Below are 141044 nucleotides of genomic sequence, written 5' to 3'. Positions count from 1 at the left end.
TGGGGGGAAGGTCTTGAGGAGTTTGGGAGCAGTGAGGTCTTCAAGGGAAAGGATCCCAGTGATCTACAGGGTTCATCAGAGTCTATGAGCACGGAATTGCTGAGGGTCATTCCTCTACTGATCTAGGTCTACTCCGTATGGATGATCACGGTGGCAGCCTTGCTGCCTGAAAGGAAACCACCAGGAACAGCAGAAACGTGCTCTTCCAGAAGCCGTCTGCCAGCCTGGGCCCCGAGCAACGGCTGTGTCCTAGCGCCAAGGCTGCTCTCCCCGCCCGAGGGGAGCAATGGAGGGAGAGCTGGGGGTCCACAGACCGTCCCTGAGCACCTCCTCAGTCACAAAAGCAGCACTGGTCCGTGACCCAGGCCTTAAAGGGGTGAGGGTTGATTTCAGGAAAGAAAGAATCCTGGGAGAATCCCAGCGCTTGGATTTCCACCCACCACAGCTAGTTGAACTTGTCTTTTGGAAGTTCCTGCCACGTTTAGGACTGTTGCCTTCCTTTATGAATTCAGAAGGTGTACAACAAAGCTGTAACACAGATGCCCTCAGATTCCTCCACGGGGCATGTATGGGACTGTCACGTGACAGGCAGCTTCCTGGCCGCGACCAAAAGGAAAGCGACAGGTGCCAGGCTGCTACCGACAGCATCGAATGTTCCAAGGCACAGTCTTAGCCAGAGCTCCTTCTGGCCGGCATCACACTCTTGCCTTCTCTGAGCCCCAAGCATGTGGGAAAGTACCAACGTCTAAGATGACAGACAGCTCAGGAGGCTGAAGCCGGGAGTCTCCACCCGGGGGCCCGCCCGGTGACCTCACTGCCGAGAGATGCTTCCAGGAGGCTGGCTTAGAAAGTCACCAGAAGCTCAACAGGTAGCCGGATAAAATGTAACATACCAAAGACAACAGCGTTCCTCTCCACCAGCAATAACCAACTGCAAAGTGGAGAAGAGATCCCGTTCACAAGGACGACCAAAAACCATAAGACATCTGGGAATAAACCTAGCACAGAATGCGCCGTCTACACGGCTGCCACATGGAGAACAGCAGGAAGCTTGACAGAGGAGCAGAGAGGAACAAAACCAACTGGTGAGATATCGCACTTTCCCAGAGGATAAAACTAAGTATTGTAAAGAAGCCTGTCCCCGCCCCCCCCCAAATTAATTAATAAACTCAGCACGCTCTCAATCAATATATGGCACTCGATACACTAATTCTAAAATTCATCTGGTAGACAAAATAATCAAAAAAGAATAATGAGGAAGATTTATTCTATCAGGTTTTTTAAAGCACATCATTAAACTTTAGGGATTTAAAATGCTTTGGTATCTGTGGGACTATAGAAAAATAAATTTTAAAAAAAATGTAGTGTCCAGAAACAACCTCATCTAGAACGTGCATTTTAAATCAGTAAGGAATGGATGGATTACTCAGTGGAAGGGTCAGTGCAGTGGTTATCCATTTTGAGGGTGGGGAGCTGAACCCCAACCTCATACCACAGACAAAAATAAAAAATGAAAACCACTCAGAAAAAAAAAATCCAGACAGATTAAAAACAAAACCAAAAAAAGGCACCAAAAAACTATGAGAGCAGTAGAAGAAAATCTAAGTAGTTTATAAGCTCGATAGGAAGGTATTCCCAAACAAGATATAAATCACAAAAGCCAGGAAACAGAAAAGTCTGAATGCCATAAAGGAAAAAAAAAAAAAAAAAGACTGATAAATTTGAGTGCTTCAAAATCTAAAACCCTAATAAACAGAGAACAGTGAAAAACTGTAAAAGAATATTTGCAAAATTCATCACAGGATTTATATCCTGAACATATAAAGCACCAAAAATTAATTTTAAAAATAGTATCTGAAACACATTATTTACTAATATTTTTTAACACGTGGATGGAAAAGAAAATAGCCCCAAAGAAAAATGGGCAAAGGACGTGATCAAGGAACTTACAGGACAGGGAATAAAAATGGGTCCAAAAACATAAAAGATGCTCAAACTCAGGGTAATCAGGAAAATGGAAACATAAAGAAATGAAACTGTTTTGCCCAACAGATTGGTCACAATTAAAAAGACCGATAACATCAGATGTTGGTGAGGGCACTGCTATTTACAGGGTTCATGGACATTTTAGGGGCTGGTATACACTTTCTGAGGGAAACTGAGCATTTTTAATGTTTAAAATATGCATATCTTCAACCTAGCAATGCATCTTCTATAGCCTCAAATAATACACATGTACAAAGAGGCCTGTAAAAGGATGCTCACTGCCAACACTGATTGTAAAGCAGAAACTGGAAACCCTAATTTGCATTTAAAAAAAAAAGTTAAATAGACTAGACCCATACTCTGCAAATCTATGTAATAGCCAATAATGAGGATTTGTATGTTGACGTGAGATCAAGATGTTACCAAACAAAAATGCAAGTTGCAGAACAAAACGCACAGAATGCCATTTATGTTTTAAAAGAGACACAAAGGACTTCCCTGGTGGCGCAATGGTTAAGGATCTGCCTGCCCAAGAATATACAGTGGGGAAAAGACACCCTCTTCAATAAGTGGTGCTGGGAAAACCGGACAGCTACATGTAAAAGAATGAAATTAGAACACCCCCTAACACCATACACAAAAATAAACCCAAAATGGATTAAAGACCTAAATGTAAGGCCAGACACTATCAAATCTTAGAGGAAAACATAGGCAGAACACTCTATGACATAAATCACAGCAAGATCCTTTTTGACCCACCTCCTAGAGAAATGGAAATAAAAACAAAAATAAACAAATGGGACCTAATGAAACTTAAAAGCTTTTGCCCAGCGAAGGAAACCATAAACAAGGCGAAAAGACAACCCTCAGAATGGGAGAAAATATTTGCAAATGAAGCAACTGACAAAGGATTAATCTCCAAAATGTACAAGCAGCTCATGCAGCTCAATATCAAAAAAAACAAACAACCCAATCCAAAAATGGGCAGAAGACCTAAACAGACATTTCTCCAAAGAAGACATACAGATGGCCAAGAAGCACATGAAAAACTGCTCAATATCACTAATCATTAGAGAAATGCAAATCAAAACTACAATGAGGTATCACCTCACACCCGTCAGAATGGGCATTATCAGAAAATCTACAAACAACAAATGCTGGAGAGGGTGTGGAGAAAAGGGAACCCTCTTGCACTGTTGGTGGGAATGTAAATTGATACAGCCGCTATGGAGAACAGTATGGAGTTTCCTTAAAAAACTAAAAATAGAATTACCATATGATCCAGCAATCCCACTACTGGGCATATACCCAGAGAAAATCATAATTCAAAAAGACACATGCACCCCAATGTTCATTGCAGCACTATTTACAATGGGCAGGTCATGGAAGCAACCTAAATGCCCATCGACAGATGAATGGATAAAGAAGTTGTGGTACATATATACAATGGAATATTAGCCATAAAAAGGAACGAAACTGAGTCATTTGTAGAGACGTGGATGGATCTAGAGACTCATAGTGAAGTAAGTCAGAAAGAGAAAAGCAAATATCGTATATTAACGCATGTATGCGTTATGTATACCTAGAAAATTGGTACAGATAAACCGGCTTGCAGAAGTTGAGACACAGATGTAGAGAACAAACATATGGACACTAAGGGGGGAAAACCGCGGTGGGGTGGGGATGGTGGTGTGCTGAATTGGGCGATTGGGATTGACATGTATACACTGATGTGTATAAAATTGATGACTAATAAGAACCTGCAGTATAAACAAACAAACAAACAAAAAAACAACTAATACTAAACTTTCTTTGGGTTATTTGTATGGAAATATGTTAATATAAATGTTTCAGACATTACATGAAATTTCTAAAAATCTTATATGTTCTGGTATAATGTTATGTCATAATTCTAGTTATTACTTTAAAATGTATATCTCAGAAATAACTAAATTTCCTTGTCAATTGCATTATTATGAACTTTCATCAAATCTTTAACCGTGGTCATTTTTAAGTCTTTTGTCATTTACAGACAGTTCTGGGTGTACTCTGATGCTTTTGCAAATATGTTCCTATAAAAGGGTTTCATCTTCAAGGAATTCATGGAAAAGACTCTGACAAGTACAGGTTTCTGGTAACTGACTATACTGCTGAACTGAATGAATAAGCATTTTCAGAACTCTAATGGAAAACTGATGAATTCATAAAAGTGCTAACAAAAGATCAAGATGAAAAAAAAATTAATTACATGGGACTGAGTGAACTGATGAGGATGATTATAATTTTTGTGACTTTCTGTTTGAATTAAAAAAAAAAAAATTCCCACAAGGACTCAGAGGCAAAAAATATACAAATCAATTTTCACTGCAAAGTAAAGGAGCTGTTACAGTGGAGGATTACTGGACTGAATGTCAATATTATGACATAGTATGAGTGTGTTTCGTGTTTGGTAATTGCAATAATTGTTGCTTTTGTTGTGGTCATCCACTTACAATGCTTGGTGTCAGTTTATTTATGTCTTGTAAAACTAAAATACAGTGTGTGTGTGTGTGTGTGTGTGTGTAAAAAAAAGTCATGTACCACAATGTTCATTGCAGCACTATTTATAATAGCCAGGACATGGAAGCAACCTAACTGTCCATCAACAGATGAATGGATAAAGAAGATGTGGCACATATATACAATGGAATATTACTCAGCCATAAAAAGAAACGAAATTGAGTTATTTGTAGTGAGGTGGATGGACCTAGAGTCTGTCATACAGAGTGAAGTAAGTCAGAAAGAGAAAAACAAATACCATATGCTAACACATATATATGGAATCTAAAAAACAAAACAAAAAAATGGTCATGAAGAACCTAGGGGCAAGACGGGAATAAAGACACAGACCTACTAGAGAATGGACTTGAGGACACGGGGAGGGGAAAGGATAAGCTGAGACAAAGTGAGAGAGTGGCATGGACATATATACACTACCAAACGTAAAACAGATAGCTAATGGGAAGCAGCCACATAGCACAGGGAGATCAGCTCGGTGCTTTGTGACCACCTAGAGGGGTGGGATAGGGAGGGTGGGAGGGAGGGAGACACAAGAGGGAAGAGATATGGGGATATATGTATATGTATAACTGATTCACTTTGTTATAAAACAGAAACTAACACACCATCGTAAAGCAATTATACTCCAATAAAGATGTTAAAAAGAAAGAGAAAAGGCAGTCCACAAAAAAAAAAAAAAAAAAAAAAGAATCCACCTGCCAATGAAGGGGACACAGGTTCGAGCCCTGGTCCGGGAAGATCCCACATGCTGCGGAGCAACTAAGCCCGTGCGCCACAACTACTGAGCCCGCGCTCTAGAGCCCGCAAGCCACAACTACTGAGCCCAGGTGCCACAACTACTGAAGCCTGTGCGCCTAGAGCCCGTGCTCCACAACAGGAGAGGCCACTGCAGTGAGGCCCACGCACCGCAACGAAGAGTAGCCCCCGCTCGCTGCAACTAGAGAAAAGCCCGCGCGCAGCAACGAAGACTCAATGCAGCCAAAAGTAAACAAATAGATAAATTTTAAAAATAAAATAGTATTAAAGAGACACAAAACTCTGTGTTTTATATATCGTTGCAAGAGGGAAGGCAGGTCAGAGGGGACATTCACTACACCAGGATATACTCCTGTTTCACCCATACAACTTTTTACCAGCTTCTTCCAACCGGCTGTCAGCTGACATGGTGACCACACGGAAGCCCAGTCAGTGCGTCTGTATTTCCTCTCCTCGCCTCTTTTTCTGGTCTATTCTATGTCCCAGATCATTTCATGATTCACCTTCCTAAAGCAAAGAACAATTATTTATTAGGCGTTTGCCTTTATGTATATACCCAGCATTTGGTAATGGAAGAATGCTTTAGGAAAGCATCTTGTAATAAAAAGCACTGATTATAACAGGAAGTGACATGAGACACAGAGAGTGGGGACAGGGAACCAGTCAAAAGGCTTCCCAACGTCTGTAAGATAAAGACCCAGGACCGTCTGCAGCCGTCGGCTTCGACGTATTTTTCTGACCCACTGCTTCTTCCCACCACAAGCCTCCAGAGTGACCTGGCTTTACCCTGTGCCCGGACCTCTGTCCACAGCTACTTCTCCCTTCTCTCTTCCCAAATCTTGCTTCCTTTCAAAACACAGGCTCAAAGGTGTTATTTATGGGTAGAGGGGCTCAGTTGTGCAAGATGAAGAGCCGTGGAAATCGGAGACACAAAAACATGAATGTACTCAGCACTGCTGAGCTGTGTGCTAAAAATGGTGAAGACGGTCAAGTTTATGTTATGTGTATTTTACCACAACTGGGACAAAAAAGAAGAAATCAGAAGCTGATTTACCTCTCAAAAAAAAAAAGGCTCCGGGCTTCCCTGGTGGCGCAGTGGTTGAGAATCTGCCTGCCAATGCGGGGGACGCGGGTTCGAGCCCTGGTCTGGGAAGATCCCACATGCCGCGGAGCGGCTCGGCCCGTGAGCCACAATTGCTGAGCCTGCGCGTCTGGAGCCTGTGCTCCGCAACAAGAGAGGCCGCGACGGTGAGAGGCCCGTGCACCGCGATGAAGAGTGGCCCCCGCTTGCCACAACTAGAGAAAGCCCTCGCACAGAAACGAAGACCCAACACAGCCATACATACATACATACATACATACATACATAAAAAGAATGTAAGCAGACAAGAATAGCATTAAAAATAATAATAATTAAAAAAAAAAAAAAAAAAGGCTCCAATCACACTCCCCGCAGGTTTCCTAGACGCTCGTTCTCTTCCCAGCTCGGTGGCCCGCGATCATTCACCACGGCGCGTTTCTAACAGCCCCTAAGTTTGTCTCCTGACCCCTCCTCCCTCCCGACGTGGCTCCAGACGTCAGAACAGTGCTCAGTAAACACCTGCCGCTCAGTGACTGGCCTCAGCAGCGAGGTCAACGTCCAGAGAAAATGATAAACCGCAGTAACCGCTTTAGTGTTAAAAATATTTATTTTTCTAAAAGATCACACAAAAGTCGGGAAGAGATAGAAGGGTGTCAGCTAGCCTATGTCAAAATCTGAGCCAAGGGAGGACAGGAGCTGCCTGGAGACACTGGGGCCGGAGCCGACCGTGGAGACGGGGCGGCCGGGGCCCCCGCGCGGGACGGGGCAGGGGCTCACTCCTTAGACATGCTCTTGATGGTCTTGTGCTCCTTGATGGCCTTCTCCCAGTCGCTGCCGTTGAACTCCTCGACCACCACGCTGCGCACGGTGCCCTCGTCCAGGCAGTGGGGGGCGATCCCTACAGGGAAGCCAGCGGGGCGTGAGACCCAGCAGCGGGCTGGCTCTCAGGCCAACCCAGCCCGCAGGTGTTGCGGGAGGCGGGCTCTCCGAGGGGCCCTGCGCCCCGCCCCTGGCCCACTCCCCCCATCTCTCAGATGGGGGCCAGGGACTCGCGGCTGGGCCTCCCTCAGTACCAAGTTGGGAGGACAAAGGCTGGGGAGGCCTCGAGCCCAGAGCCACCTCTGCCCGGCAGCCTGGAAGCTTCACACGCCTGGTCCAGGGCTCGGAGGGACAGCTTTCTGAGCATTAAACACCGCCCCATCCGTACAGGAAGGTCAGCAGGAAAGACTCTCCGTGTGACAGATGGGGAGCAAACAGGAGCTGTTACGGGGAGAACGGGGGGGGGGGCAGGGGTGACGTCACGCGCTCCGCCCGCCACCCTCCCCAAGGCTCGAGGCTGTCACAGCCGCCCCACTGCAGCTCTGGAGGCTGCGTCTCTGCGGGGCCGGGATTCCAGGAGCTTCCTCCACGGCTACGTCCCACCAGATTCGCACGGCGGCTGGTGTCATTCTCGACAACTGTCTAAGGTGGGACGGTCTGCCCCCAGATCTAAGGAGGACCCGAAGACGGGCTTGGGGTTTCCGTGCTTGTGTTTGAACAAACCCAATTTTTTAACTGGCATCATCCCTGCTCCTCACTCCCTCTCCCGCCCCCTGGCCCCCGGCCTCCCCCCGGCCTCCCTCTACCCTCCACGTCAGCCCCAGCAAAGTCCAGCTCGCTCGGCGGCAGGAAACGCGAGTCGGGATCCGGGTGGTCTCGGAAGGGCCAGGAGAGAGCTCTGCTGGTGAGCCCCGTTCCTCACCCACGTGTGAGGGGCCTGGCCGGGCAGGAGGCAGCCTGTGACACCAGCGCGCCCCCCCAGGCTTCCCATCCGCGTGGCCGCAGGGCGTCGGTGCCCCGAGCTTGGCCCCCTTCACTCACCGAAGCCTCCGGGGTTGGAGCGGGGAGAATAAAAGCTCTGGACGCCGCACCTCTTACAGAAGGTGTGCTGCGCCTTGTGGGTGTTGAAGGTGTATGTGGTGATGCTCTCGGCTCCCTGAGGGACACAGACAAGGCGCTTCAGTCGTCGTTTACAAAGACAAGTCGTGCAAAAGGCTCAGTGGGGAAACCCTCTCGCCAGGCTCCCGGGGTCACGTCCAACCTGAGGTCGGGGCCCCACGTGCACGGCCCAGAGACCCGTCAGCCTGCAGTGTGACAGCTCAGGGCTTCTCCCTGGTCAGCTGCACACACACACCCCGGCCTCGAGCTTGTCCTGCATCCCCGGCCTAAACGGGGGGGTGTCAGCCGAGGGACTGGGTCCCCGTGTCCCCAAACAGCACCACTCAAGGTCCTAAGAACACACTCACTGGACTCAAATGCATCTACAAAGGACCAAGTAGGAGAGAACATCTGCCAGACGTCACAGGCTAATTGCCTTAATGGAGAACACAAACGGGAAACTGGTCAGAGGACGTGAACAGACAGTTCAGAGAAATGGGGAAAACAAATCTCTCTTTAACCTGTGACATGATAACCACACTCACAAACTGCAATGAGGTATTTTTCACTGTCGGGGCAAAAATTAAAAAGTGAGCTACAATATCAAAAAAACAAACAACCCAATCCAAAAATGGGCAGGAGACCTAAACAGACATTTCTCCAAAGAAGATATACAGATGGCCAACAAACACATGAAGAGATGATCAACATCACTAATCATTAGAGAAATGCAAATGAAAACTACAATGAGGTATCACCTCACACCGGTCAGAATGGTCATCATCAAAAAATCTACAAACAATAAATGCTGGAGAGGGTGTGGAGAAAAGGGAACCCTCTGGCACTGCTGGTGGGAATGTAAATTGATACAGCCACTATGGAGAACAGTATGGAGGTTCCTTAAAAAACTAAAAGTAGAACTACCGTACGACCCAGCATTCCCAATACTGGGCATATACCCTGAGAAAACCATAATTCAAAAAGAGTTACGTACCACAATGTTCACTGCAGCTCTATTTACAATAGCCAGGACATGGAAGCAACCTAAACGCCCAACGACAGACGAATGGATAAAGAAGACATGGCACATATATACAATGGAACATTACTCAGCCATAAAAAGAAATGAAACTGAGTTATTTGTAGTGAAGTGGATGGACCTAGAGCCTGTCACACAGATTGAAGTCAGAAAGAGAAAAACAAATATCGTATGCTAACACATATATATAGAATCAAAAAAAAAAAAAAGGTTCTCATGAACCTAGGGGCAGGACAGGAATAAAGATGCAGACGTAGAGAATGGACTTGAGGACACGGGGAGGGGGAAGGGTAAGCTGGGATGAAGTGAGAGAGTGGCATGGACATATATACACTACCAAGTGTAAAACAGATAGCTCGTGGGAAGCAGCCACATAGCACAGGGAGATCAGCTCCGTGCTTTGTGACCACCTAGAGGGGAGGGATAGGGAGGGTGGGAGGGAGACGCAAGAGGGAGGGGCTATGGGGATATACGTATGCATATAGCTGATTCACTTTGTTATACAGCAGAAACTAACAGAACATTGTAAAGCAATTATACTCCAATAAAGATGTTAAAAATAAAACACAACACCTTAATATAAGCCTAAGGTATATGCGTATTATAGGTAATTGAAAGTTGTAGTTAATTTGAGGGCTAATACAATTTTTACGTTTAAAAAAAAAAAATGGGCTTCCCTGGTGGCGCAGTGGTTGAGAATCTGCCTGCCAATGCAGGGGACACGGGTTCGAGCCCTGGTCTGGGAAGATCCCACATGCCGCGGAGCAACTGGGCCCGTGAGCCACAACTACTGAGCCTGCGTGTCTGGAGCCTGTGCTCCGCAACAAAAGAGGCCGTGACAGTGAGAGGCCCGCGCACCGCGATGAAGAGTGGCCCCCGCTCGCCACAACTAGAGAAAGCCCTCGCACAGAAACGAAGACCCAACACAACCAAAAATAAACAAATAAATAAATAAATAAATTTAACAAAAAAAAAAAAAACAGGGAGCTAACTCGATATCGCGTGTGTAGAGAAACATTCACTCGGATACGAGTCACAGGAATGTAAATCCATAAATTTGGTAACGTCTACTAAAATTTTAAAATGCAGGGACGTCCCTGGTGGTCCAGCGGTAAAGAATCTGCCTTCCAATGCAGGGGACGCAGGTTCAATCCCTGGCTGGGGAACTAAGATCCCACATGCCTCGGGGCAACTAAGCCCATGCACCACAACTACAGAGCTTGTGCACCACAACTAGAGCTGACACGCTGCAACTCCTGGGCCCACGCATTCTGGAGCCCGCACGCCACAACTAGAGAGAAGCCCGCGTGCAGCAACGAAGACCTGACACAGCCAAAAAAATAAAATATTTAAAAAAAAAAAAAAAGATTTTAAAATGCACATATTCTTTAACACAGCAATTCCACTTCTAGAAATGTATCCTGCAATTAAAATTCCGTATTTTATCCAATGACATGTATGTAGATGTTAATGCAGCATTTGTAAAGGCTAAACGTTAGAAACTCTGAAACTGTCCATCAACAGAAGACTGGTTAAAGCAATCATGGACGGGCATAAAAATGGAATCTCAGCAAGTTTTGGAAAAAATAAGGCAGTTCTACTTACAAATACTACTAGGAAACAATCTCCAAGGTTACAAAGTTAAGTGCAAAGGCAAGGTTTAAAACAATTTGTATAGCATACTAACACTCCTATTTTTAAAAAGCATACATACATCCTGGCATACGCTTTTAAAGAAAGCAGCAGTTTCTCTCCAGGGAGACACTGGGGGCTGAAGGGTCAGAGCTTTATTACGGGTCTTCCCCGGCCACCACGGGAGACAGGCCCTCAGAGCTGCATCGAAAGACTGTTCCCAGGGGGGCCTCTTCTCACCCCACAGGGAGGCCGAAAAGAACAGCCAAGGGGTCCCAAACCTTGCAGAGTTATCTGAGCGTACGCCTTCCCCCAGGAAACCCTCGGGAGGCCTGAGAAGCCGGCTCGCAGCCTCCTGGACCTCATTCAGCACGAGGGCCCACTGGTGACACGCAGACCCCGTCCCATAGTGTCCCCATGTCCACCTGCCTGGCCCCCACCCCGCTGGCCGCTGCAGCGCGTGGTCCATCGTCATGACGCTGCTATACGCTCACCCTCCCTGCTCGTTTCTTCTGTCTTCCTGCCCAATGAGAAATCACCAGTGTCCACCACGTGACAAACCTAACGGTTACTTCTCCTGACCCCCGGATTCTCGTCCCTCTGAACCTGGCCCTCGGTACCACGCCCTCCGTTCTGAGGACACCCCGCCCTGCAGGCTCCTCCTCCCTCCCCACCGGCCGTCCTTCCCGGGCCCCCTCCGCTCCGCTCCCTGTACGTGCTGGGTCCCGGGCCCCCGCGTGTTTGGCTGCACCGTCTGCCCAGCTGCCCTCACCCCACGACTCCAGACACACGTGCGTGCGGCTGCCCGCCCCCTGGCTCCGCCTCTGTCGGCGCCCACGACGCTTCACCTCAACCTTCTCAAGAAGGATCTGAGTCCAGCACCCTCCGCGCCGGCTTCTCCCCCAGGACCTGGCGTCTCCAGGCGACCGGCCGCTCGGAGGCCCAACCTCCTTCTCCGCTCTTCACACCCCGTCCTTCCTCTCGAGCAGCGGCTCTCAGCGTGCGGTCCCAGGACCAGCCGCGTCACCGTCACCTGAGAACTTGCGAGAAACGTCCATCTTGTGCCCACCCCGCCCCCCAAGACCTGCACAGTCAGGCGGGGGCCCAGCGACTTGTCCAACGAGCCCTCCGGTGGCCGTGCACACCCTGGACTCCGAGAACCATCCGCTGCAAAACACGCCTCCAATGACCGCTGTCTGCCCGTCCCCACGACTGCCACCCTCTCCCGGCCGCCCCCTGCCTCCGCACTCACCTCCTCACCATCCGCTCTGCACGTGGCGGCCACCGCGTGCTTTTCCGACACTGAAGCACATCTCGTCCCCGCCCCGCTTAAAACCCTCCCCAGGCTTCTCTCTCCAGAGGACAAAACCTGCCTCCTCATCCGCTCCGGCCTCTCTCCAGCCCCAGCTCGGTCCGCTGGTTCACCTCCACCCTGCGGCCACCCTCCGGCCACGAGGGCCACCGTGCAGCTCCTCGGACACGCCGAGCGGCCCCCTGGCGCCGTGCCCGCCCCGTGCCCAGGACCCCCACGCCTCGGCCATCGAAGCGCCAGCGGGGCCTGCCTAGCCGCCAAGACTCGCCACTGGCCAGCCTCCGTCACGCTGCCCCGCTCCGACCCTCCACAGGGCACTTCCGGGCCTCGTCCTATTCCTCCGTCTCCCCCATGAGGCGTGAGATCCCAGGGACAAGGGCCTTGTCTGCCACGACAGCTGCGGGCTTTCAGTGGAACGGAGCCTGGCACACAGCAGCTGCCCCATAAACACTGCTGAATCAAGGAAGGAGGTTTGTACTTAAAGAACAAACGGAAAACTGCTCTCTCCTTCACCAGGCCAGGCGGAAGAAGAGAGCGGTGCTCGAGACGCCAGGGCGACGCCGGAGCAGGCCCACGGGGGTGGGATGGCGGGGCGCTGCCAACTCCGAGGCCGCGAGCCCCCGGCCACCCGCGTGTCTTCGGGAGCCGCCTGTCTTGCGGGGCTGGGGCCACAGCCTCCAGCTGGCACCCGAGGGGGGCTCGCGGGAAAGACGAGGGCAGATCCGCTGCCCACCGGCGCTCCCACCCCGACCAGACGCCCACCCCAGGATCGAGGGCAGACACAGACAAGGAGCCACCCTGGCCCGAAGCGTCTGGAATTAAATCTCAGCTTTTCCTCCCAGACACTCACCGAGGGGCCACTGGATGCCGAGGCCCCGGGGCCAGGAGCGCAGACTCGACCAAAGGTGGTTCCGGGAAGCCCTCCCGACCCGCCACGCACAGCGCACTACGCCCAAGGCGAGGCGTCTGTCGGCCCCGTTGGGGCAACGGGAGCGGAGGACCGGCCAGAGCCCCGCCCCGCCCCCCCCCGGAGCAAAGCACGCCGAAGCTTTTAAACGTTTGTGTTCTCTGACCGGAGATTTTACTTGCAGGAGAATTGATCCAAAGAAATAATGTCTAAACTATCAAAGATTTATACACAGGGAGGTTTACGACAGCACTGCACTCAACCTATAAGTTCAAACGTAGAAGGTCGCTCGTGGTACATTCACGCAACGAAATATGCTACAGACACAGCAAGAAACGTATAAGTAAACTACGAAACAGTTGTAGGCGCGGGGAGAGGCCAGGGGCCTGAGGGCCAGTGGAGGGGAGGCCTTTCACCGTGTATGTATCTACTCTGTACTTTGCAAATCCGGTACCAAGCACAAAAAATTCCCCCAAATACTAAAGTTAAAAATCTTTTCAATCATTTATTTTTCATCGGGAAATGATAAAAGTCAGTTATAAAGCAGATAAAAAGGTAAAATTCTACCTTGATAAAAACATACACGATTTATTTAGATGTATTCATCCACGTCCAAAATAACACGCAAGGATATTCAGCAGAACACAACCAGTGGTTACCTTTGATTGACAGGATTTGGGTGATCTTATTTATTTTTGATTCTCTGTGTTTGTACATGTTTCCACTGTAATATCAAATATATATCCAAAAATACTGGCTTGGCCAAAAAGTTCGTTCGGGTTTTTCCATAACATCTCACGGAAAAACTCAAACTTTTTGGCCAACCCAATATAAAGGGGGGAATGAAAGCTGGGTGACAGGGGAAAGCATACGGCCCGGGAGGCCCCCTGCGCCTGGCACCCTGTAAGCCCCACTCACAACACTCACCTTGAGGAGCTTGAAGCGAGAGGCCGGAACAATGAAGTGTCTATTCTGCTTCTTCTTGCAAATGCTGCAGCTACAGCAAGACAAGAGCAGACCCCAGACTGTGAACGACCACCTGCACCCTCTGAGTTCCCCCGGGGGCCCAACCTGCCCCGTCCCAGGAGCCAGCTGACCCCTGAGGTGAAGCCCCTTGCAGCACCGTTCCAGGAAGGGCAGCTGGGGCAGGCGGGCCAGCGGCCTGGGGCCTCTGCTCCGCGTGTGCAGGAGGGCCCGCGGGTCCCACAGCCAGCAGTGCAGGCCACGCCCCCCTCAGGAAACCAGGACCCGGAGAGCCACACTCCTGCCGCCCACCCCTGGCTTACTACGGTGAAGGGAACTGCTGGCTTCCGGAGACAGTAGAAAACAAGCATCAGGCAGAGCTACGACCTTCTGCCCCTGGGGTATCCTCACCAGAAACGGACAAGGAAGCTTAGGTTTCCCTCTGTCCTCATCTGCACGTCACAGAAAGCCCAGGGCCACGTCAAACAGGTCCTCAGAATCACATCCTCAGAATTAAATATAAGTGTCCCCCCCACTCCGTTTTAGTCCACCTTCTAAAAAACTCTAATTTCATGTAAAATCCTCTAACAACTTACTCCAGGGGCTGCTTCAATCTGGACCGCACTGCTTAGTAGCAGGGTCAGCTCCCCGTGGGAGGAATTCCACGGTACTTTCTTATTTATTCTTCACATATAATTCAGGCACCACAGCACCAAGGGACAAAAGGACTGGATACTGTTGCATAATCAGTTACACACCAACTGCCAGTCAGAGGTCAGAGCCTGGAGACCCTGTTCTATCACAAGGCCCGGGAGGTGCTGACAGCAGGCGCTCCACCGATCCTGGCAGCACTGCCTGCCTCACCTGGAGCAACGGGGCCAGGTGGCCTGGGGCATGGCACGCTTCCAGGGGCGCACGCCCTCACCTCACCTCACCTCACCCAACTCCCGAAGACTCCGCTCAAGGCCTTTCATTCAGTGCCCAGCCGGACGGTCTCTGGGGAAGCAGTCCCACCACCAGCCCCCCGGCCCCTGCACCGGTGTCTCTGGGGCACTCTGCTGGGCACAAGTCGAGGGCCCTGCTCCACATCCCCTGGGGCTGTGCTGCAGGACTGAGCTGTGTCACACACAGCAGGCTGTTCTTTTTAGCCTCCCCCCACCCCCGTCTTTAAAACTTTTTCCATTAATGAAAACATCTAACACAACTTCTAACGTCTAAGCAACTTGGGAAGAGAAAACACTCACTTGCAGTCAAAGATGTGCAGGTCTGCGGAGGCCCAGACTTCAAAGCGAACCGCCCCACAGTGGCAGCCTCCTGTGTGTTTCACCAGGCCCTGGTATTCACTGAAGGGAACACAAATCAGGAAGATGAGGGTTTCTGAATAGTCAGGCCATGGTTGAAAGAAAGAAGCAAGATGGGACAGAAGTCTTTATGGGACAACCAGACGCATTCCTGCTTCTGAGGAGGCACTGTCAGTTCTCTAAAAGGATTCAGTACCTTCTTTGTCTGTGAGCTCTCTTTTTTCCACTTCTATTTTGTTAAGTCGTAAAATAAAGCATTCCAAAGTATGGAAAAAAGAGAATTGGGTGGAGGATCCTAATCCAGCCACCCGAACGTTTTTATTTACATGGCAAATACTTATTAAGATATGGCAAATACTTATTAAGATTTTTTACGAGCGAGGCACTGGGGAGAAGGCAGTAAACAAGATACAGCAGATGTGGTCCTGGCCTTAGGGACCTGGAGCAGCCATCAAACAAATTAACTGAATATTTACATGACTTGTGATAAAGGCATACAGGCTGCCATGAAAAAGAAAGGAGACCTGACCGAGTCTGGAGAAAGTTAACAAAAGGCTCCTGTAATTCTGCTGTATTCTCCTCCGGTATTTTGCATATACGTGGCTTTTTACAGAGCTATCCGTACACATTACGTACAACTTTAATCTTTTTAAAACTTATAAGTCAGGCCCTTCATTGAACATTATTAAGATTTGATAAATATCATCCAACTGTTTTCCAAAAGGGCTGAACACTCTTATCAGTAATAATTGAGAAAACATTTCACTGAATCGTCTCAAGCAATAATTACAGGAAAAATAGCTCGCTGCAGTCTTATTTTGCATATATTTGGTTACCAAGACTGAATGCTTTTTCACGTTTCTGTACAAGTTGACTCCGTTAATTTGATGTACTTTTTTCTGCAGACACAAATAATGCTTACGGTAAAAAACGCAAACATTACAACATTTGATAATGTAAAAAATGAAAGTCTCTTAAGTCCTAACACCCAGAGGGATCCACAGTTAACTGTTTGCTCTATGTTCCTGAGACTATTTTCCGTACAATAATGTTTTAACAATAACAGCGATTATTGTTTAATATATTCTTTTTAATTTACTGAGTTTTGGTTTTTTAACAAATGTATGTAACTTGCGCCAATCTGATAGGTTTTAAAAAATCTCATCTTTTCATGTCAACTTTTAAAAATCTTTTTCTTGGCCATTTATCAGTTTGTTTTAAAGTATAAATTCAAACTTTCGTTCTACGTTTCTGACATCTTTATATTCCCCACACTGAGCAGTAGCTGGCACACCTTAGCTCAAAAACACTGAATGATGTATACTGAAAAATGTTCAGCCTATAGTCCAAGATGATGAACCAAAAAGTAAAGCACACGGAAAACCCAATATTCCATCTCTAAGACTCGTCCTAATGAAGAGAATTTCTTACGGAACAAAGACAAAGGAACATTTTTGTTCAAGAAAAGGAGTAATCCTCAGGTTGCTATGCAATTGTTAGGTTGCTTTGTTTTCTCTGAGGTTTTCTAGCATAAGACGACTGATTCTGAGATATTTAGGGCGCTAAACTACTTCTCGGTAGCACAACTGTGCTACGGGGTAGGGGCCCCGTCTGGAGACGACGAGGCGCCCCCAAGAGCTAACAGCTCACTGCGAGCTCCACGGACCCTCCGAAGTCCTCCTCCGGCCGCCAGGGAGCCGGGGGTCCTCACCCCGAGGCGGCAAAGCCGGGGGACGCGGAGCCCCGGCCCTCGGGCGCCCGCGGCGGTTCCGAACCCGGGCGGCCCGCGCTCTCCTCCCCGCCGCCCGGCTCCGCGCAGGGCGCGCGCAGTAACAGGGGCCACCGGCCTCCCGGGCGGCTCCGAACTGTCCCAGCGCCTCTCACCCCGGCCCTGCCCCCCCCACCCCAGCCGCTCTCCAAACACACGTGCGCAAACACAAAAGCGGCTCGGGGACCGGAGAGCCGGAACGACCCTCTTCGCGGGAAGGCCGCCGCCTTGGCGCGCGGCGCTGGCCGAGCGGGGAGGCCTTTGTCCGGCCGGTGCGCGGCTCGGGCGCCGCGGGGACGTTACAGGCGCCGGCCCGACCGCGCCGCACTCACTAGGTGTCCAGCAGCAGCTTGGCGGCGCCCTCGAAGCTGAGCCTCTGCCGCTTCTGGAACGTCTCCCAGCGCTCCCGCTGCTCGCCCAGGTCCAGCTCGGACGCCGAGGGCGCCGCGGGCGGAGGCGGGGGCAGCGGCGGCTCCGGCGGCGGCTCTCCGGGGCCCGCCTCCTGCGCCCGAGGCGACGACTGCGGCCGCCGCTTGGCCGACGGCTGCCTCGCCGCCGCCCGGCTCCCGCCCCCGGCCTGGCCCGCGGGCCTCCGTGCGCGGTCGGCGCCGGGGGCCGAGGCGGCGGCCGCGGGGGCCCTGGAGACCCCGGACCGCTTCTGCCCGCGTGGCTTGGCCGCCGCGCCGCTCCTCGCCCGCCGCATGGCTCCCGCACCCTGGCGCGCAGGCCTCTCCGCCGCGCGTTCCCGTTCCGCCGCGCGCCCGCTGCGCCCCGCGCGCGCCCGCCGCCCGCGCGCCCGCTGCCCCGTCTGGGCAGGGGGCGCTGCGCCCGCCTGCCCCGCCCGGCCCCGGCCCCCTCCCCGACCCCCTCCCCGACCCGCTCCTGGCCACAGCTCAGCGCACCCACCCCGCCCGCCCGCCGCGGGGCCCACACCTGCGTCGCTCCGGCCGGCAGGCCTTGCGGGACCGCGCCTCTGGCCTCGGCTCCCGACACGCGGAGCCTGCTTGCACCTGGCGAGGCGCCTCCGGGGCCCTTGAACCCCGAGGGCTTCTTCCTGCCTTCCTGAGGCCTGGGTCACCCTGAATTCACAGCCACATCCCAGCAGAGGCCCGGGGGCAACTTCATCTCCAAGATGAGGACAGCACCTTCCTGGCCGGAGCCATCGCGTGCCTGAATGAGCTAATCAATGTGTGTAAATGGCCAGGCACCTGCAACTGCAGGACAGGTAGCAGCTGAAATCAGAGTTCTTAAACTTGGGCTTTCCTGCCAGATTATAAAACAGCGTCTTCAGGATCTCGATGGTCAACAGATTTTTTTCAATTTAATAAATGAACTCTGCACCAAATCCCATTATCGTTTTGTTCAACACAGCACCAAAGTTTAAACACAAAATCACGAGAACCACTGATGGAACCCAAGTCTTTTACAAACCTATTTTGTTGCTCTATTTTATTCATATCTTAAAAGAAATAACATTTTCATTTACTCATTTTTCTACTCTTTGTGTTCTACTTCCTTAATATCAACTTTCCTCTTTGTTAATTCTGTTTTATCATTAGTTTGATAGTTTATTGAATTAAATACATAGTTCCTTTCAGTATTTTTGTTAATAAAATATTAATGACTATAAATTTTCCTGAGTATAGCTTTAGCTGTATGCATTAGGGTTTCATTGGTGGTGTAGTTTACATTCAGCAAAAGGCACATAGCTTTTTTTGTCTTCTACTGTTTTATTGAATACTTTTAAAAATTGAGATGGGAAATTCCCTGGCGGTCCAATGATTAGGGCTCCCCGCTTTCACTGCGGAGGGTGCGGGTTCAATCCCCGGTCGGGGAATTAAGATGCCGAAAGCCACGTGGCCTGGCAAAAACAAAATTCATTTAAAAAAGTGAGATGAAATATATATAACATAAAATTAAACATTTTAAGGTGTACAGTTCAGCGGTACTTGCTGCATTCACAATGCTATACTGTCACCACCTCTACCTAGTTTCAAACTCTTCTACTGTTTTTAATATATTTATGCCTCACTGGTAAATAGAAAATTCAATGAGTTAAACGTTGTGTAGATTTCCCTCAGCAGATAACTGACACTTTACCAAATGATTTTTTTTTTTTTTTTAACAAGAGTAGCTAAAAGATACTCCATCTGTTTCACCTTTTTCTTCTGCTGCCACCTTTGGATCAGTTTATGACTCCACTCAGGGGGTAAATTTCAAATAAATCTGATTTAACTCTTTAGTAAGTTTGTTTAAACACTTTTTTACAGTAGGTATTAGATAGAAGAAAGGAAGATGGAGTAATTGACACGGCTAAAGTGCCATTTTGTGAGTTTTTTTAGTTTGTTACTTTTAGGTTTTTTTTGAAGTATAGTTGATTTACAATGTTAGTTTCTGGTGTACAGCAGAGTGATTCAGTTATACATATATATATTCTTTTTCATATTCTTTTCCATTATGGTTATCACAGGATATTGAATACAGTTCTCTGTGCTCTACAGTAGGACCTTGTTATTTATCCATCATATATATAATAGTTTGCATCTGCTAATCCCAAACTCCCAATCCAACACTGCCCGCCCCCCTCCCCCTTGGCAACCACAAGTCTGCTCTCTCTGTCTGTGCATCTGTCTCTGTTTCATAAATAAGTTCATTTGTGTCATATTTTAGATTCCACATATAAGTGATATCATATGGTATTTGTCTTTCTCTTTCTGACTTAATTCACTTAGTATGATAATCTCTAGGTCCATCCATGTTGCTGCAAATGGCATTATTTCATTCTTTTATGGCTGAGTAGTATTCCATTGTATATATATGTACCACATCCGTATTAATTCATCTGTTGATGGACATTTTAGGTTGTTTCCATGTCTTGGCTATTGTGAATCGTGCTATGAACAGAGGGGGTGCATGTAGCTTTTTGAATTATAGTTTTGTCCAGATATATGCCCAGGAGTGGGATTGCTGGATCACATGGCATCTCTACTTTTAGTTTTTTGAGGAATCTCCATACCGTTTTCCACAGTGGCTGCTCCAACTTACATTCCCACCAACAGTGCGGGAGGGTTCCCTTTTCCCACACCCTCTCCAGCATTTGTTATTTGTAGACTTTTTAATGATGGCCATTCTTTTATTTTTTTTTAAAGATAGATTTTATTTATTTATTTATTTATTTATTTATTTTTGGCTGCACTGGGTCTTCGTTGCTGCATGGGCTTTCTCTAGCTGTGGCGAGCGGAGGCTACTCTTTGTTGCAGTGCGTGGGCTTCTCATTGCGGTGGCTTCTCTTCGTGCGGAGCACAGGCTCTAGGCGCGCAGGCTTCAGTAGTTGTGGCACAGTGGCTCAGTAGTTGTGGCATGTGTGCTTAGTTGCTCCACGGCATGTGGGATCTTCCCGGACCAGGGCTCAAACTCGTGTCCCCTGCATTGGCAGGCGGATTCTTAACCACTGTGCCACCAGGGAAGTCCCTGTATATCTTCTTTGTAAAATGCCTGTTGACAGGCACTAAATTGGCTTCTTTGATGTATAGGAGTTCTTTAGGTCTGGATATGAGTTCTGGGCCAGACATATATTATCTAAAATATATTCTCTGAGTTGTGGCTTTCCTTTTCACTTTAATATCTTTGGATGAGTAGAAATTTTTTATTTTGGGTATTTTCTTCTGAGAAAATTCAACTTGTGAATTACTTATTTTATGGTTAGAGTTTTTCGTGTCAGATTTTTAAAAAATCTTTGTCTACCCCAAAGCTCATGATTTTCTCCTATCTTTTCTTCTAGAAGCTTTACAGTTTTAGCTTTTTTTTTTTTTAATATTTATTTATTTATTTGGCTGCACAGGTCTTAGTTGCCGCACGTGCGATCTTCATTGCCATGTACGGGATCTTTTTTTTTTTTAGTTGCGGCATGTGGACTCTTAGTTGCAGCATGTGGGATCTTAGTTCCCTGGCCAGAAATCAAACCTGGGCCCCCTGCATTGGGAGCACAGAGTCTTAACCACAGGACCACCAGGGAAGTCCCCACAGTTTTAGCTTTCATATGTAAGTGTATGATCCAACTCAAATTAATTTGCATATGGTGTGAGGTAGACACCAGGTTGCTGTTGTTTTTTCCCTCCATATTGATATCCTGTGGCCTATGTCTCAATCCTCTGTTCTGTTCTGTTGAGCTACTTACCTTTCCTTACACCAAGACCACTCTGCCTTAATTACTTAGTCTTGGAATCAGAGTAAGTCCTCCAGATTTGTTCTTCTTCAAAGCCAATTGTCTTAGCTTTTCTAAATCCTACTCATTTCCATATAAAGTATAAAATCAGCTGTTAATTTCTACAAAAAAAACCTGCTTGATACTCTATGCTATCAACCATATTCCTATGAAAATCCCTCAGTTCCTCCAATTTAATATTCCTAACTTCATTCCTTTAATTTTCATTCTTTCACTACTGCTCTCCTGAGAGCTAGACCAACTAATATTTTTCATATTATTCTAGTTACTCCTTGATTGAATCAAATCAACTTCATTCCTAGAGTCAGACTGTTCCAAGAACATACCTTTTTAATCGCCTTCTTGGGTTTTGGGTGTGCAATAACTTTGTTTTCTCCACCTCAAGCCAACTTAATGGTATAATATCTTTAAAATAAAACCCTGGGGACTTCCCTGGCGGTCCAGTGGTTAAGACTCAACGCTCCCAGTGCAAGGGGCACAGGTTTAATCCCTGGTCGGGGAACTAAGATCCCACATGCTGCACAGCAGAGCCAAAATAAAATAAAACCCTGGCACAACGTTGTAAATCAACTATACCTCAAAAAAAAATTTTTTTAAGCCTAGTTCATGTTTTTCATTTTTACTTGTTATATCCATTTGTTTTATTTTTTAGACTCCACATATAAGTGATAACATACAGTATTTGTCTTTCTCTGTCTGACTTATTTCACTAAGCATAATACCCTCCAGGTCCATCCATGTGGTTGCAAATGACAAAATTCATTATTTTTTATGTGAGAAAACAGATTGCTGTCCCTGAAAAGAAGGCTGAAGTGGTAATTTAACTATGGCTGATCTTCAGGGACTTCTACATAAGGGATACTGACTAGTCATTATACATCTCCACTGAAGAATGAACAAATAGGGGCTTCCCTGGTGGCGCAGTGGTTGAGAATCTGCCTGCCAATGCAGGGGACATGGGTTCGAGCCCTGGTCTGGGAAGATCCCACATGCCGCGGAGCAACTGGGCCCGTGAGCCACAATTACTGAGCCTGCGCGTCTGGAGCCTGTGCTCCACAACAAGAGAGGCTGCGATAGTGAGAGGCCCGCGCACCGCGATGAAGAGTGGCCCCCGCTTGCCGCAAGTAGAGAAAGCCCTCGCACAGAAACGAAGACCCAACACAGCCATAAATAAATAAATAAGTAAAATTAAAAATAAAATAAAATAAAAATTAAAAAAATTAAAGTTAACTAAAATTAAATAAATATTTTAAAAAATGAACAAATAAAAACCAATTGTAACTGCAAAAAAAATTCATTATATTTTGTGGCTGAGTAGTATTCTATTTATATATATATATATCCCATCTTATTTACAGAGTTCTTTATAGTGTTCTGCTTATGTTTTCTTCTAGGAGTTTTATGGATTCCAATCTTACATTTAGGTCTTTAATGCATTTTGAGTTTATTGTTCTATATGCTGTGAGAAAATGTTCTAATCTCATTCTTTTACATGTAGCTAGCTGTCCAGTTTTCCCAGTATCACTTATTGAAGAGACTGTCTTTTCCCCACTGTATATTCTTGCCTCCTTTGTCATAGATTAATTGACCATAAGTACATGGATTTATTTCTGGGCTCTCATGTTTTTCATTTTTAAATTGGGCTAAACCTTGCACACACTGAAGTGTTTTCACATATATGCATACCTTTGTAACCACCACCCAGACCAAAACAGAGAACATTTCCAGCATCTCAGAAGGGTCCTTTGTCCCCGCTCCCAATCAATGCACCCAAGGATAACCACTACTCTTGCTTTATCACCATGATTCTGAACTTCATATAAATGCATTCATACAATATGTACCCTTGTGTATAACTTGTTTTACTCAATGTTATGTCTGTGAGTTTCATCCATGTTGCTGTATGAATCCATGATTCATTCATTTTCATTGTGCAGTATTCCGATATATGAATTTACCACATTTTATTTATTCTTTCTACTGTTGAAGGACATTTAGAGTGTTTCCAGGTTGGGGCTATTATAATAAGGCTGCTATGATTTTTTTTAAACAACCATTTTATCTTTCTGACAATCTCATGGGACAAGAATTCAGGAAGGATTTGGCTGGACAGTCCTTGCTTGGAGTCTCTTGCACAATTCACTGGGATGTCTGCTAAGGCCACAGTCACCTGAAGGCTCACCAGGCTGGATGTCAAAGATGGCTTCACTCACATGCTGCAACTGATGCTGGCTGATGCCTGGGAGATCAGTTGAGCTGTCACCTGGAGTACTTACCCATAGCCTCAACATATGGCTTGGGCTTCCTTACAACATGGTGGCCTCAGAGAATTCAGATGTTTTTATATTTGGCAGCTCAGAGTTCCAAAAGTGAGAGACCTAGTGTTCAGGGTGGAAATTTTACCTGGATTTTTTTTTTTTTTTGTATTTTTATACCAAAAAAAAAAAAAAAAGCCTGCTGGGATGTTGGGCTGTAGTTCCATTGAATCTGTAGACAAACATGGAGAGAAATGACATCTTAAAAATATCGTCTTCCACAATACTGCAAAGCTGAAGTAATCAAAACAGCATGGTATTGGCACAAAAGCAGACATATGGATCAACAGAACAGAATAGAGAGCCCAGAAATAAACCCACACGGTCAATTAATCTTTGACAAAGGAGGCAAGAATATGGAACGGAAAAGAGTCTCTTCAACAAGCACTGTTGGGAAAGTTGGACAGCCGCATGTAAATCAATGACGTTAGAATGCACCCTCACACCACACACAAAAATAAACTCAAAATGGCTTAAAGACTTAAATATAAGACAAAACATCATAAAACTCCTAGAAGAAAGCATAGGCAAAACATTCTCTGACATAAATCATACCAGTGTTTTCTCAGGTCAGTCTCCCAAGGTAATAGAAACAAAAGCAAAAATAAACAAACGGGACCTAATCAAACTTACAAGCTTCTGTACAGCAAAGGAAACCATAAACAAAACAAAAAGACAACCTACGGAATTGGAGAAAATATTTGCAAATGATGCGACTGACAAGGGCTTAATTTCCGAAATATACAAATAGCTCATACAACTCAACAACAACAACAAAAACAAACAACCTAATCAAAAAATGGGCAGAAGATCTAAATAGTCATTTCTCTAAAGAAGACATACAGATGGCTAAGAGGCACATGACAAGATGCTCAGCATCGCTAATTATTAGAGAAATGTAAATCAAAACTACAATGACGGGACTTCCCTGGTGGTGCAGTGGTTAAGAATCCACCTGCCAATGCAGGGGACATGGGTTCGACCCCTGGTCCGGGAAGATCCCACATGCCGCAGAGCAACTAAGCCCGTGCACCACAACTACTGAGCCTGCACTCTAGAACCCATGAGCCACAACTACTGAGCCCGCATGCCACAACTACTGAAGCCCGAGCGCCTAAAGCCCGTGCTCCGCAACAAGAGAAACCACTGCAGTGAGAAGCCCGCACACCGCAACGAAGAGTAGGCCCCGCCCACCCCAACTAGAGAAAGCCCGTGCGCAGCAACGAAGACCCAATGTGGCCAAAAGATAAATAAATAAATAAATAAATTTTTTTAAAAAACACTACAATGAGGTATCACCTCACACTGGTCAGAATGGCCATCATTAAAAACTCTACAAATAACAAATGCTGGAGAGGGTGTGGAGGAAAGGGAACCCTCCTTCACTGTTGGTGGGAAGGTAAGTTGGTGTAGCCACTATGGAAAACAGTACGGAGGTTCTTCAAAAAACTAAAAATAGAGATGCCATGTGATCCAGCAATCCCACTCCTGGGCATACATCCAGACAAAACTATAATTCAAAAAGATACATGCACCACTACGTTCATAGCAGCACTATTTACAATAGCCAAGACATGGAAACAACCTAAATGTCCATTGACAGATGAATGGATAAGGAAGATGTGGTACATATATATAATACTACCTGGCCATAAGAAAGAATGAAATAACGGATGGAAGTAGAGATTATCATACTAAGTGAAGTAAGTCAGACAGAGAAGACAAATATCATGTGATATTGCTTATATGTGGAATCTAAAATATGACACAAATGAACCTATCTACAAAACAGAAACAGACTCACAGACAGAGAGAACAGACTTGTGGTCGCAAGGCGGGGGGGCTGGGGAGAGGGATGGATTGGGAGTTTGGGATTAACAGATGCAAAATATTATATACAGGGTGGATAAACAACAAGGTCCTACTGTAGAGCACAGGGAACTATACTCAATATCTCGTAATAAACCAGAATGGAAAAGAATATAAAAAAGAATGTATAATATGTATAACTGAATCATTTTGCTATACACCAAAAACTAACACAACACTGTAAATCAACTATTCGTCAATTAAAAAAAAAAAAAAGAAATGTAGCCCTGCTGACACCTTGATTTTTTTTTAAATATTTATTTATTTGGCTGCGCTGGGTCTTAGTTGTGGCATGTGGCGTCTTTAGTTGCGGCATGCAAACTCTTAGTTGTTAGGGCATGAGAACTCTTAGTTGTGGCATACGGGATCTAGTTCCCTGACCAGGGATTGAACCCAGGCCTCCTGCATTGGGAGCGCGGAGTCTTAACCACTGGAACACCAGGGAAGTCCCTGACACCTTCATTTTATCCAGTGAGATCTGTGTTGAACCTCTGATCTCTAGAACTGGAAGATAATAAATTTGTGCTCTTTTCAGCCGTTAAAAAAAAATAATAATTATATATATATATATATATATATATATATATATATATACACACAAATATATATAGTCTTCCAATCCATAAATATATCTCTCCATTTATGAAATCTTATTTAATTTATCTCAGCAATTATAAACTTAATATGTCTTTTGTTAAATTTATTCCTAAATATTTTGCTGCTATTATAAACGGTATTTTTAAATTTCATTTTCCAACTGTTTGCTGCTAGTATATAGAAACAATTGGTTTTTTGTATATTGACCTTGTATCCACTGACCTTGCTAAATTCACTAATTTTCCCAATAACTTTGATTTCCTCTTAGACCTGAGAGGCTGTTCCTTAATTTCCAAACGAAAATTTAAAAAATCTTTTTGTGGTTGATTTCTAACTGTATTGGGCTATAGTTAAAGTTTCTGAATTATAGAATCTCTTGTTATTTTCGAATTTATTATCCTTTTCTTTGTGGCATATAATTGATTTCTATTGACATGAAGGGTATATATATTCTCTGTAGATTCGAAATTTGTCTTTGTGTTATATCAAGCTTATAAACTGTATTATACAATTCCTCTATGATTTGCTTTGTTTTTGCCTAATTAGTTAAATTCTGAAAGTGAATATCATTTATGTATTTGGCCATGTTTAGTACATAAATATCTATGGCTCTTAGGTTGTTTTTATAGATGATGTATAATTATGAATTTTAATTATAAGTATGAAAAATGTATATTATTTTACAGTATACATACATGTACAATATTGTGTGTTTTTATTAAATAACAGCCTTTTTCACTTTTTAATGTATCTGGCCTTGATTTAAATTTTATCTGATGGCAGTATCCCATCCTGCTTTCTTTTTGTTTGTTTGTATTATATGACCTATATCTACCCATCTGTTTGTTTTCAACTCTTCTTTAAATTTTCTAAATAATTAATAGATGGATTTTTAACAACTTAATCTGTTATCTCTGTTCTTTTTAAATAGGAGAATTGAGCTCTTTTGCAATTATTACAAACTGGAATCTGTGCTCTATTGTATCCACCAATGTATACTTATTTTATATCTTACCTTGTTGTTGGTTCTCTTTGCATTGGTTTGGAAAAGTTTCTCGTCATTCCCTTTTTGCCCTCCTGTTAATTTGGCATTTCTTTTTTGTGTGTTTCTATTCACTTTATTGAATTAAAACCAGCTCATCCTCTAGGGAGTAAAAAGTAACTGCCATATGAGTTCACTGGCCAGAAGTTTCATGAAAAATTTGGCATTTCTCTTTTTTTTTTTTTTTTGGAATTTTATTTTATTTATTTTTTAGACAGCAGTTTCTTATTAGTTATGTATTTTATACACATCAGTGTATACATGTCAATCAAAATCTCCCAGTTCATCCCCCCACACCACCCCCCTGCCGCTTTCCCCCCTTGGTGTCCATACGTTTGTTCTCTACATCTGTGCCTCTATTTCTGCCCTGCAAACTGGTTCATCTGTACCATTTTTCTAGATTCCACATATATGCGTTAATATACGATATTTGTTTTTCTCTTTCCGACTTACTTCACTCTGTATGAGTCTCTAGATCCATCCATGTCTCTACAAATGACCCGATTTCATTCCTTTTTATGGCTGAGTAATATTCCATTGTATATATGTACCACAACTTCTTTATCCATTCATCTGTCGATGGGCATTTAGGTTGCTTCCATGACCTGGCTATTGTAAATAGTGCAGCAATGAACATTGGGGTGCATGTGTCTTTTTGAATTATGATTTTCTCTGGGTATATGCCCAGTAGTGGGATTCCTGGGTCATATGGTAATTCTATTTTTAGTTTTTTAAGGAACCTCCATACTGTTCTCCATAGTGGCTGTATTAATTTACATTCCCACCAACAGTGCAAGAGGGTTCCCTTTTCTCCACACCCTCTCCAGCATTTGTTGTTTGTAGATTTTCTGAGGATGCCCATTCTAACTGGTGTAATATGATACCTCATTGTAGTTTTGATTTGCATTTCTCTAATGATTAGTGATGTTGAGCAGCTTTTCATGTGCTTCTTGGCCATCTGTATGTCTTCTTTTGAGAAATGTCTATTTAGGTCTTCTTCCCATTTTTTGATTGGGTGGTTTGTTTTTTTAATATTGAGCTGCATGAGCTGTTTATATATTTTGGAGATTAATCCTTTGTCCGTTGATTCGTTTGCAAATATTTTCTCCCGTTCTGAGGGTTGTCTTTTTGTCTTGTTTGTAGTTTCCTTTGCTTTGCAAAGCTTTTAAGTTTCATTTAGGTCCCATTTGTTTATTTTTGTTTTTATTTCCATTACTCTAGGAGGTGGATCAAAAAAGATCTTGCTGTGATTTATGTCAAAGAGTGTTCTTCCTATGTTTTCCTCTAAGAGTTTTATAGTGTCCAGTCTTACATTTAGGTCTCTAATCCATTTTGAGTTTATTTTTGTGTATGGTGTTAGGGAGTGTTCTAATTTCACTCGTTTGCATATAGCTGTCCAGTTTTCCCAGCACCACTTATTGAAAAGACTGTCTTTTCTCCATTGTATATCCTTGCCTCCTTTGTCATAGATTAGTTGACCATAGGTGAGTGGGTTTATCTCTGGGCTTTCTATCCTGTTCCATTGATCTATATTTCTGGTTTTGTGCCAGTACCATATTGTCTTGATTACTGCAGCTTTGTAGTATAGTCTGAAGTCAGGGAGTCTGATTCTTCCAGCTCTGTTTTTTTCCTGCAAGACTGCTTTGGCTATTCGGGGTCTTTTGTGTCTCCATACAAATTATAAGATTTTTTGTTCTAGTTCTGTAAAAAATGCCACTGGTAATTTGATAGGGATTGCATTGAATCTGTAGATTGCTTTGGGTAGTATAGTCATTTTCACAATATTGATTCTTCCAATCCAAGAACATGGTATATCTCTCCATCTGTTTGTGTCATCTTTGATTTCTTTCATCAGTGTCTTATAGTTTTCTGAGTACAGGTCTTTTACCTCCTTAGGTAGGTTTATTCCTAGGTATTTTATTCTTTTCGTTGTTGCAATGGGGAATGGGATTGTTTCCTTAATTTCTCTTTCTGATCTTTTGTTGTTAGTGTATAGGAATGCAGGAGATTTCTGTGCATTAATTTTGTATACTCCTGCAACTTTACCAAATTAATTGATTAGCTCTAGTAGTTTTCTGGTAGCATCTTTAGGATTATCTATGTATAGTATCATGTCACCTGCAAACAGTGACAGTTTTACTTCTTCTTTTCCAATTTGTATTCCTTTTATTACTTTTTCTTCTCTGATTGAAGAAAAAGAAATAAAAGGAAGTAACATTAACTTCTTCCTGGATTCAAAATCATAAAGACAGAAAGTAGAAGAGAGGTGACTAGGGGCTGGGGAGGAGAGGGAAGATGGGGACTTATTGTTTAATGGGTACAGTTTCTGTCTGGGATGATGAAAAGGTCCTGGAAATGGATAGTGGTGAAGGTTGCAGAACACTGTGAATGTAGTTAATGCCACTGGATTATACACTTAAAAAAGGAAAAAAATGGTAAATTTTATGTATGTTTTACCACAATAAAAAATTCTTCCTAGATTTTAGAGCACAAGTAAAAATATAAAGTGATGGGACGAAAATCCCGTGTGCCACAACTAAGACCCAGCGCAGCCAAATAAATAAATATTTTTAAAAATATATAAAGTAATGAACTCCTCATTTTGCACAGTGTGGATATATAATAAGACAGCAGAGTCATAATATAAAAGCCCACCTGTGAAAATCAAAAATGTACATACTTGTACCTAGAGTAATCAAAATCATAGAGACAGAAAGTAGAATGGTGGTTCTAGGAGATGGAGAGTAATTGTTTAATAAGTACCAAGTTTCAGTTTGGGAAGATGAAAAAAGTTCTGGAGGTGGATGGTGGTGATGGTTGTAGAACAATGTGAATGTACTTAATGCCATGGAACTGTACACTTTAAAATGGCTAAAATGGTAAATCTTATCTATATTTTACCGTAATTTTTTTTTTTTTTTTTTTTTTTTTGGTCATGCTACACGACTTGCAGGATCTTAGTTCCCTGACCAGGGATTGAACCCAGGCCCCAGCAGTGAAAGTGCAGAGTCCTAACCACTGGACCGCCAGGGAATTCCCTTTACCATAATTTTTTTTTTTTAATTTAAGTGGGCTATTTTGGTTCTAGTCTAGCCCCTAAAACCAACATGACAAGGTCTCTGGTGACCCCAGATGTGGAGAAACAAGTCCCGCGTGTAATGTGCTGGCAGAAAGGGGACAGGTAACACTCAACTTTAAAGGGAAAACACAAAAACTCCTGGCAAATCTGTACAGGATTTCAGGAAAAAGGAATCTGAAAATAGTACAGTGTGTTCGATTTGCTTTTTTCTAAAGCATAAGTTCCCATGATTTCGGCCAGAACTGCTAGAAATATAGAAGCATAAGAGAGTAAATAACATTGCCCTCCAGAGGCAAACGTGCTTTTCAGATATGGTTTGCCTGTGCTTGAGAGTGAAGGCGCCTGGCTGTTTTAGCTCCAGGCAGTGTGCAGAATCCGTACTGGCCACCAGGGGGCAGGAGTCCCTGTGTCGTACAGACCAGGTAGGCACAGGCTCGGTGAGTTAGTGCCCACTGTCAAAGGCATCATTTTGTACCCGCAGGCGCGCAGGAGGCTACCTGCAAGCTTTCCAGCTACCTGCAGATGGGGAAAGCACCTGACAGAGGTTAGGATGGCGTCCTTCTCAACCACAGGAGGGGTAACCAAATCTCTCAGCTCCTGGGACAGGCCTATTGCTTTCCTTGCTGCCATTGATATCAACACCTACATCCCTCCCTCCTACGAACATGCCAGTGGTAACTTCTGTTTTCGGAGCATATGCAGGGCCACCACTAACTTTTGTGCCGATCAGAACGAGAAGACTCTTCCTTCCGGGCACACAAGCTGGCAGGCACAGGGCTTGGCAAGCTGACTGATGCTGCTGGGTTAGAGAAATCTCCCCTCCTTCCGGGGCAGCCCCACGCGGTGGCCCTGGGACGGTCCTGAGTACAGGCACTGTGCCGAGAGGCACTTCGGCACAGGGCAGGCACGGTTAGCGTGCACATTTTTCTGCTATGGACACTGAGGGTGTAAGTGACTCAGGCTCACAGGGCCAGCAGGCGGTAGAGCTCCCGCCAGAGGGGAGGGCCATGGCCTTGGCGGCCCTGAAGTCCCTCCCACGTCCCCTGCACTCACGGAGTCCCAGCCGCTGCACAGCCTCGCCGAAGAGCTCCCTGCTTCCACATCCCCCGCCTCCCCGTCTACTCCCTCACAGCAGCAAGAGGGATTTTTTCAGCTCCTTATTTTTGTTTTGTTTTTCTTTCTTCTTTTTCGAGGAAGCAGCTGCTCCTTCCTTAACTTACTGGGTTTCACGTGGTACCGAAGCCCCCGCCCGGACACCCCTCAGGGCCCCGCTGTCCCGAGTCAGGGCGGGGCAGGTGGTGGGCAGCCCTCCAGCGCCCAGGGGTGCAGTGGGCATGTCTAGCTGCCCATAAATACCTTTCCATAAATACGGCCCAGCTGTTTCCAGGTAAACAGGCTGAGCTGCAGCAGTCCCCGGGCCTAGCACCGGAAGAACCTGCTCCGAGGGCAGGGGCCCCGCGCCCGCACCTGCACCCACACCTGCCCGCAGTCCCGCCCCAGGGCGCGGCTTCCTCCTGACTGTGGTCCCCGCGCCCGTGCCGCAGTAGCTCCTTATCGTCATAGTAACTACCGGACATAATGCATACGTTCAGCTCAAATAATATTAATAAAAAGAATGCCCAATATCCATTTCGCGGATGTCCCCAACGTCCTCCTCCCTGCTCCCAAAGAGGTAACCACAGTCCTGACTCTTGTGCTAATCTTTATCACACGTGTATGTACAGCTAAAGAGGACGCTATTTAGTCTCGTCTGTTCTTGAATTCTATGTAAGTGGAATAATACTGTATGCCTTCTGCTGAGACTAGTCTTTTGTGATTCATCCTTGTTGACATGTGTAGTTGGAGTTGATATATGTTCAGTGTTGCTTAGTATTCATCATATGAACATCCCACAATGTCCATTTCACTGTTGATAGAGAAACATGTTTAGTTTTTGCTATTGTGAACGTTCTTGTTCATATCCCCTGGGGCAGGTATGCAAGGGATTCTCTAGGATAGAGTGTTTAAGAAACTTTTAAGACAACTTGATTATGAGTACATGCCAAAGTTTTATTATAGTCTTGCTATAAGAACAAAGGTCTCTGATAGACCAAGCCAAAGATTTCTCTCTTGGTAGAAACACTTAAAGGGGGAAAAATGACTAGGCAATTTATTTATTTAGTTTTTCGCCTTGTGGGATCTTAGTTCCCTGACCAGGGATTGAACCCAGGCCCTTGGCAGTGAAAGGTCAGAGTCCTAACCACTGGATCGCCAGGGAATTCCCTTTTTTTTTTTTTCGGGGCTTTTTTGTTTGTTTTTTTGTTTTGTTTTGGGTTTTTTTGTTTGTTTGTTTGTCTGTTTGTTTTGACTAGGCAATTTAAAGGAAAAAATTCCTCTACTCTCCATACTTCATTACTTCTGACACCAGATGTCTGGGGGGTCTTTTACCAAGTCATTCTCCAACACCAGCTGGGTGTCCTATAATTTAACTCACACTGATACCATCTGCCTGCAGTTACCATCGGATCCCACAGGTTAAGGGCTCAGTCCCACAAGATGGTCCCCTTCCCTCCCCACTTCAGACACCAATTCCAAGCACAGGTTGTCACCTGTGCTTCTGACCCACTGGCTATAAAGCCGAGGTTCCCATGACCTCCTTCCTCCTGGGGTTTGATTAATTTGTTCAATTGGCTCACAGAACTCAGGAAAACTGTTTACTCACTAGACCGCTGGTTGATTAGAAAGGATGTATCTCAGGAGCAGCCAGGTGGAACAGATGCACAGGGCAAGGGCGTGTGGGAAGGGGTGCAGACCTCCGTCCCTCTCTGGGGCCGCTCTTCCCACCTCCACTGTTCACCAGCCAGAAGCTCCCCAAACGCCGCACTTTAGAGAGTTTTACGGAGGCTTCGTTAGGTAGGCATGATCAATAAAATCAGTGGTCGCTGATGATTAATTCAACCTCCAGCCCCTCTCCCCTCCCCCCAGGTGGGGGAGTAGGGCTGTAACTTCCAACCTTCTAATCACACGGTTGATTCCCGTGGCAATCAGCCCCCAAATTTAAGGCCTTTCCAAAAGTCGCCTCATTAACACAGACTCTGGGAAGTTTAAAAGGGGCTTGTTATGAATAACAAGACATCTCTATCACTCTGATCACTTAGAAAATTCCTAGGGTTTTAGGAGCTCTGTGGTAGGAATGGGGATTAAGCCCAGTTTCTTAGAAATCACATCATCACAGTAATCACTGCTCTAGCATCACAGTAATACAATCAGTTAGATTGTGTACAAAAGAAAAGTCTAATTAAAGATCTTTAGACTCTTGATTGATAGCTGACAGTCGATTTAGTATATGGATATCTAGTGTCTCAGAAGAGATCTTAATTTGATTATGATCTGTCATAAAACTGCTTAAATATTTTATTAGCAATGCTACCTGTTTGTGAATTATGTCACCCCACTGGCCAGGTTAAGGACAAATTTTCTTCTATAATAATTGAAGAGATATTGCTGGGTCTAGGATATACATTTCCTCAATTTTGTTTTCCAAAGGGGTTGTAACAATTTAAACTCTCACCACAGCAGATATTGTCTTTTTTTTTTTTTAAGATTTTTTTTGGGGGGGGATGTGGACCATTTTTAAAGTCTTTATTGAATTTGTTACAATACTGCTTCTGTTTTATGTTTTGGTGTTTTGGCCATGAGGCATGTGGGATCTTAGCTCCCTGACCAGGGATCAAACCCACACCCCTTGCATTGGAAGGCGAAGTCTTAACCACTGGACCACCAGGGAAGTCCCTATTGTCTGACTTTTTAATCTTTGCACATCTGGAAGTTATGAAGTGGTATCTCATCTTGGTTTTAATTTGTTTATTCCTGATCTGGTTGAGCAACTTTGTATGTTTATTCCATCCTATTTCCTCTTCTATGTTCTTTATATATTCCAGATCTGTGCTATCCAATATGGTAGCCACTAGTCATATGTGACTACAATTAAAATTAAATACAATTAAAACAAAACTGAATTTCTCAGTCTCACTTGCCATAATTCAAGCGTTCAATAGCTACGTGCGGTCAGTGGCTCTTGGATGGTGCACATATAGAATATTCCCATCATTGCAGAATGCTATTGGAGAGCCCCATGCTAGATACTGACCCTTGTGAATTATGTGCTGCAAGTCTCTTCCTCAAGTTTATGGCCAGTCTTCTTGCTGTCTTTTTTTGCTTATTTATTTATTTATTTGGCCGCCGCGGCATGTGGGATCTTAGTTCCCCAACCAGGGATCAAGCCCCATGCCCCCTACACTGGAAGCACGAGTCTTAATCACTGGACTGCCAGGGAAGTCCCTTTGCTGTCTTTATTAGGTATGTTGATGAACAAAAGTCCCAATTTTATTTAATGTAGTTGAATTTATGAAAGATTTACCAAAGCTCTTTACCTTGGTCATAAAGATATTTGCCTAGATTTCCTTCTAAAAAATATAAAGTTTTGCCTTTCACAGTTAAGGCCTAAATTCACCCATAATTTAGTTTTGGGTGTGGTGTAGAATAGGAATCTATTTTCATTTTTTCCAATAGTCCCTTCTTTACCCAATGTATGTATATTAGGCTTTTATATATGCACAGCTCTTTCTCTGAGCTCCTAGTCTGTTTCACTGATCCTGAGCCAATCACATTGTATTAATTATTATAACTTTAAAACGTAATAAAGGCTTGAGGGACTTCCCTGGTGGCACAGTGGATAAGACTCTGTGCTCCCAATGCAGGGGGCCCGGGTTCGATCCCTGGTCAGGGAAATAGATCCCACATGCTGCAACTAAGAGTTCGCATGGCGCAACCAAATTAAAAAACAAAAATGTAATAAAGCCTTGATATCTTGGTTCTTCAGGAATGTCTTGACTGCTCTTGGCCCTTTGCACATCCATATAAATTTTATTTTATTTATTTATTTATTTATTTATTTATTTTTGGCTGTGCTGAGCGGCATGCGGGATCTTAGTTCCCCAGCCAGGGATCGAACCCGTGCCCCCTGTAGTGGACGCGTGGAGTCTTAACCACTGGACCACCTGGGAAGTCCCCATATAAATTTTAGATTCGCTTTTCAAGTCCCCATAAAATCCTGTTATAATTTTGATTGGAGATGCATTAAATCTACAGACTGATTTGGGGAAAAAAACCCAAACAAACCTGATATCTATGTGTTAGGTACGATTCATGGCCCTGGGGATGCAACAGTGAACAAGACAGACTGGGGGCTTCGCATCAAAATTAGGATAAAATTGGGCTTCCCTGGTGGCGCAGCGGTTGAGAGTCTGCCTGCCGATGCAGGGGACACGGGTTCGAGCCCTGGTCTGGGAAGATCCCACATGCCGCGGAGCAACTAGGCCCGTGAGCCACAATTACTGAGCCTGCACGTCTGGAGCCTGTGCTCCGCAACAAGAGAGGCCGCGACAGTGAGAGGCCCGCGCACCGCGATGAAGAGTGGTCCCCGCTCGCAACAACTGGAGAAAGCCCTCGCACAGAAACGAAGAACCAACACAGCCAAGAATGAATAGATAAATAAATTAATTAATTTTAAAAAAAATTAGTATAAAATCCAAACTCTTCACCACCGCCAATAAACCAATCCGCACAACGAGCCCCAGCTCGTTGCCCACCACTCCCTCTCCCTCTGAGCTCCAGTCACACCTTCCTTCGCACCCCTGGACCTCAACAAGCATTCTCTGGCTGTGTTTTTGCTAGAAACTAACCCCCACCACCACTCTCTGCCCCTTATTTGCATGACGGGCTCCTTCACCTTAAGCAGGTGTCTGCTCAAATAACCACCTTTTCCGAGGGGCCATCGTGCTATGTAAAAGAGCAGCTGCGTGTCTCTCTAACCCTTGCTTTATCCCTCAGCCCTCATCACTACCTAACACATTAAAGACGGTTTGGTTTTGTTGTCTACCTCCCTACTAGAAACTAAGCTCCTTGACCAGGAACTCCATCTGTCTTGTTTACTGTTATGTCCTCAGGGCCGTGACCTATGCCCGGAACATAGTAAGCACTCAGTAAATTTGCTGAATGAATGAAAGGAACAAGATCATACAAATGATCAGGAGACTTCTGAAAAACCCCAGGCAAGCTCTCTGAGTTGCGACATGTAGCTACAGCTCTCCTAAGTTCTAGAAATATTTGCCTAGTGCTTATCAATTAAAAAAAAAAAAAACTGGCCACAATCCCTCAAGATTTCCCAGGGAGAATAGTATTTCATCACCTAATGATTTTTAGAGTCTTATTTGCAAATACGTTATCCATCATATTTCTATATGAGGGCTTGGGCAGACTGATTTTAATTAATTCCAATTTATCAGTGTTTTCTTTTATGGATTACATTTGTGATGTCATAATTAAGAAGTCTTTACCTAACTCAGGGTCACACACAAAATTGTTTTTTTCATTTGGAAGATTTCTAGTTTTTCATTATATTTAGTTCTATGTGCCATCTTGAGTTAATTTGTGTGTATGGTGTAAGATTTATTTTGCATATGGATATCCAACTGCTCCAACACCATTTATTTAAAACTATCCTTTCCCCATTGAATTTCCTTGGTGCCTTTCGAGAAAATCATTTGTTAGCAAACGGGAAGATCTGTTTCTGGACTCTCTGTTATGTTATGTTGATCCTTATACCAGCACCACACTGTCTTTATTATGTCTTTACAGTAAGTGTGAAATTGGCTAAGTACTCCAACTTTGTTTATTATTTTCCCAAAGAATAGCTTTGGCTATTCTAGGTCCTTTCTGTTTCCACGTAAATTTTAGGATCAGGTCATCAATGCCTATTTTTAAAAGCCTGCTGGGATTTCAGTAGTGACTGCATTGGCTCTATAGATCTACTTGGGGAGAACTGCCTTCTTAACGATATTGAGCACTTCAATCCATAAACATGGTATGGGGGACTTCCCTGGCGGTCCAGTGGTTAAGACTCCATGCTTCCAATGCAAGGGGTGTGTGTGGGAACTAAGATCCCACATGCCACGTGGCGTGGCCAAAAAAGAAAAATAAAAACACGGTATGTTTCTCCGTTTGGGCAAATTAATCAGTTTTTTTTCTCTTATCCCAGCTTGTTTAGCGGCTGGTTTATTGGGCCATAACTGTTTCTGTTTTCAGTAGATGTGTAATAATGAACGTTTGGTTTTGTTATTAAAAAACAAAACACTCAAAGCAGGTGAGAGCTTTCTTTTCCTCTGGAAACACCTTGTTTCTAGTGCCTGGGGTTTCCCTGGAGCTATCCTGGGACCTGAACCCCAACTCTTCCCCTTGGTGGCCAGACCTCTTCACGTTCCTAGAGCCTTCCCTGGGATTCCTGTGGACCCTGCTTCTCTATCCCACATTAATTCAGTCAGTCTCAGGACTGTGGACAGAGTGCTTTAAACCCTTCTTTCCTCCATTACATCCCAAATATCTATCCATCTTACATGTTCACTTTTCTTTCTGTTCTGGGATGTACTCAGGAGTTGGAAGCAGGGCAGGTCCTCCCAGTGAGCCAGATGAGGGCGTGACTGCTGAAACCAGAAGCAGACGTGTGTCCTTGGAGCAAAGGGACTGACTCTGCACCAGATGGGTCACTGGTCCCTGCTGACGTCCACTGGGGTCCGGGGGACAGCATTCGTGCACTGGAGGCCTCATCCAGGCACAGCGCAGGAGCCCCACGGCCTCCTGTGCCACAGCGCCCTCCACTGGGCCCGGACATCGACCCATTTGGTCTGGGAGGGAGCATGACAGCCCGCAGATGCCCACTGAGCGCCTGCTGGGTGCCAGGCATCGCTCTGGGCACCAAGATAAGACAGAGTCTCTGACCTCCTGGGGCTTCCGATGTAGGGGGGGTAAAAAACGAATGTGCCGAGCAAGTTCAGGCATCGGTAAGTGTGCTGAAGGCAACACAAGAACATTCCAGTGTAGAACGGCAGCGTGGTCAGAGGAGGCCTCTCTGAGGAGCGGACGCCGGAGCTGACGCCTGAACGGCGAGAAATAAAGCAAGAGCAGGCCAAGCAGGCGGACGAGGCCCGGCCCCGAGACCAGCGCGGCCCGGCGAGTCCGCGAGGCGGAAGGGAGGCCGTCCCGGCGGGGCGGAAGCGACTGGGGGGCGCATGGCGGGGGCGGAGCTGCAAGGGAGGCCACGGCAAGGGCTCTGGATCTTCTTTGGGAACAACGGGAAGCAGAGGAGCGACAGGCAGCGAGTGAGCTGCTGGATTCCCCAGCAGTGGAACGTGCCCGGTCTACACTGCGCTGTGCTCAGCGCGGAGCCGGGAGGCCCGAACGCAGAAGCAGCATCAGAAGAGCCATCTAGCCAGCTAGGGAATCCGGCCGTGGTGAGATGCGGAGGCCTCCCGATAAACGGCAAAACCTCCGGGCCTCGGCAGCCCACGTGGGTATCGTGCTGAGCAGGCGGTTTGGCGTGCTGGTGAATCCCACTCCAGGGTCTGCCCAGGGAGAACTCCCCCACCTCTGCCAGCTGGGGCTGAGCACATCCTTTACGTCACCCGCGCTTCTCATAAGCGCCCCTGTACAGTGTTTCTCACACAGCATGAGTTATTTATCGACACGTTTTCTATTCCACTGGATGACGCATACTTCAGGACAGACACGGAGCTGTTCAGCTCTGCCGTGTGCTGGGGGCGCAGATGACTGGCCTGGTGAGATATGTGGGTGGGGTGCAACTGAGGACAGCCCTGAGCACCTAAGGACATTTGGGTTTGCTCCAGGACCAATTCTTTGCTGCCAAGACTGTTCTTGAGACACAGTAGTGATGATGGACTGACCAGAGGGCATGTGGCCTCTATCTGTCCAGATACGTTTTCCCTGAAAAACATCTGAGATTTTGGACAACTGGGCTGGACCCTCGCTGAACAGCTGGGCACAAGTCTGTATCAAGGGCCAGCATAGGGTGTAGCTGTCGTGAAATTCTTTTTTTCTTTCCAGTTTATATATAATTGACAAGTAACATTATGTAAGTACAAGATATATAGCATGATGATTTAGGATGATTAAATTAAGATGATTTAGGATCTAATCTCTTAGCAATTTTCAAGTGTACAATACAGTATTAACTATAGTCACCATGCTCTACATTAGATTCCCAGAAGTTATTCATCTTATTGTACTGAAACTGCTTTTTTTTTTTTTTTTTGGCCGCATCTCGCAGCATGTGAGATCTTAGTTCCCCTACCAGGTATCAAACCCACACCCCTTGCATTGGAAGTGCGGAGTTTTAACCACTGGACAGCCAGGGAAGTCCGTGTAGTAAAATTCTTGATTCTCTCTCCCGGAGGGATGCAATGGAAGGTTTTATCTATTCATCACAGGGCATACTCTTCGTTAGAACCTATAGAAGACATTTTTCGCAGGAAACTTGCTGTTTCTCTTGAATCAGTTTGTCTGTGTCTTAGGGGCAGTGTGATAAATGGCTAATCATGTTTCCCTCTTTGCTTTGGCCACTACTAGGTAGTTTAGCAGTAAATCTGCAGACTATTTCTAATAACCCTAAAGGACCACTGGAGAAAATCAGCCTCAGGTTTAAGACTTTGGAGTCAGGCAACCTGTGTTGAAATCTCACTTCTGCCACCTCTTAGCTGTGTGACTGTGGGCCACTTATCTTTTTTCTTCCCAAGTATTTATAAAATGGGCATAATCACATTATTTACTTTGGGAAGTTATTTTGGTGTAAAGATTAAAGGATACAACGCTAAGCATAGGGCCTGCCACAACAATCAGCATAAATGTAATCATTTTCACTTTAACGTAAGCAGTTCTGGGTGGTCATATTGCTCTTACCTTTAGTATTTTCTGGTCCCTAAGAAAGACACACACACACACACACACACACACACACACACACACACAGACTTCTTCTACTTCAGAATTGCATAAACTGATTACTGTTATTATTATTTTTAATCTGCTATTCATAGCCTACAGACAAGAGTCTTTGGAAAAGTTGCCATGAGAATTAAATCTGCATCTGGGAGGTGCTTCCTCTCAACATCATGTAGCAAGGGAGCATAACTTATATGCCCAACAGGATGGGAAAACATGGAAAAGATATGCGTCCTGCTTGAGGCATTCATTACTTAGGGTGACCCTTGGTCACTACAGGTTCATTACTATTAATGTCTTCTGATACAGCCTCTGACAATATGTCTGTTTGGATTCAAAGGGCAGCACTTAATTCCAAAGTAATTAAAGAATCTGTGCTTTAGTTTCCGTTTGAGGTCAAATAAATTCAAACAGAGGGGGTCTATTAGGGTAACACTAATGTCTGGTACATTAATGTAATTTAAGAGGTCTCAAACTGGGTAAATATATCTTTATAGTTTATAAAAGGAGACTGATATTTATTGTTAAAAATATATTTTTTTAAATTTTTATTGCTGAAGTCAGTTTACTTTAAATTCTTGAGATACCTCCATGCTCATCAAGGGTTTACCTGAGCTCTCAGGGACTGCTTTGCCAGATGTTTATCTAATTTAACTTTTTTATAGCTTTATTGAAGTGTACAGGATGCACAAGAAGTTGTACCTAATTGAAATATGCAAATTGTTAAGTTAGGATACATGCTTGTACCCATGAAGTCATCATCAAAATCAAGACAATAAACACTTTCCTCACCCTGCCCCCAAAGTTTCTCCGGCCTTTTATAATCCATCCCACCTCATCCCTTCTCCCTGCCCCACCTCAAAGTGACCACTGATCTGCTTTCTCACTCTATAGATTAGTTTGCATTTTCTACAATTCTATATGGGGTGGAATCCTACAGTTTGTACCCTTTTTGGTCCGGCTTCTTTCATTCAGCATAATGATTTTGAGATTCAGCCATGATGCTATGTGTATAGCTCACTTCTTTTTATTGCTGAGTAGTGCTCCATTGTACGGATGTATTACACTTTATCACAAGGACTTACTATGCATGTAATTGATTGTGTGTCTCTCTCTCCACACTGGCTGGAGAAAAAAACTACCAAAATACTAAATCTATGGCCCACCTCTAGCAAAAGGATAGACTTCAAAGCCAGCACTTTCTAATCTCTTCCTAAGTTCATTTTCTCTTTTTTCGTCTCCTTTTGTTATAAGTTCCCCATCCATTTATCTTTCTTTCATTTTATTTTGTTACATTATAAACATTTAAGTCAGTCATCTTGGTCCTTTCCGGAAACAAGGACCAAGTATAAGTAAACAATGCTCTGTTTTTATTCGATTTTATTGGTTCTTTCCTGCCACTTTCTTTAGGGATGCTGGATTTTGTTGACTTGGTCTACTTATAGATGCTCATCATCTCCTGCTTGACCATCGGCCACCATCTCTGGAGTGCTGGTCTCTAATCTCATCCCCCTTCTATTCACCTGCTACGATGTCACCGAGTTATCATTCTACAATAGGAATCTGATCATGTCATTCCCATGCAGAACACCTGCAGGAAGAATCTAAAGTCCTCAGCATGGCAAGGCAGGTCCTTCATTAGTCATTCATTCTTTCAACAAATATTTACTGAGTGCTGATTATGTACCAGGCTCTATGCTAGCTGGCTAAGTGTGGAGGTATGGTGATAAACCAGAGGGACATGATCTGTACCTCACTCACAGACTTTATCCTCCAGTGGAGGAAGTGAATAAAGAGATAACCACGTATGCGATATAATTATGGATTGAGGAAACATGAAATCGTTTTGAAAGAAATAACCAAGATGATGCAATTGAGTCCCGGCAGGAGGAATGGATGTCAGATAAGGCCTTTATGAAGAGGTGACGTTTACATTGCCTAAAAGGAAAGACAGAAGTGGCCCTGGAAGAGTTGTGGGCAAAGGAAACACCAAGTGCAAAGGTCCAGAAGTGGGAAACAGCTGGGATAGCCAGTACAACTGGAGGTAGTGGAGTTGCTGGGGAGTTGACCTCTGCCTGCTTCTCCAGCCTGTTTCCCACCTGAAGCCCCCGAATCCCAGACATGCACAGGCACCCACCATTTCTTCATCACACCATGCCGTCTCACTTTTCACCTGCTCCCCTCTCTCTGGACAATCCTTCCTCCTCCTGTGATTGGGCTTCTAAATAATACCTCAGTCGTAACTTTCGGGTTCTTCTGCTACCCTCCTCCAGGCAGCTGGACTGCTCCTTCCTCCTCTGTGCCCCCAGAGAAGTCCACGTACTTCTCCTTGTTTATACAGCTAACATTTACTGAGTGCCTCCTATGTGCCAGAAACTGTTCGAAGCACTCTCCCTGTAGAAACTAACCTTGCAAGGCAGGTTCCTTCAACCCGCAAAAAGTCTCTGAGCTAGGTATTATTACTATTCCCACCATATGGATGAAGAAACTGAGGCCCAGAGAAGTTAAGTAATTCACCCCCAGTCACACAATGAGCAAATGGTAGAGTCAGGATCTCAACCCAGTCCAGTCTGTACTTTAACCACTAAGCCCTTTTTGCCTTTTAAGATTGATAACGGTAGCTAGCATTTATCAAGCACCCCCTATACACTGAGCTTTCTTCTCAGCCCTTTATATGAATTAACTCACTGAGTCGTCCAACAACTCTTTAAGGTAACTGCTCTCAGCATCACAACGACCCCTTATTGGTGCTGAGACCATGACCCCGTTGGGTGGGGCGCATGTCCTACCCTAGTCAGCTACCCCAAGGCCTCCCATGCCCAGAAGTTGCTGGACCCATGTCTGCTGAATGAGTGAATAAACCAATACACCTAGTCTTTCTCTTGGCTCACATTCAAACTTCAAGAGTCCACGGTGCCCAGACACAGTTGCCTGGAGGAGATTATGATAATAGATTAGAAATCTGTTGCTGTAAATACACAGCAATGAGAACTGATTGATGTGAAGGCTGACTTAATATGCATGTTTGCTGCATTTTGAATGTGAGATAAGGAAATTCCTTTATGTATCAGAGACTGTATTAAGTATCAGAAGATGTACTAGCCAACCCTATGACAGCAAAATAGGGGCAAAGGGCTGCTTTCAAGACAGATCCCATAATAAATCTCATCTATGTTTAAATGTGACACAGCCAACAAAAATAACATATCAACTTAAAAAACCATCTGTGTCTTTTGTCTAGCTATTCTGTTCTTTCACTTGACAGCAAATATTAAACACAATAAATAAAAGTTTAAAATGTCACTTAAATCCTAGAATCAGTTCTGGACCCTGAAAGACAAATTGGGAAACAGTCGATGGTAATCAGAAAAAGAAATGAAGAATAACTCCTTGAAGTCTAAGGGAATGGTGTTAAGATTAATTTATTTATCCAAGGATATAATAGCAACTATTGCCTAGTCATTTCTGGATTTCTGGATAAGTCATTTCTAAAACAATTTTCTAACAGATTGAGAAATTGATACACTAAGCCTCAGTTTCTTGGTTCATTGACTAAGTTTGAGAATTCCCTAGAAAGGTATTGGGAAAAAAAGAAAATACCAGTCTTTCCAAGGGCAGCTCTCTTTTTTCCTTGGCAAAGGAAACCAAGCAAAAAGACAAAGAGAAAGGTGTGGAAATGACATTTTCTCAGCACCAAGTGCCAAGCGATTTGCCTAGATTTAAGACTCACCACAATCTGACAAGCTAGGAAGACACCTAGTCCACAATTTTTCTTTACAGATAGGGAAGTTAAAGGTTAAAAGTGGTGAGGGCCTTCCCTGGTGGTCCAGTGGTTAAGACTCTGCGATCCCAATGCAGAGGGCCTGGGTTCAATCCCTGGTCCGGGAACTAGACCCCGCATGCATGCCGCAGCTAAGATCCTGAGTGCCTCAACTAAGACCCGGCGCAGCCAAATAAATAAATAAATATTTTTTTTAAAAAGTGGCGAGTAAAATACACATAGTCATAGGACTGGTGTGAAATCAAGCTGGGAATCTGACACAGTCGTGTTTGATTCCAAATCTCATGCTCTTGTTGCTGCAGCACACTGCCTTAGGTTCCTAAAAGGATTTACTGACAAATCTGACATAATTACCAAATTTTTAAATTAAAAATAAATCACCAGTTATTTGTAGTGAGGTGGATGGACCTAGAGTCTGTCATACAGAGTGAAGTAAGTCAGAAAGAGAAAAACAAATGCCGTATGCTAACACATATATATGGAATCTAAAAAAAAAAGAAAATGGTTCTGAAGAACCTAGGGACAGGACAGGAATAAAGATGCAGACGTAGGGACTGGACTTGAGGACACGGGGAGGGGGAAGGGTAAGCTGGGATGAAGTGAGAGAGTGGCATGGACATATATACACTACCAAATGTAAAATAGACAGCTAGTGGGAAGCAGCCGCATAGCACAGGGAGATCAGCTCGATGCTTTGTGACCACCTAGAGGGGTGGGATAGGGAGGATGGGAGGGATGGAGATGCAAGAGGGAGGGGATATGGGGATATATGTATACGTACAGCTGATTCACTTTGTTATACAGCAGAAACTAACACAACATTGTAAAGCAATTATACTCCAATAAAGATGTTAAATAAATAAATCACCAGGGGCTTCTCTGGTGGTGCAGTGGTTAAGAATCTGCCTGCCAATGCAGGGGACACAGGTTCGAGCCCTGGTCCAGGAAGATCCCACGTCGCGGAGCAACTAAGCCCGTGTGCCACAACTACCGAGCCTACGTGCCACAACTACTGAAGCCCTCGCACCTAGAGCCAGTGCTCTGCAACAAGAGAAGCCACTGCAATGAGAAGCCCACACACCCCAACGAGGAGTAACCCCCACTCACCACAACTAGAGAAAGCCCGCGCAGAGCAACGAAGACCAAACACAGCCAAAAATTTTAAAAATAAATAAAATAAATTTTTAAAAAATAAAAAATAAATAAATCACCAAACACTGCAAAGGCAATTTGTTTGTAGGAGCTAACCCAACATTCCTTTGCATCCTCACACCCTCCATCAGCAGCTACAAGCCACCTTTCACTGCCTCATACAGGTCTTCCCAAGAGGCTCCTTAGAGCCTCACACCAACGGACCTCTCGTGGCCAAATCTACCAGATGTCAGACCTGCCTCAGGGGTGTCTCCCTCCCTGTAGTCAAAACCCATCAGAAAACAAATAGGTTCATATTTATAAAGTAAACTGAAGGGGACTTTGTAAATCTTGTTTTCTAAAAAAAGTCTTCCCATCAGGTTGGCAAAATTTTAAGAGTCTGCCAATCCTAAGTGCTGCGGAAGATCCAGAACTGTGGGAACTGTCCTACACTTCCGGAGGGAGTGTAAGTTAGCACAATCACTTGGAGAGCACTTTGGCAAAGTTTAGTAGAGTTTAAGCTATATCCCACAATCCTATTCCTAGGTATATTTCCTAGAGACATTTTCACACATCCATACAAGAATATACATGAATGCTTTCATTGTTGGTGGGAATGTAAAATGATGCAGTTGCTATGGAAAACAGTATGGTAGTTTCTCAGACAATTAAAAACAGAATTACCATGTGATACAGCAATTGCACTTCTGGGTAGATACCCAAAAGATTTGAAAGCAGGGCCCCTCAAACAGATATTTGTACACCATGTTCATAGCAACATTATTCACAACAGCCAAAAGATAGAAACAACCCAAGAGTCCATCAACAGATGAATGGATAAACAACATGTGGTACAGGGACTTCCCTGGTGGTCCAGTGGGTAAGACTCCATGCTCGCAGGGGGCCCAGGTTCGATCCCTGTCGGGGAACTAGATCCCACATGCATGCCATAACTAAGAGTTTGCACGCCACAAGTAAAAAAAAAAAAAAAAAAAAGAATCCCACACACCACAATGCCTGGCACAGCCTAGATAAACAAACAAATAAATAAATATATATATATATATATATATATATTTTAATGTGGTACATACATAGAGTGGAATATTATTCAACTTTTAAAAGGAAGGAAATTCTGACATATGCTACAGCATGATGAACCTCGAGGACATTATGCTAAGTGAAATAATCCCGACCCAAAAGAACAAATACTGTATGATTCCAGTTACATGCGGTACCTAGAGTAGGCAAATTCATAGGAACAGAAGGTAGAGTGGTGGCTGCCAGGGACCAGGGCCAGGAGGGAATGGGGAGTTATCGTTTACGAGGTACAGTTTCAGTTTTGCAAGATGAAAAGAGTTCTGGAGATGGATGGTGGCGATGGCTGCTCAATAATGTGAATGCACTTAATGAACTGTGTACATAAAATGGTTACGATGGAAATTTTATGTGTCTTTTACCACAATTCTTAAAAATAAAATAAATGTAAAATAAAATTTTAAAATGCTTTTAGCAGCTTTGTTTGTAACTGTGAAAACTAGGAATACCCTAATGTTAAACTGTGATATGTTCACATAGCAGAATACTATATAGCAGCTAAAGTAGTTGAACTAGATTTATCAACACAGCTAAATCACAAAAACGATATTAAAAAAGGGAAGTTGTAGAATGATATGTAGAGTATGACATCATTTACGTAAAGTCTAAGAACAGGTGTCGCAGTCCATTCAGGCTGCTCTAAGAGAATATCACAGACTGGGTGGCTTATATACAACAGAAATGTATCTGTCACAGTTCTGGAGGCTGCGAAGTCCAACATTAAGGTGCTGGCAGATTCAGTGTCTGGTGAAGGCCCACTTCCTGTGTCCTCACATGGGGCAAAGGGGCTCTCTGGGATCTTTTATAAGGGCACTAACCCCGTTTTTGAGGGCTCTGCTCTCATGGCCTAATCACCCCCAAAGGCCCCACTTCCAAATACCATCACATTGGGGATTAGGTTTCAACACATGAATTCTGGGGGGTCACAGTCAATCTATACCAACATGTAATATTTACGGAAACAAAAATTTATATTATTAGTCTTAAAAGATTCCTGGGGTTGATAAACATCGAATTCAGCATTGTGTTACCTTCAGGAAGAGAAAGAAAGAATTATTATTGGCAAGGGACTAGTTTGAAAAACAAACAAACAACTAACATAGATCCATACAAGTCCAGCCAACTGAGTTTTGACAAGGGTGCAAAAGTAATTCAATGGAGGAAAGATAGTGTTTCCATGGAGAAACTGGAGGAATTGGACATCCAAAAGTGAAAAAATGAACCTCAACTTAAACCTCAAAATGAATCATAGATTTACATGTAGAAAAAACACAGGAGAATGGGACTTCCCTGGCGGTCCAGTGGTTAGGACTCCACGCATAGGATCCCGCATGCCATGCCTCTCGGCCCAAACAACAATAACAACAACAAACAAATCTATGCTAAACCGATAGGGAAAATAATTTAAAAAAACAACAACAACACACAGAAGAAAATCTTTGGGATCTAGGGCTGGGTGAAGAGCTCTTGGACATGACACCAAAAGCACAATCCATTAAAGAAAGAAAAGAAACAGTAAATTGGACTTCATCAAAATTTTTAAATCTTGCTCTGTGAAAGATGCTGTTAAGAGGAAAAAACAGAGAACTGGGGAACTGCAGGCCTTAGAAGGTTTACAGAGCAGGTGCAAACAAGGTAGAAAGACAGCTAGACAGGCAAGAGGTTGGGCTCTGAGAGTTGAATACTGGGGTTTAAGAAAGCACAGTTCAGTCAGTTTCGGGTGATGTCAAGGTTCATTGCTTAAGTGAAATGGAGGTGATTGTGGAAGAGATCAGGTAAGCGTGATATAAGATAGGCTGTTGAGACGTCATCAAAATAACAAACTTATATTTCAAAAGACACCATCAAGAAAGTGAAAAGACAGGACTTCCCTAGCGGTCCAGTGGTTAAGAGTCCACACTTCCAATGCAAGGGGCGAGGGTTCGATCCCTGGCTGGGGAACTAAGATTCCACATGCTGTGTGGTGTAGCCAAAAAAAAAAAAAAAGTTAAAAGACAACTTATAGAATGGAGGAAAATATCTGTATTTTCTTCTAAGAATTTGTATCTAGAACACATAAAGAACTCTCAAAACTCAACAGTAAAAGGGCAAACAATCCAATTACAAAATGGGCAAAAGACATGAACAGACATTTCAGCAAAAACGATATCCACATGGCAAATAAGCACATGAAAATATGTTTAACATCATCAATCATTAGGGAAATGCAAATTAAATCTATGATGAAATATCACTACACAAGTATTAGGTAGCTAAAATAAAAAATAGTGACCATACCAAATGCTGTGAGGATGCAAAGAAACTGCGTCTCCCAGACACTGGGGGTGGGAGAGGAAATAATACAGCCCCTCTGGAAAACAGCTTAGCAGTTTCTTAAAAACCTAACCATAGGGCTTCCCTGGTAGCGCAGTGGTTGAGAATCTGCCTGCCAATGCAGGGGACACGGGTTCGAGCCCTGGTCTGGGAGGATCCCACATGCCGCGGAGCAACTGGGCCCGTGAGCTACAGCTACTGAGCCTGCGCGTCTGGAGCCTGTGCTCTGCAACAAGAGAGGCCGCGATAGTGAGAGGCCGCGCATGGCGATGAAGAGTGGCCCCCGCTTGCCACAACTAGCGAAAGCCCTCGCACAGAAACGAAGACCCAACACAGCCATAAATAATAAATAAATAAATTAAAAAAAAAAAAAAAAACCTAACCATACACATACCATATAACCCAGCAATTACAGTACTGAGCATTCATCCCAGGGAAACGAAAACATATGTTCACACAAAAATGTACATGAATGATCACAGAAGCTTGTGTTAAAAAGGAGACAAGAGACTTCCCTAGCGGTCCACTGGTTAAGACTCCACACTTCCACTGCAGCGGGTGTGGGTTCAGTCGCTGGTCAGGGAAGTGAGACCCCGCGTGCTGCTCAGTGTGGCCAAAAATAAAAAACAAAAAACTAAAAATTTAAAAGGAGACAAAATGCCCCAAATGCAGTCACTCGTGTTAGGCCCCAGGGCAGCAAACCAAGACTTAATACCTAACCCAACTGCAGTTCCAAGCTTCCCCGGGAATGTGACCTTTAACCAGACAACCTGGAATGTCCTAGTAGGCACTAGGAGGTCATCCGTGGGTACACCCCTTCCCTTCACCTTAGGAGGACATCCTCGCCTAAAACAAGGTACTCTTTGCTAATTCTTTCCTTTTTTCTGCTTCCTCTCTGGCTTTAAAAACCTCTCCTTAGGACTTCCCTGGCGGTCCAATGGTTAAGACTCCGCACTTCCACTGCAGGGGGCACGGGTCTGATCCCTGGTCGGGGAACTAAGGTCCCCCATGCCGCGCGAAGAGTGGCCAAAAAAATAAAAACCTTTCCTTTTCTGCAGCTCTACAGAGCTCCTTTCTATTGCTAGGTGGGATGCTGCCTGATTCACAAATTGTTGAATAAAGCCATTACTCAGTTGAATTTTTGTTGCTTAAGCCTTGTAATAGCCCAAAATTGGAAGCATCCCAAAAGTCCATCTGTAGGTGAATGATTAAACCAACTGTGGGACACATATACCACAGAATGCTACTCAGCAACAAAAAGGAATGAACTATGAATATATATTCAACAATTTGGATGAATTTTAGACGAAAGCTAATGTCAAAAAGTTACACACCGTATGATTCCATTTATGTAACATTCTCAAAATGACAAAATTATCCAGATGCAGAATGGATTAATGATTGCCTGGGCTTGGGGGGAAGGGGTGGGAGAAGCTTGTGACCAACCATAAAGCGGTATCAAGAGGTTATACTCGTGGTGACGAAAACAGCTCTGTATCTTGACCGTGGTGGGGGTGACATGAATCTACTACCCATGTGATAAAACTGCACACAACTATGCACACACACAAAAGCGCATGTAAAACTGCTGAAGTCTGAATAAAGGTCTGTGCGTTGCACCGGTGTTAATTTCTTGGTTTTGATATTGTACTACAGTTGTGTAAGATGTTACCACTGGGGGAAAATGGGTGAAGGGTACATTGAGACTTCTCTGCTATTTTTGCGACTTCCTGTGAATCTGTAATTATTTTAAAGTAAAAAATAAATCATTAAGGAAATGCAAATCGAAGTCACAAGGAGATATCATCTTACACCCGTGAGGACAGCCACCATTTTTTTTTGTTTTTTAAGTAACAAATGTTGTTGAGGAAGTGGAACAATCGTGGCTGTGCCGTTTTGGGGGGGCATGTGGTGCAACCGCTGTGGAAAACAGTATGGAGGCTCCTCGAAAACTTAAAAATTTTGTCACATTAAGATCCAGCAATCCCACTTCCGAGTGTCTGTCCACAAGAACTGAAAGCAGGGTCTTAAAAAGAGATATCTGCACACACGTGTGCATCGCAGCAGTTCATTATTCATAACAGCCAAGAGGTGAAAGCAATCCAATATATCCATAGACAGATGAATGGATAGACAAAATGTGTTCTATACACGCAATGGAATACTAGTCAGCCTTAAAAAAGAAGGAAATTTTGTCACATGCACGGATGAACCTTGAAGACATTATGTTAAGTGAAATCAGCCAGTCCAAAAATGACTAATACTGGGACTTCCCTGGTGGTGCAGTGGTTAAGAATCCGCCTGCCAGTGCAGGGGACACGGGCTCGAGTCCTGGTCTGGGAAGATCCCACATGCCACGGAGCAACTGGGCCCGTGAGCCACAACTACTGAGCCTGCGCTCTAGAGCCCACGAGCCACAACTACTGAGCCCACGTGCCACAACTACTGAAGCCCATGCGCCTAGAGCCCATGCTCCGCAACAAGAGAAGCCACTGCAATGAGAAGCCCGCGCACCGCAACGAAGAGTAGCCCTCGCTCGCCGCAACCAGAGAAAGCAACGAAGACCCAACGCAGCCAAAAATAATAAATAAACTAAATAAATTTATATATTAAAAAAAAAAAGCTGAAGCAAAATAGCAAAATGTTAAGATTTAATAAAGTTGGGTGGTGGTTATATGGTGTTTATTATATTACCTACAACTTTCATATATGTATGTAATATTTCACAGTAAAAACATTTTTGAGTACCTATATTTAAATGGACAGATTTTTGTAATTTTGAGGCCCAGTGTAAAGACAATTTAGAATTTTGCTCTGTGTTCATTTGGGCATTCAATATCAAAGTTTCTAACTCGGTGGTAAGAAATTAGGAATTAGTCTCATAATTCTGTCGAGATAAATTGCCAAACAAGGAAATGACAAACCACAGACTAACTCCATATTTTAAATATCAGCTGATAATGTCAAGAAAACAATTGTGAATTTATAACTGGAAACAGTTTTCTCACAGATTTTTATTAAAAGACATCTAGCTAAGTAAAACATCACTTTGAAGCTCAGAATCAAATCCTCTTCGTTTTTTTCAAAGGAACTGCCTAGGCAAAAACTATTTGCCTATGGATGTTAAATAAGTACTGTCTTTCTGTTTTGTATTTTAAGTGTCTAAGGCTGTCACAGTTGTTTGTTTGGGGTTTTTTTTTCCCAGTTGAACAAAAGGGAAACTGCACTTCACTGAACAAACATTTACTGAGCACAATACCAAATATTGTGCTAGATTTCCAAATTCCTGATTTGGGGGATTTTGCCCATCTAGTCTTTAATTTGTTTACCAATTACCTTTTACAATTTATCACCAGAAATGATGCTATTATTAAAAGTTTTATGTATAAACATACCATAAAAAATTCATCTTGCTTTTATTATTCAAGGAAGGCACAGGCCTCCTTTCTGAAACCAGTTTGCTGTGTTGAGGTTACCAAATGCCCTTCGGTAAAACATTAAACCAGGAAGGTGTGTAACTAACTTATTTCTGGCAACTGCTAGAATTCCCAGCCAAGTCATCATATCAAACCATGAGATCTCCATTCTAGATCATTCTTACAATTCACTTGTATGACTCAGGAGGAACTGCGATTTGGTGAAACAAGTTCAGACTACTCACTGTCAGGTTAACGAAAATGAAAATTTATACTTTGCGCAATAAACATTTTATCAACTACCTCCCAATCCAAATGATCTTAAAGAAACTTTATTTCCATCTCCTATTATTCCTGTAAGTAGATCTTACTAAGTTTTAATAAATTCAGAGCTGTCTAGGCGTTAACGCATAAACCTGTCACATTGCAGCTCCACCGACATAGTCTTAATGTTAAGCTTAGAGATGTCATTTAATGACTAACGACCTTTTCTAAGTGATAGCTAGCCAGTTGGTACTCATGTGCACATCTTTACACCACCTCTTAACTTAGGGAGGCTGCTATTACGTGACAAACAGCCGCTCGCATGTTTGTTTACGCCTCCACCTGCATGACTTAGACGCGGGGCTGCGGGGCTCCGGATCCAAACACGCCTGCCTTACGTTCCCTGGGTTATCTCCCTGCGGACGAGCGGCCATACCCCCGGTGCGCGGAAACCAGTCCGAGCTGGTTAGGCCCACCTTTACGGTCGCGTGCACAACCAACACATTGATGGGACACTAAAAATACTAGTTATTTCTCGCACATGGATTCTCTGTCTCTCCAAGTGGGTTTTCGGCTCCCTAATCCACAGTCCCTCTCTTTCCCCACCAGAGTCTGGACAAACTGCAAGGAGGGAAAGGGATGTGCAGGCTTGGTCGGTGCCAGATCTAAGCACGGCCGCCGGGTCACCTGGAGGGTGATGGGGGGGCCCCCCCCCGCGTTGGGGGAGGGGGAGAGCGGGGCCTCCGTGATGCGGAAGAGGGAGGGAGCCTTCGCAGTGTGCGTTGGGGTGGGGATCCTGGGGGGGGGGTGTCCTCCGCGATGGGGGATGGGGAGTGGGGGAGGCCTCGCCGTGGGAGAAGCTGGGGGAGGGGTGCTCCGCGATGAGAGAGCTCAGGAGGAACCTCCGCGGTATGGGGCGGGAGCGGGGAGCTCGGCGGTGGAGGAGGGGTCCTCCTCGGTTGGGGGAGAAACCGGGGCTCAGCAGAGAGTCCACCGACAGAGTCTAGATTTCGTCTCCTCAGAGCACGACCAAAGCACCCTAACTGTAAAGCGTGACTAAAGCTCCGCAACGCTGATCCAGACAAGAACAAAAATAAAAACAGGCCAGTGTGAGGGGGGCTTATGCTTCAGAGCAGACACCGGGAAAAACTACTGCGGGCCCCGCCGCCCAGCGCCTGGGCACCTCCAGACCGGGACCGGCCGGTCTTCTCAGGAAAGTCGCCGCGGAGCCCGCTCTGTCCCAACCAAAGCCCTGAAAACACAACATTTAATGGGTCGGGGCCTTGGAGGAAGGAGCGAAGATCCCCTCCTCCACCCCCGGCCGGAAGTACGCTTCTCTCCCGAAGGCGCCCCTCTGCCGCGCACGCGCACTCAGTTACTAAGCAACGTCGGCTCTGAACCACTCCAGCCAGAGCCCAGCAACAGCCGAGCCGCCGCGTTCTCCACCAATCAGCGCCGGCCTCGCCTCACACGCCTCACCAATCAGCGCCGGCGCCGCAAGGAAGTTTCCAGAGCTTTCGAGGAAGGCCCCCTTAACTCGAATTCATCCGCCCGATAATTTTCCTACCTTTTCCTAAAGGAGGAGAAGGATCACCTGGAAGAGAGGTGAGCTGATTTGTTAGGATCCTTTGCTCGGCTCTAAGCAATTTAGGGCTCAGTCGAAGGGCCTAACTGCGTCGCGGGAGGTGGGGCCGAGCGAACTACTTTCAGCGGCGCACGGACACGGCGCCTACGTAAGAGTGATAAGTGACGCAACAGACGTTGCATAAATTTCGGCCCCGCCGAGCCGCAGCGTTCAGAGGCGAGTGGCATTGTTGGGTCCTGCTGTGTTCCGGTGGAGGTGACTTGGCGTAGTTGAATTCGCAGCATCTTTGGATTCGCTCGTAGGTACTGGCCCACGGCCTACGAGCGCCGGGAGAATTGGAGAGGGGGGGCGTCCGTGAGGGCGAGCGGGCGGGGGCTCGGAGGCCGCGGGGAGGGGTGGGGGAGGGGAGGCGAGGTGAGGTGACGCGGCGCCGGCCTTTCCGGAAGAGCGGGCCTTGTTTACCGGTGGGGAGCGGGACGGTTGGCGCGCGAGCCCGCAGAGGCCAACGGATAATTAACCGATGGAGATTCCATCGTGTCTGTTTGTGGGGGGGGGGAAGGTGGAAGAGAGGTAGTCGGCTGGGGCTTCTGGAAACGTTTTAATTTGAATCCCGACGTGGAGAAGGTGTCGCACCGTATCTCCGTGTAACCGGGATTTTTATTTTAATGCCGCCATGATACTAGGCTTGGGGGAAATTGGGGCGGGGTCATCTTAACGAAATATCTGCAGCAGTTAAGGGAGAAAGAGCTGGATGTTAATCTCAGAAAGCACTTTCGATTCTCCGTCCCGTTTAGGTTGCCATCTTGACTAAGGAATTTTGTGTTCAGTGACTGACTTAATGGTTAGTCTAGTAATTGGGGGAGGTTTGTGAGAGTCATGAACGCAGTTAAGGCACTTGGGAATAATAAACTGTTCGTTGTAAAGAATTGATTAGCCATGAAAACAGTAAAAAATCCTGAGGTGAAACATTAACATTTTACTTTGTAGGTCAAAATGCAGATCTTCGTGAAGACCCTGACCGGCAAGACCATCACCCTGGAGGTGGAGCCCAGTGACACCATCGAGAATGTGAAGGCCAAGATCCAGGATAAGGAAGGCATCCCCCCTGACCAGCAGAGGCTCATCTTTGCAGGCAAACAGCTGGAAGATGGCCGCACTCTTTCTGATTACAACATCCAGAAGGAGTCGACCCTGCACCTGGTCCTCCGTCTGAGGGGTGGTATGCAGATCTTCGTGAAGACCCTGACCGGCAAGACCATCACCCTGGAGGTGGAGCCCAGTGACACCATCGAGAACGTGAAGGCCAAGATCCAGGATAAGGAAGGCATCCCCCCTGACCAGCAGAGGCTCATCTTTGCAGGCAAACAGCTGGAAGATGGCCGCACTCTTTCTGATTACAACATCCAGAAGGAGTCGACCCTGCACCTGGTTCTGCGTCTGAGGGGTGGTATGCAGATCTTCGTGAAGACCCTGACCGGCAAGACCATCACCCTGGAGGTGGAGCCCAGTGACACCATCGAGAATGTGAAGGCCAAGATCCAGGATAAGGAAGGCATCCCCCCTGACCAGCAGAGGCTCATCTTTGCAGGCAAACAGCTGGAAGATGGCCGCACTCTTTCTGATTACAACATCCAGAAGGAGTCGACCCTGCATCTGGTCCTCCGTCTGAGGGGTGGTATGCAGATCTTCGTGAAGACCCTGACCGGCAAGACCATCACCCTGGAGGTGGAGCCCAGTGACACCATCGAGAACGTGAAGGCCAAGATCCAGGATAAGGAAGGCATCCCCCCTGACCAGCAGAGGCTCATCTTTGCAGGCAAACAGCTGGAAGATGGCCGCACTCTTTCTGATTACAACATCCAGAAAGAGTCGACCCTGCACCTGGTCCTCCGTCTGAGGGGTGGCTGTTAATTATTCAGTCTTGCATTCATAATGCCCAATGATGGCATCACTCTGCACTCTAGCTATTTGCCCCAGTTTAAGATAGTTTCAGTAATAGCTAAACTTGTTCAAAATGTTAATAAAGGTTTTGTTGCATGGTAGCATATTTGGTGTCTCTTGTCCTGAAATTATGTAGTGATGGTGGGGACTCCTAACTGATTAAAGTGGTGTTCAAAGAAGGGATTTAACTTGAGGTTGTCATGTGACCAAAATTAAGTCACTTGACTTTGATAAACATTGGGTGTGCCAAGGTGTAGGGACTTTGTCCTTTGTTCAAGATCATTTACAAGTTAGGATTCTGGTGTCATTAAAACCATTTCAAAGTGTAAGAATTTAAAACTATTGAATATGGAGGCATACTGAGAGAAAGCAAACTTGCCTGTGTGCCTCCACCTCAGATGGTGGTCCAGGCTGCTCAACTGTGCTTTCAATCTCGTGATTATTTGTTGACTATCTCTTGTGCTTTTTTTCTCTCTAGTGCAATACACTTAAGTGTTCAGCCTTAGATAATGATATAGAACCCTAATTCTACTTTATGTGAACTGAGCCAAGAACCCAGTGGAGCCCGAGTCAACAAAGGTGGAGAGACAACTTGCGTGAAAGAATTCCTGAGTTAAAAGGGTATACTAACCTAAGGCAGCTTGCTGACTTGGGCGTGTTAGGCAGCAAATTAAGGTGGTTCCTAACATAACTGGTTCCTAATGACAGCTTTGCCTCACTGTAAGGGTAAGATTGCTCCAGTAAAGTAGATTCTCTAATTCAGGTCGTGGTAAGAATCTTGTCTAAGCCCTACACAAGGAGTTTTTGTGCTGCCATACCAATAAACACTAGGCAGTATGTTTCCAATACTGATAGAAAACTGAGGGAGTAAGGATCTTTTTGGGCACAAGGTATTCTATTTTTTTACAATAATACTCTAAGTTCTGAACTTTTTCCTCCTTCACAGTCAACTCGCTGTAATGTAACTTCAGTGGTCGTTCTCAACTTGGGACAAAACAGTGGTGAGTGGAGGGACATGCAAGTCGGGGAGGAGTTGGAAGCCCTCCTGGTTATCTCAGTTTTGCACTATGCTAGGGAAGTAGCTCTTCGGGTACTAAAGCTGGTGTAACCGCAAGAGCAATGTCAGGGGTAAGAATCAGAGGTGCGTTATAAAAATGGAGAAAGCCAAGCATGTCTAGAAATACACTTTTGGTAACTCCAGGTGTACCTGAGAGGTGCTCGGTGCATAATTTTAGGAACTCTACCTTAGCAGTAGCTTTTCTTAAACTTCTGTCCTAGAAATACTAAATTGGAATACTTAACCTGGTTTTCTTGGTTAAGTTAGATGAGGTAGCTCTTAATTTTAGACTTAATGCTTCAACTCCTTGGAGTGGTAAAAACTTGGGCCAGAAAGGGGGGAAACTGCTTATATTAAACCATTAAAAGTGGTAATGAAACATCAAGCCTTTAAAAACCCTTCCTTAGACTTAAGGGAACACATTAGATTCACTGTCAGATTGGAAGGTTATATCCGTCCCAGTCCCAGTGCTTTGACTTGCTCAAGGCCTGGTTTTTGTTACAGGCAAACCAAGGACTGGAATCCAAGTGTCAACTCTGACATAGCTCAGAAAATTCATGAAGTTTTATTAGGTTCCTTGCCCTCAAACTGCTGCTTGCAGGACAGGTGTTTTGCTGAATATTTAATAATTTAGGCCGTTTACTTGGTAAAGCTGGGTTTTGAGGATTAAAAGTTCTTTCCTACACTTTACACTTAAACCTGAAAAATCATTTCACCTGAGTAAGTGAAGACTAGTGCTGGTTTGGGCGATAGGACTCCCACAGTTGTGTTGGCCTTTCTCCCAAATCACTGACTTGACAGGCTCGCAGGTCTGCAGTCTTGTGACTCCCTTGAGGAAAAAAGGTTTCAGCTGTTGCTCTAATTCTCTCAGGATCTCTTCCTATCTGTAGGGATCCCTTAAGGTATTCATGGATCTCAGCAAACTCACTCTGTACACAACCTGAAATCTGAGCAAGAAGTCTCTAAATGTGTTGGTCTTCAACAACCGGTGCTATCAGTTGGTTTTGGAAGTCGGTTTTTCACTCTTGGCCTCAAACCTTGCTCTACACTGAATAAAACAGGCCAATTGTGGTTTGTGGTTCCAGCTGACTCCTGTTGACTGAGGGGTCAGCAATGCAGAAGGGAAATGTGATTAGGAGTGGAACTTTGGGATGATCTAGAAAGGGATGGGAGAGTTGATAGATGATAAAGATTCGTTCATGTATCTCAAGCCAAGAGAGTTCACAGTCCTATCACCTACTCATCTCAATGTTCCCTGTCCAGTTAGCTTCTCATCCAACTGCCGGGAATATAGTTCTCAAGTCCAGTGTTGGTCCAAATGTTAAAGAGCCCATGGGAAGGGAGATACATGAATATTCCGTTACAGCCCACGGTGCAAATACTTCACCCGCCCTTCCTTTAAGAGAATGTCTCCCTGGACCTCTCCACCCCTTATAACCTCAGAAACAATAACACAGAGGGATGCTTATGGGACCTTTGTGACTTGTTAGGCTGGTGTCCAAAGTATATGTGGGTCAGCCTTGCAAATTATTTTAAACTTAATCTTGGACCTGTGCTATCTCTGGAAAGCAGATTCCCTGTGTTTATCAGAACTGCTTGTACTGCACATCATTATGTGCCCTGAGATGCCAGAGTCTGCAGAACAAGCTGCCACTTAACCACCCCCCACTTGTAATCTTCACTGTTTCCCTTTTACTTAGGAATTTGATAAAAGAAGAGTTTCTGTTAATACATTTCTTGTTACCTTTCCTGAAGGAATGCTCACACCTGTGTGCAAAGATGTGCTAAAAGAACACTTGCTTGGTATACTGAAAGCAGGGGTCCCAGGGGCTGGTCTGTAGCCTGCTGCCACTCCAAGATACGTTTTTGCCAGTTCTCAGTGAAATGAAAAATATGAGAACGGCACAGCGGATTTTACATGAAATTAGGTCTATTCAATTTAAAAGATAATATGCCCTCAGTGTAAAAATGACTAATGTAATGATTCAGAGTGTTGCTCTGGAGGCAGGACTACTTGAGTTCATATGTGCCTGCACCACTTACTGGCTTGTAACCTTGGGCAACTCATTTATCCTGTCAGTACATCAGATTCCTTACCTATAAAAATGGGGTAGTTATACCTATCAGTAGTTATGAGGATCACATGTGAAGTGCTTAAAACAATGGAAAAACTTGCCTAGTGCTGACAATGCTACTGTAATGACAAAATTGGGAACAAGCTAATCGCCCATCAAAGGGGAGTGGTTAAATGATGATAATGCAGTAGTTCAACAGAATGAAGGAGAAAGGAACTCACGGAACGCCATTCAAGACAGTGAAAAATGCTAGAGAAAAAGGTGTGCGCATGTGCACAAGCACGCAGATGGGTGGGCCCCTGTTTGTGGCTTCAGGAGAGGAAAGGGGGGATTGTGAAGGGAGATGTATTTCAGCTTCCTTATCGCCACCCCCAGGCTTCCAGGAGGACTGAAGTCACTGACAACACAGCACCAGCAGTGTTCACAACAAGTGGGTCCCTGTCCAAGGGCCAGCAAAGTCATTCCTCCCCTGAAGTCAGGCCGCACTCCCAAACTGCACAGAGTAGACTTATTTTGCACAAGTCTCTGTTTCATTTTCCATGGAAACTACATCTCACGAGACTTACCGAACCTCAACAAGATTACTGAACCTCAACAAGCTTCATTTTATTTTTTTTAAATTTTATTTATTTATTTTTATTTTTGGCTGTGTTGGGTCTTCATTGCTGTGCATGGGCTTTCTCTAGTTGTGGTGAGCGGGGGCTACTCTTCGTTGCGGTGCATGGGCTTCTCACTGAGGTGGCTTCTCTTGTTGTGGCGCATGGGCTCTAGGTGCGCGGGCTTCAGTAGTTGTGGCGCACAGGCTTAGTTACTCTGCAGCATGGGGGATCTTCCCGGACCAGGGCTCGAACCGGTGTCCCCTGCATTGGCAGGCGGATTCTTAACCACTGCGCCACCAGGGAAGCCCATCACAAGCTTCATTTTAGATACACTCTGCTCATTCCTCAAATAATCCGAAGGGGCAAGTCATGGCTCTCTTTCAATCAGGCCCAGCCAACTCCAAATGGAAGCTTTAGATAAATGTTGATTTCTGAGAAAGGATCTTGCACTTAGTGCAACGATACTAACTGGGAAATAAGTTTTGAGATTTTCCTTTTTTCATACTTTCTCGATCCCATCACCATCCTTATCTCCCCCTCTTTTTCGTGGTCATCAGAAGCTGAGTGGTGAGGTTCACTCTCCAGCTAGTAGGTCTATCAACGCCTATGATTTATTCTAGCACCTACTCCTCTGACCATGGAACACCAGCTGGGACTCCTCTTAAGGAACACCTTTACCTTCACAAGTTTCTGATATCAGTGTTTCCCAAACTCTGTCCTCCAAACGTTACAACCACTGTGAAAGGACGCTGTGGTCACGTGAGCTCAGGAAGTTGTCTGTTATCTCCCCCTTGGAGACCATCTTGAAGACTCCAAGAAGTTCTGCCTTAAAGGAACCGGTTTAATGTGGTTCAACCCAGTGTGTTCCAATTTCACTTTTTTTTCTTTTTCCACTTAACTTTTCAATCAGTTAACATCCCTCACACTTTGAGAAACCTTGTTAGAGCCATGACCCCTCCCATCTCCCTACCTGGCACTGCTGATTTTGCTTGGTTTCCTGGCCTCTGCAGGGCAGAAACATTGCTGGCCTCAGGGAGTGTCATGAACTGGGTCTGGATATTCTACTACTAAAACAGAGCAACACAGGGGCTTCCCTGGTGGCGCAGTGGTTAAGAATCCACCTGCCAATGCAGGGGACACGGGTTCGAGCCCTGGTCCGGGAAGATCCCACATGCCGCGGAGCTCCTAAGCCTGTGTGCCACAACTACTGAGCCTGCACTCTGGAGCCCGTGAGCCACAACTACTGAGCCCACGCACCACAACTACTGAAGCCTGTGCGCCACAACTACTGAGCCTGCACTCTGGAGCCCGTGAGCCACAACTACTGAGCCCACGCACCACAACTACTGAAGCCTGCGCGCCTAGAGCCCATGCTCCGCAACAAGAGAAGCCACTGCAGTGAGAAGCCCTCGCACCACAACGAACAGTAGCCCCCGCTCGCCGCAACTAGAGAAAGCCCGCACGCAGCAACAAAGACCCAACGCAGCCAAAAATAAATAATAAATAAATAAATAAATAAATAAAATTTTTTAAAAAATAGAGCAACACAAATACAAAAGAGAACAATATAAAGGAAAACATTTTTCCAACTCAGGGAAATGGATAAGACTTTTCAGGTTAAATATTTCTTCTGTAAGTTGTTCTTAGTCAGCTGGTACCTGCTATGGCTTGTCTTCATCAGCTGTTAACAGACAAAACAGTAGTAAATTTTGGATATGTGATTTTTAAAAAAATTACCTGTTTTTTTTAAAATACAAAAGTGATACAAGCTCTTGATAAAATACATCCAATGATATATAGGAGTATCCAGTAAAAAGTGAAAAATCCCCTCTTACCTCTCTCACGCCCCCCCGAGCAAACCATTGAAAGGGACTATTTTTTCATCCATTTATTCATTGAACAAATATTTATCGTCTACTGTGTTTCCAGCATTGGAAATGTAGAAATGAACAAAACTGACCAAGTCTGCCCTCACGGAACTTACATTAAAGAGGAGACAGACAAATAGGTAAATACATCATATTTTAGATAATGGAAAGTGCTATAGTAAAAAAAATAATAATAAAGCAGAATAAAGGGCATTGGGTGATCAGGGAAAGCCCCATAGATAATATGACATTTGAGCAAAGGTCTGGAGGAAAAGAGGGACTTGCCTCATGATATCTGGGGGAAGGGTGTTCCAGGCAAAGGGAACATCATGTGCAAAGGTCCTACGGCAGAAGAAAGCTTAAATTCAAGATCAATATGATGGCCTGTATAGCAGGAACTTAGCAAGGAGATGAGTGCAATGAAATTATATCAGGGGTGATGGGAACATTACTTATTGGTTCATAAGGACACCATAAGGATACACATTGTAGGTATCCTTCTGGATTTCTATGCCACTACAGACACATCTGTGTATACATGTCCCAATGTATACATTTACTTCAATCTTGCTAATGTCTGCATAATAATTCATAGCAGGTACACCATGTTTTCCTTAAAATAATTTTATTGCTAAACAAGGACCCGGGAATTCACTGGCGGTCCAGTGGTTAGGACTCCACGGTTCCACTGCAGGGGGCAAATGTTCGATCCCTGGTCAGGGTACAAAGACCCCACATGGCGGCATGGCCAAAAAATACACAAAAAAACCAAAAAAACAACAACGACCTACTGTATAGCACAGGGAACTACATTCTATGTCTTATAGTAACCTATAATGAAAAAGAATCTGAAAAAGAACATATATATTCTGAATCATTTTGCTGTACACCTGAAGCTAACACAACATTGTAAATTAACTATACTTCAATTTTTAAAATGGTTTTAAAAAGCGCTATTAAAAAATAGTTTTATTGCTTTCCTAATTATGAATGTAATACATACTCAATGTAATTAACTTGAGAAATACAGAAAAAGAAAGCACCCATTAAACCTACAATCCAGGGCTTCCCTGGTGGCGCAGTGGTTGAGAATCTGCCTGCCAATGCAGGGGACACGGGTTCGAGCCCTGGTCTGGGAAGATCCCACATGCCGCGGAGCGACTGGGCCCGTGAGCCACAACTACTGAGCCTGCGCGTCTGGAGCCTGTGCTCCGCAACAAGAGAGGCCACAGCAGTGAGAGGCCCGCGCACCGCGATGAAGAGTGACCCCCGCTCGCCGCAACTAGAGAAAGCCCTCGCACAGAAACGAAGACCCAACACAGCCAAAAATAAATAAATAAAAAAATTTAAAAAATAAAAAACAAAAAAAAACCCTACAATCCAAATATACTCAATTTAGCATATTTCCTATTTTCTCAGTATTTTTTACTTAAATAACAGTGAGTGTAATCCAGTTGTCAAGACTCAATCAATGGATACGTGTGTGTGTGTGTGTGTGTGTGTGTGTGTGTGTGTATAGAATAAAACTTGAAAGTCCTTTTTCAGTGTCCCTCCTCGGAATCTCTCTCCACACTTATCTTTCTCTGTGTCACTTGGTAAAGGTTTGGTGTATTTACCACCAGGTTGTTCTAATGTGTTTACATATGTATGTATTATATAAAAACATACTTTAAAAATTATACATAAAAGGAATTGTACAGAACATACTCATGTAGCTTGAAGCCAGCACATATATATCTCCCTGCTTCTTTCTGAATTGCTACAATATATTTCACAGTACAGATAGACCATATTTTACCCATCTCTTTACTGATGGATATTTGTGGGGTTTTTTCGCTATTAAAACAAACCTGCAGGGGCTTCCCTGGCAGTCCAGTGGTTAGGACTCCGGGCTTCCACTGAAGGGGGCACGGGTTCAATCCCTGATCAGGAACTAAGATCCCAAAAGCTATGTGGTGGGTGGCCAAAAAAATAATAAATAAATAAATAAACAATGCTCCAATGAATATCCTTGAGAACGTCTCATCTTATATGTGCAAATATTTCTTCAGGATATAGCTAGAAGTGGAATGGCATCAAAGAATATGGCACTGAAATCTGTGATTACTACAAAGTTGCCCTTCAAAAAGATGGTACCACATGCAAAGAAATATTATTCAGCCTTGAAAAGGATGGAAATTCTGACACATGCGATGTGGATGAATCTTGGTGAAATAAACCAGACAAAAAGGACAAGAACTCTATGATTCCACCTATATGAGGTCCTTAGAGTAATCAAATTCATAGAGACAGAAAGAATGGTGGCTGTCAGGGGCTGAGGAAAGGGGATGGGGAGTTAGTGTTTAATGGGTGTAGAGTTTCAGCTTGGGATGATGAAAAAGCTCTGGAGATGATAATGGTGATGGTCGCATAACAATGTGAATGTACTTAATGCCACTGAATCTTATATTTAAAAAGGGTTAAAATGGTAAATTTTGTTTTTTTTTTTTAACACAATAAAAAAGAGAACTATACCAATATGAATTCCCACCAATACTGCATAAGAGTACCTAGTTCTCCAGACCCTCATATATATATATTTTGGGGACTGCACTGCCCAACTTGCAGGATCTTAGTTCCCAGACCAGGGATCAAACCTGCGCCTCCTGCAGTGGAAGCATGGAGTCCTAACCACTGGACCACCAGGGAATTCCCTATATATATATATATATATATATTTTTTTTTAACATCTTTATTGGAGTATAATTGCTTTACAATGGTGCGTTAGCTTCTGCTGTGTAACGAAGTGAATCAGCTATACGTATACATATATCCCCATAACTCCTCCCTCTTGCGTCTCCCTCCCACCCTCCCTATCCCACCCCTCTAGGTGGTCACAAAGCACCGAGCTGATCTCCCTGTGCTATGCGGCTGCTTCCCACTAGCTATCTATTTTACATTTGGTAGTGTATACATGTCCATGCCACTCACTTTGTCCCAGCTTACCCTTCCCCCTCTCCGTATCCTCAAGTCCATTCTCTAGTAGGTCTGCATCTTTATTCCCATCTTGCCCCTAGGTTCTTCTGACCATTTTCTTTTTTATTTTTTTAGATTCCATATATATGTGTTAGCATACGGTATTCGTTTTTCTTTCTGACTTACTTCACTCTGTATGACAGACTCTAGGTCCATCCACCTCACTACAGATAACTCAGTTTTATTCCTTTTTATGGCTGAGTAATATTCCATTGTATATATGTGCAACATCTTCTTTATCCATTCACCTGATGATGGACACTTAGGTTGCTTCCATGTCCCGGCTATTGTAAATAGAGCTGCAATGCACATTGTGGAACATGACTCTTTCTGAATTATGGTTTTCTCAAGGTATATGCCCAGTAGTGGGATTGCTGGGTTGTATGGTAGTTCTATTTTTAGCTTTTTTTTTTTTTTTTTTAATTATTTTTTATTTTTTAATGCTATTCTTGTCTGCTTACATTCTTTTTATGTATGTATGTATGTATGTATGGTATGGCTGTGTTGGGTCTTCATTTCTGTGCGAGGGCTTTCTCTAGTTGTGGCAAGCGGGGGCCACTCTTCATCGCGGTGCGCGGGCCTCTCACTATCGCGGCCTCTCGTTGCTGAGCACAGGCTCCAGACGCACAGGCTCAGTAATTGTGGCTCACGGGCCGAGTTGCTCCGCGGCATGTGGGATCTTCCCAGACCAGGGCTCGAACCCGTGTCCCCTGCATTGGCAGGCAGATTCTCAACCACTGCGCCACCAGGGAAGCCCTATTTTTAGTTTTTTAAGGAACCTCCATACTGTTTTCCATAGTGGCTGTATCAATTTACATTCCCACCAACAGTACAAGAGGGTTCCCTTTTCTCCACACCTCTGCAGCATTTATTGTTTGTAGATTTTTTTGATGATGGCCACTCTTACCTGTGTGAGGTGATACCTCATAGTAGTTTTGATTTGCATTTCTCTAATGATTAGTGACGTTGAGCATTCTTTCATGCGTTTTTTGGCAATCCGTATATCTTCTTTGGAGAAATGTCTATTTAGGTCTTCTGCCCATTTATGGATTGGGTTGTTTGTTTTTTTGATATTGAGCTGCATGAGCTGCTTGTAAAGTTTGAAGATTAATCCTCTGTCAGTTGCTTCATTGGCAAATATTTTTCTCCTATTCTGAGGGTTGTCTTTTTTATGTTTTGCTTTGCTGTGCAAAAGCTTTTAAGTTTCATTTGGTCCCATTTGTTTATTTTTGTTTTTATTTCCATTTCTCTAGGAGGTGGGTCAAAAAGGATCTTGCTGTGATTGATGTCATAGAGTGTTCTGCTTATGTTTTCCTCTAAGAGTTTTATAGTGTCTGGCCTTACATTTAGGTTTTTAATCCATTTTGAGTTTATTTTTGTGTATGGTGTTAGGGAATGTTCTGATTTCATTCTTTCACATGTAGCTGTCCAGTTTTCCCAGCACCACTTATTGAAGAGGCTGTCTTTTCTCCATTGTATATTCTTGCCTCCTTTATCAAAGATAAGGTGACCATATCCAATATATATTAATAGTCACTTTAATTTTGGATAATTTGAAGGGCAAAAATGACAGTGTTTTAATTTGCATGTCCCTGATTAAACTTGTGAGATTAAACACTTTTTGCATTTTTTTAAAAAATTTATTTATTTTATTTATTTATGGCTGTGTTGGGTCTTCGTTTCTGTGCGAGGGCTTTCTCTAGTTGTGGCAAGCGGGGGCCACTCTTCATCGCGGTGCATGGGCCTCTCACTATCGCGGCCTCTCTTGTTGCGGAGCACAGGCTCCAGATGCGCAGGCTCAGTAGTTGTGGCGCACAGGCTTAGTTGCTCCGTGGCATGTGGGATCTTCCCAGACCAGGGCTCGAACCCGTGTCCCCTGCATTGGCAGGCAGATTCTCAACCACTGCGCCACCAGGGAAGCCCCTTTTTGCATTTTTTGACATTAATTTGTACTGCAAATTACCTGTTCACATCTTTGCCCGTTCTTATTATTAATTTGTAGGACCGCCTTATACATTCTAAAAAGTAATCATTTTTCTGTTATAATTGTGATAGTGTCTTTCAGAGGGTTATTTCACTTTTTGTTTATGGTGTCTTTGTAAAGACCGAAGTTTTGGATTTGAAAAAGAATCTGCCAATCTTTTTCTTTATGATTTCTGGGCCAAAGAAGTGAGGGAGCTGTTCTGAAAATTGGGGGCCTTCCCTCCATCCCTCAAGGCCAGTGTTCAAGAGGTGCGGACCACATGTTGAAGGAGTGGAGGGGCTGGGCCAGCAGGGCCACCTGGTCCCAGAACTCAGGCTGCTCCTCAAAGCAGCAGCAAGTTCACATCCATCCCCACAGCAGGCTCTGGAGCAGGGGCAGGGCCGATGGAGGCCTGGCTCTGCTCAGCCTGCCTTTCTTCAGACTTCTCGTTTTCAGAACTGCTCTGCTCACCCTGAGTCAGAGTGGAAAATCCTGACCATCGCATCCAGCAAAGAGGATGCTTCAGCATTTGGGAGAGAAAAGGGCCTTTGGGGCTTACCCAAAGAAGGCCTTACTTCCCAGGGAGAATGCTCTCCCCTTCCGTAACCCTCGGCCTTCCCTCCCTGCTACATGTGGGTTAGCTGGCAGCTCCAATACCTCCTGCTTTGCCCTGGCTTCTGAGAATCGGCACCCCGACCCCTCCCACTCCGGTGAAAGCTGTTTTTCTGAGCATCAGGCCTGAGCGTAATCACCTTTAGGAGCTGAAGCGGCCTGCTCTCTTTTTGCAGCCAATACTTAAATTCAGAGGCTCTGACGGCCTTTTAGATGATCCTACTCCTCCCCCGAGCTCTTCCTGGAGGCTCCTGTCCCCACACCAGCCAGGACCTCGGGAGGGACCAAGGCCCCGAGCCACCCAAGGGCGTGAGCAGGGAGCTGAGACAGACAGAGACCTCCAAGGCGAGAAGACAGAGGCTGAAGGGGTGCGGCGGGGGCCGGAAGGCTCTGCACGTCGCATCCTCTGCGCTCCCCTGGCACCCGCCCCCCCACGCTGAAACCTCTGCGACCTCCTCTCCTCTTTTCTGTAAAACCACAAGAAGGCAGGTGGAGGCCGCTCAGTCCCACTGAAGTGCTGATGGTTTCCTCTAAGAGGCTGCTCCCCTGCAGACTCACGTCACCCACCTACAATAAGTCACTCATCGCACTTCCAGCTTTGCCCTCCCCACTTGTATTTCAGGCCAGCGCAGCGCAGCGCGGCTCCACGCTCTGGCCACGGGGTTCAGGTGAGTGGGGCCTGACATGGGTCTCCTCACATGGAGATTTATAGTGAAATACGGGGCCCACGCCTGAAGACATACCCCAAAGTAAATACACCATCTGTGCAGGCTCTCTGGGGTGACCCAGGAACACAGAATGTAAGGGGCAGAAGGCGGAGACACAAACTTTCTGTGGCGCATGGTTTGGGCTCACCCAGAAATCAGCAAATGTCACCACTTCCATCTGGAAAGATGGGGCCGAACAGCTCTGTGTGAATCCGGGCCTAAACATCTCCTGGGGATATGAGTTCTGAGTCTTACTCCAAAGCCTCACGTGTGTAGAAATAAAATTAGTCCTTCTGGGAGGGGAGGGAGAGGGACGGACTGGGAGTCTGGGGTTAGTAGATGCAAACTATTACATGTAGAATGGATAAACAACAAGGTCCTACTGTAGAGCACAGGGAACTCTATCTAATCTCCTGGGATAAACCAGAATGGAAAAGAGTATTTTAAAAAATGTCTATATGTGTATAACTGAGTCACTTTGCTGTACAGCAAAGATTAGCACAACACTGTAAATCAACTATACTTCAATTAAAAAAATTTTTTAAAAAAGGAAAAAAAAAAATTGGTCCTTCTTACCCTGTGCAAAGTGCTAAGGCCGCCCAGACAAACACGCTCAGTCATCAAGTGGAAGAGCCCTGTGACATCCCCATTTACCAGGGGTGATAAATACCAAGCTAGGTCAGGGTCAGGCGCCCTGAGGGCTCCTCCCCAGGAGAGGGGAGGGTGTGAAAGTCTCCCGCGGTGCTGGGGAGCGACGTGCTGCTCTGAACTGGGACGATGAAATGGAGGACTGGCTTCGCTCCTGCTTCTGCCCCACCGTTGCGCTGGAACACGCAGTACCTGCTGCCACCCCTCCACTGACTCTGATCTCCGCTCCAGGCCTCTGGAGCCAAATCAGGGCGGCCCAGACCTCCTGCGTTTGGGAGATGCTGAGAAAAACAGGCTGGGACTGACTGATTTCGGCAACTGCCTACTCATCCCCCCTCCAAACAACCAGGCCTAACGGATGACACTGTAGGGGTGAGCCCTCCTAATGCTGCTTCCCTCTGGAGAGCACAGTGTGAAAACAGGCCTGGAGGGGTTGTTCTGTGGGTCGAGGGGTGGTTGGCTGTGTTTTTCTGGAGCCTCCCTCTGGGGTTTATCTACTCCCCATGCGCTGAGCTCGTTGGGGCCTGCGGACAGAACAGAATATACCCAGAGGATATAGTATGGCAACCTCCTCTGCTCTCAGGTACGGCACGTCTGATACTTCTGGTCACCAAATGTGAGGTTGTTTTTTTTTTTTTTTCCCAACACCAACCAATTCAGCAACACCAGCTGGGTGTCCTACAATTTAACTAAATTCTGACATTATCTACTTGGAGACAGGTCAGATCCCACAGGTTAAGGACACCACCACTTTCAAGAGAAAAGCTGCACACTGCATTATCTTCAGAATAAGAATTTTAAATTAGATTAATAAACATGTTAAAAGATATAAGGAAGCTATTGGAACTACAAAACAAGAAAACAGAAACATCAAAAAGAACCAATAAGAGAGACTAGGTTGAATACGTAATAATTGGACTAAAAAACAATATTTAAACATTCTCTTGAATGGATGAATTAGATAGCTGAAGAATGAATTAGTCAACTGGAAGAACAGAAATTCCCCAAAAGGGGGCTTCCCTGGTGGCGCAGTGGTTAAGAATCTGCCTGCCAATGCAGGGGACACGGGTTCGAGCCCTGGTCTGGGAAGATCCCACATGCCACGGAGCAACTAAGCCTGTGAGCCACAATTACTGAGCCTGCGCATCTGGAGCCTGTGCTCCGCAACAAGAGAGGCCGCGATAGTGAGATGCCCGCGCACCGCGATGAAGAGTGGCCCCCGCTCGCCGCAACTGGAGAAAGCCCTCGCACAGAAACGAAGACCCAACACAGCCATAAATAAATAAATAAATATAAGTAAATTAATTAATTAAAGAAACGTTTAAAAAAAAAAAAAAAAGAAATTCCCCAAAAGGAAAAAAGAAAGAACAAAGGAACAGAAAATATAAAACAGAAGCTAAGAGATATGGAGGATAAAAGTAGAAGTGGTAACATTTAGAAAATAGGAGTCCTGGAAGAAGGAGATAAAAATGGAGGGGAGGAAAGGCAAAATAAATAAAAGCAAAAATAAACAAATGGGACCTAATCAAACTTATATGCTTTTGCACAGCAAAGGAAACCATCAACAAAATGAAATGACAACCTATGGAAGGGGAAAAAATATCTGCAAATGATGCAACTGACAAGAGTTTTAACTTCCAAAACATACAAACAGCTCATATAGCTCAACAAAAATTAAAAAATCGGCAGAAGACCTAAATAGACATTTCTCCACAGAATACATACAGGTGCCCAAGAAGCACATGAAAAGATGTACTAACTAATAACATCACTAATTGGGACTTCCCTGGTGGTGCAGTGGTTAAGAATCCACCTGCCAGTGCAGGAAACACGGGTTCAAGCCCTGGTCTGGGAAGATCCCACATGCGGCGGAGCAACTAAGCCCGTGCACCACAACTACTGAGCCTGCGCTCTAGAGCCTGAGAGCCACAACTACTGAGCCCACCTGCCACAACTACTGAAGCCCATGTGCCTAGAGCCCGTGCTCCACAACAAGAGAAGCCACTGCAATGAGAAGCCCGCGCACCGCAACGAAGAGTAGCCCCCGCTCGCCGCAACTAGAGAAAGCCCGTGTGCAGCAACGAAGAGCCAACACAGCCAAAAATAAATAAAATTTTTAAAAAACATCACTAATTATTAGAGAAATGCAAATTAAAACTACCATGAGGTATCACCTCACACCAGTCAGAAGGGCCATCATCAAAAAGTCTACAAATAACAAATACTGGAGAGGGTATGGAGAACAGGATGGAGGTTCCTTAAAAAACTGAAAATAGAGTTACCATTTGATTCAGCAATCCCACTCCTGGGCATATATCCAAAAAAGACAAAAACTCTAATTAGAACTGAGATCCCGTGAGCCACATGGCGCAGCCAAAAAAAAAAGAAAAAAGGAAAATATATATAGCTAAGAGCAAAGAAAAAGAGGAAATACTTTCATAAAGCCAACCATTGAAGTCAGAATTAAAATAACTTTTGCACACATGAGTTCAGAACTGGGTAGAGCCTTGGCACTTCTGCAGATTTGAGGTACAGAAGTGAATTCAGAGCCCCAGCCCCTGGCATGAGTCCTTTATTGGGCAGGGTCAGCTCTCTGGGTTGGAGGTTAATTAACGTCCCCTACTTCAGCCTCTGGAAAGCCCTTCTTTTTCCTTCTCTGACATTCTCCCTGAGTTTCTCAGGCTCGGGCAGATTTGTGCACCAGCTGTCACGTGGCACCTGGCTTATTTACAAGAGAGGCTGGGAACCCCTTTAGCCTTGAGGTACCCAGGGCCCTGGGAGCTGCTGGGGTGGGGGAGGGAGGAGAGGGTCTGATCCCTGCATATACCCTCCCTTGGAAACACACCTCTTCCTCTTCCCTAGTCACCTAGCAAAACCTGAAGCCTGGAAGAGTCCTGCACCTGCCTTCGGGGGAGGGTATCACACGCCTCAGCTGACTGGCTTCATTCTAAATTCATGACGACAAAACTCAAAGGGGTTTGCACACTGCCCTGCAGTTCTCCTCCATTTCTCTAAGAGGTGACAGGCTCTGTTTCTCCAACCTTCCCACACCCTTACTCCCACATGGTGACCCTGACCTCACATTTCTTTGAGGAAACACCGGCCACTAGACCTTCCCACCCTTGGCCTGAAACCTGTCCACACCTGGACCACCTGACTCCTTTTCTCGCTCCGTGAACAGAGATGAAAGCCTCCACTTGGGCCATCCTCTCACCTTCCCGAGGTCTCTGTTCTTGCAGGTACCCTCCCCCCTGCACTGACCACTGGACGTGCATCAGCATACAAACAGAATCTGTCATTTCATGGACAGCTGATCTTTAAACGAACAATCACCCCCCACCTTGACCCCATGTCTCCTTGCGGTTACTGGGCCACCCCCCTGCTTCCCTGTGTAATGAAACACCTCCAAAGGGTGGTCTGCACATTGTCCCAACTTCAACTTCTTCACCTTCTGTGGGCAGAGGGGGTGGGGATGACTTCAGATTGTCTTGAAAAAAAGAAATAAAACATCACAACCATGGTTTAAAAATGGCTTCCTCCCCAAGCCCCTCTAAAGTGATCATAGAAGATTAAAAAAAAAAAAAAAAAAAAGATGTAAATCCACAAGGACCAGGCAGAGGCACGGCCAGCAGTGTTTGCGCCATGGACGGCGGATGGCCCCTCGTAACTCAGGAGAGAAGCTGAGACCTAGTGCCCTGGGAACCCAAGCACCGAGGAGAACCTGCTGACCGGGGGGAATGAAGTGGACACCTGTCTGCTAAGCTGTGGGAACTGTGACATCACCCACGGAGGACGCTCAGTGAAGCCCCATCCACACAGCTGGCTTTCTGGTGCCAGACATTCGAGAGCCTCTTCCATGAAAGGCAGAGATACCCCCAAAACAAACAGAAAAAGTGGAACTGGGACCAAAGGAGACCACGCAGAGAAACAAAGGAGACTCTGATGCATAAGCTTTCCTGTTCTCGCTCCAACTCTCTGGACCCAAGTGCTGCTTTCAGGCTGTGCTGGCCTGGACACTCAGCCTTTCTGGCCAACAACCTTTTTTAACATTGAGGTTTTTAACATTGAGGCAGCCCCCTGGGGCACGCTGGGGCTCTGAGGGAGGGTCTAACATTCAACTCTAACTCACCCTCCACGACTTACATGATAAAGTCTAAATGTGAGTGGCATTTCTGAAATGTCCTAAACCCTTGTTCTGCACTCCTGTCCCCGGTTCTTGAGTCAACTTGTCCTTCCCTCTGCTGTGGTCTGAAAGTCTGTGTGCCCCCCAAAACTCACAGGTTGAAATCCTATTGCCCAGGATGACAGAATTAGGAGGTAGGGCTTTGGGAAGTGCTTAGTACAGGAGGATGGAACCCTCATGAATGACATTAGTGCCCTGATAAAGGAGACCCAGAGGGGTGTTGTCCTTGCATCCGGTGAGGAAACAGGGAGAAGGCCCTGGCTGCCATCCTGGCCCTCACCAGTAGGTGACCATGCTGGGGCCTTGACTTGAACTCCCAGCTTCCAGAACTAAGAGAAATAAATGTCTGTTGTTTATAAGCTACCTAGTCCGTGGTAGCAGCCTGAATGGACTAAGGCACCTTCAAAGCATCCTTCCTTTCCAGGCCTGCACTAGCCCCAGGCAGGGACAACAAACTTTCCTCAAAGTCTAGGGGCCTGGGAGGTGGTCAGACACTGCCAAGGGGAACTGCAGCAAAAGCAAGACATGTGGGACCTGAAAGGAAGCCAGGCATGACACATACCGTGTGACTGCACTCACATGACACTGCGGAGACGGCAGACGTAGCGGACAGAAATCATCAGTGGTTACCAGAGCAGGGCGGAGGGGGAGGGGCGGGCAAAGGGGCACCAGAGCACCCTTTGGGGTGACGGCAACGTTCTGTATCTTGACCACTGTGGTGGTCATATGCTTGTATATTTCTGTCAAAACTCTCTGACCTGTTGGCCTTAAAGGGGTGTAAATTCTTAAAAATTACAAAGCACATTAAAGTTTTAAAGGGTGTAAGTTATACTACAATAAACCTGACTTTTAAAAAAAAAGAGATGGGAACGCAAAGGGAGACGGGACCGCCTGCTTCCAATCCCACCGCCATCACCTGCGAACTGAGCTGTAATCGCGAGCGAGCAGTTAACTTCACCCCCTCAGACTCCGTTTCCGCTTCTCGGAAACGGAGACGCCCACAGATCTCCCTCCCAGCGTGGAGGTGGGGCGTAAAAAAGAGAACGCCTGCGAGGCGCCGGCTCGAGCGCGTGCCTCCAGCTTTGCCCGCGCCCAGAGAGCCCGAGGCAGGTGCCTCCCTACCCGCTGGGTGCGCCCCGCGGACGCGCACCCGCTCCCCTGCACGGAGGCAGGGGCCCCAGCCCGGACGCCCGCACTCCCGCGCTGTGACAGGGGAGGGGGCGGGGGGCGTCCGCGGGGAGGCTCTGCCGCGCTCCTACCGCGGCCTTACCTGGCAGCCCCAACAGGACCGCGGTCACCGAGCTCCCGCGGCGCGTCGGGGAAAGGGGCGGGGCCTCACCTGGGCGGGTAACTGAGGGGACGCAAAGGGAGGGGCTCCCTCGGGAAACTGGGTGACGAGCGACGCTGAGGCGCGGAGGTGGGGCAGTCCCGGGTGTGGGCGTGGCTGAGGCGCGGAGGGGAGGGGTCGCGGGTGTGGGCGTGGCTGAGGCGTGGAGGCGGGCCCTTTGCGTCACCCGCTTGGTCTCCTGATTGGCATTCACCCCTCGGTGCTCGACCGCGGGTTCTTTGGCTCGACCTCGGACGCATCCCGGCTCATCCTTTGTCTTGGTCAGGCTATCTGATGCTTCCTTGGTCCAGGCTGACGCAGCCTGCGTCTGGTCTTTCTCCTGTCGCTGTCGCCGGTTCTGGCCTGCCTATCTGGCCTCAGGCTGTGCCCCTCTTATCGGTCTTGACTCTGTCCCTTTAACCAGAGCTTCCTCTCTCTGCCCCGTCTTTATCTCGCCTCCGCCTCCCCACCCCCCCCTTTCTCTATTTTTGTCTCCCAGACGACAGAATATCCTTCTCTCCCGGTCTTTTCGGTAGTAAAATCAGACATCCGTTAGCCGATAGCGGGGTCTGTTGAGAACGGGCCCAGATCCAGCCCGAGGTCGGAGAAATTCCCCAGAGGCTATGCGCTTGGGACTGGGCCCCCGGATTTGGCCATCGGCCTGGCTGTGGTTATTCTGGGTCCCGGGAGAGAGGCCCCACATCTGGGCCTGGCTGAGCAGTGGCCTCCGGGGCGCTGAGCCCGTGTGGGAAGGGGCAGCTCGCTTTCCCTGAGAGCCAGAAGCCTCCCAGGCCAGGAGGGTCCCACCCAGACCAGCAGGACTTCGGTCCCCTTCTCCTGCAGGAGGCACCCTTGGCCTCCGTGGCCCTCTGAGGGCCAGGGCCACCACAGCTAGTATTCTCCTCTCCCAGTACGATTCTGCTCAACTCCAGTCCCTGTCTCCCTTGTTCCAGGAAGCCTGTCTAGCCTCCTAAACTGGCTTATTTCTATTTCTTCTCTGTCAGTCTCAGACACAAAGCTGCTCAGAGAGGCTGCATCTGGCCAGTAAACAGGCCCAGCCCAGGCTCTGGACCAAGTTTTGGGAGAAGCAAAGGTGCAGGCTCTGGCTTGTGCACCCCGCTTCCCCTCCAAGTCCCACCCTCCCCTCCCTCCGAGGCCAGAGCAATTCCCTCCTTCCCACTCTGGACCCCCCTCTCCCACCTCTCTTTAGAATTTACATTAATTATGCACAGGCTTTAGACATCTTGCACAGTTGAGTTGGGTTTTTTTGTTTGCTTGTTTGTTTTAACTCTGCAAGAGATGCCATATTTGTTTTTCTAAAGGCAGTGGTAAAAAATTAAATAGTCCAAATGATGCATATCAAAAAGGAAGTTGCCTTCCCACCCTCCACCCTTAGTTCCCCTCTCCAAAGGATATGTCAGCTGCACTTTTTTCTTTCTCTCTTTTTTTTTCTTTTTTTGGCTGCGCGGCATGTGGAATCTTAGTTCCAGACCAGGGATGGAACCCATGCCCCCTGCAGTGGAAGCACGGAGTCTTAACCACTGGACCACCAGGGAAGTCCCCTGCTGCACATTTTTTGAACCTCTCACTTGTTTTTGTTAAAAATCGACTCTGAAAATCAATTCAAGTGAAAAAACATGCCTTTACAAAAAGTTACTAAGTGTGAAGTGAAACACATGGAAAGATTGAGCCTAAAGACTGCTTGGGGGAGATTTTCCTTGCATGGAGACTGGATTGGTTGAAGCTTTTTGAAACATGAGTCCGGTGGCATTGGAATTGAGAAAGCTGTGTTTCTCTGCTTGATTCATTTCCGACTAAAAACACAGGCATTCTCTGCTCAGAGGACCTTTTTTTTCTTTAAGATAAAATTCACATATAGTTCTTTAATTTAAAGCATACAATTCAATGGCCTTTGGCATATTTACAACAATCATCACAATCAAACTTAGAACATTTTTCATCACCCCCAAAAGAAGCCTTTCAGCTTCCCATTACCCCCCAAGTCCTGTTGCCCTAGGCAACCACTAATCTACTTTATGTCTCTGTAGAGTCCCCTATTCTGAACATTTCACATAAATGAAATCATGCTATATAAATCCTTTGTGACTGGCATCTTTCACTTACCCTAAGTTTTTCATGGTTCATCCCTGTTGTAGCACGTATCATTATTCCATTCCTTTTTACGGCTGAATAATATTCTATTGTATGGAGAGAATTTTATTTATCCATTCATCAGCTGATGGACATTTGGGTTGTTTCCACTTGGCTATTATAAATAATGCTCTTGTGAACATTTGCGTACAGGTGTTCGTGTGGACTTAAGTTTCCATTTCTTTTGAGTACTTACCTAGGAGTGGAATTGCTGGGTCATATGGTAACTCTATGTTTAATTTTTTTGAGGAACAACCAGACTGTTTTCCAAAGTGGCTGCACCATATAATCTGCCAGCAGTGTATGAGGGTTCCAACTTCCCCATATCCTCACCAACACTTACTATTATCTGTCTTTTTTAAAAATTTATTTTATTCAAGTATAGTTGATTTACAATGTAGTGTATTATCTGTCTTTTTAATTATAGCTATCCTAGTGGGTGTCAAGTGTATCTCATTGTGGTTTTTGATTTGCATCTTCCTGGTGACTGATAATCTGAGAACTTTTTATAAACTTGATTTGCAATTAGAGTTGTCTGCCCAACTGTCATTGTCACCTGATGTGGTGATGCCTCTGAAGGACTCAAGGGTCTCCACTTACTCTTTAATTTTTCCCCGACAGCACAGTAATGCCCTCTGCATTATGATCATAATTCAAAGCCTTCCTGAGCACCAACTGGGGGCTGGACGCTGTGCTGGGTGATGAGATACAGCAAAAAAAAGCAACATCTCACCTCTTGGAGAGCTTGGTGGGTAAAGGTGTGGCTCTGGATTTGAATCTTTGCTTTGTCACCTCGCAGCCACGTGGCCTTGGACAGGGTATCTACTCTTACCCAGCCTCAGTTTCTTCATCTGTGAAATAAGGTTGCTCTGAGAGTTGCACGTAAAGCACTTAGCACAGCGTCTGGCACATAGTGACTGCTCACAAGGCATCTGTTATTGTTAAAGATGAAGCCGGGACTTCCCTGGTGGCGCAGTGGTTAAGAACCCGCCTGCCAATGCAGGGGACATGGGTTCGAGCCCTGGTCTGGGAAGATCCCAAATGCTGTGAAGCAGCTAAGCCTGTGCGCCACAACTACTGAGCCTGCGCTCTAGAGCCCACGAGCCACAGCTACTGAAGCCAGTGAGCCACAACTACTGAAGCCCGTGGGCCTAGAAGCCCATGCTCCGCAACAAGAGAAGCCACCACAATGAGAAGCCCACATGCAGCAACGAAGACCCAACGCAGCCAAAAATAAATAAATAATTTATAAAAAAAAAAGATGAAGCCAGATGATTAAATAAATGTTAACAATACTGGACAATGAATTATGATCAGAGAAATGCAAAGTGTCATGGAACACATAGTGGGGACCCCCAACCCAGTCCAGGGTCTAGGAAAGGCTACCCAGAGGACGTGATGTTTAAACAGAGAGGTCGGAATTGGCTGGAGCAAGGCAGCATGTGTGTGTGTGTGTGTGTGTGTGTGTGTGTGTGTGTGTGTGTTCCTGGCAGTTGCAACAGCTTGTGCAAAGTCTTGGAGGCTTGGAGGCAACAGAAGAGAGCATGGCATCGGGAGAGACTGAAATGTGTTCAGAATGTCTAGAGCAGAACTGTGCAATAGAATTCTCTGCGATGATGGAACAGTTCTATCTCTGTGCTATCCAATGTGGCGGCCACTAACCACATGTGACTATGAGCATTTGAAATGTGGCTAATGTCACTGTAGAACTGAATGTTTGATTTATTGTAACTGACTTAAATTTAAATAGCCACTGAGGCTGGTGACCTTACATTGGACAGCACAGGTGTTTACACTAGAGTGTAGTGTGTACTTTCAATCAGAGATGAAGGTGGAATGTGGAGAAGGGCCTCCAGACTGCACCGGCTTGGTATGGACCGTGCCTTTTATTCCAAGTGTCGAGGGAAGCCACCAGTTGGGGGGAGGGGAGTTAGGTGATCTGGTTTTCATTTTTGAAAGATCACTCTCGTTGCTGTAAGGAGAATCGATTATGGGGGTGCTGGGGACAGGAGTGAAGCAGGGAGACCAGCTTGAAGACAGCTGTGGTCTCCCCGGCAGGGATGATAGTTGCTTGCATCAGGCAGAGATAGAGACAAATTGGTAGGTTTGGGGGTGTGGGGTTCCTGACGGCTTGGATTTTAGGAGTGAGGGAGAGGGAGGTGACCTAGGGCTGGATACTTACTTGGATGATGGCTGCGTCCCCAAGCCCCAGCGCTGAGTCTGGACCAGGGCTGGTCTGGAAGGGAGGTCTAATTTCGAAGCACAGGCCGGCCTCCTGTCCGCCCCTGCTGGCTGGTGCTGGAAGCGCCTTTAGCTCAGGGAAGGAAGGCAGCGGCCGTCAGGGCCCCTGGCTGGGGGCCTGGGGGGCTGGGGGAAGGCCCCGGAAGGTCGGGTGGGCGGGATGCATTTCCAGGGGGAGGTGCTGGGCTGAGTCTCTCCTCTCCGGGGGGCGTCCACATCAGCTCTCCCTGCCCTGCGACGGGTAAACCAGTTCCCAGGCTGAGCCACATGGCCGCTGGGGGGCAAGTGGTGGGGAAGGGGAGGGGTGGATGTCCGTGTGCAGTGGGGCGAGTCCCCTCCCCGCCCCACGCGACACGCCAGCTCCCCCCGAGGCAGGGCCCGCACCCAAGGGTTGCCTCTGACTGCCCCCCCGCATCTGGGGGCCTCAGCGGCAGGCAGTGGGGTGGGGTCGGGTGGGAGGAGGGGCGTGTCTCCCCAGAGAGGGTGTGGCCCATGGTCCGGAGGGTCAGTCTCCCGGCCAGCGGGTCCCGCCGAGGGAGAGCTGACCCCGCTGCGGCCAGGCGGGCGGGCGGGTGGGCTGAGCGTGCGGAACGCCGACGGACCCAGCCGGCTCGCGGGGCTCCCAGCCAGCCCGCGCCCCTCCGGGCCGCACTTCCTCGGCAGCCCCGCCGCCCGCCCGGACGCGCCGCGCGCAGCCTCCGCCGAGCCGGTGAGTCAGGGATGATGCGGGCTTCCCAGGGGCCCGGGCCCCGAATCCTGACGGTGAAGGGTGGCGGCCGGGAAGCCCGGGTGGGCGCCTTGCTCCCCCAGCCCTGAGCCAGGGTCTTTGAGGGGCTCCGGCTCTCTTCTCCACCTGGCCTACCAGATCCTTCCTCCCCGGCCGGGAGGATGGGGGGTCCGGGGGTCCAGCGGCTGGGCAGACAGCTGTTGCTGCGGAGACTTGGGAGCAGTGGGCTGGGAGGCAGAATGGTGAGGGGCTGGGGACATCAGCCAGGCTAAATGGCGTGTGGCCGGGAAGGACGCCCCAGGGTGGGCAGAAAGACGCAGGGTCGAAACTGCATGATGAGGCAGTCGACAGGCCCCGGCCTCTCCTGCTGCTGTGGGAAGATGCCCCCCGCCGTCCTTCCGCCCCGGGGCTGAAGCCGCGCAGAAGATGGTCCAGGCCCTGACCTTCCCACCCTCCGCTTCCCGTCCCCAAGCTCTGCTCTGCTCCCTGCCCCCTTCTCCTCCCCGCCAGCCCCGCTGTCTCCCCCCCCTCCCCAACTCGGACTCTTTTTCCTTCTTTCTGCCCACCCACTGGGGGGGCCCCCCGGGGCTTCCCCCTCCCCGCCCTGGGGCCCCGCCCTGGCGAGCGCTGGCGGCTGTGGTTTCTGCTCTCCCGGGAGGTCGAGGTGGTGCCCTGAGCTGAGCTCCCCCGCCTGGCCTCGGGCCTGTCGGGGAGCTGCTGGGTGAGGGGAGCTTGGGCACCAGCGAGGCGTCTCCCTCCTGCTGTGAAGCCCCTAGAGACCCTAAGGCACAGAGAGGTGGCACTCCTCAGAGACTGAAAGTACAGACGGGCCCCGAAAGGTTTTGAGACCTGAAGAAGAACGTCCCGGTAGGCCGAGGTGGTTTCAGACCAGGCTGTGCCAGCAGCCTGGGACCTTGGGCAAGTCACTTCCCCTTTCTGAGCCCTAGTCCTCCTGGCAGCAAAATGAGGGGTTTGATAGGCCAGGGGTTTTCCAGCGGTTTCCCCAGGGCACCCCACACCCACTGTGTGGGAGGTTGAGTGACCTGCCCCACCCAAAACTGCATTTTTTTTTAATGTAAGTATTGGCCACTGGGCAAGATGTTGTGTAGAGAAAGGGGTGTGCTGTTAACACAGATGTTTTCGGACCAGGGGCTGTGGCCTCTCAGAGATCAGGAAGTCCCAGAGGGACAGTCAGGGACAGTTGTGGGCCCTGTTCCTCCAACAGATCCTGTCCTCCCTCCTCTTGCTCCCCTCCCCGCTCCTGTTGGGCTGGGCTCGCGCGCTGGCGGCTGGTCTGCTTATACCCAGCTTCTAACCCTCTCTGGGCCGGGCTTCAGCCAGCCCTCCTACCCCCACGCCTACTGGGAGGAGCGCATGCCTGTGACACCTCCGTCCCCACAGAGGTTCCAGCCAGAAGGAGCAGCCGTGCCTTAGGATGGCCTCGCCCTCCCGCCCTCCCGCTTTCAGGCTCGAGACGTCAGATGGAGGCCAAGAAAGTGGTGCCCAGGTGGACAGAGGAAAACTGGGCGGTGGTGCCGGGCCGCCCCCCATGGAGTCACCATTCCAGGGCGAGGACCGGAACTTCTCGCCTCAGATCAAAGTGAACCTCAGCTTCCGAAAGGGGGCAGGTGCCAGGTGAGGCAGCAAGCGGGGCCGGGGGAGCCCGGGGGGCTCACCGCCAGCAGAGTCAGACTGGGTGGCCTAGCCCCGCCCCAGTGCCCCTGTGCCACAGCCTTGGGGGTCCTGGGTCTGGCTCTGATGGCTCCTGAACCCTGCTCTGCTCTCTGGGGTTGCTCCTTCCAGAACCTTCCCCGTTCTTGGCCTTCTGTCTCCTGAGGTTGTGTTCTTCTTGTAGGGACATACTCTTTCACCTCCCGGCATGCCCCCTGTTGGTGCCGTCCCCTTCCCAGCCACAGGCCCTGCGGGGGGTGCTAGCAAGATCCACGCTCCAGGCCAAGAGAATCAAGGACACGTGGAAATGTCCCGGGTGTTCCCGGGCTCTGCTCCAAGGCTGGACCTGTTGCCCTGGGGTCGTGGACTCTGGGGCTTGAGGACGGTGGCCTCCTGCTCGGAGCCACCTTCACTGTGACCTTCCCGTGATGTCTTCTAATTCAGACTGTGGGAGCCACTCTCGGAGGAGCGCCACCTCCAGTCCTGTGGGTGTGGGGGAAGGGTGCACCTGGATCCCCGCAGTGTGAGGTCTGACATACGAGGCTGGAGAACCTGCCTGGGCCAGGCAGCACTCTGCCAGGGAAGCCCCTCCCTCCCTGCTCATGCCCTGGACTCTGCCCCCAGCCTCGGCCTCCCAGCCCAGAGCCGCCTGTCCTGTTTGTGCTGCGGGACCAAGGTCAGGTTCAGACCAGGGCAGGAGAGGGTGCTTGCAAGGCTCCTGGGAGCGGGGTCCCCTGCCCGAGACAGAACCGGCCCCTCGATGCCCTTTGGTGCTTCGATCTGTGCTCCCGCGGGGCCTCCCTATCCCAGGACCGTGATGCCGCCCTGTGACAGGAAGTGCTTTGTCCAAATAGCCACTTCGCCCGGCCGGACTGCCCACGGGACTCCCCAGTCAGCCGCAGTGACCTCTTGGTCACGTCCTGGCCGCATGGTCTGCTGGACGGATGATGCTGCGTCTGGCCAGGCAGCTTCCTGCCCTGTCAGTCACGTGATCATGGCTTAAACCATGACTGATCCAGTAATCCCCCCACTCATCAGAGCCCCCACCCCTTTCTTGGTTGATCCATTCCATGGCAGGCCTGAGGGTCCCCAAAGCATCAAACCGTCCCCCCTTTCTTGTCCCTTCATATCTGCTGGTCGTGGTACCGGGAGCCCCAGTGACAGCCCAGGCGGGGATGCCCACACACGCTGGATTCAGAAGGGCTACCGGCCCCTCCTGGGGCCTTTCGCAGAGGTGTGGCTTCTCAAGAAAATTCTGTGAGCGTCTGGTGTCCGCTCTGGACCCCACGCCTCTGAGAAACCTCCGTCTGTCCAGCCTGGCGTCTCTCTGGGGTGGGCAGTCGGGGTCCAGAGTTGGTTGAACAGCAAGCACCCCACAGCCCGTGAGCTCTGCACCATGCGGCTTTGGGAAAGTTACTCTACCTCCTTGTTTGTCTGATGGAAAAAATAGAGCTTACTCACGCAGGGCAGAAGTGAGGGCCAAAGGGGCAGGTACTCCGTCGTTCGGCCATAGATGGTTTCGGAGAGGACGTGGGGCTTTTCTTGATTTTCTTGGTGGAGGCCAGCGGCACGTACGGCCCCCAACAGTCCGTGGTCACCTCCGGTGGCCCCGCCCCGCCCCGCCCCAGAGCCCAGCTCAAGAGCCACGAGGAGCTCCTGTGCTGAAATGGACAGTGAACCTGTTGCGAGCCGCGGGGCACCTGGCGAATGACAGGGGGTGCCTGCAGCCAGCAGGCGTGGCCGGTGCCCCAGCCGGGCCCCTCCTCCGGGGGTCTGAGCGCTTGCGGTCTCCTTGGCCTGCCTGGGTGCGTAGAGGCTCTCAAAAGGCTCCCGTGGGGCTCCTGGGCCCCAGAAAAGGCTCCCTGGGAAGCGGGACTCTCTGGGGACCCAGGGCTCTCCTGCAGCGTCAGTCACAAACCACATCCCCACAGCCAGCCAGACCCAAACCGCTTCGACCGTGACCGGCTCTTCAGCGCGGTGGCCCGGGGGGTCCCCGAGGACCTGGTGGGGCTACCAGAGTACCTGCGCCGGACCAGCAAGTACCTCACGGACTCGGAGTACACAGGTAGGCCTGCTGCTTGGGCCGGAGCCGCCGTGTGCTGTGCCGAGACCAGGCCGCCGGCTCGTGGTGACCAGTCAGCAGCTGAGGGGCGAGGAGGGGCGGTGTTCTAGCAGCCCTCCTGCCAGAACGACTGCAGGGGCCCTGCTGACTCCCCCTTCCACTCGCCGCACCGGCTCCCAGCCTGCCTCTGCCGCCTCAGCCGTTTCACTGGCCGAATGGGTGGATATTCACGGCCTTCCTCAGTGCAGCTTCTCCCTGTCTCTCTCTCTTTTTCAGTCACAGCATCGCTGAGATCTAATACACGTACCTTACACTTTATCCATCTCAGAGCATTCTTTGCCCCAGATCTAAATATCTGTATTGTTTGGGGATATCTGATTAGGAAAAGAACATGTGTGCCTTCTAGAAGGTTCAAATAGTAACGAAATGTATAAAGCTGAGGGTAAAAACAGCCTGTCATCCTGGACCCCTGATAATGATTTGGGGTACATCTTTTCAAACTGTTTAAATACATTAGGCATACATTTACATAAATGGGGTCATGCCATTGATGTAAATACATAATGATGTGCTTGTAATGGGCTCTCCCCCAACTTAGTCCATTTCAGTACACAGGCCTCTAACTCAGTCACTGTAACAACCTGCAGAGTTTCCCATCCTGTACATTTACCACAATTTACTTGACTAACCACTTATTAGTGGCCGTTTAGGTTGCGTGTAGTTTTTGGCCTCAACACGCTGTGTGCTAGGCCCTCTGTGGGCTGAGAATTTTGTATATAATTCCATGTGATCCTTACAATAAGCCTGGAATGGTCCCATTTTACAGTGAGGAAAACTGAGGTTAAGAGAGGCCAAGGGGCTTTCCTGGTGGCGCAGTGGTTAAAAATCTGCCTGCCAATGCATGGGACACGGGTTCAATCCCTGGTTCAGTGGGCCACAACTACTGAGCCTGTGCTCTAGAGCCCATGAGCCACAACTACTGAGCCCGCATGCCACAACTACTGAAACCCGCGCGCCTAGAGCCCATGCTCCGCAACAAGAGAAGCCACCGCAATAAGAAGCCCACACACCACAACGAAGAGTAGCCCCCACTCACCACAACTAGAGAAAACCCGCGCGCAGCAACGAAGACCCAACACAGCCATAAATAAATACATTAAAAAAAAAAGAAATACTACTCCAAATGTTCTCGTGTAGACAGTGTTGCACACATGACGAACTATGTCTTAGAAACTTAATTTCTAGGGCAGAAACTGTAGTCATACCTATTGGTATTCTAACACCTGTTGGCTGGAGGCTTAACTCCCTGCAGCATGGCTGGGCTCCAGCCGGCCGGGGTGCTTTGGGGCATGGGCTCACTGTACAGGCGGGTGGGTGGCCTGAGCACCGCAGTGGCCCCCCCTCCTCCCACAGAGGGCTCCACGGGGAAGACATGCCTGATGAAGGCCGTGCTGAACCTTCGGAACGGGACCAACGCCTGCATTGAGCCGCTGCTGCAGATTGACCGGGACTCCGGCAATCCTCGGCCTCTGGTCAACGCCCAGTGCACAGATGAGTACTACCAAGGCCACAGCGCCCTGCACATCGCCATCGAGAAGAGGAGCCTGCCGTGTGTGAAGCTCCTGGTGGAGAATGGGGCTGATGTGCATGCCCAGGCCTGTGGCCAGTTCTTCCAGAAGAAGAGACAAGAGACCTGCTTCTACTTCGGTGAGGAGCCTTCTTGGATAAACTGAGCTGCAGAGGGGGTAAGGCCTTGCCCAAGGTCACAGGGTTAATGTGACCCTTAAACCCAGATCAGTCTGACCCTGAGGCTCATGCTTCTAATAGCTAGGCCGCCTGCAAAAGCAGTTTGTCTTAAGAGGTGTTTTATCCTTGTCTGGCCAAGGAAGCTCGCCACACATGAGCTCAGACCAGGGCAGGGGAACGGGGGCGTAGAACTGGTGTGTGATGAGACTTGACCAGACAGGGCCTGGAGAAAGGGGTGTCTGGGCCCCGGCAAAGAAAAGAGAAAGAGGCAGGGGGGCGGGAACCCTGGTTGGCAGGCTCCCGTTCTGCTCCCTTAGATGGTAAAGAGCTTTGGGCCCCTCTCCCTTGGGTCAGAGCTGGACAGAGCCACCTTGACTGGGGCTTCTAGGAGGATGCGGGGCCCGGGGCCTTCTCCGCTCACTGCACTGGCCTGGGTGGGCCCGGGACCCCAAGGCAGTGCGTATTCTCTCCTGTGGGCGCCTGACCCGCCTCAATGAGGTCCAGGGAGCGTGAGAAGCAGGCGGGTGGACGCTGGGAGGCCCGAGGCCCAAGCTGTCCCCTCGGCCCCCAGGCGAGATGCCCCTCTCTCTGGCTGCGTGCACCAAGCAGTGGGATGTGGTGACCTATCTCCTGGAGAACCCGCACCAGCCCGCCAGCCTGCAGGCCACCGACTCGCTGGGCAACACGGCCCTGCACGCCTTGGTGATGATCGCAGACAACTCGGCCGAGAACACGGAGCTGGTGACCCACATGTACGATAGGCTGCTCCAGGCGGGGGCCCGCCTCTGCCCCACGGTGCAGCTCGAGGACATCCCCAACCTGCAGGGCCTCACGCCCCTGAAGCTGGCCGCCAAGGAGGGCAAAATTGAGGTGAGTGGCCAGCCCCCCTTTCCAGGAAGCAGCAGGACTCAACCCGGGATTTCTGCAGAAAGAGCCTGAGGTGGTGTCTAGCTCAGAACAGTTTCAGCATGCACCTCTCCTGTGTGTGTGTTTATTGATAAATTACATGTGAGTTACAGAATGAATATATTACATTTTAAAACAGGGATTTTATTTTATTTATTTATCTTTGGCTGCGCAGCTTACAGGATCTTAGCTCCCTGATCAGGGATTCAACCCAGGCCACGGCAGTGAAAGCGCCAAGTCCTAAACACTGGACCACCAGGGAACTCCCAGGGATTGTTTTTTTAAGTCACTTGGGTTTCTTGATTAGGAGACAGTCTTCTCATGTTCTTTGCTCTCAGGTTTTCTTCGTATTGATGGCTAAGTGTTCTTGATAACGAACGTATCATCATTTTGTTTACTATAACAGTTGCAAATTTTTCTCCCAGTTCAACGTTAAAAAAATTTTTATGGCATTTTTTGCTACACAGAATTTTTACATTTGTATGTATCCAAGTGTTATTATCTTTTCCTTGGTTTTGCTATTGCTTAATTCCTTCTACAAGGTTTTAAAACTGTGTGTGTTTGTGTGCATGTGTATATGTGCACGTGAATGTGTATATTCCATATCCATATTTGCTTCCAGACTTTTCTTTTGCAGCTTGATTTTTAATGCCTAAAACTTTATCTGAAAGTTATAGGTTACTCTTATAAAGAGTAAGCACGAGGGACTTCCCTAGTGGTCCAATGGTTAGGACTCTTTGCTTTCATTGCCGAGGGCCCGGGTTCAATCCCTGGTTGGGGAACTAAGAGCCGCTCGGCAAAAACAACAAAAAAGCATGATCCAGCTTTACTTTTTTCCCAAACGACTTTCCTGTTGTCTGATCCTTATTATTAGGGGAGCTTACAATCCACACAGCTGACACAGGGCCCAATGCTTAGAACACAGGTATTTTTAAAGGTTAAGATAAAAATAAACGTAAGTGGAAGTTTTATGTTTTTTTCCTGCCCTCCAAGGTCCCGGGGGTGTGGGTACCTCTCTTTGCCGTCTAGAGGCACGACTGTGTGGCCTGTGGAAGCCGCTCCCCGATCTGGGAAGCCTCCCCAGCATTCCGCATTTGTAAAACCAAATTGCTTCTGGACCTGTCCGGGTTAGGGGTGGCTTCTAGTCTGTTGAAAGCTCGAGACTCTGGCCACAAACGTGCACACACGTGTGTAGCTGGTAGCCTCTGATCTCATGGGGCCTTAAGGACCCTTGGATTGGGGGTCCCTCGGCCATATGAGTGTCCAGGAGAGAGGCATTGGGGCAGGAGTGCGGAAGGAAGAGGCAGGCTGGCATGGGCGGGTGGGTGGGAGTGTCTGCATGGTTGGCTGAGTGTGCGTGGACCTGTGTAAGAGTTCATACGCGCAAGGACCCGCGGGTGCAGGGCGTGTTCGCGTGTCTGGGCGGTGGGCAGCTCTGTGCAGGCCAAGCTCACGTGCCTGCCCTGCAGATTTTCAGACACATCCTGCAGCGGGAGTTCCTGGAGCCGAGCCAGTCCCTCTCCCGCAAGTTCACGGAGTGGTCCTACGGGCCCGTGCGGGTGTCGCTGTATGACCTGGCCTCTGTGGACAGCTGCGAGGAGAACTCCGTGCTGGAGATCATCGCCTTCCATTGCCAAAGCCCGGTGAGCCTGCTTCACCCCGGGGCGGCGGTGTGCGCAGAGGGCCTGCCAGAGCTCCCTGCAAGGTCCACCGCTGGGGGCTGCCTGCAGGACCGCTCCCGCCCTTTAACCGAGCAGTCGGGGTGTGGCTGCACGTGCGAACCCGGCCGCCGGTCCCACCCGACACGGGGGTCACACCGGGGGCCTCTCTGTTGACCAGCACCTGCTCTGGACTGGTCACTCCACAGCCATGAGGGTGGGGTGGCGGCCGGCGGGGAGGGGTCGTTCGGGGCTCCGCGCCCTCTCCGCTCTCCCCTGGTGCCTCCGCATGTACTCGCTGAATGCGCCTCTGGCTCTCGCCTTCCCGTCCCAGCACCGGCACCGAATGGTGGTTTTGGAGCCGCTGAACAAACTGCTGCAGGCGAAGTGGAATCTGCTCTTCCCCAGGTTCCTGTTCAACTTCCTGTGTTACTTGACCTACGTGTCCATCTTCACCGCTGTCACCTACCACCAGCCTCCCCTGGACAAGGCAAGGCAGGGAGGGGCACATCCTGGGGAGGCCTCCTGGAAACAACCCTGGCAGAAGATGGGGCAGGGATTACAACCCCGTCCTGCAAATGCTGACGGGAGGCCTTACCGCTTGGTGGTCCGCCCACGGCGCTTACACAGCTGGTCATGATATGGAAGTAACAACATAGTAGTAACAACAACAGTAATAGTACTTACTGAGTGTACAGCACACGTGAGAAAGTATTCAAGTGATTGACGACGTGTGTTAATGTATTTAATTAATTTCACAGCAACCCTCTGAGATGATGAACTCTTATCATCGCCAGTTTACAGTTGAGGGAAGGAAGGCACAGAGAGTTTAAGGGACTTACCCAGGGTCACACGGGCTGTGAGTGGTGGAGTTGGGATCTGAACCCAGGCAGTCTGGCTCCAGAGCCCGTGTTCGCTCTGCTGCTCTGGGGGCCTCCCCACAGCTCTCCCGAGGAATGGGCCCCCAGCCTCGCTGTCAGAGGGCAGCTGCCGGGAGGGGACCCCAGGCCCGACCCGAGTGTGTCTTCGTGCAGGACTTCCTCCCGCTGGAGGTGACCGCTGGGAACTCCGTGCTGCTGCTGGGCCACATCCTGATTCTGGTCGTGGGGGCCAACATCCTCATGGGCCAGGTGAGGGCTCCTCCCATCCCCCACCCCAAACCTGGAATTCTGCTACAAGAAGCCTGGGAGTGAGTTCACGACAGTCCCTCCATTTATGGGAAACTGAATCCCACACCTGGTCCCATCCTGGCCAGCCTCAGGGCAGCTGAGGGCCGAGGGTTCCGGCCTTGCCTTTGGGGCTGGGTACCCTCCCTGCTGTGCTTTCTGGGGTGCCCGCGGGGCAGCAGGTATCTCCTATGATTCCTTGGCAGTGCCGGCTCTGCTCCCATGGGAATGGAGCTGGACGCCCCCGACCCCAGGTCCCTGGCTCATTCCTCACCTGGGGAGCACAGAAGGGTGGCGGCAGGGGGAACTCAGCCCAGTGCCTCCAGCACGGCCTCTTCAGGAGAAGATGCTGCCAGCTTGCAGGAGACAGGCTGGCCGTGGCACTGAGACTCGTTGAGTGAGTCTTTGAGAGTGGGCAGGACTTAGGCACCAAGGCCAGGTTGGCTGGAGCACCCGGTGGTCCCCGTGAGGCCAGGGAGGGGAAGGGAAAGGAGCCTCTTTCACCATATGGAGTGCGAGTTCTCCACCTGGATCCACAGGGAGACAGGAGGCCCCTGCCATGGTCTGGGTGTCTGCACTTTTTGGAAACAGGGTCCAAACTTTCTCAGCTATCAGCAGGACTCACGAGCACCCCCAAAGTTCAAAGCTGCCGCCCGAGCCCCTGAGGTGGTCCTGGCGAGGCTTTTACAAGCAGGGCGGCCGGCGGCCCTGAGGGCAACGGGGCTGCTTGTGGCCTGGAGAGCAGGTGTCACGGCCTGTCCTCCTCCTTCCCCCGCAGCTGTGGTACTTCTGGAGGCGCCGTCTGTTCATCTGGATCTCGTTCATGGACAGCTACTTTGAAATCCTCTTGTACGTGTGGCCTCACTCCTCCTCCCCTGTCTCCTGCCTGGGAGGGGGCACCAGGCTGGCTTTGGGGGTGAGGACCCTGGGCCAGGGAGCTCCAGGAGGCTGGGAGCAGCTCGCGGGCCAGACTCCGGAGTCGGGCTGCTGTCCGGTCCGGGTCCCGAGCATGATAGTCACATCGACCGAGCCCCCGCTCTGCACCAGTGGAGCCTGAAGTCTTCACATGCGTGTCTACCTGAATCCCCGCCGACACTCTCCGAGCCGGGCGTTATTACTGTTACCCCCGTTGTACGGGGAAGGGAACTGAGGCCCACGGGGGTTGAAGGCCTTGCCCGAGGTGGAGGTCAGGATGCTTGGATCCAGTCCCAGAGGCGAAACTTCTCATCTCTGAGGGCGTGGGGGGCGAGGCAGCGGGGGCCAGCGCCGGCCACAGGAGGCCTGCGAGCTGAGCCCGCCCTGCCTCCACGCAGCCTGGTCCAGGCGCTGCTCGCCGTGCTGTCCCAGGTGCTGTGCTTCCTGGCCATCGAGTGGTACCTGCCCCTGCACGTGTGCTCGCTGGCGCTGGGCTGGGTGAACTTGCTGTACTACATGCGCGGCTTGCAGCACACGGGCATCTACAGTGTCATGATCCAGAAGGTGAGAGGCAGGGGCAGCCCCGTGCAGCCAGACCGGGCAGGGCTGGACACCGCACCCCGGGGGGGCTCCCTGTGGGCCCAGCAGGCAGGTGCCTCCCCCAAGCTGAACCACCCACCGGCTCGTGCCTTCTAGGTCATCCTGCGGGACCTGCTCCGCTTCCTCCTGGTCTACTTAGTCTTCCTTTTCGGCTTCGCTGTAGGTAAAGGCCCCCCGTCCCCCACCCACTCCTTGCCCCGCCTCGAGGCTGCCCGCTGGTCTCCCCAGGCTGAGGACCCCCCTGCCTCTCTTCTCAGCACTGGTGAGCCTGAGCCGGGAGGCCCAGGACCCCGGGGCCCCCGCGGGCTCCAACAGCACGGAGGCGGCGGGCGAGGGGGACAAGGAGGGCAGCACGGCCCCGTACGAGGGCATCCTGGACGCCGCCTTGGAGCTGTTCAAGTTCACCGTCGGCATGGGCGAGCTGGCCTTCCAGGACCGGCTGCGCTTCCGCGGGGCGGTGCTGCTGCTGCTTCTGGCCTACGTGCTGCTCACCTACGTCCTGCTGCTCAACATGCTCATCGCGCTCATGAACGAGACTGTCACCAGCGTCGCCAGCGACAGCTGGAGCATCTGGAAGCTGCAGGTGCCCGGCCAGGCGCCCCGTCCCCTCCAGTGTTCTGGGCCCGGCGGGAGCGCGCACAACCCACCGAGCTGGGCCCCCACGTGGGTGCGGCCCTCACGGGGGCCTCCCTCGTCCTCTCCTTCCTGCGCGGGGCTGCCGAGAGGCTGCAGGAAGGCCTGAGGGCGGTGCCTGGCACACAGTAGGTGTTCAGTGTGTTAGTCACCATTGTCATTAGTATTAAGTGTTTCCTGAGAGCCTAGTGCAGGGCTAGGCACAGTTCTAGGCTCTAAAGACCCGGCAGAGAACAAGACGGAGACCCCGCCCTCATACAGCCCCCTCCTGTGTTCGTCGCTTGTTCCGTGGGGTCGGCTTGGTGGACAAGGCAGGCGGGATGCGCGATCCCGGAGCTGGCCCAGCCTGGAGGAGCTGGGGGAGCAGGGGCTCGGGTAGCTGGGAGCTGATGTGACACCTGCCTGCAGTGGAAGCAAGAGCTGCTGCTTGACTGGGGAGGGTCGGGGCTGGGCCTAGGCAGTTGGTGCAGGGTGAACCTCGCCCGGGGGGCTGGACTGTGTGACCAATTCACCGTTGACCTTGGGCAAGCCCCTTACCTTCTCTGAGCCTCACCTGCAAGGTTCTGTGCCCGCCCCCCGCCCCCAGCTCGTTTGTGTGATAGCAGCAGGCACAGGTGATGTTCCGTACCTGGGGGAATTCTAGAACCTGTAACGATGCAATCGCAAGGAACTGTAGGGCGCTCGTCACATGCTGACTTCCCAGCAACCACCCAAGGCATATTGGCCTCAGTCTGTAAGCGGGGAAAGAGACTCAGAGGGATGCAGGGCCTGACACCACATAGGTAATCAAACCTCGGGGCTGGATTCAAATCCATGCACTTAGCAGGTGCTGAGTTCTACTGTAAAGTGCTGGCCGCTCTGTCTGATGTATCCTTTGTCCCCAGAAAGCCATCTCTGTCCTGGAGATGGAGAACGGCTACTGGTGGTGCAGGAGGAAGAAGCAGCGGGCAGGTGTGAGACTGACAGTTGGCACCAGGCCGGACGGTCGCCCCGACGAGCGCTGGTGCTTCAGGTGAGTGGAGAGGCTGGGGGGGCGGCCTGGGGACCTTGCTGAAAACCAGGCGACAGCGGCTAGGAGTCAGGTCTGGTGGGAAAGGCAGGGCCTCGGAGCACCAGGGGACTGCGCCCTGGACAGGCGAGGTCAGCGATGCTGGATCTCATAGGCCCGGCCTCCACTGCCTGCTCTTCCGGTCTGGTCACCTTCCTGGCCCCCTGACTGAAACTGGAGGTCCCTCCCCAGTGGTCCCTGACCGACTCCTTCTGCCCTGAGATGGGGCACAGTTAGGAGGCCAAGAAGCCAGAGGCATCCTCGGGTTAGAGCATGCTAAGCTTCCCCTGGCTGGTCTGCCCTGCCCTCCCAACGCCCCCGTCCTGACCACGGAGGCTACAACCCTTCCATGGAGAGCAGACGCTCCCATGGGGGCGGGAACCTGGTGACAAGTGCACGGCCAGCAACACACTTTCCTGAGGTAGCAGCCAAGCAAGGGCGGCGGGTCTTAGTCACGTGGAGTAGCCGTGAAAGGGCCCCAGAACCTGGGAACACACAGATCCAGCTGATCTAGACTCCTCTCTGGATGCTGGGGGCAACCCAGGTCGCCGTGAGCAGCCAGAGGGGACAGACGCCTGTTCCCCCCTGTGGGCGCCTGGCCGGGGCGGCAGTCTGAGAGCCGGGAGGACAGGGCTCGCGGGGGCTGCTGGGTGGCCCAGCGTCCTGCGGAGAGAAGCCCCGTCCGCCTCCCGGTCCTGGCGTGCACCCCTGGGGGCCCTCTCCTGGGGCAGAGCGCGCTGCCTCCTCGGTCTCCGGGAGCCTCACAGCTGCGCTGTGGCCCGCAGGGTAGAGGAGGTGAACTGGGCTGCGTGGGAGCAGACGCTGCCCACGGTGCGCGAGGAGCCCGCGGGGCCAGGCGGCCCTGGTGAGTAGCTGTGGAGTGAGTGCGTGCGTGCGTGCGTGTGTGTGTGTGTGTGTGTGTGTAAAGGGTTTGCCCCTTGAAGCGGCGCTTCCCCCTCCTCCCGCACCCCCCTCACCGTTGCCTGGGAAACCGGCTCTTGGGCACCCTCCCCTCCCTCCTCCTCCCGGCCTGGGCGGAGCGGCCAGCAGGGGGACAAGTCAGGGAGGCCCCCCAGCCCCGTGGCTCCGCCCCTGACAGGCCGGCCTCGCTGCCGCCACACCGCTGAGAGGCCACTTCCTCCGCCTTTGCCCCCGTCAGGCCCGCGCCCCCTCCATTCTAGGGTGGCGCTGGCCCCCTCCACCCCGACTCCTTCGTCCCCCTCCACGGCCGGCAGGCGCCCACCTCAAGTCTTCGTCCCCCCTCCTCTCCTCCCTCGTGCCCTTTCCCACCCCTCCACTTGCCGTGGCCACCCGAGACCCTGTCCGTGGAGTCTCCTCCGGCCGCCCAGGCTCCTGGGTCCCTGACCGCGGCCCTCACTAAGCGACAGCTTTCCTGCGCACCCGTCTTTGTGTCGCCCTTCCTCCGAGTCCTGCCGTCCCATCCCTGCAAGACTCGGAAAGTGCCCTTGTCCCTCATCTTGCCCCAAGCCACCCCGACTCCCTACCCCACCCGCCTGCCGCCGCCTCCAGCTGGACAGCCCCAACAGGAACAGCCCTGGGCTGCCCTGCCGGGGCCTTGTAGTCGGCCCGGCCCAGGCGGGAGGCCTTGCGGGTCTCTCCCCCTGGTGCTGAGGGTCCTCGGGACCTCCGGGTGGCTGAGGTCCAGCCGCCGGGCCCTCTGCCCTGCCCCCCACCTCTCCCACGTCTGCACCAGGGGGGCTGCTCAGCCGGCACCCAGACCCCAGACCAGGCTTTAGGTCCGGGCTCGTCCTACTCCAATCCCTCTTACGTAGACGAAAGCTACACAGCCTCAACACTCACCACCTCCCACTCCCTGGCAGGCCGCCCCCGTGCCCCCGGGGTCAAGGCCCAAAGCCGCTGTCCAGCCCCCTCCCCGCACCTCCCTCCATGTGCCGGCCGGTCCCTCCACAGTGCTCCTCGTCCCTTCCTTTCCTGGGCTCCTGTCTCTGTAAGTGCCCTGCCATCCTCTGGGCGTCCCTGCCCCACCTTCCCCACCGCTGGCGGTGGGGTCTCCTCTCTCCTCTGAGCACCTGACGCTCCCCTCCCTCTGGCTCCTCAGCACATCACCTCGGGTGTGCTGGCTTCTAACACAAAGGCCTGTCACCTGCCGGGACTTTCAGCTCCTGGGAGGAGGTCCCTGACTGGCATCTGGCAGGGGTTCAGGAGGTGCTTGCGGAAGCAGGGAGGCAGGAGAGGGATTGCTGGGGACCCCGAGGCTGCTGTCCCCTGGCATGATGTGGTTTCATGGCTGTGGCTTCCTCCTGTTTCCCTGGTGCCTGCGTCCTGGGGACACTCCCTTCATCCCATTCACAGGCGCCCTGAAGAGCCCAGCCCTGGCCTCCCAGTCCAGCCAGGACAGTGCCGTGGAGGAAGACCATGTGCCCCTCCAGCTCCTTGAGTCCCACTGACGCAGCAGGGGGCCGGGAGGACAGAGCACGGAATGTTTCCAGCCCCACCTACTGGCTCTGGGACCTCAAGGGACTTTGGTGGCAAAAATAAGTAATTTCTTGTGGCTAACTCTCCTGGAAACATTAGTTGAGTAAAGGTACTTGGCCCCAGGACTTCCCTGGTGGCACAGTGGTTAAGAATCTGCCTGCCAATGCAGGGGACACGGGTTTGAGCCCTGGTCCGGGAAGACCCCCCACATGCCACGGAGCAACTGAGACCGTGCGCCCACGTGCTGCAACTACTGAAGCCCGCGTGCTCTAGGGCCCATGCTCTGCAACGAGAAGCCACCGCAATGAGAAGCTCTCGCACCACAACGAAGAGTAGCCCCCGCTCATTGCAACTAGAGAAAAGCCCGCGCACTGCAACAAAGACCCAACACAGCCAAAAGTAAAATAAAAAAGAATTAAAAAACAAAAGGTACTGAGCCGCTGGGCTGGTCGGCGTCTGTATGTCTCTGTGAGCTCACTTCTGTGTCTGGGGCCGGGCTGCTCCCGCCCTCTCCTGGGCACAGGGACCCTCACCTACCGCCCCCCAGCTGCCCTCTTCGGGGTGCAGGCAGCTGGCCGAGGTGCTGTGACTGCTGTCACCGCAGACGCGAGGTGGTGGACGCCAGCAAGCACAGCCGCCTGTCCTTCCTCTCCCACAGCCTCCAGACACCCCTTAAAGCCACCCCAGGACGTCTCTCAAAGCCTTTGAGCTCCTGGGCTTACTTAGTTCAGGCTGTGGATTATTGCCTCCTCTCCCCGCTGGCTTCCTGCGCAGTTCCCACCCTTCCAAGCCAGAGGGACCTTCCTGAGACACAAGGGCAACAAGTTACCCGCGTCTCTGAAGGCTTGAGAGGCTCCCGGCGCCCACGGGGGCCCTAGCTGGCATCCCCAGCCCTCCGCGGTTTTGCAGACGCCTCCCTGCTCTCCTTGGCACTTGCAGTATCCTTCGCGCAGGATGGTGGACCTCGTGTGTGTGTGACTCCTAGGCTTGGCTCTCCCTAGAAGCCTCCCCTCCCTCCATTAAGATGCTACGCTTATTTCTAAAACCAGCTCAAAAACCTCTGTCTCACTATCGCCTTTCCAGTTTTCACCGTTAGAGTAATGTGTGTTCGTTAGGACGTGCGTGCACGGGTTGAATGTTTTTTAAGTGGCAAGAGCCGAGCCTGTTCCCACACTGGGACGGAGGGAGGTTTCGCCGCTGGTGAGACGGGGCACAGCTGGAGGAGTCCCGAGGGAGAGGGGACGGAGGAAGGAGACTGAGGAGGGGGGTCCGAGCGCAGGGGGCTGGAGAGGCTCGTGCAGGGAGAGCAGACGGCACCGCCCCCCAGGGCCAGGAGCAGCTACGGTGTGTGCACGCTTGCTGCGCGCCCAGGCTCTACAGGGTTTCAAGGGCGGGATCGCACGTGATGCGCAGAACCGCCGTCTGTGGCCTCGGTCGCTCCACCTTCCAGAGGAGCAAACGGAAGCTCACAACGGCGAACGCTTCGCTCGGGACCACCCGGCGGCGGGGCGGCAGGGCGGTGAGAAAGCCTCCCAATGGCGGGCGCGCACTGGACCCGCGCACGCGCGCTGGGGCTCGCTGCGCCCCTGTGACCCAGAATTCCACGGCCTCGGAAGAGACCATAGGCTCTGCAGGAGGGGGGAGTCCGGGGGCGGCGCCTGCACCATGAAACGGGCCGGAAGTTCCGTTGAGTCTTTTGCCATGATCCGCCTCCCTTCTGTGAGGGGTGGAATGTTCCGACTCCTTAAGAGGCTGGGACGGGGGAGGCTTTCCCTTTCTACTGTAGATGTTGGGCGGTTGGCGGTGAGTTCCTCTAGGCCGGTCCGCGGGCCGCAAGGGCGAGGGAGCCAGAGCTTTTCTAATTTCTCGAACGATGTCCTCGGGGAGCCTAACTGAAGGGCGGCGGGAGGCTGCGTCCACGCGGGCCTCGGGGCGGGCGCCGTGGCCTTGTGTCCGAGTTTGGGGGCCGAGGCCCGAGCACCGCGTGCGCCTTCGTCCGGCCGGGCAGCCGCCGTCTCGGGACCCCTGACCCCGGGCTCGCCGCTGGGAGCGAGCAACCCCCGAGAGAACTAGGTAAGCGGGGCTGCCTGCACCCTAGGGCGCGGAACGAGGTTCGTAGTGGGGCCGCGAGGGAGGCTTGCTCGACTATCCTGATGATTCCGTAGGAAGTGCCGTCAGATGCGAGGACTGACGACTTCTACGCCTATCCGACCGCAGTCCCTGACACCTGATGCTTTATGTTACTGTAGCTGCCAGAGTCTGCCCTAAATGCACGTCCTAATCCTTGTTTCAGAGGGCAGACACACTCGCTTTTGGAGACGGGAGCAGCATCGCTACCCGAGGTTAAGAGCCAGTTTGGGTAAGGATTAATACGTATTGTAACTTAGCCGTGTCAAGTCTTGCAACCTTAAATGCACTGATAACTGCCTGATATCTTGTCATTGTTGTTGCTTTCATGCGTTTGACATAATTATGCACTGCCTCGTTGCATAACTGCAACGGTTAGGAGGTTGCGGCTCCTAGTTATGTCTAAACCGCATCTGTATTCAGAAGCAGATGCCTTAAGGCGGTTTTAGCCGAAGCCCAGGTCTCTGGGGCGGTACCGTGGTGAGGTGCTTGGCTGCTCTGATGAAATCACTAATAGGAAGTGCCGTCAGAAGCGATAACTGACGATAACCATTCCTGGCTGACTGCAGTCACGCGTCCTCACCAGTAGCTGGTGCCCAGGAGTAAGCTGGTCTGAACTGTGACCCGTGATCTCTCTTCACCCAGGTTGCAAGTTAGTGAAGGGTGGCCAGCGCGTGATCACCGACAGCTGAGGATGGGAGCCCAAGCGCTGGCCTGCTCCGAGGTAAGCTAGCTTTGGGCTCTGGAGAGGTTCGTGGTTGAGGAGGCCTAGCTGTTGAGGTGATTCATGTGAAGTTGCTACTGGACCAGATATGGGCAGTGTCGTCCGGCTGACCTAATACCTTGTGTCGGTGCAGCCCTTGAGCATTATTGAGAGAATATCTGAGAATGATTTTAGTTCGTGATGTCTGGACCAGACTGCAGAGCCCGCCCAGGAGTTCCTTTTGATGTCATGGCTGTATAGTCCTGAGCAAAGTGCTTATCTGCTCTGAGATGCTCTGAAAATTGACAGCCTTAGGTTTGTTTGCAATAACGTGACTGAACGGAGGTTAAAGCAATGGGAACTGCCTCCAGTTGCTTTTGGCATCTGCTCTGTGTCCATGGGTGCCTCATTCATCCCGCCAGGTTTTGAGCACTGAAGAGTGGGGTCGGCGCAGCAGAGTTCTAAAGCGGGCGGCAGTGGCAGCAGCACCGCAGCCCAAGAAGAGGTAAGATTTGGTCTGCACAATGACCACCCCCATGGTAGAATGGATAAGCAGCTAGTTTTGTTGAAATGGATTTGCAGAAAAGGATATCAAATGATGAAATCACCTAAAAAAGCTGGAATTACCGGCAGATTGTGTGGTGGTGAACCTACGGTTTTCTGAAGATATCTTTTAGGCTGTGAATGACTGTTCTTGGAGTATAAAGTAGGATTAACTGATACTTAGTTTCCTTGCAGGCTATGCTGCAGCAGGGGCAGAATTTGAAATCCAAAGGACCAGGGGCGGCCATCAACTTGGACCCTGAAAACCTAGGCTCCCACATTTGGTGTAGAAACACTCACCTTGTACTGAGTATCAGAGGGACATTCTCACCAATGAGAGAGCCAAGAAATGGATTTGGCAACCTTTTTCTGGGACCGCGCGGACTGGCACTTCTGGTGTCATTAAATTCATGAGTGTTCTTGTATCGTCCCTTAACCAAAAGGAGCTTTTGTACTTTTAAATATTGTATAAATGCGTTCTTGGGTGAGAGCCTGAGGTTTTTGAACTGGAAACTTCCAGAAATTTCTATCTCCATGCAGTTAACCATAAACTGTGTAATAAACGTATGGTCTTTGGTATTGGTTCTTACAAATGTGTATTTAAAGAAAAAGTCCAGTTTGATCACTGCTGACATATTAGCGGTCCAGGTGTTAGTACTTGTCACCTTCCCTTAAAGTAGGTCTAAGCTGTTCTCCCCTCTTGAGACTGGGGCAAAAATCCCAAAGCATTTTAAGGCGTCTGTAACACGTGAGGCCAGCCCCTGTCCCTCGGCTCTGTCTGCCCTTCTGCATAGCCTCCCTCTAGCTCCTGAAACTACCCCACACCTGCCCAGACAGCAACAGGCAAGGTCCCACCCTCTGGCTCTTCACCCACCCCCATCTTGCCGCCTTCCGGTGTGAAGGTCTTGGCTACCTTACCTGGCATGAGGCTGGAGGCGTGTCAGGCTGTGCTTCCCTAGCCCTCTGCCATTTGCCTGAAGGGTTCTGGTTCACCAACACTGGGCACCCAGAATGATTTTCTCTAGCTCAAGAATGATTGGTTCCCAGTCTCCCTGGACTTGCTAATTGTGCCTGAAAGGGATGACTTCCCAACCCGTAGGCCTTGGGTAAGGGGAAGGTAGGATGAAAACCTTCTCCCCTTGGGAACCTCCAGTTAATTTTTTTTCCCCTTCTCCCAGTTGTCTTGCTTGGAGGCACCTCATCTGTGTGGTCCTGGGTTTTCGGGAATGTGCTCAAAGTAGCGAGGATTACTCTGGGGACTCCATGGGGAAGGACTTTATGGGAAAATGGTCCTTTTAAAAGGAAGCAAGGCTCACTCTGGCCTGTACCCTAGGAACACTGACGCGTGTGGAGTTCCACTAGTCTGCGGAGGTGCTGTGCGGTTTCTGAGTGGCATGCACTGTCTGCCCCAGGCTTCTAGGATGCCCTAAATAGTGAAGGGTATGGGGGGTGGCTGGTCCCGTGGCTAGGCCTCTGGGGTCACAGGCTGAAGGGTGAGCCTTGTAAATGGAGGCTGAGACCGGGAAGTTGGTCCCAAGGAGCCTGGGCGCCACAAGGAGGAGGCAGGTGCCACAAGGAGGAGGCAGACACCCCTCAGTCCAGATGGGGATGAGGCTCCTGGGGTCTCCGGCAGCCAGTCCCCTGCCCCAGCCTTCAGCCAGGAGCTAGAGATTCCGACCTGCCTTGATCAGGGGCACATCCAGCATCTGGGTATTTGTAATTCAGGACTGGAAAATCCCGGGTTAGATGCAGAGCCGCCACCCACTACACTTCCTTTTCTGGGGGGGAAAGCTCTGACCGTTCACATTAACTCAAGCCTCCAGCATCCCCAGCCCCTACACGGCACCCACAAGTTGGGAAGCTGAGGGTTGGTTCCTCTTGAGCCAGGGATGACTGCTCAGGAGCCGAAAGGCAGATGTGGATTGACAAGGGGGTGATGGAGAGGACCAGAGAGGAATTACAGTCCTCCTTTCCTAGATGCTACCATCTGGCTTCCTGGGTCGGGGGAGGTGCTGCCAGGCCCATTCTGGATGGTGGCCTGCGACCCCGCTGGGAACGCCCGCCCTGCCCCAGCCATCCTACCCCAGCAGGACTCCCTGGAGAGGCCCCCACCTCCCTGTCACGTCTCAGATGCACCTATAGTCTCCCTGCCCTCCTGGTCCCCTCCAGGGTCCTCCTGGCCCACAGTCTCGTCCCGGGCCTCGTCCCCACTGCCCGGGCCCTCGCCCAGCTCCAGGATGGTGGGCAGGTGGCCCTGCTTGGGGGAGCGCTTGCGCAGGCTGAGCAGGAAGGGCTGGGGCAGTGAGAAGATGTCCACGTTGTTGCCCAGGTCGATCCACGTGACGCTGGGGAACTTACTGGGGTCCTTCAGGGCGTCAGTGAGGTCGCGCAGCAGGGCCCGCGTCAGCCGGTTGCCGTTGAGCGCCAGCGTGGTCAGCCGGGGCAGCGTGCTGAGTGCCGGCAGCAGCTGCAGGACCATGTCGTCCGTGAGGCCCGTGAAGCCCAGCTCCACGCTGTCCACCTGCTCCCCGCAGCGCTGCAGGTAGCCGGTCACCCGCTCCAGGTCACGGGGGGTCAGCGGGATGCCAGACAGGTCCACTGTGTTGTCTGGAGGGCTCCCGGCCAGGACTGCCTTGAGGCTGAAGGGGAGACGAGACGGCAGGGTTCAAGCGGGTGGGGCAGGTGTTTCTCCGGAGGCAGCCTCCACTCAGCCCTCTGCCCGCGGGGCAGAAACCAGGGGCCCCGGTCCCCTCGCACTGCCCTCATCTCAGCCTGGTTGCCCAGTGGGCAGCGCCTGGGGATCACAGGGCAAGGCCCAAGTGTTTCTGCAGTGACTAGGGGGACATTCTGGGGCCAACGCCGGGGTCTGCACTGGACTCCTTCCTTCCTACTTTTTTTTTTTTTTAATTATTTATTTTTTATTTTGGCTGCACCGGGTCTTAGTTGCGGCACGCAGGATCTTTCGTTGCGGCAGGCGGGCTTCGTCCCTCATGCGACCCTTAGTTAGTTCCTTAACCTCTGCGCCTCTGTTATTTGCCTGAGAAATGAAGCCAACTGGGTACCACAGGGTTGTCATGTGAAATAATAAACGCAGTCAGAACGGCGCCCTGTGCAGGAGGGTGGCGGACGGCCGAGCTCCCTGCTCCCCCACGGGTGCCACAGATCTCGGAGGCCCCTCCTTCAAGACCATCTTCCCCGCCAGACAGAGGGTCCTTGGGGGGGCCCTCGGGACAGCAGGCGGGGGAGGGCGCAGGGGCCCCGAGCCTGGGTGGGCTGCTGTCCCCCCCCTTCCACTCCCTGCCGCCCGCCACCCCTCGCTCTTCTTTCTCACCACCCGCTCCCTTGCTCGGGGGCCCAGATCTCCCAGCTTCCAGATACCCCAGGCGAGCCCCGAGGCTCCAACCCTGGGAAGGACAGGGCGTTGGACGGGGCTCAGCGCCTGTTACTGGCAGCAGCCCTGGGATCACAGCTTGGGCTCCCGTCGGCCTCACAGGAGGAAGAACAGGCCAAGGGAAGAGCTCGGTAAGAGTCCCAGTGGAGGGAACGCAAGTGCAAAGGCCCTGAGGCTGGCAGCGCTCAGCGTGTCTGTGAACCAGCAGGAAGGCCAGTGTGTGGGTGGGGGCGGGGACGGGGACCATCACTTGGGCCTGAGTGGGTTTCAGTCAGCGGGACGGGGAGGCGTCCGAGCAGTGAGGCTTCTGAACGAAGGATGGACTGAGCGCCCTGGGTGCCGGGGAGACAGGAGGGCCCTGGGCCCCAGCAGAGCTTACCCTCCCGCTTTTCCCGCCTCCAGAACTAGCGCACAAGCAGACAGAACTGCTCTGTCCCCGCATTTGGTCCCTGCCCTCAGCCCACTGGGAGCCCCGTTTGGCGACTTCCTCCCCCAGGGAAGGGCCCCTGAGGATCCATCTCCTCTCCTGCCTTGGGGGGCGGGGGGGGGTGTCCAGCAGAAGGGAGGGGGGCCCAGAGCTCTTCTGCTCGGCGAGGGGGCTGGGCTTCCCCTCCCGTCTGTGGGACCTGGAGGAGGAGGCTCCGGCCCACCTGGAATGCCCACTCTACCTGCCACTTTCCCCCGGCCCCCAGCCCTTCACTTCATCTTCTCCAAGCAGCTCTTGCCTTCTCCCCACGTCCCCGGGACGGGGTGCTGTCCCCTCAACGCCCGGCCCAGCACAGCTGGCTTTGAGCTGCCCTTGTAGGAGGCGGCTGGGCGGCGGCAGGGGAGACCCGCCTCAGGTGACCGCGACTCACCAGGCCTGTGGCTTCCTCTTCACCAGCCCGCGATGGCGCCTCCACTGGGAATGGGGGCTGAGGTGGTAGGTCAGCTGCCGGCACAGCTTCTCCATGGCGCCCAGCGCGTCGCCCTCCTGCAGAGGAAGCCACAGGTCCCTGAGTCGATGGAGCAGGCAGGGAGCCCAGGCCCCCACCTCCAGCTTCCTGCCTCTGCGGGACCAGCACGGCCCCCAGGCCGAGCTGGGGAGGCCTGCTGTGCGGGCCCAAGGTGGCCGCCCTGAGCAGGGAGCAGGGGTTGCAAACTCATCTGCACGATGGTTTTAGTTTCTGTGAATTCGTTGCTATCATTGAAAAACCTGAGATTTCTATACCAGTCTGGATTCCAGGTGATCTGACAGTTGACCCCTTAGCCTGACAAATACCCGCTGGGTACCTCCTAGGTGCCGGGCACTTGCTCTAGAAGCTGGGGATTCAACCACAAGCAAACGTCCTTGCTCGCGTATTCCACACAGCAAAGGGGACAATACTTTACCATGTCTCTTCTGCCCACGTCAACGGTGGGAAAATAAAAGAATGAGGTGTTAAGTGGTTCCCGGCCCAGTTCATTCATCTTCGTTACCTGTCTGGCCCACCAGCATTTGACCTTGAGACCCTGGGTGTTATGGCCTGAATTGTGTCCCCCCAAATTCTTAAATTGAAGTCCTCATCCCCAATACCTCAGAATGCGGCTCTATTTGGAAACTGGGCCTCTAAAGAGTAATTAAGGTAAAATGAGATCACTGCGGTGGGCCCTAATCCTATACGACTGGTGTACTCATGAGACGAGATCAGGACACAGACATGTACAGAGGGGAGACCATATGAGCACACAGGGGGAAGACGGCCGTCTACACGCCAAGGAGAGACGCCTCGGAAGAAACCAACCCTGCCGACGCCTTGATCTTGGACTTCCAGACTCCAGAACTGTGAGGAAATACATTTCTGTTGTTTAAGTGGTATTTTTGTCACGGCAGCCCCAGCAAACAAATACGCTGGGTTAAAGGATGCAGCAGAGAGATTTTAGAGGCTCCAACTCTGTCCCAAGGGGAGTCAATTCAACCAAGAGGAGTCCCCGAGGCCTGGGAGACTGAGTGGCCCAGAGCGTGTGCTCCCACCAGATGGTCCAGTGCCAAGGGCCAAGGCCAGGAAGTGCCAGGCACGGATGCAAACCCACTTGCAGACAGCAACGCGATGTGTTAAGGCCAACCATGAGCCAGGGGCCAGTGCCCAGCAGGGCGCCTGGCACAGAGCGGCTGCTCAGCAAAGGCCGGCTTGATTATTACCACTATCATCAACACTCTGCTAGTGCTGTCCCCCCTCATCTGCTGTTTGGCTTTCCCAGGTTTCAGGTTACCTGTGGTCAACCTCGGTCCGAAAATATCAAGTGGAAACTTCCAGAAATAAACTCAGAAGTTTAAAATTGTGCGCCATTCTGAGTAGCGTGATGAAGTTGCGTGCTGTCCCACTCCCTCCCGCCTGGGACATAAATCATCCCTTTGTACAGTGCATTATCGCTGTATATGTTACCTGCCCTTTAGTATAGGAAAAACAGTGTTTTTAGGGTTTGGTACTATCTGCGGTTTCAGGCATCCCATGAAGGTCTTGGAACGTATCCCAAGGGTCACTGTGCTGGCCGGGGTGAAGGCCAACTTTGAAGGCCAAAGGGAGAAGGGGAGGGGCTGGCACATCTCGAGCTGAGGGTCTGCACCCAGGACCCCTGCATGCTGGAATCACCCAGAGCTTTGGACAACACTGCTGCCTGGGCCACCCCGCAGCGATGGGTGGGCAGCTCGGGCACGGGGACTTTTAACAGCTCCCCTGGTGATTCCCCTGTGCTGCCAGGTGGACACACTTTAAAGACAAGAAGGACCAGTGGGTGGGATGTGGTGGTCTGCCCGGCATCACCCCTGCGACCACCCGGGACAGAACGTGGCCAGTCTCCCACAGCACCCGTTCCAAAGCCGAGGAATGAGCTCCTGGCCCTAAACCTAACCTCCCGCAGGGGTTCCAAGATCAGGGGCCACGGACTCTCCCTCCGCCCTCCGGGCCCGGAAGGAAGAAACAGGAAAAGAGGCGGCAAAGCAGCCGCCGCAGTGCGCCGACACTGCCACCAGGGGGCAGCCGCGCGCAGGGCGAGACCCCCAACCTGAGCCTGTTTCCTCATTTACTAAACAGGGACGGAATATGTGGTCACTTAACAGCGGACCTGAGACCAAACGTGAGCTAATGTCCTCAGAAGTGAGAGCCCCTCCGCTTGTCTGGACTAAAGAAATACAGCTAACCTTTACCGAGTTATATTACCTACTATGCGCTGGGCACTAACTCATAGCCATCCCATGAAACAGGGGCCCCTATAATCCCGCTTGACAAATGCGGGAACGGAGGCACCAAGAAGTGGAGGGGATGGCAGGCCACGCGACGTGGAGGATGGCATCAGGATCCAAACCCTGAAGTCGCTCTGAGGCTGGGCTCTGCTCTGTCCTTGAGGGATGAATCTTTTGCGAAGGTTGGTTCAAGTAGCTTCTATTGTTTGCAACTAGAAAAGCCTCAAGCAAGCCCACCCACGTTTTCCCAACTCCATCACTTTTGGAAGCCCCCTCCAGGCCTCCTCCTACAGGAAGAGCACTAAGCAGGAGTCGCCCAGCGTGGAGGACGAGGAAGGAAGGGGAGGAAGGAGGCGAAGGAGGAGGATGCTGGCCCCTCTCCTCTTACTCAGAAAGCCGTGGGACCCAGCAGCGCTTTTGTGGGACCACACCGCACTCCCAAGCCACAGCTGACTGGTCCAGAGGCGGACCCTGTGGGATTCCCGACTTGGGACAAGACTCCTTGGGGGCTGAACACTGACAAGTCAACTCAGGAGCCCCGGGCAGCCATGAGGTGTGGGTAGGGGGTGGGTGGGGAGTGAGGCCGGGTGGAGCAGAGGGAGGGCGGCAGGTGTCTGTGCTGTTTGGGGTTCTAGTGCCTCTTTCAAGCTTGGCTGCCACCGGGAAGGATTAAGTCCTCTTCCTGGCTCGAGGCAGGCTGCGGGGGCTTCTGTTGCTTGCAACAGAGGAGGCTGCAAGGAGGCTGCGGAATCTGCAGCTTTCCCTCCCACCCGTGGAGAAGGAAGGAGGGGGAGGGGCTGTGGCGCAAGTCGGGTACACTGGGCACCGGCCCAGCGCCGCTGACCGCGGACCTTGGAGAAGACCCTGCCTGAGGGACTCACTGACCCGTCAGGAGAGAGGCCCACGGCAGACCTGCAGGCCCCTCCGGGCCGGGTCACGGTGTCCCTCCAACGCCCCCTGCCGTCTTCAACCCCCCACCCCAAGAACTGCAGCAAGCACAGCCCCGACTGCTCTGCACCCAAGGCTTCCTCACTCGGTCATCAGACACGACTGCCCTGTCTACTGCACCCTGGACGCTGCTCTAGATCCGGAGACTGTGCTGGGTTTTTTGTTCACTCCCCACCCCGTTCTCTGTGCTGGGAAGGCTGAGCTCTTACAGACGGCACCACCTGGCCCTCTTGCTCCTGGCTGTCAGTGGGACTCAGCTAACGGGAGGGAGGTCAGAGGGCAGGAGAGAAAGGCCCAGGATTAACTCTTCTCACTCTCACCCTGCTTTAGCCAGCCTCCAAGTCGGCCCCCACGGACGCTGGCCTCCTGGCAGGGTACAGCCTCCTTCCACACTGCGTTAGGGCTGATTGGGTGATCAATACGCTACGTCAGCAGGGACAGTATGTGACGTCTGAGGCTGGCTCATAGAAGACACTGTGCTCCTCCCTTGCTCTCGGGGATCACCCCCTCTGGGATAAGCCAGCTGCCCTGAAGCGAGGAAGCTCAAGCAGTCCTGTGGACCGGCCACGGGGCTCGGAGCTGAGGCTTCCCACCAGCAGCCATGGGGTATGCTACCCTGCGAGTCCCCGTCGAGCCACCAGGACTCGCAGCCTGGGCCAATGTCCTGAGCCCCTAACTAGAACCCCCCGCCTGTGCTGCTCCTGAATTCCCGACCTGCAGAGATGGTTCAACGATGAATGTCTGTTGTTTTAAGCCACCATACTTTGGGGTAACTTGCTATGCAGCAATAGAAAATACAATAAAATATAAAAGAAGAAAAAAAACACAAGGTGGCTCTGGGAGAGCTTCTCAGCAAATCACTAAGCACACACCCTCATTTTAGTGTCTGCTGGTGGGAAGCCTGATGGTGGACATGATGGGACAGACGTGCTGGGTGGGAAGGAAAGTCCCTAAAACTTCCCGCTACGTTATCCGCGCTGATAGGGGGATTTGTTCTGGGTGATTTAGGGACACGCAGGCGGAAATGTCCAGGAGCGGGGAGACTTTTGAGTCTAAAGCCAGGATGCAGATACAGACTTGGGATTCATCAATACCCAATCAGGGGCGGGATGGGGTTTTGCCTCTTCCCCCTTCTGTGGGCAGGCACAGACCCAGCCCTTCCTAGGGTCTCGGCCCACACCCTGCCGCGGTACAGGAGGGGGTTTCTGGTAGGTTGAGAAAATAGGACTCATTCGAGGTGGTCATCTTAGCAGTGAGAAGGATTATTTGTCTTGTGGATGCTTCACCAGGAGTTGGACCAGAAAGGGCTACTTTCTTCGTCCCATCTCACAGCTAAGGGAGATCCCGCCCCCCCCCCCCTTTTGTCTACAACCTCTCGGCACACACTTGGGCTGATCTGAAATTCTCAGATGAAAGAGGTCCGAGCAGCAAGGCCTGGCTAGCCCTGAGCCAGCTCACATGGGGGTGGGTGTGTGTGTGTGCAGGGGCCGCCCCCATCATCAGCTTGGGGACCCCAGAGCCAGGATCTCCCACCCATGCCTCAACCTCAGCTGGGAGAGTCCTCCAGAGGGCCTCTCCTGCCATGTGGCCTTGGGTACGGGTAGGGGACTGGCCAGGCCCTGGGCCTCCAGCAGGGTGGACCCCGCTCTGGCTGCCTCTGGAAATCTGGGTTGGAGATCAGCCTGTTGATTTCCAAGACTCTGAGTCCACAGGGGCTGGGCCTGAGGCCGTGGCTTTCTTGCTTCTGTGTCCCACAGCTGACCTGCTAAGTCTGAGCACCCTGCCTGGCATGTGGTCAGTGCCCACAGACTGGTTACACCTCGGCTTCTGGGCATGAGGCTCTCGGCCGTGCCAGGCACACGCCCATGCTTCCTGTAAGTCATCTCACTGAGCTCTCGAAACAGCTTTATAGGGGAGGGTATGGCTATGTCCACATTCGAGTTGAGGAAAACAAAGTTCAGCTAATGAAGTGACCTGAGAAGGTTACACCTGTGCGATGGACGGAATGTTTGTCCCCCCTCCGCCCCCAGTTCATATGTTGAACCCCAATCCCAACGTGATGGTGTCTGGAGGGAGGGCCTTTGGGAGGTGATTAGGATCGGATGAGGCCATGAGGGTTATCGGAAGAGACCAGAGAGCTAGCTCCCCTCCTTTCTGCCACGTGAGGCCACAAGGAGAAGGTGGCGGTCTGCAGACCACAAAGAGCATCCTCACCGGAACCTGACCGGGCCGGCACCCTGATCTCAGCCCTCCAGCCCCACAACTGTGAGAGGTAAGTGTCTGTTGTTTATTAGCCACCCAGTCAATGGTAATTTGAGGTAGGAGCCTGAGCAAAACCACCTGTGAATGGCCCTCTAGCCCTCCCCAGTGGAGGGGACACATGGCAGTGCAGGACCCCTTGGCCTCAGCCCGCAGCCCCTTAGCCCTGTCCTGTTTCCTGGGGTCGACGTGGGCAGTTGGCCACCTGCAGACCCGCCTGTGTGGAGGGAGGGGGGCACTGGAGCTGCCCCCAAACAGGCCCCTCCTCCCCAGCCCAGCCCCGGTCTTGCGAGCCCCACGGAGCACTGATGACCCAGAGATCCAGCACCTGAGCGCTGGCCTGCCCTGCCCAGCACTGGGGCCCAAACGCTGGGGTTCTCACCTGGGCCGCAACCTTTCTCAGATCGCTTCATCACCTGTATTTCGTCTTCCTCAACTCTAAGATGGGCATAAAAAACAGTCCTCTCCTATTGAGCTGCTCTGAGTGCCCTGTCATCTGTCACTCCTCTCACCTGTGGGCAACTAAATCCATGCTCTGGAAAGGGCAGGGGTCTGGCACCCACAAGGCCTCCTACGGCCTGGTCTCAGCTCCGCAGGCGAGCCAGGTATACCCTGAATGAGAAGCGGGTGGTTCCAGCCGCAGCCGGTCCCCCGTGGCTCCTGCACCAGCTCCTCGTCCCCAGGCCTGGGGGCTCCCAGTCCGCCGACGCTCATTGCTGTCACACGTCTGAGCCCAGCACCCCTGCCTCTTGCGGTATCCCTCCACCAACCCACCCCACACCTGCCCCGATGGGCTCCCAGCCATCCATGGCCAGCCCCCCACCTTGAAGTCTTGACACAAGGCAGTCCAGAGAGAAGCCAGAGAGAAGGCCCTAGACAAAGCCCCAGATGGAGGTGCCACCCCAGAGCAAGGTTCCAGCCCCTGGGCGTCCGGGCCAGGTGCGGGGTGGGCTTGGGAGCCGCCTCTCGCCCCGATCCTAGGTCCTGCTCTGAAGTGGAGGCCGCCCCAGGCACTCCTCCATCCTGCTCTGGCTTCCTGCCCCTTCCTTCCTGCTGCAAGGAAGTGCATCTCTTGGAAGCTGCTGGAAATTGAGGGATGGGAGAGAAGAAACCAAAACAGAGAGAAAAGCCCAAGTGTGGAGCTGCCCTGCCCTGGCTCTCCTGTCCCTGCCTGGGTCCCAGCCTGGACTGTGGAGCCAGCGGGAAGAGGGGCAGATCGCCTAGACCCAGAGGGGCTGGGCAACGCCCGCGGAGCCTGGAGAGCCTCGGAGCCAGGCAGGAAGTGGACAGGAGTGAAGTGGGTGGGTGTCAGATGACACTCGGCCTCAGAGAGGAGGACAAGTGGGCGTAGTGGGGACTGCGGCAAACAGAGCGGCATGTAGGGCCACGGCTACATTTGCTCACACAGCGCCTTTGTGCAAAGAAGACAAAGCCCATCTCTAGGTGGACACAGTCTCGCACCCGTGTCCCCGGCTGGTGGGCAGAGAGAGGGCTGGACCAAGCTGTCTCCTGCCTCCCCGACCCCTGCCACCTCTGTGTACACATCTTTGTGCAGGGTACAGCCTACACAACCGTACCTGGCGGCTCTGGCCCCATGTGACAGGGGTGGCTACTCAGCTCCAGGCCTGTAGATATGAGCAGCTTCCCATTTTTCAAGGGCAGCTAATATGGGGATTGTGTGAAATACTCTGAGGTTTACATGTGGGCAATGAATCCAGATTTACTGCAGCCCGTAGGTCAGACAAGGCCAGTGCTGATGGTGCTGTAGGCAGCCTCCGCCGTGGGTGCTGGGCCTCAGGGCGGGGTGGGCACCTCAGGTGCTGCACGAGGGGCCCAGGCAGCGCTGACCAGCCCCCCTCGGGCACCGGGCTGCTCCGCCCAGGAAGCTCCCCCCTTACACCCCGGAGCTCGCTGGCTCAGACCACGGCCACCCTACCGGCTTGGGACAGTGGATGTAGCGTGCCAGGCTGATGATGAGGTCGTGTGTGATGGGGTCCACCAGGTTCCTGAAGCTGGCGTAGCGGTACAGGACGTCATCCAGCGAGGTCGACTCCATGCCTAGGTCCTGCAAGAGGGAAGGAGGCCCAGAGGTCAGCAAGGCCCCACCCTACCCTGGAGCCCCGCCCAACATGCCCAGAGTACCCCCTGGCCAGGGAGGAGACCCCTCCAAAGAGGTTTCCCATCCCACACGGAAGCATTTACAGAAATTCCCCCGGGGGCCAGACAAGCCCCTGCAGAGACGGCCCTCCCCAGATAGCCCCCCAGCCTTTGCCTCTCCAGCTCCCCCGAGGATGAAGCCAAGGGTGGTGGACCACAGCGCTGGTTGCTGCTTCTCCACCTGGGACGAAACTTGGAAACGGCGTGATAGTAAAACTCCCGTGCTTTGTGACAGGACCACGTATTGATATTTATTTGCTTTCTTTTTGCTTCTGAGGTCATTTTTACTGCTCCTTCTGTGAAGGACCCCGCCTTGGTGTTCCTTTGCCTTGTGGGGGGGGGGTGGGTCTCTGAGTTGTGGGGTTGAAAGGAGAAGCTGGCAGGCACCCAGAAGAAAACCCCACCAGCCCTCCCCCCTAAGAAAGGGTGTCAAGTGAGGTCCTCGTAACAGGAGGGGCGGGAGCACAGAGGCAAGGGGCACGGAGTGGGCGGGGGCCATGGCAGAAACCTCTGGGGCAGAGGCTCCCCAAGCCTGGGGAGAGACAAGGGCTGGGAGCATCTGCAGAGACCCCTGTCCGCCAGCAAGAGACCCCACGGGCTTGGCCAAGAGCAGCGACCAGTCTGGGTCCTAACCCCCAGGGCCTCGCTCCAAATGTTCTGGACTGTACAAGACCCGAAGATTCTTGTCCAACCCCAGGAAAGGGGCAGGCCCCCCAGACACGGCTAAGCTTGAATTTCCCACCAGCCAAGCTGGCGGGGGCTTCAAACAGAGTTAATTGCTTTAGAGAAGTAAAGGAAGATGGTTTTCTACCCCAGGGTGTTGGACTAAACTTTGTGCCCTCTGTCTGTGGAAGAGCTTGGGTGTGGCTTCTGACTCTTCTCAAACCCCCTCCCCAGTTTCTGTTGTCCTCGGTGAGAGCTGTGGGTCCCTCCTAGCTTGGGGCCTTGCACAGAGCAGAGAGGAACAAGGACATTCCGATCTGAGGACTGCCTCACCCTAGGTACCCTGGGCCCCCAAGCCGTATGTGGAGCTGCCCCATCACCTCCCAGAGAAGGAAGGCTCCCAGCCTGGGTTGCCATGGTCCAGCGACCTGCGGACAGGAATGTGTGGTGACAGGTGAGTCCCAGCTGGGGTTTGCTCCCTTGTCATTTCGGTGAGTTATCCTGAACTTTTCTAAATACCTTCCCCATGTGATTCTTAGAAATCCCTGAAAGCAAGTAGGCTGGGTATCGTTATTCCCAATTTACAGATGAAGAAGCTAAGGTTCAGAGCAGCTGACTTTTTTTTTAACCGTCAGAATTTCAGGAATGGAATGTACGACTGGTGACTACAGTTAGCACAGCTGTGTGGTATATTTGAGAGTTGTGAGGAGAGTAGATTCTAAAAATTCTCATCACAAGGAAGAAAACATGTTTTCAAACTATATGAGGTGATGAATGTTAACTAAACTTATTGTGATAATTATTTTGCAATATTTGTAAGTCAAGAAAATATGCTGTACACCTTAAACTTAGTGCCAAGTCAATTATATCTCAGTAGCACAGAAAGAAAAATCAATTGCATGCAATAAAGATGTTAACAAAAAAAAAGAATTTGAGGAATGGTAGGGGTGGGCTTCCACGTGGGCCTGGGGCCTGTCTTGGGAGGATCTGCCTTGTCTGCCCCTGGGGTGAGCTGGGCAGCAAGCAGGCTGGAGGGCGGGGACGCTGCCCTGTGGTTTGGCCGCTGACATTTCTAAGAGCAAAGAAAGAAAGGGCTTTGCTGGGGTACCTGGCGGGGCCGTGCTCTCTGCCCCATGGGGAGCCTCGCGAGCCCGGGCCCTAGCAGGGTCCCCCCCCGCCGCCCCCCGCAATGGTTCCGGGAGCTCTGCCCCCACCTCCCTGTTGGAAGAAATGGGTCTCGAGCGCCATCGAGGACACAACGGGCCAGCCTTGGGCTGTTTCTGTTCGGCAGGAATGAGCCTCAGAGGCAGAGGCCGTGCCCGGCGCCAGGTTCTCTGGCTGCGGAGATAATTGACACGGTCTGGCGTGGACGCGGTGAGGGAGGCGCCGGATCAGGGTGCGGACAGGTCCCATCCTGCCGTGGACCCGTCCCCACCCTGCCTGTCTAGCCCCTCAGCCTCCCGGGAGGCGTCGGGGCAAGCTACCTGTGTCACTGCGTCTCAGCCTCCTCGTATGTAAAATGGGGACGGTGACCCGCGTCACAGGTGGGCGAGGGACATAAACCTAGTAACACAAGGTAACGCCTCCGCAGGGAAGAGAATCACCAGCTGAGCTCCCCTCCCCCTTCGGTGCCCCCCCCAACCCCCGCCACGTGCAGAGGTTCTTAGCCTCTTTTTGGATACCAGGCCCATTTGAGAACGTGACAAAAGCCATGCCCTCTCTGTCCAGAAAAGCCCGGGAGCCGGGGCAGGACAGGGAGCCTGGCGCAGTCCACGCCGGCCTCACGGTCAGCAGGGCGTGCCGGGGCCGTGGGGACGCTAATTGTCACCAAGCAAAGTGCAAACTCCGGCGCCGCCCTCTGTGTGGCAGGAGAGGCTGGGAATACAGGAAGCGGAATTCAGACTGTCAATTCGTGGACGAGGGACCTCTTCCCCCTTGGGGTCCGTTTCCCCATCTGTGAAATGGGCAAACGGACACTCGTAGTTACTGAGCCGTGTCCCAAGACCCTGGGGCTGATGACGACAGGAGAGAGGCCAGAAGAGTCAGCAAGGCTTTGGGCCCAGCTCTCCGCAGAACAGCTCTCTGGCTGCCCTTCGGGGTTTTTTTTGTTTTTGTTTTTTAAAGTAGTTCTTTTGCCACAGAAGTTTGAAACCCCCAGACTGGACGGCTGCTTGGGCTTCTTGGGTTCCTACCAGCCCTGCCCCGTCTTCCCACTCACCTCCTTTCCAGGCCAGTAGAGGCCATCCCATCCTGGAGGGACCAAGAAAACCCCAGCTGCTAACCCAGGACGCTGGGGCAGGTGTGGGAAGACGTACACTGCCCTTCCCCAGCCCCCCGCCCCCCTGCCACGTCCCGCCCTGCATGTCCCACCCTCCCTGTCAGTCTGGGCACCCAGCCTGCTGACAGTGGGTCCCTCTCTCCATGCTGCTGCTGTTGTCTGGGTCATGGAATTGTGGCTGGGGAGGGGGCAGAGGGTGGGAGGAAAGGAGGGGGTAGGGAGGCGGTCTCCCCAGGAAGGCAGATGTGGCTCTGCTCCCGTGCTCTGGGTAAGTTACGTGTGAGTCATGGCCACCGCCCGCCCTGTGAATTCCAGCTGGGGTGGGGCTCCTGGAGGTCCCAGGGCTCCGGGTTACAAGAAGCTGCAACAGGGAGACCCAGATGGGGGCCTGACAGACGCTGCTGCACTTTTATCGCTTTATTCCTTTACTTCGACCCCACCTAGGCCCCCGGAATGCTTGTGCGGCTTTCAGACACCTCACATGTCCTGAGGGCCGCGGGCCACGTCTGGCGTCCTTGGTGTCCTCTCCGTGTCACCCACACTGGGGACAAATGTGTCATGACTGCACTGACAGTGCTACCGGCCCTGCCCACCAGGGACCTCAATGCTCCGCTCTGCCCTGGCTGCCTGTCGGGGTGCGGGACTGAGGGGGGCGGAAGAGCCAAATCCACGTGCGGCCCCTCCAGGCTGCCCCGGGCGACTGCTTTGGCCTTGGAGGGCCTGGCCTGCCTTGCAAACACCAGGCACTGAGGAGACTCCGAGCTTCCTCATTACGAATCTAAATGGTACCATCTCTAGGACCTGTGTGTGTGGACGGTTCCCGATCAGAAAACCTGCGAACATCAGCGCCTGAGTCACTGCTTTGGGCAGCTTGGCACGGAGAGTGTCGCTGGCCTGCGACCAAGGGGGTGAACGGCAAGCATGTGTCCCCTCGAAGAAGTGGGGCTCCCACGTTACTGAAGCTGGAAGAACCAGGTTTGGGGACTCACTCCAGTGGGAAGAGTGAGGGGTACGGCTTTCCAAAAAGCGAGCAGAGATTCACAGTATTTCTCAAAAGTGTGAAGGGGGTCCTCAAGACCCTTTCAGGGCCTCTGTGAGGGCCTCTTTTCCAATGACACAGCAGCATGATGCTACATTTTCTTTGTAGACTTCAACCAGAACAACCTACTGCAAGACAGCGAATGCAGAAGCAGTGGGTGTGAGAATCCAGCTGTCTTCTACTAAGCCAGCCACACACGAAAGGGAGTCACAAAACTATGAAACAGTGCCGCTCTTCTCACTATACTTTTTCTTTTGGAAAATATAGTTATTTTCACAAAGATTTCTTTCACATTGCAAGCTTATTAACTTTAAATGGATGAATAAATAAATCTTTAAAATATTTTTGTTTTGATTTCTTATACAGCAGATAGCATTTATAAGATATGACCCACATAGCGAAAACCTTTTTGAGGTCCTCAATAATTTAGAGTATAAAGGTTCCTCAAAAAATGAAAAACAGAACTACCATACAATCCAGCAATCCCACTTCTGGGTATATATCCAAAGGAAATGAAAACGTACTATCAAAGAGATATCTCCACTCCCATTGTTCACTGCAGCATTATTCACAATAGCCAAGACACGGCGACAACCTAAGTGCCCATCAACCTATGACTGGATATAGCGGTTGTGGTCTATATACACAATGGAATTCTCTTCAGCCGCGAGAAAGAAGGAAATCCTGCCATTTGCAACAACGTGGATAGACCTTGAGGACATTATGCTCAGTGAGATAAGTCAGAGAAAGACAAATACTGTATGATTTCACTTATATGTGGGACCTAAGAAGAACAGAACTCTGAAAAACAGAGTGGATTGGGGCTGGGGGGTAGGGGAATGGGAGATGGTGTTTAAAGGTACATACTTGCAACTAGAAGAAAAATAAGTCCTGGAGACTAATACACAGTACAACTATGAAAGACAACAAAACTTTTGTTACCAACACTAGAAGAAATGATATTTATGTGACAAGACAGGGGTGTTGGCTAACGCTATAATGGCAACCATATTGCAATATAAATGTATCAAGTCAATACATTGTGGGCCTTAAACAATGTTATAGGTCAATTATATCTCAATTTAAAAGAGTTAAAAAAGTATAAAGAGGGCTCTTGGACTTCCCCGGTGGTCCAGTGGTTAAGACTCCGCGCTTCCACTCAAGGGGGCGCGGGTTTGATCCCTGGTTGGGGAAGTTCCGCACGCCGCGCAGCACGGCCAAAAACAAAAACAAAAACAATTAAATTAGAAAAAAAAAAGAGGGCTCTTGATGCCGAAAACAGCTGGAGAACCGCAGGGCTAGAAGCGTGGGGTACCGTGGGAGAAAGGGGCTAAGCCGAGCCAGGCTAGGAGCCAGGGAGCCCCTGGGGAGGGTTTAGCTTCCCTGCTATGCTCTCGCCCGTCACTCCGACCCTCAGCGAGGCTCCCTGTTGATGCAGGTGTAGTTTTGGTGGTGGAGCGGGGCGGGGGGCCTGGGAGAGGAAGCTCGGCCCATGCCCACAGCTCGTGGCTGGTGTCTGGGAGCAGGAACAATATCAATCCCAGGGGCTGGCCCCGAACTAGTGAGCTGACACCGTGGGGACCCAGGGCAGCTGCAGAGGGGTCAACCCAGGACCTCGGCAGCGCTTGGGGTGGAGGGTCAGCGGGGAATTTTGACACTTGCCTGACTGCCAGCCTCTCCCCTTCTTGGCCTTTGTGGGTATAAACAGAGGTTTTAGATCCAGGTCACTGCTCTTACTGTTTTAGTTTGTGGGTTTTTTTTTTTTTAATTGTTAAAGGTACTCTATCGATGATAAAATTTGGCCGTTTGCATTCAGTTTGAACACAGATTTGCAAGTCTTTGGGACTGAGCTAGCGTTCAGGGCCACCGCTCAGCCCATCCCTGGAGCTGCTCCCATACCTGCACCTCATGCCCTCGCTGCCAGAGAACGTCATCCAGAATGAATACACGGGTGGTTATTTTCTGAGCTCTAGCCTACCTGAAAAATCCTTTATGTTAACGTTGCACCTGAAGGCAACCTGGCTAGAGAGAAACTAACCTTCAAAATGCGGTAGCCCCCTGGTACTCAGCATGGCAGGCGACTCTGAGGCAGCCTGATTTTTGGGTCTTTAGCTGCTTTTTCTGCCCAGACGTCCATGGGATTGTCTTTGCCAATAACCTTTAGCTGCCTCTCCTGGATGGTCCCAGCACACGGTCCCCTTCCCAGGAACATCAGTTCAACATACAGCGTAGCCCAACAAACAGCTGATGTCTTTACAACAATCTCACAAGGTCACCAAAAGGGCACCCTCGTGACACCCCGCCAAAACTCCTAACATCCCTTCCTTGTATCTCCCCCAAGACCCCACCTATGCCTCAGTCGCTCATCTCCACCCTGCAAACCCTCTCAGCACCCAGCCCTTCCCTTCCTAATACAAATCAAATCAACTTCTCTGGCTCATCCAGTTCTTAGATCAAACCACCGCCAGCCCCGCTCCAACCAGAAGATGCCAGTGTTGATGAGGATGGACACACGACTGGAGCTCCTGTGCACTGCTGGCAGGAATGTGAAGGGGTGCAGCCACCGTGGAGAACACTATGGCGATCCCTCAAAAAATTAAAAACAGAGTCACCATATGACCCAGCGACTCCACTTCCGGGTACATATACCAGAGAACTGAAAGCAGGGACTCAGACAGATCCTTCTACGCCTATGTTCATAGCAGCATTACTCACAGTGGTAAAAAGGTGGAAACAACCCAAGTGTCCATCAACTTCTACAGACGCATGGATAAACAAAGTGTGGTATGTGTCTACAATGGAATAAGAAGGAATGAGATCTGACATGTGCTACACTGTGGATGATCCTTGAGGACATTACGCTGAGAGAAATCAGTCACAAAAGGATGATTCCACGCATATGAGGTACCCAGAGAAGTCAACTTCATAGACACAGAGTAGAACGGCGGGTGCCAGGGGCTTTGGGGGAGAGAGGCTGGGGAGTTGTTGTTTCATGGGGACAGAGTTTCAGTTTTGCAAGATGAAGAGAGTTCTGAGGATGATGGTGGTGACGGTTGCAAAACAATGTGAATGTGCTTAACGATACTGAAGTGTAGAAATAGTTAATTTAAGATGGTAAATTTTATGTGATGTGCATTTTGCAACAATTTAAATTTAAAAAAAGGTCCTGCGACCCAGGCAGGCAAAAACAGACACCTTCCTGAGATACGAGGGATCACATGTTTCTGGCCATTGTTTTTCTGCCTGCCACACCTGGTTATTACAGTTTTTTACCACTGTGTGTCTAGTTGTGGGTGTTTTCTTTGAATTTACCTTCAGTGCTGGGGTCATTCCATCTACAAACACGGACCTTTTTATAGCCTGTCTCCTCATCGGGAGAGCTGATGCTGGCTCCGAGCGCCTTCGGAGCTGACCTCTTCTCGTGTTCACCCCGTAACACACGCCCGTGACGGGCCGGGTTTGCTTTCTGCCACTGACCTCGTGTCCGGCACCGTCAGCCCCACCCCCACTGCTTCCAGCCAGGACTGCGTGTTGGCCAGTGTTTCGAATCCTTGCAACTCTTATTTTGCTCATTAATCTCCCTTTTCATCTCACCCTCTGTTTTTTTTCCATCTCTTTTTTGCCTCTTTTCGGGGCATTTTGTTCTTGCCCCACAAAGTTCATTTCCCCCGGATCCTGCCGTAGATCATTCCAGAGTCAGGGTCCAGCCTCCACAGTATTCATCTGACGCACAGGGTTATTTTCCCCACTTGCTCACCCCTGAAGGAGGGGCGATCTAGTGAGATCCCCATCCACCATCTGTCTAGTTTGATGTTGTGATTTATAATAAGAAATAGATATTTGGTCTTTGTCCTCTTTCTGGCACAGAGCTCCTAAAACCTGCGGAATTTCCTAACTGATGAGAGAGACAAAGGTGTCTTTCGTTATGAGATGACTTTTTTAATGACTTTATTTTTGTTAATGAGGTGACTTTTGGAAGGCCCCTTGGTCACCTGAGGATGGGGCCAGGGGAACCAACCATGTCATTAGAGGTTGGAACTTTCAGTCCCGTCTCTGACCTCAGGGAGGGGACAGGGGATGAAGAGAATCAGTCACCAATGGCCAACGAGGTAATCAGTCGAGCCTATGTGATGAAATCTCCAGAAACTCTCCAAAGTGCGGGGTTTGGAGAGCTTCTGGGTCGGTGAGCACGGGGAGGTGTGGAGAGTGGACACCTGGAGGGCATGGAAGCTCCGTGTCCTTCCCCACACCTGGCCCTGTGCCTCTCTCCCATCTGGCTGTTCCTGAATTACATCTTTTTTTTTTTTTTAATTTATTATTTATTTTTGGCTGTGTTGGGTCTTGGTTGCTGCACACAGGCTTTCTCTAGTTGCGGCGAGCAGGGGCTACTCTTCGTTGTGGTGCACGGGCTTCTCATTGCGGTGGCTTCTCTTATTGCAGAGCACGGGCTCTAGGCTCACGCGGGCTTCAGTAGTTGCAGCACGCAGGCTTCAGTAGTTGCGGCACGCGGGCTCAGTAGTTGTGGCGCACGGGCTTAGTTGCTCTGCAGCATGTGGGATCTTCCTGGACCAGGGCCCGAACCTGTGTCCCCTGCATTGGCAGGTGGATTCTTAACCACTGCGCCACCAGGGAAGTCCCGAGTTACATCCTTTTATGATAAACTAGTGAGTAAAATGTTTTCCTGAGTTCTGTGAGCCACTCTAGCAAATTAATCCAACCCAAGGAGAGGGTCGTGAGAACCTCCAACCTATAGCTGATTGGTCAGAAGCACAGGTAACAACCTGGACTTGTGATTAGAGTCTGAAGTGGGGGGCTGCCTTGTGGGATCCCCTTAACCTGTGGGATCGGACACCATCTCTGGGTAGAGAGCATGAGAATCGAGTTGAATTGTAGGACACCCAGCTCGTGTCGAGTAACTGCTTGTTGGTGTGAAAACCACACCCGTACGTTGGAATTTTAACCAGAATCTTGACCTTGTCCCATGGCTGCCTCCCTGGATAAGAGCTGAGTCCACCTCTCAGGTTCTGGTTTGTAAGCAGCCCAGCCTGGGGACCACACCCTGGACACGGAGCTAATGTGACTCTGACCTTGGGAAGGGACATCTCTGCCCACCTCCACAGCCTGGGCCGCCAAAACTCCAAAGACGGAGTCTGTGGAAACCCACAGTGGTGTCCATATCCCAGGACTTCCCACCCCTGGCTGAGCCCACGGGCCACGCTGGACTGCCAGCGGCCACAGCTCGCGGGTTTCCCTCTCTCCCGCCTGCCCGGTGGAGGTGGCGTCTGAGGGTGGCTTTCTCCAAATACACGCAGAGATGCCTGGGGAGGGTGCGGCGAGGGGAGCGCTCAACAGTACTGTTTCTGCCCCCAAATCACTGCCCGCGTGGGAAAGGGGCAGCTGCCTGAGCTCCTCCGACTGGGGAGAAGGGGGCTTCCCCTTCCTCTGGGAGGCCTCAGCTTCCGGGGGGGGCCGGGGCAGCTCCGTCTGTCTCAGAGCTGGAAGGGGTTCCTCCCAGGCCGCCCACCTTTCTTGGCTTTCAGGAATTTTCCTCTGTTTTTGGTGTGTCTCCGCAAGTATTTTAGGCGGAAGCCGCTCAGGAGGCTGCCACGCGCTCGCTATTTTAAACCACAAGCACCGTCCTGCCTTTTAAGTTCCAGGTCTTAGGCCTGTTCCCAGGAGGAAGGCCCTGCGGGAAAGGAGCTTGTGTCTCTCTCCTCCAGGCACGAAGCTACGGCTCCTGCGACCCGACCGAGCCCGCGGAAGGCGCAGGCAGCAGGCTCTGCATATTAACCAGACAAGGGAGACAGCTGCCAGCTGCACTGAAGCCGCCGGAGCCCGCGAGTGCGGGGCGATAACACGCGGACCTCCTCCGGAGCAACAGAGGCCGCTCTTCCGGGGGAGGGACACAGTCTGGAGTACCGGCCTGCCTGGGCGACCGATCTCCGTGTCCCCTCCCCCCTGACATTCTGGCTGTCTCGGGGATTCCCAGGGGCGGACGGGAACTGCCAGGTGCTGTCGGGGAAATGCAGCCCCAGGAAGCCGCCAGGGGCAGAAGCCAGAGGAGCTCGGCGTGAATGAAGACGACGGCCTCTAAGGAAGGTGGGCAGAGTCTTAAAAATGCCACCGGGGACTTCCCTGGTGGCGCAGTGGTTAAGAATCCATCTGCCAATGCAGGAGACACGGGTTTGAGCCCTGGTCCAGGAAGATCCCACACGCCATGGAGCAACTAAGCCCGCGAGCCACAACCACTGAGCCCACGTGCCACAACTACTGAAGCCCGTGTGCCTAGAGGCCGTGCTCCGCAATGAGAAGCCACCGCAATGAAAAGCCTGTGCACGGCAACGAAGAGTAGCCCCCACTCGCCGCAACTAGAGAAAGCCCGCGCGCAGCGACCAAGACCCAACACAACCAAAAATAAATAGATTAAAAAAAAAAAAAAAGTGCCACCGGGGATGGAGGGGACACCTGGGGCAAGGCATACACCACGTGTGAGAAACAGAAACGGATGCACCGGGCTAAATGGCAGCGCCCAAAAGACAACTCCACATCCCTAGTCCCCAGAACATGTGAATTTATCTCATTTGGAAAAAGCGTCTTTGCAGATTAAGTCAAGGATCTCAAGATGAGATCATCTTGGGTTACCCAGTTGGGCCCTAAACCCAACGACAGGTGTCCTTACAAGAGACAGACACAGAGAAGAAGGGGATGGGAAGATGGATGCAGCCAGAGCCACCAGCAGCTGAAGCGGCAAAGAGTGAAATCTCCCGACAGCCTCTCAAGGGAGTGTGGCCTGCCAACACCTTGATTTGAGGCTTCTGGTCTCCAGAGCAGTGAGAGAAGAAGTTTCTGTTGTTCTAAGCCACCAAAACAGTGGTCGTCTGTGACAGCAGCCCTAGGAAACTAATACACCGGATGGAAACAGCGTTGGCATTTTCCCCAGGGGATGCACCAAGGTGAAAAGGTTAGGGCAAGTGGGCGGGGACCCCTTTTCCCTCTCTGGCCTGTGCTGACCTCAACCAGGAGCACAGCTGTGGGCAACTGGGACCGTTACCGGCAGAAACCTCCTTGCTGCTTCCACCAGCCTGGGGTCCTCTCTGGATGCGTGTACCCCCGACACACTCTCCTTTGCTGTCTGCTCCCAGAGGTGGGACTGGGCTAGTCAGAGATGCCCCCTGTAGGGAATTCTCTGGCGCTCCAGTGGTTAGGACTCCGTGCTTTCACTCCCGAGGGCCCGGGCTTCGATCCCTGGACAGGGTTAACTAAGACCGCGCAAGCCGGGTGGCACAGCCGGAAAAAAAAAGAAATGCTCCCTATAGGACCACGTCCCCTAAGATGGTTTCCAGCCCAATGTGAGAAAGAACACTTAAAAACAAGTGGTAAAGGGAATCCTGACACGCACTCCAACAGGATGAAGCGGGAGGACATGATGCTGAATGAAATAAGCCAGTCACAGAAGGACACATACTGTACGATTCCACTCGTATGAGGTCCCTAGAGGAGTCCAATCCATAGAGACAGAAGGTAGGATGGAGGTTGCCAGGGGCTTGGGAGAAGGGGATGGGGAATTAGTGTTTAATGGGGACAGAGTTTCAGTTTGGGAAAATGAAGAGTTCTGTAGATGGATGGTTGCACAACAGTGTAGATGTGCTTAATGCCACTGAACTGTACACGTAAAAGTGGTTAAAATGATAAGTTTTATGTTATCTACACTTTACAACAATTTTAAAAAATCAAGTAGTGAGTTCACAGACACTGGAACTATGTAAGCAGTAGGGAGAGATCCCTTAGTGCTGCTGTAGCAGGAGTTCTGTACCAGGAGGGAAGGTCACTGCTAAGGACTCTTCCTTCTGGCCCCCTGGGATGCGTCATTAGCGTGGCCTTGGATGCACGATCCCAGAGCTAAGGGCGTGGCGTGTGCACCATCCAAGAGGACACCGCTAAACAGCTGAAGAGGTGGGGCCCTGAGGGCAGGAAGAACAGGGAAGGACGGATGCAAGGAACAGCAACAGACAGAATCTAACCCAGCGATGAAGCCGCCTGGATAGGGGAGTTGGAGGAGGAGGAGTCGTATGGGGTATTGAGGACAGAAGGTCGCTCTTGGGCTCACCCGCTCCCTTTTAACCCAGAAGGGGTTGAATCACACCGGCAGATACTGGAGTAACGCAGCTCAGATACACCCAGAAATTCATACATCTGGCATTTCACACACTTGTAACATTTTAGAGAATCACGTAAGTCAGAGTACCTAACATATGAGGCCTGCAATTCCGATTTGGAAGGGGTAAGTGAGTAACTGACTTTAGGCTTATGATTTTAAGCAGGACGCTGAAGGAGGATTGGGCCAAGTTTGTGACAGTTTTGAAATGCTTAACAGAATTTAATATTCACCTTGTTTATAAGCTTATTACATTTTAAGAACTGTTCAGGAGCTTGGGAAAGTCCTGCTTTTTAGGATGGCTATTTATAAACGTAAGAAAACTGGACATATTAAATTTGTAAAATCACTAAGATATTTAAAGAAACTTAACGAAGTTATAAGCCCTCTACCCTTAAATGTGATCATTTAAATCGACTAGATTCATAAGCAGAATAATGGCATTTGTAGGTTAGACTTAAAATCTTAGGGAAACAGTAGGCTTTAAAATTTTTAGTTCGGTATGTTGAATCGTAATTGAGAAAATCTAGCACCCATAAGTACTGTGTGTGTCTGTATATATGTGTGTGTATGTGTGTGTGCGGTGTGTGTGCACAAACACATCCCAAGGACACCATAAACCTCCCAGGGACACGACGATGAGGGCGCGGTCCGGGCGGGCAGCTGTCCTTGTGTGTGTGTCCAGTGTAGCCCGTCCCCGGGGAGGGAGGCCAGAGGCGCACATGCACACACACACACACACACACACACTCACACACACACACACACACACTCTCTCAGACTTCAGAAACACCAAACAGCAAAGCAAACTTGAAAAAGTCATAAAAGCAACCGCCGCACTGGCCTCTCCCTGAAAGAAACCCGCTGGCATTGGCCTGCTTGCTGGCAAGGCTGCTCCCGCCGGCTCCAGGGTGGGCACTGTCCCCTCGGGCCCCCGGCCGCCGCTGCCCTGCCCGCTTGCCTGGCCGGCTGAGGGGCAAGGACGGTTCACCGGTCCCATCGCAGGGCTGCCGTCCCCCAGGGGTGGCTGGGGACTCCTGCTCTTCCACAACCACCGGCCCTGCAGGGTTTGAAGGCGGGCACCCTGGCAGGCGACCCTCCTTAACTGTGACAAGTGCCTGGTGGGTCTGCTCTCCCCGCCAGGACGCAGCATGCTGGCTTCACGGCTGCACGTTATTTGTGTTTTAACTTTGATGTCTTTAAAAATGACACTCTCTGCACAAAGCAGGCCTCTGGAAACAGATGTCTGACCACTGCCAACTGTAACGCAATTAAAATCCAAGAAACAGCAGTAGCAACAAATAAATAAAAGGACGCTTTCTCTTCAGAAAAACATAAAATCAGCCGGGAGGCACAGCAGGGCTGAAGAGGGTTTGCTCTGCCCCCTGTGGTCACAGGTCCACCCAGGCTCTGCTCAGGGCGGGGCAGGAGCCCCCCAGGCTCCAGGCCTGAGTTAGCCCCTAGGTCACTGTGTGGCCCCGGGCACGTGCCCCTCACCCCTGCGCCTTCCTCCCATCCGATGTTTCAGCTACTGCTTTAAGACTCTGAAAGGCTGGGAGCATTCGCGCTGCTTCCCAAACTTATCTTCCCGGCTCCCGCTCCCCAGAGCATCTTGTGGGCTTATGATTCTGCAGAAAGCCTGGGGCCAGCAGGTCCCTGAGGTCCACCGGCTCCTACATTCCACAGATTCTCGGCACTCTGTCATCCATCCCGCGCCCTCCTGATCTGTGCTTGGGAAATAATCCATTGTTGATGGCTTCCGGTGAATGCATTTAAGTCCATTTGTCTTTCCATGTGGTTACTGTTGTACATTTTAAATAAAAGGTTTGGTCCATTGTGGAAGGAAATGCAGAAAAAGGGGTGGAGGAGTGACTTCAAGGCTCCTTCTGGCTCCCCGACAACCTGCTTTCCAAGCAGGACAGGCTTCATGGGACAGCCCATTTCTCAGAGTGAGAAGTCGAGGACCGGAGGCTTGTGATCAGTGGCAGTGCAGGGGGGCCCCGGGGGCCCCCGGAAGTTTCTTACCCGCCTCCCCCAGACATCAGCCCTCGGAGGACAAGTGTAACAAGTCAGGGTTCTCCAGAGGAACAGAACTGACAAGAGGGGTGTGTGTGAGAGAGAGGGATGTGTGAGGAATAGTGACTGTGGGATCTGGCAGGTCTGAAGGCAGGCAGCCTGGGGCAGGATTCCTCCGCCTTTTCTCTCAAGGGACTTCAACTGATCACATGGAGGCCGACCCACACTACAGAAGGTCACCCGCTTTACACAAGCTTGACTGATTTAATGTTAATCTCATCTAAAAAATATCTTTGTGGCAATATCTAGACTCACATTTGACCAAAAACTGGGTACCATGGCCTCGCCGAGATGGCACATAAGATCAGCCCCCAACCACAAACTAGGGGTCTTTACCACTTTAAATCTCTAGGTCAGAGGCAAGGCCCAGGCACAGCCTCCGAGAATCCGGGTGAGCAGAGATGAGTCACACAGGACAGGGAGTCCAGCTCGAACGCAGCTCACACCCAAGTGCAGGGTAAGAGGTCCCCCAGGTCCACGGCCGCGGGCGAGGCCCTGCCTGCGCTCCAGCTCAGCTGATTTCCCCAAGACCTTTTCTCTGGGCAGCGGGGAGGGCGGGAGTGGACCCAGGGAAGGAGCCCCGGCCAGGTGGACTCTTCCCCATCTTCAGGCCCTGCTCCTCCTCGGGGCCTCACTGCCCCACAAGTGGAAGAACCGGGGGCCACAACCAGCAGCAACAAGAAAGAATCAGTGAGCCTCAAAGGCTGCAAAGGGCAGTGTCCTTGGGGAGGGAGGGCTTTTGCCTGGTCTCTGGGAGGTCACCGAGTTTGTCCACAGCTTCCGGGGACCCTGGGAGGGCTGGGTGGAGGTGGGAGTGGGTGAAGTGAAAGGGCCAAAGTGACAGGCCCGTGGAGGCCCAGAGCCTCCTGCCCGGGTCCCAGGTCTCTCTCCCGGTCCCAGGGTCCCTGGGTTCTGCCCACAGGATTTCCTTGGTAGCGTCTCCCCCACAAAGCACGACCCAGGTGCAACACACCGGCTCTCCCGTCCCCCGCCAGCTGCCCCTGCTCCTTTGGGCTTCCTGGCCAGCTCCTGCCGGCTTTCCAAAACTGTTTCTCCAGTTCCATCCTGCTGCCCCCTCTCCTATTCCAGGCCTGCTCCCCCAACTTCCTGAGCCTCTGTCCCCCTCACAGTGCCCTCTTCTGGGCCCTCACGAGTGGACCAGCCTCCCACTGAGATGTGTCACACCGAAAACATCTCTATTATTCTCCCCCTGCTTGACTGGGCTGATTCTCAACCAGCAGGTGATTTCTGGAGAGATGGGAATTCTCAGAACAGGTAACTTGGAAACTTGTGTCTGAGTTTCCATCTCTGAGAAACCTCCCTCCTCCCGATGGTCCCTGGGCTGGCAGCTGTTTGGAAACCCCATGGGAGTTTTTACCCAGAAACTCCACAACTGCAGAAGAAAATGGAAAACATAGATCGGCCAATGAGAATGACAAGAAGTTCAGAAGACTGGCTCATACTGGGAAAAACTAAACTGAAGGGAGTTATTCCATCTGGAGACGTGGAGGTTATTTACAGGGGGTGGAAGCACCCAGACCTAATTTCCCCCAGAATCAGTGGAGGCGGGGATGCAAACAGTCTGGGAAGCTGGAGAGGAATTCCTGGTCCCCAGGACATGGGGGAGGGGCTGGAGTCCATGGGAGCCCAGCAAGGAAGGACTCTCTGATCTACCTGTGTCCCCCCTGGTGCTCCCCCTCTGAGCCTGACTCCAGACTCACTGAAGATGTCTTTGCATCTGTCCAACGCCCTTGGAGAGGCAGGAGTGTTGAGCTGGAACCTTCTAGAAGAAGATGCCCGATCGTTTCAGCTCCCTGATTCAGGAGGGAGAGGGCAAGCGTTCAGCTCAGAGGCAGCAATCATGCTCTGGCTGACACTGCACTGTTCCCTGCCGTAAGTGATGTGGGAAGGCTGTGCCCGACGGGGCAAATGGGAGAAGGGGTGAGCCTCCTCACTGGCTTCAGCTGATAAAGACTGAACTTCTGCGCACCTTCACCAAGGATGCTAAGTACAGCTGTGCAGGATGCACACTGCACAAGGGTGTCTGGGTGGGGCTGAACTCACCAAGCCTTGACTTTGTCTCTGCCAGCCAGAGAGGTGTCTTCTTCTACTTCTCACAAAGGCACCGTACGGGCCAGGAGCTGCCGTACATCTCACTGAAGGACTGAGGTGATGAGGCACCACTGGGCCACCTGGACTCACTCACTGAATGGCCTTCACACCCCCCAAGTCCTTGGTTGCCAGGAGCAGGGCTGTGGCCACGCTCCACTGTGCGGGCAGCGAGCTCATGAAACACACTCCTTACTGGGACCACGCTCTCTTCGGGCTGTGCTCCGCTCTCCACCTCCTCCAATTTCATCTTGGCCTCCACTGCCTCATCATCCCACGTTAACAAACAAACCACTGAAAAAGTACCACTTGGAGAACGTGCTGGGGGACAGGTGGCCAAGGGCATGGGAAGGGGGTGTGGACAGGAGAGGCACAGGCCTGAGCACCAGGGCCGCTGGGAGGGGCCGGGCCGGGCAGGGGAGACAAAGCCCCAACTAGGAAGCGGGGGGCTGGCGCCCTGCAGCTCCCAGCCCAGCTCCTGGTCCATTTGGGAGCCCCGAGGGAGGAAGGGTTTGTGCCGGTGTGCAGAGGTCAGCCCCAGGGGTCTGCTTCCCTCCAGAAGCCCAAGCTCTTGCACAAGCTGGGGACAAGGGAGTGACATCAGCACACGACTGTGAATCCGGCTCGTGTGGGAATGAACGGGTCCATCCCTGAATCCACGGGAGCCTGGTGGAACCTGCGTGGTGGCAGGGAACCTCAGTGGTCATCTCAGCCACACAGCCCTTCAGTTTGTTGGTGGGGAAACTGAGGCCAGAGAAGGGAAGGGCCTGGCAAGTTAGAGCCTGAGCCGGGACCAGAGCCGAGGTGCCCCCAGTTCCCAGTGAAGGCGGCCACCAGAGCGGAGCCCTTTCTCTGAGCCCCGCTAAGCACCTGCACTAGCACCGGCCTCCTGATCCCTCACAATCCCTCCACGAGGTGGGGGGACAATTACTACTGGTTCTTCTGCCTCCCGGGGCCTAGACCAGTGCCTGGAAGAGCGGGCACTAGGCTGTGGGACACGTGAATCACTCTCAGGTCTTAGTTTTGCTCATCTGTATTTTCTTGTTTTCGTACAATGATGATGCACTGCGCTTTTATAATATTAAAAAAGAAAACCCACCATTTTTTGCTTTAAGCAATATCCTGCTGACCTCACAAGACTATTTAAGGAGCAAAATAAACAGGAGAAAATGCGTTATGGGCTGGGAAGCAGCACGCAGGCAGGAGGGGTGTCTGACCTCCTGCGCCTGACCTCCGCCCGAGGCACCGGGCACCGACCAGACCAGACAACGAAACCCCCGCCCCCCCGCCCCGCCGCCTCCTTCCAGTTCTCACGGCCCCCATGGCTGCCTTCCTGCCATGGAGGCCGGGGCGTGGCGGCTGCAGGGGGAAGCTGAACAAGACTGGGCCAAGTAACAGAGACGAAAAGTCTGCTTCGCGCCCAGGGAGAGGGAGAGACGCAGAGAAGGCCCAGGAGGCGGGCAGGCGGGAGGCGGACAGAGGCCGGGAGGCGGACGCCAGAGCAGGCAGGGGCAGCCCTGGAGGTGGGCACAGACCTCAGGTCCAACGGGAGGCCACCCTGCGGGCCAACACCGACACCCTCCACTCTCGCCCGACTCTGCGTCTACCCTAAGATGAAGTTAGAAGCATCAAAATGCCACAGCCCTTGAGCAGCAGCCGTCGGCACCACTCCATATGGCTGCAGCAGCCAGGAGTTTGAGCTAATAAAAGTTAAAAAAAAAAAAAAAGGCTGGGAAATGTTCCCAGAGAGCCACGTGGGCTCTGCTCAGGCCAGGGGGTGGGGTGGGGAGGAAAGCAGGCGCTCTAAGGCCCGGCCCCGCCCTGCTCGGCCTGTCAAGGTCACTGCTCTCATTAGAAGAGCGGGCTCTCCCAGCGACAGTGACGGAGCCCGCCGGTTTACACCACTGCTCCCACCCCCCCGTTTCTCCTAAGGAGAGTGGATGTGACACAGCCGGTGGGCCAGGGGATGCAGCATAGGGGTGTGTGTGTCATTCTTCTCACAGGTCGCCCACATGCTGCTCCTGGTGGGAAAGTGACGGGGGGGGGGGCAGATGCCTGGCTGAGACCTCCCCTTGGGGTGGGGATCTCCCTGGACGTTGACCCCACCCCTTGGGCACCCTGATGGGGAAGCCAGAGAAACCCTAATTACCTGGATAACCCTTTTGCAGGTGGCTCCCGCCTGCAGGCGTGTGTGGGCTGTGTGGGCGGACCGGCGGAGCCGCTGGAACCCTGAGGATGGGGGAGGCTGACAGTACCAATGCCTCCGGTTACTGGCAGGATGACTCGAGAGGTCTGAGCCAGACCCTGCTGGCTCCTGAGCGAGGACACTGGGGGGGGGGGCGGGGGCGGGGGGAAGCATCCCTGGAGAAGCTTAAAATCCTCTCGACAAGGATTTCCTGTGCCCAGTATACGATCTGTGGCCTCTGCCAGCAAAGTGCACTTGGAAATGAAATGACTCTGGGGAAGGGGAGGGTGCACCGATGCACCAAGGCGGTGTTAGGCAGGGCGGGGGGTCTGCGGTGGAGCCCAGGCTGCTTGTGGGCATCTCTGAGGGGGCGGGCATTAGCTCTAGAAGAGGGCCCCCTCCGCACCACACCTGAAGCCAGGATAGCTGGCCCAGCCCCGGCCCTGCCGTCTCCCCCCGGCCATACTGAGGTGGCCGTGTCCCTGGCCTTGGAAACCAGTAGAGCAGGAGGCCCTGGCATGGGGTTCCTCCTGCTTCTGCAGCCCTGGAAATGCCCAGCCTGGTCAGAGAGCAGCAGCGTTTAAAAAGGAAGGTTCCTCTTTGCGGATGGAACGAACATGATTCAGCACAAGCAGCGAGTGAGGAATGTGGAGGCCAGCCTCGCGTCAGGCTCCACTCTCTCCCGCCACCTCAGCAGAGGCCCTAGACTGCACCTGCCGTGCGGGATCCCCACAGAGCCCTCGGAGGCCGGGCACCGTGCCACTCCCCTCTCCAAGAACACCACCGCCTGGCGGGCTGCCAGGCACAGCCGATCCCTGCCCACACGGCTCCAGGAATCAAACCAAATGAGAGCAAACTCGCCAGATCTCACGACCATACCAGCAGGCCGGGCAAATAAGCCCCTGGACGCACAGCCCAGATCCAAGGGCTTGCTGAGGACATGCCGTGACAGTGCGTCCCCAGCACACGCCTCACTGAAGATTGCAGCAGCTGGTGTTCAACACAAAGGCAGTGGTGGGGTCTCCACCCTCAGGAAGCATGTGACGTAGTCTGACAAACAAAATGGACAGCGGGGAAAACTACATCTGTACGCACGATTAGATCCACACAGCCTAACCGGCAACCGGATCTCAGAGTCGTGGGCTGACGTGGCTCAGGAGGGTGGCCTTGGAAAGGTAAGGAGCATTCCACGGAAATGAGGAAGTGCATCCCAGGTGAAGAAGAACAAGATCAAGGCTGAGGGCGGGGAACTCCCTGCTCTTTGTCTGGTGGCCTTCCAACCTGCTCACCTAAGCCATCTTCTCGGGGGGTTGTTGGAGGAAAAAGGCAACTCTTGCTCGTCTTTCCGCCTCCAGGAAGGAAAGAGCACCCAGCCTCCAGGTCCCCAAGGGCCCTCCACGTGCTCGTCCCTCAGCCAGCCTCCGGGGGCAGCCAGTCACCCTCGGCTCCTGAGGGCTCTTTTCTGCACTGCTGGTGAGGCTCCCGTGCCCAGGCGTAGCACGAGGCCAGCCCAGCCACCCTGGCCGCGTGGACGGAGCCACACCGGCGGGCTGAGCCTGGAACAGCTCTGCTCAGTGGGGCTGCGCCATACTGAGCGGCAATAAACCAACCCGATCAGACCCTCTTTATGGGAAAGCAGGGAGGAGGTGGCCACCTCAGCCTGGTGTATCCCGGGGAAACTGAGCCCTTACTCTGGCGCTCCGTGAAGCTGGCTGATGACCCAGTCTGGGATTTGGGGACGCAGAGAAACCACTGCTCTGAAGAGATGACACCCCACCTTTCATGTAGCCTGGCACGCGCCCTCTCTCCATGACTAAAGGTTACTTCTTCCCCAGGGCTCCTCGAAGATGGCAAGTGTGAGCCTAAGACTTAGGAAGCAACGTCTGGGGAAGGGTGAGGCCTGCAGGAACCGGGCCGGGGGAGGGGAGAGGAGCGGCCTCTTCTATCCACAGCTGACTTCCTTCATCCCCACGAGCACCGCCCCACACTGCTTCTGAACTTGCAGTGAGCTTTTGACCCGGACTGAGCCCTGGTCAGGTAGACAGAATCTAAAACATCCTGGGCCCGGCCTGAGAAAGGGTACGAGACCCTGCCCGCAGCCCGCCCAAACCCCAAGCAGATTCTCCTGTTTCTTACCGTCGTTGCCGTGAGAACGAGTCTTGATTTGCAGAGCCAAGGCAATTTCACACACTTTGTAGCATTTGCTCTGCTCAGTACCTCAGATACCCTCTGGGAAACAAGGAAACACCACACAGAGGTTATCAGCTGGGTCCAAGGTCAAAGCAGACTGAGGACCGGAAGGCAAGCTGCCCGGGCTGACCCTTGGCCCCAGGCTCTTACTGAGATGACACTGCTCCTAAAGGGAGGGGGTGGCTCTCGGCTCCTTCCAGGCAGCTGGCAGCTTCCTGGCATCCTGCCTGCACCCCTAGCACAGCTCGGCATCCTTAACATTAAGGAGGCCTCCTGATTCCTCTCTGGCAAGGGACAAGCACGGACAGACTGGAGAGGCTCCCATCAGGGAAACCACCCCCCAAATCTTAGGTTGGAAAGAATCCTAGATTCAGAAGCAGCAGCAGCGGCAGCCACTCTCCTTCAGCCCACCGTGAACTGCCACACGTGGTCCCGGGGTCTCTAGTTCCACATCCTGAGCCTGTAGCAAGTCACATGATCGGGGGAGGGGAGGTCCCAGACGGGGGCATATCCTGAACTTGGGGTCTGCGAACCCTCCGAAATACTTGCAAGACTGTGAGTGTTGCTGCACTGGTCTGGGAAGAGTGTCTAGAACTCTTTCAGGGCCACAGAAAGCTCAGGGACTCAAGGGGGTGAAGAACCACGGGGACTGAGGACCTCCAGCCTCCTCCCCGCCTCGGGCTCTGGGCAGCCACACGCGTTGTCAAACACAGGAGCAAGTGAGTACGGCCGTGACTGTGGGGCTGCCGTCATCTCCGCCTGTTCCTCTTCATCAACGCCACCCTGCACCTGGTGGGGCTGGGACAGCATCCCAGCAGGACCAGCCCCTGAGCTCTGCACACCCCGCCTCTGCCCACTGTTACTGACGAGGCCTCCTCGCTGGCCCGACCCCGCCGCGGCCCCGGTGTTTGCCCCTCTCTCAGTGACTGCTCATTCCCTTTCTGAACATCACCACCTCCAGCCTAGAGGAGGAAACTGGAAAGGAAAATACGATTTAGGAGAAAGAGCCACTTCAGTGCACAGCACAGATGCAGCTCTCCATTCCTCCAATCAGCCTCAGGGTCCTAAAAAACCACCTCTTGGTTTCTCACAGACATTTGGACACCCGGGGCTCCCCTCCCACACTGCCCAGGGCCCACGGCCACTTCCTGGAGGGACCCGGATCTGCAAGTTCCAGGCAACACAGCTCTCCAGGTGCCTTGGGCAGGCCCGTCACTGGCTCCAGAGAGGCCCACAGACCTCACCCGGAGGTCAGGAAAGCCCAGTACACGGCTGGAACTGGAGGGCGAGTTACGCTGCTGCTTTCACAGAAAAAAGGGTGAGCCTGGTTACCCTCTGCCCTCCATCAGCCCTCGCAGTCCTGCCACTGAGAAGGGTGTCAGGACACCAACAAGACACCATCTCTCCGGAAACGCTCTCTGTCTCAGGGACCCTGTGGGGGTCACAGGGATGCATCTACTCTCCGAAACCAGCTTCCCCAGGATGTGGAATCACACTCAGCCTCGAGGCTCTGCCTCACCCCGCAGGCCCCAGCGGACGGACTGGCGGCGCTGCGCTCTTTTACCCTCCCAGAAGGGCTTGTCTGGACCTCCACCGTCAGCCCCTCCACGGTCCTGAATCCTCCGAAGCACCCACCCCAGTGCGAGGGAACAGCACATGATCAGAAAAACCTTCTCACTGTCTGGTGTGCAAATGGATATGACGGTCTGGAAAATCCATTATGCTGTTTGAAAGCAAAACAGTTTCCACAGAGGCCATACGCTGGTTTCCAGTTTTTGAAAGACACAGAAACACACGCCAGGAAAGTTACGTGGCGCGGAATGTCATCTTTCTTTGATGACTGGGCTCAGAGGAGGCACCTGGGGACCCAGTGGCATCTCAGGCAGCCTTCCGGACGCTGTTTGGGAAAGTGGAGGCCAGAGCGGAAGCCTCTGCTTCCCTCTCCCTGTGCAGCACACACCCTGGGAACACACACTCCAGGGCAACCCACACCACATATAAAGGGGGTTGGGGGTCTGCTGCAGACTCCAGGAGCGATGTGGGTCTGATTCGATTTTGGAAGCTCCTCCCGGGAAGGCTCTCCTACAGCCTCTCTCATCGGTGATGGGAGAACTTCAGAAAGCCCACCCGAGAGACTCCCGCCCCCATCCCCTCCGGACTCCACCACTAACGGGGTCAATCTAGCAAGAACACGGGACTTGGACTCAGCTGCCCTCACAAAGCCCCGCCAAGACAACCTCTGGGGATGCAGGAGGTGCACCCTCCTGCCTCTCTGCCACTCCACAAAATCCACGGAGCAGGCCGCCCCCTCCCTCAAAAGAAAGTGAGGAAGGAAAAAAGCCAAAGAGAGGTGGGGGACAGCGTCAGCCCCAGGGCAGCCCCAAAGCAGAGGGGACCAGCCAGATGTGCAAAGATGGTCCCTAACCAGCGGGGCAGGGACGGGAACAGGCTGAGGGCAGAGTGCAGGCAGCCTCCTGAAGTCCCTGCAGACAGACAGTCACGTAGGAACCCTGTCCGGCCCCCCCTCGCCCCCCTCCACTGCTCCGCGGGGGCTCCCGGCAGAGCGCCTGCCAAAGTTAGTCACGGGAGAGAAAACCTTGTCGCCCACCCGAACCGCCATCCGGGACGCCTCTCATCCAGGAGGCCTCCCAGGTGGGCAAAGCCCCTGGGGACTGGCATCTCACCAGCCCCAGGGCTGCGCCCTTGGACGCCCCCTGGGGAAGCTGACGACTGCGCATTCCTTGAGGACCCTTGACGGGGGTGACTGCCGGCGGGTAGAGGGGAAGAAAAGCGCCTCGGCCCAGGCAGGCATCCCCTCCCGCGAACCGTCCCCGGGACCAGCCGCCTCCTCTGCCTGCAGAGGACTGAAGCGGGGACCTTATTCCAACAGGTCCCCCGCAGCCGGGCCTCACCGGGCCAGCCTTTTCCTCCGCCCTGCCCTGAGGCCTCGAATTCAGGGGCAGCGCCGAGGCACCTGCGGCCAGACCGGGCTCCATCCCCGCGAGCAGGGGCCCGGGCGGTGCCCCTCGGCGCTCCGGGGCCTCCGCGGGAAGGGGCGGGGCGCCCCCGCGCCCCCTCCCGGCGCTCACCTGGCGCAGGTGCTGCAGCAGCGTCCCCGCCTCCTCCCGCCGGCCCTGGCGCACCATCCGCAGCAGCTCCTGGACCATGCCGACGCGCCGGTGGTAGGGGGGCAGCCCCGCGCCGGCGCCCGCGCGCCCCGCCTTGTCCCCGGCGCGCAGCAGCAGCGACGCCCAGAAGTCGGGCCGCTCGCGGCGGGGGCCGGGCGCCGCGCCGGGGCTGGCTCTCTCCGCCAGGCTGCCCTTGGTCTGCCGGGTGCCCATGCCGCCGCCGCCGCCCGCGCTCTCCGCGCCGGGCCGCGACGCCGCGTCCCCGCCGCCGCCGCCCGCCCCTCTGCCGCCCGGCGCGCGCGCCTCCCGTGCGGCAACTTTGGGGGAACTGTTGCGCGCGGGCGGGCGGGGGCGGGGGCGGCGGCCGCGCTCCTCCTCCGCGCTCCCCGGGCGCGCTCCCCCGGCGCTCGCCGCCCGCCCGCCGGCCCCGCCCCGGCCTGGCCGCCCCGCCCCCGGCTCCGCCGTCGCGCGCCTCCCGGGCCTCGCGTGCCCCCCTCCTCCCCTCCCCACCCCTCCGCTCCGGCTGGGCCGCCCGGCGCCCCCTCCCTGTGGTCCCCGCGCCGCGCCCCCTGCCGGCGGCCGCGCTGCGCCTCACGGGCGGTGGCGCGGGGCGAAGGGGGCAGCCGGGGACTTCACTCCCAGCCGGCACCACTCTCCCCAGATGCTTCCACGACCGCGCGCAGATGAGGCCCATGGGAGCGGAGGGGAGGGGGCCCGTGCGCTCGGCGACGTGGGGAAGGTTTGGAGCATGGACGCTGTGGGGTGGGGGGGGCGGGACTCAGCCCCAGAGTCGGGTTTCTCAAAGTGGGCGCCGCTGAGCATCAGAGCCCAAGTCGTCCGAGGGCTGGTTGAGAACGCAGACTCCCGGGCCTCGCCCCAGACCCGCCCGATGAGAGTTTCCGCGGCGGGGCCTGGCGAGCTGCATTTTTAGCCAGCCTCTCGGCTGAATCTGACGGACACTCCTTTGAGACTCGGCCGGTGGCGGCGGGCGGTGGTGCACAAACCAGAAACCAGGTGCAAGGCTGCGTGTTGTGTGCGTGTTCTTTTCGGGAGAGCCCATTGCTTGCATCAGTCAGTGTCAAAGGGTTTGGACCATGCAGGTGCAAAGAATAGCTGTCTTCTCTTGCTCTTGCTCTCACACCTCTGGAGAAGGGGCCTGGGGGTAACCCCCGTGCGAAAAAGCAGAAGCATGCCTGCATGCAGCCCCACGGCACATTCCTACCGTCCCCTCCCTTCCTGGCTCCACACCAGACCAGCCCTCACCCCCTTGGTGCGGCAGATCCCGCGGGGTCAGACGGTGCTAGGAAAGCTGACCACAGCCCTGCCAGAGAGAAGGCTCAGGCGCCTGGGGACCTGCTCTGCCGCGACCACGGACCACCCTGGTTCCAGGGTCACGGCTGCGGGAGGAGCAGCAGTTGTGTCGCTTGCCTCTGACCCAGGCCCTGGGTGCTGCTCTGGGGGAAAGGACAGCGTGGGCTGTAGGGCAGGAGGGTCGGATCCCGAATCAGAGAGAGCCGAAGTCCACTGTGTCCTGAGCCCGGAGCATCAGGCAAGTCCTCAGCACCCTCCTGTGCCGTGTGGGAGGAGAACACTGTGTGCCCCGAGCTGGGAGGGTAAGATAAGGGGATACAGAAACTCCAAGCAGGGTGCACGTGCCCCACAGAGGACTCGCCTCCTCCCACTCTGTGAGTGAACGCTGGGTCAGCCCCCAGTACCTGGAGGGCGGCCTGTGTGTCCCCCAGTTGTCTTCCTCTTCCCACTGGACGCCCCACTCACAAATGCCCACCTCTGCCGGCAGAGAACACTCAGTCTTCCTGAAGGCTGGTTTCGCAGGGCTGGGCGACACCTTCCAAATTCACCTGCACCCTTTCTGTGTAGCACACATCTCCAGAGAACCCCGGCCAGGAAACACTTCGGTGCCTCTCATCTCTAACCTGCAGGACCACGAGGCAAAGTGGCCTCCAGGAAACGTGCTGACCAGGCCCCTCCCTAGGGACGGTGGGCTCCACTCCCCTGGCAGGTTGGCCGGCGGGAGGGCGTGTGGCTGAAGCAATGCCATCTCAGTGGAAGAGGGCCCAGGCCATCCCCCGCTGCGATCTGAGTGCCACCCCTTTCCTCTTCTCCAGAGACATGGTTCCGTCCTTCTCCTTGCTCTTAATTTCACCCCCAATTTTCCCTCTTTTCCGGCTTGTTCTCCTCAGTATGTAATCTGCTCAAATCTCTTCCATCTATTTAGAAAGGAAACTTGTATTTGCTCCCATCCCTCTGGTTACCAAGGCCCCATCTCTCTCTTTCCTTCTCAGCCAAGTTCCTTGGAAATACCTTGTATGTACATCCATTCATTCCTCACCCACTCCAGTTTGGCTTCTGGCTGCACCACGTCACTGAAATGTCTCTTGCCAGTGACCTAGCTGCTAAACTCAGTGACTACTTTCAGTCTTCATCTTCCTTGACTTTTAAGCATCATCTGATCCTGTTGCCTACTCTGTTTTGATGGAAACTGCACTCCCTTGGCCTGTAAGGAACTGCTCTCCTCCAGGCTTCTTTCTTGACGTCCTCTGGGAGCTCCCTTTCTTAGCCAAATCCTTTACTCATTGCTGCTACCCTGGGTGTGGCCCCAGACCTCTTCCTAGGCAATGTTTTCTCTTTTTCTTTAAATTAATTAATTAATTAATTAATTTTGGGTTGTGTTGGGTCTTCGTTGCTACACGCAGGCTTTTCTCTAGTTGCGGCAAGCGGGGGCTACTCTTCATTGCAGTGCACAGGCTTCTCATTGCGGTGGCTTCTCTTGTTGCGGAGCACGGGCTCTAGGCGCGCGGGCTTCAGTAGTTGTGGCACACAGGCTTCAGTAGCTGTGGCTCGAGGGCTCTAGAGTGCAGGCTCAGTAGTTGTGGCGCATGGGCTTCGTTGCTCTGCTGCATGTGGCATCTTCCCGGACCAGGGCGCACACGTGTGTCCCCTGCATCAGCAGGCGGATTCTTAACCACTGCGCCACCAGGGAAGCCCTAGGCAATGTTATTTATACTCATGGCTTCACCTGACATGCACACACTGATGACTCTGAGTCTCTCTTTCCAACTCACAAGCTGGTAAGTTAACCTGTCACTGAATCTTGGATGCTGGCAGAAGACATGGGGCTGGGTCAGAGACGTAGGACTTTCTATCCAGGCACCCACAGCACCTAGCGTGAGCATCAGCGTACTTGCATCAGTTCCCCTGGCCTCGGGGTCCTGCAGGAGCAGCGTGCAGGGCCCAGAGGGACGCTGCGCACGCAGCGGGTTTGCATCACCAAGGGTGGAGGACACCCAGCTCGGGAATCTACTGCTTATACAGGAAGCCGGTAAGCAAGCCTGGAGGAAACAAACACAGCGCTGAGGAGTGGTCCAGGTGCAAAGTGGCCAGGTCCTGCCTTCTTGGCACACATGGCGAGATGTGAAGGAGCTAGAGAGGCCCGTGGAGGATTCTCTCTTCCGCCAGTGGGTACTTCATACTCCACAAGCGAGCACATCTCCTTCCCAACCTGCCCACTCTGGGCTCTGTCTGCTGTGAGCAGCGGCGGCCAGAAGCCCTGGAGCCACCGTGAACCGTGCAGGTCTCTGAGCATCTGTGTCTGGTCCCCGAGGCCAGGTGATGGTGCCCAGGGCGGCGGCTCTCATCTGTGTGTGTTCACTGCGTGCTCCGTCTCGGGCTCTGTGCTCGCCAGTACAGTGCTCTTTCATCCTTTCAGCAGCTGTGAGGTCGGTCTTACTATTGTCCTGACTTCACAGCTGAGGAAGTGGACTCTTCGAGAGGTTAGTAATGGGCGGGGTGGGGATTCACACTCAGGTCTGTCTACCCTGAAAGCCTAGCTGTGAATATGACTTGATATCACGGATCCTACTGGATACACATTACACGGTACAGCCCCGGCCTTGTGGACGACTGTTGTTTTCACCCCAGTCATTGCGTCACAACAGTCTTCTTTCTAGCTTTTCTCCCCACCGCCAGTCTTGCCCCTTCTAGCGCATCTTCCGTGGAGCAGCAGGAGCCACCATTCTTAAAGGGGAGACACGGTCACAGTCACACAGGCACACAGACACACAACCTCTCCCCCTTCAGTGACTTCTATCCCTTTCGGCCCAAACTACTCAACATGCATTGCTGTTCTCCAGGTGCTACACTGTCATCATCCGGTGTTACTTACACCTGTCCCAAGATGCCATATTCCTTTTTTTTTTTGGCCATGCCACACGGCTTGCGGGATCTCAGTTCCCCGACCAGGGATTGAACCCAGGCCACGGCAGTGAAAGCTCAGAATCCTAACCACTAGGCCACCAGGGAACTCCCAAGATGCCATCTCCTGTGCCTTTGCACACACTGCATATGTGCCTGGGATGTCGTCCTTCACCTCCTTAACAGATGCCTAGTCCTTCCTCAGGTCTCAGTTTAGGTATCACCTCCCTCAGGAAGCCTTCCCTGAATGCCTCCCATGCCTGCCTCCATGTGACTACAACACCCTGTGAATACGACTGCGTATCTCGTTTCTACTGTTCGTTGGCACATGCTGCTGTTCTTCTGCCTGAAGCATCCTTCTTCATCCCTTCATTGGCCAATCCCTCTTCTTCCCTTGCCTCCCACCAGCCGGTTAGGTGTCCATCTCGTGTTTCTCCAAGTCTGACCGCCTGTGCCAATGCCGCTGTCGTGGCCGGTGATCTCATCAGGGAGGAGCTCAGCAAACACTTGCTGAATGAAAATCCCGTGGGCCCCCTGTGCACAGCAGGCGCTCAGGAACCAGAGCACTGATATACCGGTGGGGTGTGTTGACATAGATGACCTTCAGGAAATCCATTTGCAGGCAATTGAGAAGCAAACGGGAAGCAGGCAAGAAAGTTGAGAGCGCTAATGTAGCTTATTCTTTCAAGAAACTTGCTTGTGAATGGGCTGGTGACCAGAGGGACATGGGGCAGAGAGGCTGCTGCTGTTCCTTGTTGGTGGTTTGTTACAAGGGAGATGGATCATTTATTTAGAGGGAATTTATCCTTTCGGTCATTCTCTTTTAAGCAGGTAATTTTTGTAACATGAGAAGCACTGGCCTTTTCTCACCATCAAACCTGGAATTACGGAATTCTCATCATGATTTTTCTTTGAACACTCACTTCAGTTTCTTCTCCTGTTGTAAGAATTTGAAGTATAAGATGCCTAGTGAAAATTAAAGCTCTTTCAGATTATATAAATGCTTAAGTAAAAACATCTAATGTATGGATCAAACACTAAATATTTTTATCCACGATTCAAGCTCTTATTGCTGCAATACATTTTATTTTATTTTTTTAATTTTATTTTTTAGCATTTTTATTGGAGTATAATTGCTTTACAATGGTGTGTTAGTTTCTGTTGTATAACAAAGTGAATCAGCTATACATATACATATATCCCCATATCTCCTCCCTCTTGCGTCTCCCTCCCACCCTCCCTATCCCACCCCTCTAGAGGGTCACAAAGCACTGAGCTGATCTCCCTGTGCTATGTGGCTGCTTCCCACGAGCTATCTATTTTACATTTGGTAGTGTGTATATGTCCATGCCACTCTCTCACTTTGTCCCAGCTTACCCTTCCCCCTCGCCATGTCCTCAAGTCCATTCTCTACGTCTGCGTCTTTATTCCTATCCTGCCCCTAGGTTCTTCAGAACCATTTTCTTTTTTTTTTAGATTCCATATATATGTGTTAGCATACGGTATTTGTTTTCTCTTTCTGACATATTTCACTCTGTATGACAGACTCTAGGTCCATCCACCTCACTACAAATAACTCAATTTCGTTTCTTTTTATGGCTGAGTAATATTCCATTGTATATATGTGCCACATCTTCTTTATCCATTCATCTGTTGATGGACACTTAGGTTGCTTCCATATCCTGGATATTGTAAACAGAGCTGCAATGAACATTGTGGTACATGACTCTTTTTGAATTATGGTTTTCTCAGGGTATATGCCCAGTAGTGGGATTGCTGGGTCGTACGGTAGTTCTATTTTTAGTTTTTTAAGGAACCTCCATACTGTTCTCCATAGTGGCTGTATCAATTTACATTCCCACCGACAGTGCAAGAGGGTTCCCTTTTCTCCACACCCTCTCCAGCATTTATTGTTTGTAGATTTTTTGATGATGGCCATTCTGACCGGTGTGAGGTGATACCTCATTGTAGTTTTGATTTGCTGCAATACATTTCACACTGATAATATTGAACCCTTTTCTTAATAATCATGCAAAAATGTTTTGATAGCCCTTTTTACAGCAGAAGAAACCAATGTTTAGAAAAAGGAAAGAGTTTGGCCAATGCTTCCTTGAGAGCTGGAATTCAAAACCAGGTCTGCACTGCTTTAGAGAATATAAATGCTCAACATAATTAAAAATTTTTTGATTGAAAATGTTATGTTTGGGCTTCCCTGGTGGCGCAGTGGTTGAGAATCTGCCTGCCAATGCAGGGGACACGGGTTCGAGCCCTGATCTGGGAAGATCCCACATGCCGCGGAGCAACTGGGCCCGTGAGCCACAATTACTGAGCCTGCGCGTCTGGAGCCCGTGCTCCGCAACAAGAGAGGCCGTGATAGTGAGAGGCCCGCGCACCGCGATGAAGAGTGACCCCCACTTGCCGCAACTAGAGAAAGCCCTCGCACAGAAACGAAGACCCAACACAGCCAAAGATGAATAAATAAATAAATAAATAAATTTAAAAAAAAGAAAATGTTCTGTTGGTGCTGCTCATCTTTGCATGCGGGGAGAGGACTTGGCCGGGAGCAGGTCAGGAGAGGTAGGCCCCCGCCCAGGTGCTGGGAGGTGGTCCAGAACATCGCTGGAGGGATGAGCTTCAGACAAGCCTCAGGGAGACGCCAGCACAGATGTGGGAAAGGAGGAGGAAAGACACAAATAAGTTTGCAGATGGAAGAGAAACTAGGGGAGTAACTACCTGCTAAAACGCCAGGAAGGCAGGGCAGGGGCCTGTGCAGAGAGGTGCGATGGGGCCTCCACTGAGGGGGGAGGGAGAGGGCGCTGCCAGGCAGCTGGAGGGGAGGTCAGGCAGGACGGGCACGTCCAGAACCTTCTGCAGGCGGGAGACGGGAGACAGGGTTAGGGTTAGGGGACCACACTTAGAGAAGAGCCGGAAGAGCTGGGTGTGAGGAAGCAGTGAGCAAGAGTTTTTGCTCATTAAGGTTGCCAAGGGGCCAGGCCAGTCCTGGGCTCGGAGGAATTCAAGACATCCCTGAAGAACTGGCCCCGAGCAAACACTAAAGACACACGCGCATAGGTGCACAGGCACACGCGATGCAGGGGTCCTGTCTCTTAGTCCATTTTCTTCTCAAAGGAAGACCCCCTCCCCCTTGCAGGGTGCTTCCCCCTCCCCCCACCCCACCCCCGCCTACTTCTCTCCCAGCAGCTACTCCCACACGTGGTCCCTTCTTCAGGGCCCCTGAATGCTGCCCTGTGCCGGGGATGAATGTGAACCCCTGAGTTTGTCCCGAAGTGCAAGCAGATCACCTGTGACGTCCCAAACATGGGACCAGCTCTCATCAGGAAGCTCGAAGCCCCAGGACAGCTGGCCCAGGTCTTTGCTGGAGAGGATTTAGAGAAGTGGCCTGGGCGGGGAGAAGGGCTGGCAAGGGCAGGAGAACGAGCGAGCAGCCAGGACTCCACAAGTTCCAAGGCTCCCCTTGCAGATGGAGCTCCAGAAGGACCGTCCTGGGATCCATCGGCCCAGTGCCACTGAGAAGTGCACACAAGGCTGACTGCAAGATTTCCCTCCACTTCCCAAATTGTTTCTTCGTTGCTCCATGCGTGACTTGCTTTAATTTGGTTAATTTAGTTAGTTATGTAACAAGTGCCCATGAACTCACCGTCCAAAACAAAACAAGCCAAGCCAGACCTATGACAACAGCTGACATTTCATCGTAGGGTTCCCTGTATCCCATCACCCTGACCCCCTGGCCTTTCTCTTTATATTATTTTAACATTTCTCTATATAATGGAAACATCAAACACACCCAAAGCTGGAGAGACTAGTGAATCCACATGTCCTTGTCCAGATTTTAACTTTTCAAATCATGCCCAACTCTTGTTTTACCCATTTTCTCTGTTTCCACGTTCTTTAGGTAGTTGTATTGCATTAATGTG

At 51.1% G+C, this 141044-nt stretch overlaps 5 protein-coding genes across 18 annotated transcripts in view; 3 read left to right on the top strand and 2 right to left on the bottom strand.

The window, feature by feature from the left end:
- The window catches only part of PIGL (phosphatidylinositol glycan anchor biosynthesis class L), a 61948-nt gene extending 56713 nt beyond the window's left edge, over positions 1-5235 (top strand). For all 3 annotated transcript variants that reach the window (XM_082374163.1, XM_082374160.1, XM_082374159.1), the window contains one exon: positions 1-5235. This exon is cut by the window's left edge. The gene's annotated coding sequence lies outside the window, so the exon portion shown is untranslated.
- A 1735-nt stretch (positions 5236-6970) lies between these two features.
- Positions 6971-17996, bottom strand: CENPV (centromere protein V). Of its 2 annotated transcripts, XM_082374151.1 has the most exons (6): positions 17554-17996; positions 15397-15495; positions 14117-14186; positions 11819-12003; positions 8243-8357; positions 6971-7280 (listed from the first exon to the last, which is right to left on the bottom strand). In XM_082374151.1, exons 1-6 carry the CDS (start codon positions 17922-17924, stop codon positions 7050-7052), a joined length of 1071 nt encoding a protein of 356 aa, XP_082230277.1. In that variant the 5' UTR covers positions 17925-17996; the 3' UTR covers positions 6971-7049. The 2 variants fall into 2 exon arrangements, with proteins under 2 accessions (XP_082230277.1, XP_082230278.1); XM_082374152.1 differs by lacking the exon at positions 11819-12003 and having other exon boundaries at positions 17554-17992.
- A 35916-nt stretch (positions 17997-53912) lies between these two features.
- On the top strand, positions 53913-55814 carry UBB (ubiquitin B). Its single transcript, XM_082374157.1, has 2 exons — positions 53913-54069; positions 54755-55814. The coding sequence occupies exon 2, from the start codon at positions 54761-54763 to the stop codon at positions 55676-55678; it is 918 nt and encodes a 305-aa protein (XP_082230283.1). The 5' UTR covers positions 53913-54069; positions 54755-54760; the 3' UTR covers positions 55679-55814.
- A 12888-nt stretch (positions 55815-68702) lies between these two features.
- On the top strand, positions 68703-97696 carry TRPV2 (transient receptor potential cation channel subfamily V member 2). Of its 11 annotated transcripts, none has more exons than XM_082374080.1 (19): positions 78653-78864; positions 80284-80517; positions 82485-82618; positions 84029-84322; positions 84933-85231; positions 86737-86910; positions 87260-87415; positions 87960-88055; positions 88870-89007; positions 89439-89570; positions 89703-89769; positions 89864-90189; positions 91124-91251; positions 92073-92152; positions 93622-95547; positions 96038-96103; positions 96517-96595; positions 96997-97079; positions 97313-97696. In XM_082374080.1, exons 2-15 carry the CDS (start codon positions 80318-80320, stop codon positions 93714-93716), a joined length of 2319 nt encoding a protein of 772 aa, XP_082230206.1. In that variant the 5' UTR covers positions 78653-78864; positions 80284-80317; the 3' UTR covers positions 93717-95547; positions 96038-96103; positions 96517-96595; positions 96997-97079; positions 97313-97696. The 11 variants fall into 11 exon arrangements, 8 of the variants coding, with proteins under 8 accessions (XP_082230205.1, XP_082230204.1, XP_082230208.1 ...); XM_082374081.1 differs by having other exon boundaries at positions 78655-78864; positions 88870-88940; positions 89405-89570; XM_082374082.1 differs by lacking the exon at positions 92073-92152 and having other exon boundaries at positions 78650-78864.
- Positions 97690-133260, bottom strand: LRRC75A (leucine rich repeat containing 75A). Its single transcript, XM_082374153.1, has 4 exons — positions 132859-133260; positions 108854-108982; positions 101366-101481; positions 97690-99756 (listed from the first exon to the last, which is right to left on the bottom strand). The coding sequence occupies exons 1-4, from the start codon at positions 133108-133110 to the stop codon at positions 99237-99239; spliced, it is 1017 nt and encodes a 338-aa protein (XP_082230279.1). The 5' UTR covers positions 133111-133260; the 3' UTR covers positions 97690-99236.
- Between the last annotated feature and the right edge of the window lie 7784 nt (positions 133261-141044).

Source organism: Balaenoptera borealis, assembly GCF_965194805.1.
Source record: "Balaenoptera borealis genome assembly, chromosome: 20".
NCBI classification, from domain to species: domain Eukaryota; kingdom Metazoa; phylum Chordata; class Mammalia; order Artiodactyla; family Balaenopteridae; genus Balaenoptera; species Balaenoptera borealis.
This window is presented reverse-complemented; position numbering and strand designations above follow the sequence as displayed.

What these genes read in the sequence shown, in the direction of transcription:
- CENPV (XM_082374151.1), bottom strand. Translation starts at nt 17,924, where the DNA reads ATGCGGCGGGCGAGGAGCGGCGCGGCGGCCAAGCCACGCGGGCAGAAG. An exon ending in AAGCTGCTGCTGGACACCTA is followed by an intron (nt 15,496 to 17,553) that starts GTGAGTGCGGCG and finishes TGTTCCCTTCAG; the next exon opens with TGAATACCAGGGCCTGGTGA. An exon ending in TCCTTCTTGAGAAGGTTGAG is followed by an intron (nt 8,358 to 11,818) that starts GTGAAGCGTCGT and finishes TGTGTCCCTCAG; the next exon opens with GGAGCCGAGAGCATCACCAC.
- UBB (XM_082374157.1), top strand. Translation starts at nt 54,761, where the DNA reads ATGCAGATCTTCGTGAAGACCCTGACCGGCAAGACCATCACCCTGGAG.
- TRPV2 (XM_082374077.1), top strand. Translation starts at nt 80,318, where the DNA reads ATGGCCTCGCCCTCCCGCCCTCCCGCTTTCAGGCTCGAGACGTCAGAT. An exon ending in CACGGACTCGGAGTACACAG is followed by an intron (nt 82,619 to 84,028) that starts GTAGGCCTGCTG and finishes CTCCTCCCACAG; the next exon opens with AGGGCTCCACGGGGAAGACA. An exon ending in AGCTACTTTGAAATCCTCTT is followed by an intron (nt 88,941 to 89,404) that starts GTACGTGTGGCC and finishes GCCTCCACGCAG; the next exon opens with CCTGGTCCAGGCGCTGCTCG.
- LRRC75A (XM_082374153.1), bottom strand. Translation starts at nt 133,110, where the DNA reads ATGGGCACCCGGCAGACCAAGGGCAGCCTGGCGGAGAGAGCCAGCCCC. An exon ending in TGCTGCAGCACCTGCGCCAG is followed by an intron (nt 108,983 to 132,858) that starts GTGAGCGCCGGG and finishes TCCCTCTTGCAG; the next exon opens with GACCTAGGCATGGAGTCGAC. An exon ending in ACATCCACTGTCCCAAGCCG is followed by an intron (nt 101,482 to 108,853) that starts GTAGGGTGGCCG and finishes CTTCCTCTGCAG; the next exon opens with GAGGGCGACGCGCTGGGCGC.